This window comes from Nomascus leucogenys, chromosome X, assembly GCF_006542625.1.
Source record: "Nomascus leucogenys isolate Asia chromosome X, Asia_NLE_v1, whole genome shotgun sequence".
In the NCBI taxonomy this organism is placed as follows: Eukaryota; Metazoa; Chordata; class Mammalia; order Primates; family Hylobatidae; genus Nomascus; species Nomascus leucogenys.
Window position 1 is genome coordinate 138,771,969 of NC_044406.1, and position 114,702 is coordinate 138,886,670.

General features: G+C 54.3%; 6 protein-coding genes across 24 annotated transcripts; 4 read left to right on the top strand and 2 right to left on the bottom strand.

The window, feature by feature from the left end:
- Positions 1 to 18,829: 18,829 nt before the first annotated feature.
- On the top strand, positions 18,830 to 33,714 carry PLXNB3 (plexin B3). Of its 7 annotated transcripts, none has more exons than XM_030806451.1 (36): positions 18,830 to 18,938; positions 20,084 to 20,193; positions 21,486 to 22,526; positions 22,863 to 23,042; positions 23,563 to 23,691; positions 23,777 to 23,877; positions 24,423 to 24,555; positions 24,728 to 24,884; positions 24,973 to 25,081; positions 25,163 to 25,277; positions 25,393 to 25,518; positions 25,599 to 25,715; positions 25,931 to 26,024; positions 26,107 to 26,276; positions 26,497 to 26,648; positions 26,842 to 26,947; positions 27,545 to 27,675; positions 27,898 to 28,074; positions 28,186 to 28,381; positions 28,527 to 28,766; positions 28,853 to 29,011; positions 29,084 to 29,235; positions 29,345 to 29,445; positions 29,519 to 29,742; positions 29,864 to 30,042; positions 30,233 to 30,299; positions 30,526 to 30,853; positions 30,995 to 31,098; positions 31,228 to 31,321; positions 31,557 to 31,729; positions 31,895 to 32,055; positions 32,315 to 32,462; positions 32,628 to 32,692; positions 32,763 to 32,838; positions 32,967 to 33,041; positions 33,302 to 33,714. In XM_030806451.1, exons 2-36 carry the CDS (start codon positions 20,149 to 20,151, stop codon positions 33,404 to 33,406), a joined length of 5,730 nt encoding a protein of 1,909 aa, XP_030662311.1. In that variant the 5' UTR covers positions 18,830 to 18,938; positions 20,084 to 20,148; the 3' UTR covers positions 33,407 to 33,714. The 7 variants fall into 7 exon arrangements, 5 of the variants coding, with proteins under 5 accessions (XP_030662311.1, XP_030662310.1, XP_030662312.1 ...); XM_030806450.1 differs by having other exon boundaries at positions 18,830 to 18,934; XM_030806452.1 differs by having other exon boundaries at positions 18,830 to 18,934; positions 20,102 to 20,193.
- Positions 33,715 to 33,827: 113 nt separating this feature from the next.
- On the top strand, positions 33,828 to 40,046 carry SRPK3 (SRSF protein kinase 3). 6 transcript variants are annotated; one of them, XM_030806455.1, is made up of 17 exons: positions 33,828 to 33,866; positions 34,061 to 34,144; positions 34,688 to 34,864; positions 35,515 to 35,645; positions 35,805 to 35,913; positions 36,043 to 36,130; positions 36,421 to 36,508; positions 37,078 to 37,184; positions 37,259 to 37,424; positions 37,527 to 37,552; positions 38,038 to 38,170; positions 38,260 to 38,499; positions 38,580 to 38,680; positions 39,036 to 39,143; positions 39,220 to 39,289; positions 39,367 to 39,459; positions 39,622 to 40,046. In XM_030806455.1, the coding sequence occupies exons 3-17, from the start codon at positions 34,713 to 34,715 to the stop codon at positions 39,804 to 39,806; spliced, it is 1,797 nt and encodes a 598-aa protein (XP_030662315.1). In that variant the 5' UTR covers positions 33,828 to 33,866; positions 34,061 to 34,144; positions 34,688 to 34,712; the 3' UTR covers positions 39,807 to 40,046. The 6 variants fall into 6 exon arrangements, with proteins under 6 accessions (XP_030662315.1, XP_030662314.1, XP_030662313.1 ...); XM_030806454.1 differs by lacking the exon at positions 33,828 to 33,866 and having other exon boundaries at positions 33,998 to 34,144; positions 34,685 to 34,864; XM_030806453.1 differs by lacking the exon at positions 33,828 to 33,866 and having other exon boundaries at positions 33,998 to 34,144.
- Positions 40,047 to 40,051: 5 nt separating this feature from the next.
- IDH3G (isocitrate dehydrogenase (NAD(+)) 3 non-catalytic subunit gamma) lies at positions 40,052 to 48,758 on the bottom strand. 2 transcript variants are annotated; one of them, XM_030806460.1, is made up of 13 exons: positions 48,486 to 48,758; positions 45,079 to 45,120; positions 44,833 to 44,844; positions 44,458 to 44,555; positions 43,974 to 44,086; positions 42,388 to 42,448; positions 42,136 to 42,268; positions 41,777 to 41,910; positions 41,364 to 41,466; positions 41,114 to 41,260; positions 40,667 to 40,761; positions 40,524 to 40,584; positions 40,052 to 40,259 (listed from the first exon to the last, which is right to left on the bottom strand). In XM_030806460.1, the coding sequence occupies exons 1-13, from the start codon at positions 48,564 to 48,566 to the stop codon at positions 40,158 to 40,160; spliced, it is 1,182 nt and encodes a 393-aa protein (XP_030662320.1). In that variant the 5' UTR covers positions 48,567 to 48,758; the 3' UTR covers positions 40,052 to 40,157. The 2 variants fall into 2 exon arrangements, with proteins under 2 accessions (XP_030662320.1, XP_030662319.1); XM_030806459.1 differs by lacking the exon at positions 40,524 to 40,584.
- Positions 48,759 to 48,808: 50 nt separating this feature from the next.
- Positions 48,809 to 52,825, top strand: SSR4 (signal sequence receptor subunit 4). Its single transcript, XM_030806461.1, has 6 exons — positions 48,809 to 49,003; positions 50,687 to 50,805; positions 51,799 to 51,873; positions 52,068 to 52,157; positions 52,403 to 52,468; positions 52,661 to 52,825. The coding sequence occupies exons 1-6, from the start codon at positions 48,928 to 48,930 to the stop codon at positions 52,763 to 52,765; spliced, it is 531 nt and encodes a 176-aa protein (XP_030662321.1). The 5' UTR covers positions 48,809 to 48,927; the 3' UTR covers positions 52,766 to 52,825.
- Positions 52,826 to 56,729: 3,904 nt separating this feature from the next.
- PDZD4 (PDZ domain containing 4) lies at positions 56,730 to 85,520 on the bottom strand. Of its 7 annotated transcripts, none has more exons than XM_030806465.1 (9): positions 84,873 to 85,520; positions 62,898 to 63,151; positions 62,453 to 62,695; positions 61,836 to 61,926; positions 61,299 to 61,397; positions 60,627 to 60,689; positions 60,058 to 60,159; positions 59,650 to 59,760; positions 56,730 to 59,453 (listed from the first exon to the last, which is right to left on the bottom strand). In XM_030806465.1, exons 3-9 carry the CDS (start codon positions 62,458 to 62,460, stop codon positions 57,900 to 57,902), a joined length of 2,028 nt encoding a protein of 675 aa, XP_030662325.1. In that variant the 5' UTR covers positions 62,461 to 62,695; positions 62,898 to 63,151; positions 84,873 to 85,520; the 3' UTR covers positions 56,730 to 57,899. The 7 variants fall into 7 exon arrangements, with proteins under 7 accessions (XP_030662325.1, XP_030662328.1, XP_030662323.1 ...); XM_030806468.1 differs by having other exon boundaries at positions 62,407 to 62,695; positions 84,873 to 85,207; XM_030806463.1 differs by lacking the exon at positions 62,453 to 62,695 and having other exon boundaries at positions 62,916 to 63,151.
- Positions 85,521 to 95,286: 9,766 nt separating this feature from the next.
- Positions 95,287 to 95,604, top strand: LOC100600457 (cytochrome c-like). The gene has a single exon (XM_030806433.1). The coding sequence runs from the start codon at positions 95,287 to 95,289 to the stop codon at positions 95,602 to 95,604; it is 318 nt and encodes a 105-aa protein (XP_030662293.1).
- The last annotated feature ends 19,098 nt before the right edge of the window (positions 95,605 to 114,702 follow it).

A 114,702-nucleotide genomic window follows, 5' to 3' on the forward strand; every position in this document is an offset into this window, starting at 1 on the left:
CGGGACAGAAAGCAGATGAGTGGGTGTCAGGGCCTGGGGCAGGGGAAGGAAAATGGGGCGGGGGCAGTCCTTTTTCAAAAATTTTGTATTTATTTATTTTTTAATGAGACAGGGTCTCACCCTGTCACCCAGGCTGGAGTGCAGTGACGCAGTCATAACTCACTGCAGCCTTGATCTCCCGGGCTCAGGCAATCCTGCCCCAGCCTCCTGAGCAGCTGGAACCACAGGCATGTGCCACCATACCCTGCTAATTTTGTGATATTTTTTTTGTTGTTGACAGGATCTCACTATGTTGCCCAGGCTGGTCTCAAACTGCTGAGCTCAAGCGACAGTCCTGCATCAGCCTCCCACAGTGCTGGATTACAGGCATGAGCCACCACACCCAGCCTCGGGTTTCTTTTTATTGTGAAGAAAATGTTCTGGAACTATAGTGCATACTAAATGCCACTGAATTGTGCACTTTAAAGGGATTGATTGTATATTTTGTGAATATCGCCTCAAAAACAGATAGATGATTGACGGATAAATTGGTACATAGATATATAGATATATAGACATGATTGATATAGATAATTGATCGATAGATGATGGATGATTCATAGGTGATAAGTGATAGATAAAATACATGATAGATACATGGATAGATAGATGAATAAAGAGAGATGATCAATGATTTTAAAATTTTTTTTAGAAATGAGATCTCACTATCTTGCCCAGTGTGGACTCGATCTGCTAGCATCGGGCAGTCCTCCTGCCTCAGCCTCCTGAGTTACTGGGACTACAGGCACATGCTACTGTGCCTGGTGATAGATAAATGCTTGAACGATAGACATGATAGAGGCATAAAAGATAGATGGATAGGCATGATAAAAGGGAGATAGGAAGATACATGGGATAGATCAATGATTGATTATATAAGTAAATGATATAGATTGATAGATTATTGATTATGGATTAATAGGTGGATAGTTGATTGATGATTGATCGATTGATTGGTTGATTGATTGATGGCGAGAGACAGAGAAGCAAGCACCGCCATTGCAGCCACCCAGACAAGACATGCTGAGGCCTGGAGTTCCAGTAGGTTCGAGCAGTTGGAAGAACTCGACAGGCATGGAGGCAGCTTCTTCAGGGAGTGGAGGGGGCAGCAAGGTACCACTGGGTTCTGGCTTGGAAGGTTAGGTGAGCGACAGCACCCTTGGTGGACAGAGGCAGCTCCAAAGGAGGGGCAGGCCTGGGGAGCAGGTGCAGCCCGAGGGGATGGTGCATAGGCAGTTGATTCAGAGCCTGGGGCTCCTCAGTGGGACATGGGTCAGCAGGGAGGCCAGTGGTCATTGAAGTTTGGATGGAGACAGCCTGGCTGAGGGGAGGGGCATGCTTGGCATCTCATTTAGGGGACAGGAGGTAGACTGTTTACCTGCATTTTGAGATTAGGATTTATTCCTGATTCCAGGAGGTGGCCGATTCGGAGGGCTGGGAGTTGTGCCTCCGTTTCTTTTGACGATTGTGTAAGTCACCCATGCTTGATCATAAACCCATTTTGTTTATTTTTGACACATAGCTGGAATGGCTCTAATTACTACAGATAGAAGGAGACACATCTGGCAAAGACCATCCAAAAGGGAGCTAGTGGAGAGAAGCTCATATCGCACAAAGTAGGCTCCAGGGCAAAATCATTATTAGGATTAAAAGTGGTTGCAGCATACTGATGAGTATTCATTCCAAAGCGTTCACTGGCGGGGGAGGGGTGGGGGGAAAAGAATAAATACATAAATAAGTTAATTATTTTATTTTATTTATTTATTTTTTATTTATTTATTTTTTTTGAGATGGAGTCTTGCTCTGTTGCCCAGGCTGGAGTGCAGTGGCGCAATCTCAGCTCACTGCAAGCTCCGCCTCCCGGGTTCACGCCATTCTCCTGCCTCAGCCTCTCCGAGTAGCTGGGACTACAGGCGCCCGCCACCACGCCCGGCTAATTTTTTTGTATTTTTAGTAGAGACGGGGTTTCACCGTGGTCTCGATCTCCTGACCTCGTGATCCGCCCGCCTCGGCCTCCCAAAGTGCTGGGATTACAAGCGTGAGCCACCGCGCCCGGCCAAGTTAATTATTTTAAAAGAAGTATTAGCGGCCAGGCATGGTGGCTCATGCCTGTAATCCCAGCATTTGGGGAGGCCAAGGCAGGCAGATCACCTGAGGTCAGGAGTTCGAGACCAGCCTGAACAACATGGTGAAACCCCGTCTCTACTGCAGTACAAAATTAGCCAGGCGTGGTGGCTCATGCCTATAGTCCCAGCTACTTGGGAGGCTGAGACAGAACTGCTTGAACCCGGGAGGCGAAGGTTGCAGTGAGCCAAGATCACACCATTGCACTCCAGCCTGGGCGACAGGAAAAAAAAAAAAAAAGAAGCATTAGCCATTCTGATCTTGTGTGCACCTGCATGATGATAGAGCCTCAAATGGCTACAAAACAAAAAAGTGTCAAGAAAAGGAAAAATTAACAAATGTGCACATTCTCCGTGCAGGAAATTATACCACTTCTCACTGGAACTGCTGGTTTAAGCAGACTCAGTAAGAATATAGAAAAATTGGGCCAGGCATAGTGTCTCATGCTTGTAATCCCAATACTTTGGGAGGCGAAGGCAGGCAGATTACTTGAGGTCGGGAGTTTGAGACCAGCTTGGCCAACATGCTGAAACTAAAATAAAAAATACAAAAATGAGCCAGATGTGGTGGCTCATGCATGTAATCCCAGCTACTCGGGTGGCTAAGGCAGGAGAATCACTTGAACTTGAGGTTTCAGTGAGCTGAGATCGTGCCCCTGCACTCCAGCCTGGGCAACAGAGTGAGACTCTGTCAAAAAATAAAAATAAAAAAAAGAATATGGAAAAGTTGAACAAGCTTGATTTAGTGGACACCCAAAAACTACAGACCACACATTGTTTTCAAGTTCACCTTGGACATTTACTAACAGTCACCATGTCCTAGGCTGCAAAACAAGACTCAACAAATAGCAAAAGAACTTGCATCACACCAGCCATGTTCTTGATGCAACAGAATAAAGGCATAAATTGGCAACCAAACTAAAATTAAGGGCTCCCCTATGTTTGGAAATTTAAAGATACACTACTGGCCAGGCACGGTGGCTCACACCTATAATCCCAGAGCTTCGGGAGGCCAAGGCAGGAGGATCCCTTGAGCCCAGGAGTTCAAGACCAGCCTGGGCAACATAGTGAGACCCCCCATCTCTATAAAACTAAATTAACGATTTTTTAAATTAAAAAAAATAAAAAATAATGCACTGGTCCGAGAAGAATTAGAATGAAAATCTAAAAGCATTTAGAACCGAACAATGAAAACTATGTACAAAAGCTTAAGCCATGTAGCCCAAGCAGTACTACAAGGAAATTAAAAAAAAAAAAAAGTGTGGCCAGGCACGGTGGCTCACGCCTGTAATCCCAGCACCTCGGGAGGCCAAGGCGAGCGGATCACCTGAGGTCAGGAGTTAGAGACCATCCTGGCCAACATGACGAAACCCCATCTCTACTAAAAATACAAAAATTAGCTGGGCGTGGTGGTGGGTGCCTGTAATCCCAGCTACCTGGGAGGCTGAGGCAGGAGAATTGCTTGAAACTGGAAGGCGGAGGTCGCATTGAGCCAAGATTGTACCACTGCACTCCAGCCTGGGTGAGAAGAGCGAAACTCCTTCTCAAAAAAAAAAAAAAAAAAAAAAGTGTAAAAAATAGAAATAATATTATGAAGTACAGAGGGATCTCCCTGCAGGCGCCACTGGGAGCTGAAACATCAGGGGCACCTGGGGGCAAAAAACATGAGCGGGAACAACTTCAGCCCTTGCCTCTCCTCTAAACACTGCTAAAAGGAATGCAAAGGGATTGCAGATGTAAAAGGGAAGAGTTCGCAGCAGAGAGTGAGAGGAGCGCCTGCCAGGAACATCACAGAAGCTGGAAAACAGGTGGGGGAGTGATAACTGATTCAAGGGATCAGGGTGAACTTGGAAAAAAGTGGTGGGAGGCACCAAGGGCACGTGCCCACAGAGGAAAGGCCACATGAGGCCACCACCCAGAAGGGAGGCATTGGAAGAAACCAACCCTGCTGGCACCATGATCCTGGGCTTCCAGCCTGCAGGACTGTCAGACCATTACGGTGTTGGACCGGCACTGTAAAGAAGGAAGTAGTGATAGCACACATGGTTGTCTCGCTCCAGTTCCAAAAGGGGGAAGGATGCCGGGCGCGGTGGTCTCCAGAAGGCCCTTCCATGTTTCTCTGTGGCACCCGCAGTGCCTGGATGTCAGCACTGGGAGAAACCGCCTCCAGATTCATCTGTAAAATCCGAGCATCAGTGAGCTCAACTCTCCCACTTTCTCGGCTCTCTGTTTCCATTAGGTTTGGTTGATCTGGGCCAGGGCCAGCATCAGAAGCAAACCCAAAGCTGTTCTCTGTGGACTGACCTCTTCTCCCTTCTCTTACGTGTCTGCCATGTCCACTAGCCTGTGAGCTTCAGGAGACAAAGGAGCATGTTTCTTCTTCCTGATACCCCCGAAACTTGCACAGTACATGCTATAAAATGCAGATTCAATGAGGGCTCTTCGCATTACAATTTTGAAAAAGAATCATGAACTATGATTTAGTGTCTCTTCCCATCAAACCCCAGGCCCATAGAGCAATTGCCTTTACCTGTGACGCACACCTCCTACCTGTCCTCCCCCCAACCCGGCATCCCTGTCCTGCAGACCAAACACAAAACTCATTGCCATCCCTCTTCAACCTGGCTTCCTTCATGACTTCCCTTCAGGTGCCCCAGGCAGAACCATGGGGATCATCTGACCCTCTGTCTCCCTCATCCTTCCCTAGCCCACCAGCCCGTGCCCTACTGACTCAGTCCCCAAAGTCCCTCTCGCTCCCCACCGGATCCTCAGTGTCTGGTAGTACAGTGCCTGACGTGGGAGGTACACAGCGACCACTAGGTGAATACAAGAATGATGTGACTGAGGGTGTTTGCGGTCTCATATGCTGCCCATGCTCAGTGACGCAGTAAATCATCATCTGTTTGGAACGGTCTAAGTCTCCAGCCAGAAAGGAGGGAGAAGGCGCCATGTGACCCTGCATCTCCCTTGCCAGTGCTCTGATTTGACGTTCTAGAAGAGTAGTCTTTATACCGGGGCACATGCTCCCCCGAGGATTATGAAGCCTGTCCAGGAGGGGCTCAGCATGGATGGTCCCAAGGAGCCAATGTCTCGCCTCAGCTTGCACAGGGGTTCCAACCTAAGGGTGCCCAGTGCCTTTCCCAGGAACCTGACCCCAGTTGACAAGAGCAGGGTGTTGCACCATGATATGCCGTGGGGTCAAAGGCTACCAGGCACCAGGAAAAGAAGCCATTTGAAATACTGCCTCCTTTCACCAACCTGACATCTCCACCTCTGCATTTCAGGAAAAGAAATACGTCCGAAAGAATTTTCCCTTCACATTTAATAATTACAAAAATTGTGTTATTTTGCTCAGTTACATGCTAGGAAAACTTGTAGCAATTATGCCATCCCGAATAAATGTTTTAGCACTTAGGGGAAAAAAAAGTAGTGGGAGGCAGCCAGTGGCAGAGGTGGGTTTGCACAAGAATCGGAGGCACCAGATAACTCAGAAACAATGTGTGTGTGTGTGTGTTGGGGAGTGCAGAACAAGATGATTGATTGGAAATCTCTATAAGAAGCTGCTGTCCTTGCACTGGCTATGCAGATTAAAAAAGAAAAAAGAAAACAAAGAAGATGCTAGATGCCCATATCTCTGCCCCACTTTGTACAGAAGACCAGAGATAGAACAGAAGGTCTGTGGAGATGCAAATTAAAGCCACAGTAAAATACCTTTTTTTTTTTTTTGTGAGACGGAGTCTCACTCTATCACCTAGGCTAGAGTGCAATGGCACAATCTCAGCTCACTGCAACCTCTGCCTCCCAGGTTCAAGCGATTCTCCCGCCTCAGCTTCCCAAGTAGCTGGGATTACAGGTGCACGCCACCACACCTGGCTAATTTTTGTATTTTTAGTAGAGACAGGGTTTTATCATGTTGGTCAGGCTGGTCTCAAACTCCTGACCTCAGGTGACCCACCCACGTTGGCCTCCCAAAGTGCTGGGATTACAGGCATGAGCCCCCGCACCCGGCCCACAGTGAAGTATCTTTTTGCAGCCACTGATTGGCAGAAATGTAAAGTCTGACAATACCAAGTGTTGGCAGTACTACAGAGCAGCAGGAACTCACACTTCCCCGGGGCAGGCAAACTGGGACAACCACTTTGGAAAACAGTGAGCATTATTCAGTATGGTTGAAGATGTGCACATTTAGAACCTAACAATTTCACTCCTAGACACCAGATTGCATGCACAAAATCGCTCACAGCATCATTGTTTATAATGCTTAAAATAATGTTTAAATGTTTTTTAATAGGCAAAAGCCAGAAGCAACCCAAGTGTCCATTAGCAGAAGAACAGATAAAAGATCTATGTTAGAGTCATACAATGAAACAGTATACAGCAATAGAAATGTCCCAGAGTCAGACCATAGAGGTCTAAAAAATAAAAAATAAAAAAATGAATAAACTACAGTTATGTGCATCAACTTGGATGTCTGTCACAAATGTCATGTGGAGTGAAAACAGCAGGTTATACAAAAATATATCCAGTACGATTCCATTTATAGGGAAGTTAAAAAAAATAATAATGCTGCAGGACTAGAACAACACTCTAGACCAGGGGTCCCCAACCCCAGGCCACTGACCAGTACCGGTCTGTGGCCTGTTAGGAACCGGGCCGCAGAGCAGGAGGTGACTGGTGGGCAAGCGAGCATTCCCGCCTGAGCTCCATCTCCTGGCAGATCAGCAGCGGCATTAGATTCTCATAGGAGCACGAACCCTATCATGAACTGTGAATGTGAGGGATCGAAGTTGCGCCTGATGATCTGAGGTGGAACAGTTTCATCCTGAAACCATACCCCCCAACCCTCCATCCATGGAAAAATTATCTTCCACGAAACTGGTCCTTGGTGCCAAAAAGATTGGGGACCACTGCTCTAGAGCAAATGGACCTAGCAGACATACACAGAACATTCCATCCACCAGCAGCAGAATCCGCTTTCTTCTCAGCTGCACATGGGGTAGTCTCCAGGATAGACCATATGTTAGGCCACAAAACAAGTCTTAACAAATTCAAGAAGATCAAATCACATTAAGCATCTTTCCCAACTGCAAACGAGAGATCACTAACAGAAAGCAAACTGGAAAACTCACAGATTTGTGGCAACACACAACACCCTCCTGAACAACCAATGGGTCGAAGAAGAAATCAAAAGGGAAACAAAAAAAAAATCTCTTGAGACAAATGAACATGGAAACACAACATACAAAATGCGGTGTGCAGCAAAGCAATTCCGAGAGGGAAGTTTAGAGCCTTAAATGCCTCCATTAAGAAATAAGAAAGAGGCTGGGCATGGTGGCTCACTTCTATAATCCCAGCACTTTGGGAGGCCAAGGTTTCTGGGTCACTTGAGGCCAGAAGTTCAAGACCAGCCTGAGCAACATGGTGAAAACCCGTCTCTACTAAAAATACAAAAATGAGTGGGCATGGTGGCACATGCCGGTAGTCCCAGCTACTTGGGAGGCTGAGGCACGAGAGTCACTGGAAAAAAAAAAAAAAGAAAAAAGAAGTAAGAAAGATCTCAAATAAACAACCTAACTTTACACATCAAGGAACTAGAAAAGGAAGAACAAAATAAGCCCAAAGTCAGCAGAAAGAAGGAAAGAACAAAGATCAAAGCAGAAATACATGAAATAGAGACTAGAAAAATAACAGAAAAGATCAGTGAAACTAAGAGTTGGGATTTTTTTTAAAGGTAAAATCAACAAACCTCTAGCTAGACCAACTAAGAAGAGATAAGACTCAAATAAATCAATCAGAAATGAGACATTACAACTGACACCACAGAAATGCAAAGGATCATAAGAAACTACTATGAATAGGCTGGGCGCAGTGGCTCACGCCTGTAATCCCAGCACTTTGGGAGGCCGAGGCGGGTGGATCATGAGGTCAGGAGATCAAGACCAGCCTGGCTAACATGGTGAAACCCCGTCCACGCTAAAAATACAAAAAATTAGCTGGGCGTGGTGGCGGGCGCCTGTAGTCCCAGCTACTCAGGAGGCTGAGGCAGAAGAATGGCACGAACCCGGGAGGCAGAGCTTGCGGTGAGCCGAGATCGTGCCACTGCACTCCAGCCTGGGCAACAGAGTGAGACTCCGTCTCAAAACAAAAAAAAGAAAGAAAGAAACTACTATGAATAATTATACTCCAACAAATTGGGTATCCTAGAAGAAATGGATACATTCCTAGACACATGTAACCTACCAAGACTGACTCAAGAAGAAATAGAAAATCTGAACAGACCAATGAGTAAGGAGATTGGACAAGTAATAGAGTCTCTCATCAAAGAAAAGCTCAGGACCTGATGGCTTCATTGGTAAATTCTACCAAACATTTAAAGAACTAATACCTATCCTTCTCAAACTCTTCCAAAAAACTAAAGAGGAGGGAACGCTTCCAAACTCATTGTATGAGGTCAGAAAATTCCCTGATATCAAAGCCAGACAAGAACACTAAAAGAAAAAAAGCTACAGGCCAATATCCCTGATGAACACAGGTGCAAAAATCTTCAACAAAATACTAGCAAACCGAATTCAATAGCACAGTAAAAGGATCATTCACCATGAGCAAGTAGAATTTCTCCCTGGGATACAAGAGTGGTTCAGTATATGCAAACCAATAAATGTGATACACCACATTAACAGAATGGAGCATAAAATCATTTCTCAATTGACGCAGAAAAAGCATTTGACAAAACTTAACATTCTTTCATGATTAAAAAAAAAAATTAGCTCTTGGCCAGGTGCAGTGGCTCACGCCTGTAATCCCAGCACTTTGGGAGGCCGAGGCAGGAGGATCTCTTGAGCCCAGGAGTTCAGACCAGCCTGGGCAACATAGCAAGACACCTCTACAAAAAAATTTTTTTTTTAATTAACCAAGCATGGTAGTGTGTGCCTGTAGTCCCAGCTACTCTGGAGGCTTGAGCCCTAGAGTTCGAGGCTACTGTGAGCCAGGATCGTACCACTGCACTCCAGTCTGGGTGACAAAGCAAGACCCTGTCTCAAACAAACAAACAAATACAAATTAGCCAGGTACATTGGTGCGTGCCTGTAGTTCCAACACTTTGGGAGGCCAAGGCAGGAGGATCACTTGGGCCCAGGAGTTCAAGACCAGCCTGGGCAACATAGAGAGGCCCTGTCTCTACAAAAAAACAAAATTAAAAAGAAACTCTCAACAAATTAGGTATAGAAGGAACATACCTCAACATCATAAAGGCCATATATGACAAGCCCACAGCTAACATCATACTCAATGGTGAAAAGCTGAAAGCTCTTCCTTTAAGATCAGGAGCAAGACAAGGATGCCCCCTCTCACCACTTCTACTCAGCATAGTCCTGGAAGGCCTAGCCACAGCAATGAGGCAAGAAAAAAAAAAAAAACATTAAAAAACCCAAATTAGGCCAGGCTTGGTGGCTCACACATATAATCCCAGCACTTTGGGAGGCCGAGGTAGGCAGATCTCCTGAGGTCAGGAGTTCGAGACCAGCCTGGCTAACATGGTGAAACCCCATTTCTACTAAAAATACAATAATTAGCCAGGTGTGGTGGTGCATGCCTGTAATCCCAGCTACTCGGGAGGCTGAGGCAGGAGAATCACTTGAACTTGAGAGGCGGAGGTTGCAGTGAGCCGAGATCACACTACTGCACTCCAGCCTGGACAACAGAGTGACACTTGGTAAAAAAAAAAAAAGAGAGAGAGATTAAATTGTCTCTGTTTGCAGATCACATAATCCTGTATGTAGAAAACCCTAAAGACTCCACCAAAAAATTATTAGAATTCAGTCAAGGTACAGGATACAAAATCAGCACACAAAAATTAATAGCTTTTCTTTTTTCTTTTTTCTTTTTCTTTTTTTTTTTTTTTGAGACAGAATCTTGCTCTATCACCCCACTGGAGTACAGTGGCTCGATCACAGTTCACTGCAGCCTTGATCTCCTGGGATCCTCCCATCTCAGCTTCCTGAGTAGCTGGGACTACAAATGTGCACCATCACACCTGACTAATTACTATTATTATTATTACTATTATTGAGACAGGTTCTTGTTTAGTTGCCTGGGCTGGTCTTGAATTTCTGGGCTCAAGTGATCCTCCTTCCCTGGCCTCCCAAAGTGCTGGAATTACAGGTGTGAGCCATCATGCCTCACCTAGTAGCATTTCTATATGCTACCAATGCACTTTCTTTTTCTTTTTTTTTTTTTTTTTTTTTGAGACAGAGTCTCTGTTGCCCAGGCTGGAGTGCAGTGGTGCTATCTCGGCTCACTGCAAGCTCCACCTCCCAGGTTCACGCTATTCTCCTGCCTCAGCCTCTCCGAGTAGCTGGGACTACAGGCCCCCGCCACCACGCCCAGCTAATTTTTTGTATTTTTAGTAGAGACAGGGTTTCACCGTGGTCTCGATCTCCTGACCTTGTGATCCGCCTGCCTTGGCCTCCCAAAGTGCTGGGATTACAAGCGTGAGCCACCACGCCTGGCCAATGCACTTTCTAAAAAAGAAATCATCACAGAAGATTTATTTTGTTATCCAAAAAGGAAATCCAGACAACAATCTCATTCATAATAGCTATAAAAAATACAATACTTAGGAATAAGTTTAACCAAGGAGGTGAAAGACCTATACACTGAAAACTGTAAACCACTGATGAAAGAAACTGAAGAAAACACAAATAAATGGAAAGATACCCTGTGTTCATCGATTGGGATAATTAATATTGTTAAAATGTCTATACTACCCAAAGTGATCTACGCATTCAATGTAATCCCTATCAATATTCCCATGAGATTTTTCACAGAAATAGAAAAAGCAATTCTAAAATGTCTATGAAACCACAAAAGACCCCAAATAGCCAAAGCAATCTTGAGCAAAAAGAACAAAACTGGAAGACTCATGCTATCTGATCTCAAAATATATTACAAAGCTATAGTAACCAAAACAGCATGGTTCTGGCATAAAAACAGACACATATACCAATGTAACAGAATAGTGAACCCAGAAATAAATCTATGCATTTACAGTTGATTGATCTTCAACAAAGGTGCCAATAATACATGATAGACAAAAGACAGTCTTGTCAATAAATGGTGTTGGGAAAATTGGATATTCACTTGCAGAAGAATGAAATTGGACCCTTATCTCACACAATGCACAAAGATCAACTCAAAATGGACTGAAGATTCAAATGTGAGACCTGAAATTAGAAAACTACTAGAAGAAACTTAGGTGAAAAGCTTCTTGGCACTGGTCTGGGCAATAAGTTTTTCAATATGACACCAAAAGCACAGGCAACAAAACAAAAACAGACAAATGAGTTTGAGTTTGCATCAAACTGAAAAGCTTCTGCACAGCAGAGGAAGCAATCAACAGAGTGAAGGAGACAACCTACGGAATGGAAGAACATAGTTGTAAACCATCCATCTGATACAAGGTTAATACACAGAACACACAAGGAACTCAAACAACTCAACAGCAAGCAAACGTATTTTCTAACCCAGTTAAAATAACCCAGTTACACCTACTATGTACTCCTAAAAATTAAAAATTGAAAATTGAAAAAATAAACACCAAAAATAACCCAATTTAAAATGGGCAAAGGACCTGAACAGGCATTTCTCAAAAGAAGACATACAAATGGCCAATAGGTCTATTAAAAAAAATGCTCAACATCAGCCGGGTGCAGTGCTCACGCTTGTAATCCTAGCACTTTGGGAAGCCGAGGTGGGTGGATCACCTGAGGTCAAGAGTTCGGAACCTGCCTAGCCAACATGGTGAAACCCTGTCTCTACTACAAATACAAAAATTAGCCAGGTGTGGTGGCATACATCTATAATCCCAGCTACTCCAGAGGCTGAGGCAGGAGAATCGCTTGAATCCGGGGGGCAGAGGTTGCAGTAAGCCGAGATCGCGCCACTTCACTCCAGCCTGGGCAAAAGAGCAAAACTCCATCTTAAAAAAAAGAAAAAAAAAAAAAGAGAGAAAAATGCTCGACATCACCAATCATCAGGGAAATGCAACTCAAAACCACAGTGAGACACCACCTCACTCGAATTAGAATGATCATTTTCAAAAACACAAAAGAAAACAAACTTTGGCGAGGGTGTGGAGAAAAGGGAACATTTCCACACTGCTGGTGGGATTGGAAACTAGCACAGCCAGTGTGGAAAATGGTATGCATGGTGGTTCCTCAAAATATTTAAAGTGAGAATGACCATACAATCCAGCAATCCCATTTCTGGGTATGTATCTAAAGGAAATGAAATTGGTATGTCAAAGCAATATCCACACTCGCATGCCCATTGCAGCACTACTCACAATCGCCAAGATATGGAATCAAACGAAATGCCCACCAACAGATGAATGGATAAAGAACATGTGGTACAGATACACAATGGATCACTATTCAGCCTTCAAAAAGAAGACAATCCTGCCATTTGCAGCATGGAGGAACCTGGAGGACATTACATTAAGTGAAGTAAGCCGGGCACAGAAAAGCAAATACTGCGTGACGTTGCTCATACGGAAAGTAAGAATGTCAGCCTCATGGAAACAGAGCGGAACAGTGGCCTCCAGGACTGGGGTAGGGGAAATGGGGAAATGCTGGTCAAAGGGTACCAAGTTTCAGTTATGCAGGATGGAGACTTTCCAGAGATCTGATGTACAGCATGGTGATTCTAGTTAACACATTTAAAAAAAAAAACAAAAAAATTGTTGCAAAAGTAAATAATTTATTGTTTAAGGCTGATTCATAATTGGGACAAGTATAAAGACAACCAAGGAAAGGCTAGGACTAACTGCGAAGGGAAAAAGAAGGGTCCATGATGGCTGTCAGTGGGGACAGGTGTGCAATAGTTGATCATCATTCTTTAGATGATTCATCTAAGCAGCATATGCTCTTTCGTGTGTATTAGATTGAACAAGATGAAACTGCAATTTTTGTAGGTTAAAAATAAATGAACATTAAGCAACGTCATCTGGTTTTGACCCAAGAAATGTCTTAATAATAAATTAATGATAAAATAAAACCAAAACACTTTATGCTAATAAACTTGAAAACTTAAACAAAATGGGCATGTTCCAGCCGGGCGCGGTGGCTCACGCTTGTAATCCCAGCACTTTGGGAGGCCAAAGCGGGTGGATCACCTGAGGTCAGGGGTTCAAGACCAGCCTGGCCAACACAGTGAAACTCCGTCTCTGCTAAAAATACAAAAATTAGCTGGGCGTGGTAGCGGGCGCCTGTAATCCCAGCTACTCGAGAGGCTGAGGCAGGACAATTGCTTAAACCCAGGAGGCAGAAGTTGCAGTGAGCCAAGATCATGCCACTGCACTCCAGCCGGGGCGATAGAGCTAGATTCTGTCTCCAAAAAAAAAAAAAAAGCATGTTCTTAGAAAAATATTGTTTATCAAAAATTGACTCAAAATAGAATGACTCATCCTAAATTCAGATAGAATCTCAAGGGACTCCAAATAACCAAAACAATTCTGAAAAAGAAGAACAAAGTTCGAGGACTCGCACTTCCTGATTTCCAAAATCTATTACAAAATAAAACATATTACAGTGTGGTCCTGGCATAAAGACAGAGACGGAATAGAATCCAGAGTCCAGAAAGAAACTCTCAAGTATACGGTCAGATGATTTTTGACAAGGGTATCAAGGCTACAAATTGGGAAAAGGGCAGTCTTTTCAACAAATGGTATAGGGGAAACTTGATATCCACATGCAAAAGAATAAAGTTGGAGGCTGGGCATGGTGGCTCACACCTGTAATCCCAGCGCTTTGGGAAGCCAAGGTAGGAGGTTTGATTGAGGCGGGGAATGGGAGACCAGCCTGGGCAAAGTAACAAGATCCCATCTCTACCGAAAACATTAAAAATTTGAGGCTGAGGCACAAAAATTGCTTGAACCCGGGAGGCAGAGGTTGCAGTGAGCTGAGATCACACCACTGTACTCCAGCCTGGGTGACAAAGTGAGATCTGTCTCAAAAAAAAAAAAATTTAAATTAAAAATTAGCTGGGCATGGTGGTGAATGCCCGTAGTCCCAGCTACCCGGGAGGCTGAGGCAGGAGAATTGCTTGAGACCAGGAGTTTGAGGTTACAATGATTATGCCACTGCACCCCAGCCTGGGCAGCAGAGCAAGACCTTGTCTCAAAACAAAAAAAAAGATGGCAAATTTTGTGTTATGTATTTTTTCCCACAATAAAAAATTACTCAAGAAAAAACAGAAAACCTAAATGGTCCCATAATTATTACAGAAGTTGGATCCATTGTTTAAAATCTATAGGGGGGACAGGCAGGAAGCTACAAAAACAAGGAAAGCCGGGCCAGATGCGGTGGCTCACGCCTGTAATCCCAGCACTTTGTGAGGCCGAGGCAGGCAGATCACCTGAGGTCAGGAGTTCAAGACCAGCCTGGCCAACATGGAGAAACACCGTCTCTACTAAAAATACAAAAATTAGCTGGATGTGGTGGCGGGCGCCTGCAGTCCCAGCTACTCGGGAGGCTGAGGCAGGAGAATCGCTTGCACCCAGGAGGCAGAGGTTGCAGTGAGCTAAGACTGCACCACTGCACTCCAGCCTGGGCAACAGAGTGAGACTCTGTCTCAAAACAACAACAAAACAAAACGAAAAAAAAAAAACAAAGAAGAGAAAAGAAAAGAAACAAAACAAAACAAAACAAAAAACAGAAAACAAAAAACAAGGAAGGCCTAGATGGTTTTACAGATGATCTCCAGCAAACATGGAAGTAACTGATCATCTCCATCTTAGACTAACTGTTCCAGTGAACAGCTGAAAAAGGAAATACTGCCTCAACTCCCTTTACCATGTCTTGATACCAAAACCAGACGAGGATAATAATACGAGGCTAAAAAAAAAAAACCACCCAATCCAGAATTGTATATGAAAAAAATACATCATGCAAAGTTGAGTTTAGTCCAGAAAATACAAGAGTGGTTTAACATTTAAAAATGAATTAATGTAATTCGCCACATTAACAGATTAGAGGAGGAAACCCTGTGATCATATTAATGCATTCAGAAAAAGCATTTTATAAAAATTCAACATGTAGCACACTAGGAATGGGAGGGAGCTTTCTAAATTTGATAAACATATCTACCAAATGCTCCCGGCAAACATGCAAACATCATACTTAATAATGGAACACTGACAATGCCTCCTATGCTTTTTTTTTTTGAGACAGAGTTTCACTTTTGTTGCCCAGGCTGGAGTGCAATGGCTCGATCTCCGCTCAAAGGAAGTAAAAGCAAAGAAAGCAAGTCCAGGGAAGTAAAGCAAGAAAAAGAAATCAGCCGGGCACAGTGGCTCACGCCTATAATCCTAGCACTTTGGGAGGCCAAGGCGGGTGGATCAGGAGTTCCAGATCAACCTGGCCAACATGGTGAAATCCTGTGTCTGGTAAAGATACAAAAATTAGTCAGGTGTGGTGGTGGGTGCCTGTAGTCCCAGCTTCTTGGGAGGCTGAGGCAGGAGAATTGCTTGAACCAGGGAGGCGGAGGTTGCAGTGAGCCAAGACCGTGCCACTGTACTCCAGCCTGGGTGACAGAGCCAGACTCCGCCTCAAAAAAAGAAATTAAAGCTAAAACGACTGGAATAGAAGAAACAAAATGGTCATTACTTGCAGATGATAGGATTGTGTACGCAGAAAATCAAAAAGAATCCACAAAGAGAACCCAAACATAATTATTAGACTTAATATGAGAGTTTACAAGGTTACTTGACACAAAATCTGTACATAGACATCCATTGTTTTTCTATATACCAGCAACACACAGTCTGAATGGGAATTCAAAAGAAGGTAGCCAGGCGCGGTGGCTCACAGGCTCACAGGCCAGCACTTTGGGAGGCCGAGGCGGGAGGGCCACTTGAGTCCAGGAGTTTGAGACCAGCCTGGGCAACATAGCGAGACCCTGTCTCTACAAAAAAATTACAAAATTAGCCAGGCACTGTGGCGCCTGCCTGTAGTCCCAGGTGTTTGGGAGGCTAAGGTGGGAGGATCGCTTGAGCCCAGGAGGCTTCAGTGAGCCATGATTGCGCCAGTGCACCCCAGCCTGCACAACAGAGCGAGATCCCGTCTCAAAAAAAAAAAATCAGATTGATAAATGCTATGATATTAAAATTAAGACTTTCTGTTTATCACATGATACATCAGCAAACTGAGAAGACAAGTAACAGGTAGGCCGAAGACATACACCCCAAGGATTGGTATGGAAAATACAGAACGCCCGCAAAATGTAAGGCCAAGACATGCACGGGCATTTGACAGAAGAAATGAAAAGTGCTGCAATATGGCCGGTGGTCAAGGAATGCCGATTCAAAACCCAGCAGGGCACCATTTCACACCCACTGTATGCGCAGAAACTCTCAAGTCTGCTCGCTGGTGTACGTGAAGACGTGGTGCAGTAGTGGCAGTGGGGGTGTCCGCTGGGATGCCAGCATGGAGAGCTATGTCTTCAGCCCAGCAAACGTGAAGCCCACATCCCACTGACCCAACAAGTCTCCTTCCAGCATTGAGAAGCCTGGCACATGGCAAGGAGACAACACCAGATCAGTTGATGCTGCCTTCCCATCCCTTGGTGAGGGGACCTGGCCATTGCAGGATACATCCAGCACGACTCCCCTGACATAAGATGTTCCGTTTCCCCAAACCAGCCCAGATCCTTTCTGGTTACACCAGCTTCAGACCAGGGGCTGCCGTAGCCACGCCTCTTATCTGATCAGAAAGCGTAGAAGGTGCATTTGCAGGCCATATACACACGTATTTATGAAAATGGTGCTGCCTGTGGATGGATTTATTTTCTTTTTTCTATTTTTGTTTTTTTTTTTTAAAGACAGAGTCTTGCAATGTCACCCAGGCTGGAGTGCAATGGCACCATCATGGCTCACTGCAGCCACCACCTCCCAGGCTCCGGCGATCCTCCCACTTCAGCCTCCCAAGTAGCTGGGACTACAGCCTCGCACCACCATGCCTGGCTAATTTTTAAATTTTTTTTGTAGAGATGGGGGTCTCACTATGTTGCCCATGCTGGTCTAGAACTCCTGGGCCCAAGTTGTCCTCCTGCCTTGGGCTCCCAAAGTGCTGGGATTACAGGCAGGAGCCACGGCGCCCAGCCTGATTTATTTTCTTCTGTGGAAAGGAAGGAGAAACCCATTCCCCATGCCAGATTGCAGGTGTCTGTCTCGTCCGGGGCCAGCAAGAACATGTGTGTGTGTGTGTTGGGGTAGGCATGGGGGGAAGGACAGGGAGAGGGAGAGAGGCCAGCTGGCTCCCCCAGGCCTCCCCTCCTGGAGCTTCCAGATCCCTCCCTGGCCCCTTCAAGGCTGCCTGGCCTTCCTGTTGGGGAGAGACCCCTTGCCGGCTGCTCACTCGCTTTTTAGTGGTCCCTTCCCATGGGCCTGCCTGGTTTGCCTCCACATCCTCAGCGACTGCAGGTGAGAGGCTGTGGATCTGGGGCCCAGTGGTCCGGAGCGTGGCCCGTGCCAGAATGCCCGGGTTCAAATCCCATCTCTGTGGAATGCGCTCTGAAGAAACGACGTCAGGTCATGGCCCTGGGCAAGTCACCCACCTCTGTGCCCCATTTCTCTCCAGGCAGGTTGGAAAGAATGACACAGCTGCTCAGGGAAGCACCCATACCCCGAGTCTGCTGGGCCTTCGAGCTCCAGGGCGAACACCTGGCCCTATACCCCAGCCGCCCCCAGGGCTCCAGTCACCTGAGCCAAGCTTCTCACCCCCAGGCCTCCCCAGCCCCATCGCCATTTCCTCCTCCCTCATGGGCCCCTCAGTCTTACCGTCCTCCCACTTCTGCCGGCCCCTCCGTGGATGGCCCTGCCACAGGGGAACAGTGCCCCAGCAGAAAAGCCCCAGGGTCGCCTGGATTCTCCTGCCTTTGCCTCCTGCCCTGGGTCCAACGCACAGTCTTCAGAATGCTGCCTCCCCAGAGCGCCTCTGGAACACGCCCCCCTCTCTCCATGCCCACGACTACCACTGGACCAGGCCTCCCCACATTCTCTGCCCCAGGGCCACCAGCTTGCAGTTGCCCATGGCAAGGCAAGTTCAAGTTCTCAAGCCTGGCCACAGAGACCCCGCCTGATTTGCTGACCTCCGCCACACCCTGGAAGACAGCCCTAGACCAACCGTGTGTTCCAGTCGGTAGGAAACACAGATTTTTCCTCAATGACACGTGGGCATGTCACGTGCAGGCCTGGCCTGGGGTAGGCCTCAGCTCCATCTCCTGCCCAACGTCTGCCAAGGTTCATGGTTCAAGGCCATGTAGCCTGATGGTTAAGTGAAGGGGCCCTGTGGTTGACTCAGCCTTGCCACATACTAGCTGTGTGACTTTATTCAAGTTTCCTAACCTCCCGTGCCTCAGTTTCCCAACCTGTGTTTGTTTCTGAATGGTGCCAGTGCCAAGCCCAAGCCTGGCATCCAGTAGGTGCTTCGTGCCAGGTTATGGAATGCCCACCCGATGGGGGGCGCTGCCGTCTCTCACCTGCCAGGTGCCCACGGTCAGTCCTCCATCATGCCTGCTGCGGCCAGCAGAGGGCAGCAGCGCCCTGCCCTACGCCATTGGGCAAAGGGGCGGGCGGAGAGAGCCTGGGCTGCCTGGCCAGGCTTGTTGGGATGAGTCGGACTGGGCACGATTGCATTGTGGGGAGGGAGGCTGGGGCTCTGTGAGACGTGCTCCTGGCACCACCAGCTGCTACTTGGCCCTCGCCGGTGGCCCGCCAGGTAGGTAAGAGCTGGGGCAGGCTTGGGCTGGGGGTGCAGGGGCTACCAGGCCTCAGGGCAAGGCATCAGGGTGTGCTTGGGCCAAGGAGAAGCTAGGGTCTCAAGGCCAACTGGCGGGTCAGGCAAGAGCCCTCGGGTGTCGGCCCAGCCTGACGACAGCACTAGGTGCCGGGGAGCACGGTGTCCCCCAAGCGGTAGCCCTGGGGTTAGGAGGTGGGGAACCATGTTTCTCCCCCGAAATGGGAAAGCCAGTGCCAGCCTCGGGCAGGGTACAGGGTAGAGAGGCTGCCCGCCTGGCTCCCCACCCCCACAGCCACCCAACTGGCCCAGCCAGGTGGCAGCAGCCCGCTGCCACCTTGCCCTGGAGCCTACTGCTGCCGTGCTGTGGGGGAGGCGGAGACCCCATCCCCAGTGCACCTGCTCCTGTGCCACTGGCCAGGGTGACCTATGAGGGTGACGGGGGGCTAGCTGCTAGGTGCCCCTCCCTTCCTCATCCCCTGCATGGATGGCATCTAGGCCAGCAGGATCGTGCTTCAGAGGGTGGGGTGGACAGCCCCGGCCTGTGGACCCTCTGCCTCAGCCCATCTCAAGCAGCCTCCTCCCGTGGTCCTGCTCGCTGCCACCATGCTGTACCTGGTACCACTTCACCAGTCCCCAGAGGCAGGGCTGGGCCGGGGGTGTGGAGGAAGATCTTTTGGACAAAGGCAGGCATTGAGGGCCAGGTCTGGCACTTCACCCAGGCCCCAAGGCTACCAGCCGGCATTTGCAGGGGCTCCGAGGCCCACCCCGTGCCCTTCACAGGGACCCGGGGAGTCAGGGAGGGGCATGCTTAGTGACACAGGGGTTGCGGGGCCAGAGGGGGAGGGCTGGCTGGAGGAAACCCCAACCCTTTGTCCCCGGATCCCGGGGGTGGCTCCCTGAGGGTGGGAAGTGGCAAGGAGCCCCCTGTCCAGAACAGCCCAGCGGGGGTGACAGCACTAGCGAGTGGGGCCCTGGCCTGGCCTCTGGACAGAGGGAACATTGTTGTGGTGGAGGCCACTATTGACAAAGCTGCCAGCTGTGAGGGAGCCCGGTCGCCAGGCCCTGGGCGCCACCCCCACCGCCGCCCCTCCTTCCCCAGGCCAGCTCGACTATCTCCCTCCCACTCAGGGCAATGCCCCCCCACAGCCATCTCATGCCCATCGCCACTGCCCTCGGGCAGCGGAACTGAGCGTATGTGCCACGCCACCCAGGAGACCCCTCTGCTGCACCACTTCATGGTAAGTGCCCAGGCCCGGTGTCCCCAAAAATGTTCCTGGGAGGGGCAGGGTAGGGCAGGATGGCTGTGGCCAGGCCCAGGACATACAGGCTGCAGCCTCCCTCATGGCAGACACTGCCCCAGATAGCCCGGGGTCCGCAGGAAATGTCCGTGCTCTTCCTGCCTGTGTTCCTGAGATAAGGGGCTCCTGGGCCTTCCTCCAGGCGCTGCTCTGCCCTGAGTCCCAGCGGCCCCACTCCTGGTCAGCATGTGACCACACACCCAGAGCGGCATCTCTCTGTGGAGGGCAGGAGGGGCCACAGCAGGGACTGCTCTCACCTCTCACCCTCAGGGGCTCAGCCCCGGGGTCCCAGCAGGCACACCCAGGAACCATCTCCAGTCTGGCACCCCTCCATGCCCCTTCCCTGACCCCTCCCCCGGCCAGCTCTCCTGGTCTGCTCTTCTCCCGGGACACTCCCACACTGAGGCCCCCTGTGCCAGGCCCTGAGAGACCCAAACTGCTGGGGCCCATGGGGCAGGAGCAGGCCTCCCCGCACTCCCGCAGCCTGTGTTGTCCCTTGGCACCCCTGGCTTCTCCCAGCACCCCCACTGCCTTGCCCCAGTGCTTCCTTGCCCTGGAGCTGGGCGCCAGCACGGAGCTGACCCCTGCTCCTCGCTGACTTGCTCCTCGCTCAGCCCGCGGCTGCCTGGCTCTTTCCCCCAGCTGGGGAGGGTTCCTCCTTGCAGCCGGCCCTGGCTACCCAGGGCAGGTTTTCTCTCCCTGTCTGGTCCCTTGGGGCACACGATGGCCTCACTCCTCTCACCCCACTTAGATCTCTCTTGTCTGGGTGGTGGGCACAGGGGCGCGCTGTGACACAGCTTCCGCCAGCCTTCCAGCTCCTGCGGCCTCCCTCCCTCCCCTGCCCTCTCTCCATCCCTGCCCCCTCTGTGACTCACAGTCCCTCTGTTAGTGCTCTTGTGGCTTTCCAGGACCTGCCCCCCTTCAACAATCTACATGCATATAAAGTAGGAGATGAAAGAATTCTCTCCTTGTGTGCTGGTGCGTGCATGCATGCACCCCTCCCTGCCTCTCGCTCCAGCTCTTGGACACTGTCTTTGTCCCTCCTTATGTCCTCCTCTCTCTGTGCCCCCTCTGTCTCCTTGACTCCGCTCACTCTCTCTCACTCTCCATCTCTCTGCCTCCCTCCCTCCCTGGCCCTGAGCACCCTGGCCTCTTTCCACCCCACCTTCCACCTTCCTCTGGTCCTCTATCTGCCTTGCGCTCCCACTGCCCTGACCTGTGCCCTCTCACAGGCCCCCGTGATGGCTCGCTGGCCTCCCTTCGGCCTCTGCCTCCTCCTGCTGTTGCTGTCCCCACCGCCACTGCCCTTGACAGGGGCCCATCGCTTCTCCGCACCTAACACCACTCTCAACCACTTGGCACTGGCACCTGGCCGAGGCACACTCTATGTCGGCGCAGTGAACCGCCTCTTCCAGCTCAGCCCCGAGCTGCAGGTCGAGGGCGTGGCTGTCACTGGCCCTGTCATCGACAGCCCTGACTGCGTGCCCTTCCGTGACCCGGCCGAGTGCCCACAGGCCCAGCTCACTGACAATGCCAACCAGCTGCTGCTGGTGAGCAGCCGCGCCCAGGAGCTGGTGGCCTGCGGGCAGGTGCGGCAGGGCGTGTGTGAGACACGGCGCCTTGGGGATGTGGCCGAGGTGCTGTACCAGGCTGAGGACCCCGGTGACGGGCAGTTTGTGGCTGCCAATACCCCGGGAGTGGCCACGGTGGGGCTGGTGGTGCCCTTGCCCGGCCGGGACCTCCTGCTTGTGGCCAGAGGCCTGGCGGGCAAGCTGTCGGCAGGGGTGCCACCCCTGGCCATCCGCCAGCTGGCCGGGTCTCAGCCCTTCTCCAGTGAGGGCCTGGGCCGCCTGGTGGTGGGCGACTTCTCCGACTACAACAACAGCTACGTGGGGGCCTTTGCCGACGCCCGCTCCGCCTACTTTGTGTTCCGCCGCCGAGGGGCCCGGGCCCAGGCTGAGTACCGCTCCTACGTGGCTCGCGTCTGCCTGGGGGACACCAACCTGTACTCCTACGTGGAGGTCCCCCTCGCCTGCCAGGGCCAGGGCCTCATCCAGGCCGCCTTCCTTGCCCCGGGCACCTTGCTAGGGGCGTTTGCCGCGGGCCCAAGGGGCACCCAGGCGGCGCTCTGCGCCTTCCCCATGGCGGAGCTGGGTGCCAGTATGGAGAAGGCCCGGAGACTTTGCTACACAGCGGGCGGCCGGGGCCCCAGCGGTGCAGAGGAAGCCACCGTGGAGTACGGCGTCACGTCGCGCTGCGTCACCCTGCCCCTTGTGAGTGGCATGCCCTTCCATCCCCCCTCTCTCTGTGGATGGCTGGCATCTTTCAGCACTGGGCAGGGGTGCCCGCCCATGGGAAGTGCCAGCCGACCTCTCGGTCAGGGGTCAGCTGAGTCTCCAGGTCTCCTGCCTGCTCTCCACCCGTTTCTTTCCGCCTTTCTCCCTCTGGATGCTATGAGCTTGCCAGGTGCCCTGGCCCTTCGGCCCTGATTGCTGGGCCTTGGGGTCATCCCAGGGTGCCTGGGTCTCCTCCCGCTGGCAGCCTGAGTATCCCCCCGACTGCCTCTCTGCCCTCTTCCGGGGGCTGATTCTCCACTCCCTGCCATGTAGGACTCCCCCGAGTCGTACCCCTGCGGCGACGAGCACACCCCCAGCCCCATTGCTGGCCGCCAGCCCCTGGAGGTCCAGCCTCTGCTGAAGCTCGGGCAGCCGGTCAGCGCCGTGGCAGCCCTACAGGCAGACGGGCACATGATAGCCTTCCTGGGGGACACCCAGGGCCAGCTGCACAAGGTGAGGGCCCAGCCTTGCTGTCCGGCTGGGTGTGGCCCTGGCCACGGAGGCTCAGGAAAGCCCCCAGCAACCACCACCTTTTAGCCCGCATCCCATGGTTGGGTCAGGGGGCTTTGCCACACAGTGACTGCCGGCTGGGCACTGCCCCCTGCAGCCTGGCCTTCACCAGCTGGTGGTGGCTCACCGTGAAGGTGGCTGGGGTGGCTGGGTGAGGTGGGCAGGGTGTGGTGCCTCCTGGTGACCTTTTGGTCTCCCCATAGCTGCCCTCCCACCTGGCAGAACTGTCCCTTGGTACACGGGGCCTCACCCAGGGTGCCGCTGCTGCCCCAGTGTCATGGTTCCCCGGAGAGTGTCCTAGGCCTGAGGGTGCCGAGTGGGGGAAGCGATGTGTCCTCCCTCGATGGCACGGCAAGAAGGGGAACCGGCTCTAAAAAGGAACCCCCACTGGGAGGAGGGCGTGTCCCTAGAACGGGCAACCTTTGGCCATCTGGCCCAGCCTCGTCCTTGTCCCCCCACTCAGGTCTTTCTCCACGGCCCCCAGGGCCAGGTTTACCACTCCCAGCAAGTGGCGCCTCCAGGCTCAGCCATCAGCCCAGACCTGCTGCTGGACAGCAGTGGCAGTCACCTCTATGTCCTGACTGCCCACCAGGTGAGGGCCATCCTGGGGCTGAAGGGGCCAGCACACGCGGCCTGAGTCTCGTGCCCATTGCCTCTCTGCTCTGCTGCCCCTCCAGGTGGACCGGATACCTGTGGCAGCCTGCCCCCAGTTCCCTGACTGTGCCAGCTGCCTCCAGGCCCAGGACCCATTGTGTGGCTGGTGTGTCCTCCAGGGCAGGTGAGCACAGGGCCTGTGCCTAGGCTTGGGCCAATGGGTGGTGTGTGCCAGGAGGCTGCCCCTGGATCCAACCCTAGGTGTGCCGGGAGGCCAACCCTGCCTGCTGGAGAGACTCGGGGCCACCACGGAGGTCACCCATCCTGCCCCATCTCACTGAGCTGTGAACCTGATTGGCATCCCCCTTTTCCGACACCACCCAGCCTGTGGACTCCTCATCCCAGCAGCCCCAGCCAGGGTCCAGAACCCCCACACAGCTGTCCTCCAGCCGGTGCCCCACACGGCAGCCCCAGGAATCCTTTAAGGCAGCCCTGAGTCACTGTGTGTCCCTCAGCCCAGCCGCAGCTGCCTCTTAGGGCTGGAGCCCGTGCCTCGGCCATGAGGCCCTGCCTGCTTGGCCCCTTTCTCTCTGGGTACAGTCCCCTGCACGCCTCCTGCTCATTGCACCCCACTGCACTCCAGTTGGGCCGGCCTCCCCAGCCCCCTGTTGCCAGTCATCCTTGGAATGTAGGACCCCCACAGTGACCTAATGGACCCCTGCCTGGCAGGTGTACCCGGAAGGGCGAGTGCGGGCGGGCGGGCCAGCCAAACCAGTGGCTGTGGAGCTATGAGGAGGACAGCCACTGCCTGCACATCCAGAGCCTGCTGCCGGGCCACCACCCCCGCCAGGAGCAGGGCCAGGTAAGCCGCCCAGCACCACTGGGCCCTCTGGGCAGCATGACCACTGCCTGGAGCATGAACCCCGCCTGCCTCCCGTCCTCCTTCCTCTCCCATGGCCTCTGCTGCCACCCCCAGCAGCGGCCGCCCCCTCTGCTCTGGCTCCATCTCCCGGTTTCTCCCCGCTGCGTCCCAGGTCACTTTGTCTATCCCCCGGCTGCCCATCCTGGATGCAGATGAATACTTCCATTGTGCGTTCGGGGACTATGAGAGCTTGGCTCATGTGGAAGGGCCCCACGTGGCCTGTGTCACCCCTCCCCAAGACCAGGTGCCACTTAACCCTCCAGGCACAGGTGAGTGGCCCATGGGGTGGGGGCTGGGGTGGAAGCTGGAGGGGTAATGAGCCACCTGACCTGTCCTGCCCCCACTGTCCCCTCCCAGACCACGTCACTGTGCCCCTGGCCCTGATGTTCGAGGACGTGGCTGTGGCTGCCACCAACTTCTCCTTTTATGACTGCAGTGCCGTCCAGGCCTTGGAGGCAGCTGCCCCGTGAGTCCCTGGGCCTGCCTTCTGGGGTAGGGGTGGCAACCCCAGAGGGCACTCAGTTGAGCAGCTGCCCTGCCCCTCTAGGTGTCGTGCTTGCGTGGGCAGCATCTGGCGGTGTCACTGGTGCCCCCAGAGTAGCCACTGCGTGTACGGAGAGCATTGCCCAGAGGGCGAGAGGACCATCTACAGCGCCCAGGAGGTGGGTGGGCCCGAACTTCGGGCAGAGACAGGGCTGTCCCTTCTCCACCCTTCCCAGACCCGCCCAGCAGTAGGTCCTTTGAGTTCTGAAAGGCTGAGGGCTCTTGTTTTCCCAGGTGGACGTCCAGGTGCGTGGCCCAGGGGCTTGCCCACAGGTCGAAGGCCTGGCAGGTCCCCACCTGGTGCCTGTGGGCTGGGAGAGCCATTTGGCCCTACGCGTACGGAACCTTCAACATTTCCGAGTGAGCCGTCAGGAGGGAAGGGGGCAGGGCAGTGGGGTCTGCCACAGCGTGTCCACGCTCCTGACAGCGTCCTTCCCCAGGGCCTGCCTGCCTCCTTCCACTGCTGGCTGGAGCTGCCTGGAGAGCTTCGGGGGCTGCCGGCCACCCTGGAGGAGACAGCAGGGGATTCAGGCCTCATCCACTGCCAGGCCCACCAGGTGAGTGGCTGCCCTCCAAACCCTGTTGCCCCCAAGCTTCCGTAGACCCTCAGGGATCTGCCATCTTTGTGGAGAGCCATAGCCTCTGTCCCTGGGCCCCAGTCTTGGGGGAGAGGCAGGGAACAATCACATTCATTCTGGGGGTGGCCCAGAGGAGACAAGAGTCAGAAGTGCCCTGAGTGGGCACCCAGCCTGACCCCACACTCTGCCCACAGTTCTACCCCTCCATGTCCCAGCGGGAGCTCCCAGTGCCCATCTACGTCACCCAGGGCAAGGCCCAGAGGCTGGACAACGCCCGTGCTCTTTATGGTGAGCCTGAGGGCAGCCAGGCAGGTGGGGCAGGGTGGGTGGCAGACAGGAGGCGCTCAGCACACTGCCTGACCTTCCCTAGTGATCCTGTACAACTGTGCCACGGGCCACCCAGACTGCAGCCACTGCCAAGCGGCCAACAGGAGCCTGGGCTGCCTGTGGTGTGCTGACGGCCAGCCTGCCTGTCGCTATGGGCCCTTGTGCCCACTGGGGGCTGTGGAGCTGCTGTGTCCTGCGCCCAGCATTGATGCGGTGAGTCCCCGCCTCTAGGGTTGAGTGCAGGTCTCCTGCCGGGGCCCCCACTTCTCCTGCCCCGCACTGTCCTATCCTCCATGATCAGACCAGCCCTGCCCCAGGCCCCCAAACCCCAGCAGCTCGGCCTGGCTGGGCTGGTTGGCTGACCGGGCACCCGGCACTGCAGAGTGGGGTGTGGGTGCGGGGGATCCCATCTGCCATCATTTGCCTGCTGCAGGTCGAGCCCCTGACCGGTCCCCCTGAGGGAGGCTTGGCCCTCACCATCCTGGGCTCCAACCTGGGCCGGGCCTTCGCCGACGTGCAGTACGCCGTGAGCGTGGCCAGCCGGCCCTGCAACCCTGAGCCCTCTCTCTACCGCACCTCGGCCCGGTGAGGCACTTGGAGGGTGAGGATGGGTGGGGAGGCCCTCAGAGATGGCCACCCAGAGATAAGGAAGGCCTGTGGCCAAGAAACCTGGGGCACTCGGTCAGGGGAGGGGTGGAGAAGGTGCGCTCGGTAGCAGCTGGTGGGCTGTCCCCTGCGTCCCTGGGCCCTGAGCAGCTCCCAGGCCTCGGCTTTCCAGGATTGTGTGTGTGACATCTCCTGCCCCCAATGGCACCACTGGGCCCGTCCGGGTAGCCATTAAGAGCCAGCCACCAGGCATCTCAAGCCAGCACTTCACCTACCAGGTCAGTGGCCTCCCAGGTGTGCCCTACACAGGGGAGGGTAGGAGGGAGGGCCAGGAAGGACAGGTGCCTAATGAGGATGTCAAGCTGGGTCTGTGGGGAGCAGGAAGCACCGCTGCATGTCTAGGAGGGAAGCCGTGGCATGTGAATGGAGGTGGGCAGCCAGGCCAGTCTGGGGCACGAAGCTCTCGGGACCTGTTGCCCTGGGCACTTGGTGACACTGTTTCCCGGGTGGGAAGCCTGGGACAGGAGCAGTGGGGGCAGGGGTGGGTTCTGCCCAAAGAGGCAACTGGATTTGAGAGTTTAGAGCTCCAGGTCTGCAGGCTGTGAGCTGTGGTGGGGAGGAGGCTGTCCCAAGGGGGCAGAGTGGTAGTGAGGATGAAAGAGCCCCACTCCTACTCCCCATGTGGCAGGGGTGGGTGGGAGGAAGCTGGCCAGTGTGCAGTGGCCTCGGGAAGGAGGGCGTGGTCCACTTTGGCCCCAGGAGGTGAAGCCCAGAGATGACCTGCGCTTCAGAACCAGAGGGCCTTGGGCATGGCCCAGGCGGGTGAAAGGGCCACGCTGGGCTGCCATGCCTACCCAGCCCGCGCTGTTCCCTAGGACCCTGTCCTGCTGAGCCTGAGTCCTCGCTGGGGCCCCCAGGCAGGGGGCACCCAGCTCACCATTCGAGGTCAGCACCTCCAGACAGGTGGCAACACCAGTGCCTTCGTGGGTGGCCAACCTTGTCCCATGTGAGTCCCGGCCTGGCTGCCATTGGGTGGTGGGCACTCCCATAGGCCTCAGTGTCCTTTCTACACAGTGGGGGTGGTACATTCAGAGAAGTGGTTGCTGTGGCCACCCCCAGTGGTCCCTGCCCCTGTCAAGGCAGGCAAAGTAGGGCTTCTCCTACGGGGATTGGGCCAGGGCTGGGGTAGTTAGAGCCGAGATGAGAGACCCCACTACCCATCCCGCAGCCTGGAGCCAGTGTGTCCGGAGGCCATTGTGTGCCGCACCAGGCCCCAGGCTGTCCCAGGAGAAGCAGCGGTCCTTGTGGTCTTTGGCCACGCCCAGCGCACACTGCTCGCCAGCCCCTTCCGCTACACCGCCAACCCCCGGCTTGTAGCAGCGGAGCCCAGTGCCAGCTTCCGGGGGTGAGGGTCAGCCCACAGGCCAGCCTGTGCACCGGGCAGGAGGGAAGGTGGGATGGGGGCTGGGCTGTGTTGCCCACCGCCCACCCACACCCGACTGCCATCCTGGTACAGGGGTGGGCGACTGATCCGTGTCAGGGGCACCGGCCTAGACGCAGTGCAGCGGCCCCTACTGTCTGTGTGGCTGGAGGCTGACGCAGAGGTACAGGCTTCCAGGGCCCAGCCCCAGGACCCAGAGCCAAGGAGCAGCTGTGGAGCCCCTGCAGCCGACCCCCAGGCTTGTATCCAGCTTGGTGGGGGGCTGCTGCAGGTGAGCCCCTCACCAGCAGGCGACAGGGCTGTCCCCGACCATGCCCATGCCCAGTGGGGAGGGGGAGGGGAGGCCGCCATGCCCCTGGCAGCGCATAGTGGAGCCCAGCTCACTCCACCTGTGGCCGGCCCTGAATGCCCCACAGTGCTCCACCGTCTGCTCCGTCAACTCGTCCAGCCTCCTCCTGTGCCGCAGCCCTGCTGTGCCAGACACGGCCCGCCCGCAGCGGGTCTTCTTCACCCTAGACAACGTGCAAGTGGACTTCGCCAGCGCCAGTGGGGGCCAGGGCTTCCTGTACCAGCCCAACCCCCGCCTGGCACCCCTCAGCCGCGAGGGGCCTGCCCGCCCCTACCGCCTCAAGCCAGGCCATGTCCTGGATGTGGAGGTGAGGGCCACCTTCAACCTTGCCCTCCAGGGCGCTCAGGCCGCCTCTGTGGGGGCCAGCGGCTTACGCCCCCGTGTGTGTCCCAGGGCGAGGGCCTCAACCTGGGCATCAGCAAGGAGGAGGTGCGTGTGCACATCGGCCTCGGCGAGTGCCTGGTGAAGACGCTCACGCGCACCCACCTGTACTGCGAGCCGCCTGCGCACGCCCCGCAGCCTGCCAATGGCTCCGGCCTGCCACAGTTCGTGGTGAGTCCGTGCCCTGGGTGGGCACGTGGACCGGGTGCCGCCGGCATGCACTGAGGAGCCCTGCCCCCCCAGGTGCAGATGGGCAATGTGCAGCTGGCCCTGGGCCCTGTGCAGTACGAGGCTGAACCCCCGCTGTCTGCCTTTCCCGTGGAGGCCCAGGCAGGCGTGGGCATGGGTGCTGCAGTGCTGATCGCCACCGTGCTGCTCCTCACCCTCATGTACAGGTGAGACCCGCCCACCCCCAGCACACTTCCCTCCTCGCCATTGGCAAGGGTGCCCTGGCGGGCGGCTGGCCTGGCCCTGGCCCTGGCTGATGCTGACCCCGGGCTGCAGGCACAAGAGCAAGCAGGCCCTGCGGGACTACCAGAAGGTGCTACTGCAGCTGGAGAGCCTGGAGACCGGCGTGGGAGACCAGTGCCGCAAGGAGTTCACAGGTGGGTGCGGAGGCAGGGGGGACAGGGTGCCCACGGGGCCTGAACTCACACCTCGGCGCCTCCTGGCCCGCAGACCTCATGACGGAGATGACTGACCTCAGCAGCGACCTGGAGGCCAGTGGGATCCCCTTCCTGGACTACCGCACCTACGCCGAGCGCGCCTTCTTCCCTGGCCATGGCGGTTGCCCGCTGCAGCCCAAGCCTGAGGGGCCAGGGGAGGACGGCCGCTGTGCCACTGTGTGCCAGGGTCTCACGCAGCTCTCCAACCTGCTCAACAGCAAACTCTTCCTCCTCACGGTGAGGGCCGTGTGGCAGGAGTCCCCGGTGGGCAAGGAGGTGGGGCTGGGGAACTACTGGCCTGAGACAAAGGTGGGGGAGGAGTGGGGCTTCCCGGGATGAGCCTCCAACCCCTGCCCAGCTCATCCACACCCTGGAGGCGCAGCCCAGCTTTTCCCAGAGGGATCGCTGCCATGTGGCTTCGCTGCTGTCGCTAGCGCTACACGGCAAGCTGGAGTACCTGACTGACATCATGAGGACCCTGCTGGGTGACCTGGCGGCCCATCACGTGCACAGGAACCCCAAGCTCATGCTACGCAGGTTGGCCTTGACCTGGACCCAGCGGCGGGGGTGAGGGCTTGCCACAGACCTGCCCCCATCGCACCCTGGGCGGGCTCTGTCCAGGGGCGGGTGGGGCCCGGAAGCCCCAGCAGGTGGGGGGGAGGAAAGTGAGATGTCCTCAGCAGGGACACAGGCACAAAGGCCTGACCCTGTGGCCGGCTCCCCACAGGACAGAGACCATGGTGGAGAAACTGCTCACCAACTGGCTGTCCATCTGCCTGTACGCCTTCCTGAGGGTGAGGGGCACTGTCCCGCCTGCCCCCAGCCCTGAGTGGCAGACTCCTCCCCTCCTGCCACGTGGGGGCTGCTGCCTGCGCCCTACCTGACCAAGGCCCGGCAAGGGGGGCTTTGGAAAGGGAAGGACTTTGAACCCTCTCCCGGGCTGGAGGCGAGGCAGAGGCGAAAAGGGCTGTCATCGATCCCCCCTCGCTTGGCTGATGCTGGCTCATCTTGGCAGTGCAGGAGGTGGCTGGTGAGCCATTGTACATGCTCTTCCGGGCCATCCAGTACCAGGTGGACAAAGGCCCCGTGGACGCCGTGACAGGCAAGGCCAAACGGACCCTGAACGATAGCCGCCTGCTGCGGGAGGACGTGGAGTTCCAGCCCCTGACGCTGATGGTGCTGGTGGGGCCCGGGGCTGGCGGGGCCGCAGGCAGCAGTGAGATGCAGCGCGTGCCAGCCCGGGTGCTCGACACGGACACCGTCACCCAGGTCAAGGAGAAGGTGTTGGACCAAGTCTACAAGGGCACCCCCTTCTCCCAGAGGCCCTCAGTGCATGCCCTAGACCTTGGTGAGAGAGCCAGCCCTGCCCACCCACCCCAGGGACCCTTCCCTACCCCTCCGGCACCGGGAGCCCCTCAGCTGTGTCTTACTATGAGTGTGGGGCATGGCGAACAGGCTGTAGACTGTCTGCTTCCCTGACTCCCTCCAGAGTGGCGCTCGGGCCTGGCTGGTCACCTGACCCTATCGGATGAAGACTTGACCTCCGTGACCCAAAACCACTGGAAGAGACTCAACACCTTGCAGCACTACAAGGTGCGAGCAGTGGTGGGGTGGGCAGAGCAGGGCGGGGCTGGGGCGGGGCAGGGTGAGGCAGGGCAGGGTGGGAGCAGTGTAGGCACCTGGCTAGGGGTCAGCACAGCCTCCACTCCCCATCTCTGCCAGGTCCCAGATGGAGCAACAGTGGGGCTCGTCCCTCAACTGCACAGTGGCAGCACCATCTCCCAGAGCCTGGCTCAGAGGTGCCCCTTGGGAGAGAGTGAGTCCCTCAGGGTCGGCCCTGACCTGGGGCCACTGGAGTCCTGGCTGGGCAAGCAGAACTCCTGGCCATGCGTCTGCCTCAGCTTCATCCCCCACCCCACCGAGATCTTCTGCCCATCTCTCCTTCCTTTCTTCTAGTCCCCACCCTGCCCCACCTTGTCAGGGGAGTGGACTGGGCATCCCAGGCCAGGGGCAGGGGGTATAGCCCTGAAGCCAGGCTCCTGTGCCCTCAGACATCCCCACGCTGGAGGATGGCGAGGAGGGGGGGGTGTGCCTCTGGCACCTGGTGAAAGCCACCGAGGAGCCAGAAGGGGCCAAGGTGCGGTGCAGCAGCCTGCGGGAGCGGGAGCCAGCAAGGGCCAAGGCCATTCCGGAAATCTACCTCACCCGTCTGCTGTCCATGAAGGTTGGAGCAGCCTGGGCAGCTGGGCCTGAGAGGAGGCTCGGCCAGGGACCCCGACCGGGCCAGGGACCCCGACCGAGCCAGGGAGTGGGAGGGGCAGGGGCAGCCTCAGCCGTGGATGGCCCCCACACCCTGCCCTCCACACGGCCCTTATCCCCTGCCTTGCAGGGCACGCTGCAGAAGTTTGTGGACGACACCTTCCAGGCCATTCTCAGCGTGAACCGGCCCATCCCCATCGCCGTCAAGTACCTGTTTGACCTTCTGGATGAGCTAGCAGAGAAGCATGGCATCGAGGACCCAGGGACCCTGCACATCTGGAAGACCAACAGGTGCCTTTCCTGCTGCCCCGCCCCTGCTGTGCACATGGTCCACTGAGTCCCAGAGGGACCCGGACATTCCCAGGGTGGATGCGCCCACCTGGGGTTTCTGGAACTTATAGGAAGATCTAGGGCGCAGGTCACCTGGGCCACCAGGCCAGCTTCCAGTGGCCCCTGGCCCCGAGTGTGTTGCCAGTAGGCTGGAGTACATGGGGCGGAGATCACAATGGCAGGCCAGGGCCTCACACCCACACCTGCCCTGTGCCCCCAGTCTGCTGCTGCGGTTCTGGGTGAACGCCCTGAAGAACCCACAGCTCATCTTTGATGTGCGGGTGTCGGACAACGTGGACGCCATCCTTGCTGTCATCGCCCAGACCTTCATTGACTCCTGTACCACCTCGGAGCATAAAGTGGGCCGGGTGAGAGCAGTGCCAGCAGCAGCAGCTGGCAGGGGCTTGAGGAGGAAAGGCTTATGGGGGAAGCCTAGAGGGCTCTGCACAGAGCTCTGGGGGGGCAGTGGCAGCATCATGGGGGCGCCTTCACCTCCTAGCTCATACCTAGCGCCTCCCCTCCCTCTGGAGCAGGATTCCCCAGTGAACAAACTGCTCTACGCCCGGGAGATCCCACGCTACAAGCAGATGGTGGAGAGGTGGGTGTCAGAGGCCGCGGGGCTGTGGGGCTGGGGGCTGCCCCACCCCTAACTAAGTCTGCTCCTCCAGATACTATGCGGACATTCGCCAGAGCTCTCCGGCGAGCTACCAGGAGATGAACTCTGCTCTGGCTGAGCTCTCCGGGGTGAGGCATGGCCCGGGGGGTGCGCCTGTCCACATGTGGGTGGAAAGACTAGCAGAGCAGAGGGGGGAGACTTGGGGCTTGAGGACCAGGCTGGGACCTCACTGCCCCCCTCCACGTGGTGCCCCCAGAACTACACTTCTGCTCCCCACTGTCTGGAGGCTCTGCAAGAACTCTACAACCACATCCACAGGTACTACGATCAGGTGAGGCCCAGGGCACTCCGGAGGGGAGGCGCAGTGGAGCGGGAGGCCGGTGGACCCTCCCGCGGGAGCACGGGTGCCAGCCCATGCTGGCGGGGCCCAGGCTGGGGAAGGGACTCGGCTTTCATTCGGATTCCCCAGGGGGACCCCAGGCAGCCCCCGCTGGATCCCCAGGCTCCTGCGGAGATGGAAGCAGGGTGGGTGGCCCTGGGCCAGCAGGCAGAGGGGCAGGCTCAGACAGGCATCCTCCTCTGCCCGGGCAGATTATCAGTGCCCTGGAGGAGGACCCTGTGGGCCAGAAGCTGCAGCTGGCCTGCCGCCTGCAGCAGGTTGCCGCCCTGGTGGAGAACAAAGTGACTGACCTGTGAGCTCTGGCTCGGACAGCAGCAAGCCGGCTCCACCACCACCGCAGTGCCTTATGACCCCGGAACCGAGCCAGCCACTGAGGGGAGCTGGCAGAGCCTGGGGGCACAGGGTGCAAAGCCAGGCACTGTGCCCAGCAGTGGGCTCCCTGCCTGCCACCTTCCCTGCCAGCCCGCCCACCTTCCCCCAACCTGGGACTGTTTCTAATTTATAAGGATCCCCCTCCTTCCCCCTCTCCCCATTGTATTTATTTGCCTGCTGGAAAATCACATCCGGAAATAAAATAGAAGTATGTCTTTTTATCTTACTTTGAGACAGAGTCTCGCTCTCTCTCCCAGGCTGGAGTGCAGTGGCGCAATCTCGGCTCACTGCAACCTCTGTTTCCCGGGTTCAAGCAATTCTCCTGCCTCAGCCTCCCGAGTAGCTGGGACTACAGGCGTGTGCCACCACACTCGACTAATTTTGGTATTTTTAGTAAAGACAGGGTTTCCCCATGTCGGACAGGCTGGTCTCAAAACTCCTGACCTCAGGTGATCTGCCTGCCTCAGCCTCCCAAAGTGCTGGGATTATAGGCATGAGCCACCGCCCACCCCAAGTGCTGGATATAGGCATGAGCCACCGCACCTGGCCCAATCCCCAGTCCCTGCTTCTCCCTGCAGGAGCTGACTCAGTGCTCTCCTGACTGAGAGTCCCTCAGCCCCATGCCTATGACCTGCTACCCATGGACAAAGAGAGGCCATCAGGTACCCGGGCTTCACTTTCCTTCCCACTCCCTGACCTCGCTGGCCCCTCCACCAATGCCTGGCCCACCCCTACCAGTTCACGGACACTGGTACAGGGACACTGCACCAATATCTTGGGACAAACACCCTCTCTGCTGAGCCCCCTCCCTTTCATCGGGACTCCTCTGTCAGGCCCCAGCTGGCCTCCCAGCTCCACCCTCGTCTCTCCATTCCCTTGTCCTTGAAGTGGCCAGAGTGATCTTTTGCTGAGCAGAAGCTCAGTGACCACCCCCAACCGCCGTGTCACCCAAGCTCCACATTAAGCCTACAGACACCAGGGCCTCTAGTCCCCGCCCCCGAACTATGGGGCAGCCGTGGCCAGCACGTGAAGGGCTGGAACGCATCTTGGCCGCAGGCCTTGCCCCACTGTGCCCTGTGCTGCCCTGGATGCTTCTGGGGACCCAATTGCTCCTGGTCTCTCAGGATGCAGCCCCTAGGTCACAGGCCCCTCAGTCACCACCACACTCATGGGGAAGTGGCTATGGGCTTGCTTGTCCCCAGCAGCGAGCAGCTTCCTGCTGCCTCCCCCATGTCTGGCTATGGAGCAGCCCACGGCAGGCACCTTGCAAATGGTGGAGAGGAAGAGCAGGCGCTGGGAGCCAGAGTGCCAGGCAGCGTCGCAGGAGCAGGTTCTGGGCTGGCAAGCTCCCAGGCCTCCCTTCAGCAGGCCTGTTGCCTCTGGTAGGGGAAATGAGGGGTCCCCAGTGACGCCACATTCAGAGGGCACTGGGCTCCCACTTGTCCTAGGGGCTGATGAAACATAGAAGCAGCAGGAAGCGGCTGGGAGCAGCCGGGGACGGGGTTCCCATGGGAATGAGAGAGGCACCTCCAGGAGGATGCCCACAGGGGCACAGGTGGCGGGGGCTTGGCCTAAGGACCAGGTTGCCAAGTGGAGCACACCCCCGCAGTCCGCACCAGAGAACGGGAGCCCGACCTGGGGTACGGGTTGCTTCACCCCCGCGTGGACCTCCCCCTCGTCTCTGGAGCGGGGGGGGGGCTCTGCCTGGGGGCCAGAGTCTCTGGGGCTGCCGTCGCGCCGCCCCCTCCCCGCGCTGCATACCTTGCCCACAGCCGAGCAGCTGGGAGGCTATTTATAAAGGCGGGTGAGATCAGCGGCCGGCCGAGGCTATAAATTCGCAGGCCCCGGCCGGGCCCCACAGGAGCAGCCGCCCGGGGCACCGGAGCTGCGGGCTGCGTGGCCGGGATGAGCGCCAGCACGGGCGGCGGCAGGGACAGCGGCGGCAGCGGCAGCAGCAGCAGGTAGGGCTCTGCTCGGGCACCCGGAGCCCCTGGCGTCTCTCCTGCTCACTGCCCACCCACCCCACCCACAGCTCACAGGCCTCCTGCGGGCCCGAGTCCTCGGGCTCCGAACTAGCCCTGGCCACGCCGGTGCCTCAGATGCTGCAGGGCCTTCTGGGCTCCGACGACGAGGAACAGGAAGACCCCAAGGACTACTGCAAGGGTGAGACTTGGCCCTGGGAACATGTGGCCTGACGGCCACTGCAGGGACCCGGGGCAGCCCTGGGCCCACATGGGCCAGACGATCGATGGGGCCGAGGTGTTCGGGGGCCCAGGGTAGTGAGAACCCCCTCCACCCTGATCTATCATCTCCCCTGGTCAGGCGGCTACTACCCTGTGAAGATCGGCGACCTGTTCAATGGGCGGTACCACGTGGTGCGCAAACTGGGCTGGGGCCACTTCTCCACCGTCTGGCTCTGCTGGGACATCCAGTGAGTGCCTCCTTCGCCTCCTGGGCCCAGCACTGGCTGGGATCCTGTCCCTGGGCTTGGTTGGGGCCACCCTGATCCCCGCCGTGGGTCCTGCCAGGGCCACAGCCGACAAGGGTCTCGGTATTGCAGGCGCAAGCGCTTTGTGGCCCTGAAAGTGGTGAAGAGTGCAGGGCATTACACGGAGACAGCTGTGGATGAGATCAAGCTCCTGAAATGTGTGAGGCACCTCCCTACCCCACTCCCAGCTCCCCTGGAGCTGCCTGGGGCCTGGCAATGCGGGTGCAAGGCCTGCCGGGGCTCTGTGGGGCAGGGCGGGGCTCCCCGAGGGGCAGCCTCCAGCTGGCTGTGCCCAAGGGGGAGGATCTGGAGGAACAGATGAGGGACAGGAGGGGTTGGCGGCCTTTCTTCCAGCGGGGCCCAGCTGGAGCAGGAGAAGGGTACACTGAAGGGAGCTGTGGGCTTCAGGGCAGGGTGGAACCATCTGTGGCCCCTTGGCTTTTACTCCAGGTCCGGGACAGCGACCCCAGTGACCCCAAAAGAGAGACCATTGTCCAGCTCATTGATGACTTCAGGATCTCAGGAGTCAATGGAGTCCGTATCCTTTGCAGGAAGAGCAAAGCAGTGTGGCAGCCAAGGGCCGGCAAACCGGGGCGGGGGGGGGGGGGACCCTCGCTGCTACAGCCTGTCTGCACATCCGCACAATGTGCTTGCATCCCTCCCAGTAACGGGAGCCTCTGGCATGACCCCGCCCCCGGGTAATTGTGTTTACGTGGAGGCAGTAACAAGCTAGCGTCGATGGATGTTGCTATTATCCCCAAACGGCAGGTGCCGTCTCTGTGGCACTGCCTTCCCTTTGGGGGACTGCCAAGAGGCCCTATGGCATAACTGGCATGGGAGTGGGCTGGCCCGAGAGGCCTCTGTGCCTGCTCCTCCAGCACCACCTCTAGGATGACCACAAAATGCACCATCCCAACTGGCATACCTGTTAAGAGTGACAGGGACACTATCAATGATGACACCAGCATAATGGTGACCAGGACTGCCCAGGGGAGGCCCTGCCTCCCCACCTCCACACGGCCCAAGCCTTGCTGCTCCCCTAGCTGAGGGTGGGTGGGGCCTGTGCCGCAGCTGGTGCCCACTGGCCGCCCTTCACTCCCAGCCCAGATGTGTGCATGGTGCTGGAGGTGCTGGGCCACCAGCTCCTCAAATGGATCATCAAGTCCAACTACCAGGGCCTGCCCGTGCCCTGCGTGAAGAGCATCGTGAGGCAGGTGAGTGCCACCCACTGGCCTGCCCAGCCTGGCCTGGGCAGGAGTTGGTGGAGGTCAGGTGCGACTCTCCACAGGTGCTGCACGGCCTGGACTACCTCCACACCAAGTGCAAGATCATCCACACGGACATTAAGCCCGAGAACATCCTGCTGTGTGTGGGGGACGCCTACATCAGGCGCCTGGCCGCCGAGGCCACTGAGTGGCAACAGGCAGGGGCGCCGCCCCCCTCCCGCTCCATAGGTACCAAGGGCCCACATGGGGCTGGGTCAGGGCCTCTGGGCCTGAACTCCTGCCTGAGTCTCTGTTCCTCCCTGTCCCCCTGCTCCTCACCTGCACTCCCAGTCAGCACTGCCCCCCAGGAGGTCTTGGTAAGTTGGGGGGCCCCTCTCTCCCATGCCTCGTCTCCCATCCGAGCCAACTGGAGGCCATCTCTGGAGCCACAGTGGCTCCACCCCCCACCTTCACGCACTCCCACGGTGGTAATCCCGAAAGGCTGGGTGGCTGGGCTGAGGGTGATCCCCGGGGTGGGTCAAGTGCCCCAAACTGCTCTTGGTGAAAGGACGCTGTCTTCCCCAAATGGCCACTTCCACCTGCCTTAGCTTGGGCTGAGAGGGGACAGAGAGCACCCTGAGGCGGGCCGGCCAGGTCCTCCCACTCCTAATGGGGCCACAGGCGGGGAGGCAGGGAGAGTAGTGAGTAGCTGGTGCCAAGGGGCGCTGGCGCCACATTCTGGTGTCCATGGGAGCCCTGGGGCCCGGAGAGGCCTCTTCCCTGGCGGCTGTGCAGGGAAACCTCCACTTCATGCTGACTGGGGCGGGCGACAGGAACCCTGGGGTGACCCTGGCTCTGACAGCAGACCGGTAAGCTGTCCAAAAACAAGAGGAAGAAGATGAGGCGCAAACGGAAACAGCAGAAGCGGCTGCTGGAGGAGCGGCTGCGGGACCTGCAGAGGCTGGAGGCCATGGAGGCCGCGGCCCAGGCTGAGGGTGAGGGGCCACAGGGGGTGATGGGCCGTGGAGTGCAGCAAAGGCTGCAGGGCATCTGCTCAGCAGCTGCCTCCACCCCGTCTCCCCAGACTCCAGCTTGAGACTAGACGGGGGCAGCGGCTCCACCTCCTCTTCAGGCTGCCACCCGGGGGGCGCCAGAGCAGGTCCCTCCCCAGCCTCTTCCTCCCCTGCCCCGGGGGGCGGCCGTAGCCTCAGCCCTGGCTCACAGACCTCAGGCTTCTCTGGCTCCCTCTTCTCTCCTGCCTCCTGCTCCATCCTCTCCGGCTCATCCAATCAGCGAGAGACCGGGGGCCTCCTGTCGCCTAGCAGTAAGTTGGGTGGCAGGTGGTGGGCAGGCAGGGCTGGCAGGAGTCGGGCCACTTCAGTTTCCCTGCTCTGCCTTCCCCAGCACCATTCGGTGCCTCGAACCTCCTGGTGAACCCCCTGGAGCCCCAAAATGCAGATAAGATCAAGATCAAGATCGCAGACCTGGGCAACGCCTGCTGGGTGGTATGAGCAAGCCTGGGAGAGTAGAGTGGGGGGCCCTGGTCCAAGGGTGGAGGCACAGCGCCACTCTTGGGGAGCCCTGCCCCAGTCTGCAGTGCACATGAACCGTCGGCTGGGTGGGCATCGCTCCTGCCCAGTCAACAGCACTGGGGCCACGGCCAAGGGCAGGGGCCACTAGGAAGGGATCAGCCTCAGCCTCAGATCACTGGGCCTGTCCCTCTTGGAAGATCTGGGGACCCCGAGACTCAGAGCAAACCCCACCGAGCTCCTCGGGTAGGTGGATCGGGGTGGGGTAGGAGTCCGTGGGGGCAGGACAGCCTTGGCCCCGGCCCGTCCCCAGGGCTCCCCTTGCTTCCAGCACAAGCACTTCACGGAGGACATCCAGACTCGGCAATACCGGGCCGTCGAGGTGCTGATCGGCGCCGAATATGGCCCCCCAGCAGACATCTGGAGCACGGCCTGCATGGTACGCCCGCCCGGGCTGCCCTGTGCCCAGGGCCACCAGCCCACCAGCCAGCAGCCTCACCTCCTCCCCCTTCCAGGCCTTCGAGCTGGCCACTGGTGACTACCTGTTCGAGCCGCATTCTGGAGAAGACTACAGTCGTGATGAGGGTAAGGGATGAGGGCTCTGGGCTCAGCCTCCCAGCCTCCCGGCCTGCCTGCCCCCAACCTCCTCTTTCGGCCCACAGACCACATCGCTCACATAGTGGAGCTTCTGGGGGACATCCCCCCAGCCTTCGCCCTCTCAGGCCGCTATTCCCGGGAGTTCTTCAACCGGAGAGGTGAGGGCCCGGGCAGGCTCAGGCCATGTGGCTGCAGGGAGGGTGGGACAGGGACCTTGGATTCTGCAACAGAGGGAACACTGGGTCCCAGGAGCCAGGGCCTAAGCAGAAGGCAGGCCTAGGGACAGGGACAGAGCCTGACACCCGCTGGCCTGCCCGCAGGAGAGCTGCGGCACATCCACAATCTCAAGCACTGGGGCCTGTACGAGGTACTCATGGAAAAGTACGAGTGGCCCCTAGAGCAGGCCACACAGTTCAGCGCCTTCCTGCTGCCCATGATGGAGTACATCCCCGAAAAGCGGGCCAGTGCCGCTGACTGCCTCCAGCACCCCTGGCTCAACCCCTAGGCCCGGCTACGGCTCCACCTCCAGCTCTCCGTGCCTTGAGGGAAAAGCGGGACAGCTCCCACCACCCTGCTGGGTGCCAGCTCTCCACAACCACAGGGCAGAGAGATGCTGGAGCCAGGCCCGGCTCTCAGAGCGTGTTCTGCCTGAGACCCCCGTGAGGGCTCTCGGAGAAAGTGTGTGTATTCCTTTCTTAATAAAGTGTGGACTGAACATCGGTGCCTGGAGTGAGGGAGGCCCACGTCAAGTCTAGGGAGAAGGTGCTTTATTCTGGGCTCTGCCTACCAGGCTGGCTGGGGTGCTGGGGTGGGAAGGGGAATCCAAGGAGCAAACCAAGAAGGTCCTCGGGCCAGCCTAGGCCTCCACAGCCCGGCCGTTGATGACGCGGATGTGGCGGATGATGTCCTGGATGGCTTCAGATGTTGTGCCCTGGCCCCCGATGTCCGGAGTGTGCATCTGTAGGACACAGGCAGGCTTGGCACACGCCAGGCCCTGCCACCCCTCACTGTACAGGCAGCCCGGGGCTACCCACTGTCTCCTGTGGCGTGCAGGACTGGGACTGCCACAGGAGGGAAGTGGCACCAGCTAAGGGCCAGAAGATGGTGCCAGATCCAGTACCATCCTCCCCTGGGGGCTGCGGTCAGTGCATGAGGCGGGCTACAGGAGGCTGCAGGGGGAGGCTGGGTGGGGCAGCAGGGTAGGGTACGAGGGGAACCTCACATTCTCATTGTCCATGGATGCCAGGACAGCCTTACGGATGGAGGTGGCATAGGAGTGCAGCCTAGAGGATGGGACAGCCAGCCTTCAGTCCCTGGGGCCCGGAGGACTGGCCAGGGGCTCGAGGGACACCGGGAGCCACTCACTTGAGGTGGTCCAGCATCATGCAGCTGGCCAGCAGGGTGGCCGTGGGGTTGGCGATGTTCTTATTGGCGATACTCTTGCCGGTGTTCCTCGTAGCCTGGGGAGGCAAGACGAAGGAGAGTGGGTGGAAGGCAGAAGGATGCCGGGCAGTGACTCTACTCCTGTGACGTGTCCAGAAGAGGCCACTCCACAGGGACAAAAGCCCACCAGCGGGTGCCAGGGGCTGGGGGGAGGGTGTGGGGACAGATAGCTTATGGGGACAGGCTTTCCTCGTGGGGTGGTGAAAATGTTCTGGAATGACCTGGTGGTGACGGCAGTACAACCCTGGATATCCAAAAAACTACTAAATCATGCACTTTGAAAGGGCTAACCGGATGGGATGAGTGTGCCTCACTAAGTCTGTGAACAGGAGAAAGGCGGCAAGCCGCGGCGCTGCCACCGGCACTCACCGTTTCAAACACCGCGTACACATGGCCATAGTTGGCCCCAGCCACAAGGCCTGGGCCCCCGACCAGTCCTGCGCAGACGTTGTTGACGATGTTGCCATAGAGATTGGGCATCACCATGACATCGAACTGCTGGGGCCGGGACACCAGCTGCGGGACAAGGAGGGGGCTGGCTGAGAAGCAGATTCGGGAGCATGGGTGGGAGAAGCCCAGGGCACTCGGGGCAGGGGGGCAGCACTGGGCAGGCTCATACCTGCATGGTGGTGTTGTCCACAATCATGTTCTCGAAGGTGATCTGGGGGTAGCGGGCTGCCACCTCCCTGCAGCACTGGAGGAAAAGCCCGTCGCCCAGTTTCCTGGTGGCGGGTTAGGAATAGGACACCAGCTTGGCCATCCTAACAGTCAGCCGGAGGGACGGGGTGTGCAGAGGGCCCCAGGAGGCTGGGGTCTGAATTCTAACCTGTCCCTCACCAGCAAAATGGACAGAATCCCACCCCACCTCCCCTAAGTGTGGGTTCTGGCAAGGCCTCGAGGGCAACAGGGCACTCGCCTGGAGTGGCCTCTTGGCGGGTAGCTGGGCTTTTGGACCACAAATCCCTGAGAGCAGGCTCAAGTAGGCCGCTGCAGCTGCTTCTGGACTGCTCGCAGAGGGGTCAGGGGACATACATGATGTTGGCCTTGTGCACGGCCGTCACTTTCTTGCGCCCGCTCTCCTGTGCCAGCTTGAAGGCGTACTCGGCGATGCGCAGGGACTTGGCCTTGGTAATGATCTTCAGGCTCTCCACCACTCCCGCCACACTCTGAGGAGGGCATGGGGAGAAGAGACCCACGTGCTACCGAAGAGCAGCACTGGCCAAACGAGCTGGCGTGACAGGGCCACTGTGGGAAGCAACCCTGTCTGCCTATTTCTGGCTTCTCCCTCGGGCACAGCCCCTGCCCTCTGAGGGTACACCTGTCCCTGGTTCCTTAAGCTCTCCCCTTAATCTTGACCCTGGGGGGGCTCATCTCGGGCCCCCCGTGCACACCTCATGCTCCAGGCTGCTGTACTCGCCCTCCGTGTTCTCCCGGACAATGAGGATGTCTATGTCCTTGTGCCGGGTCACCACGCCTGGCAGGCTCTTACAGTGGATGACGTTGGCATAGAGGTCCAGGCTGGTGCTGGGAGGGGACAGAGAAAGAGGCTGCTAGGCCTGACGGGTGGCTGACTGCAGCCAGACTCCGCTGGCTCACCTCACCTTAGCCTCACCGAGCCCCCAGCCCGCACACCCAGATCTCACCGAAGGATGTTGTTTCGAGATTTGTGCGACGGTGGCAGATTATGGTTGGTTTCGATGTTGCCTACAAAACACAACACAGGCTCAGTGGCACTGCCCATCCCCGCCCCACCTCAGCAGGGCAGCTGAAGGCTGCCAGGGTCAGGAGAAGACTTGGGGAGCAAAAATGCTTCATGGAACACTAGAATGCAACTTCCAGCCTAAGCCCCACGAGGCTACCTGCTCAGGGATCTCAAAGGGCACCTGGTGCAGCAGGTGCTCCATGAATAACCACTGAACGACGGAATGAACAAGTCAATAAATGAATAAAGGCTGGCAACCAGCCAGGCAGCCATGCCATTCCCCGCCCAGGCTCTGGAGCAACAGAAAGTGACCACTCTTTACTAACAGGCTGGCCGGCCAGGCTGGAGCTAGCAAGGTGGCCTTGGTGGTGTTACTGCCAGGCCCCCGCATCAAGGCACCACACTCAGGGGCAGGCAGGGGCTGCCTGGAGAAGGCCACGGATTGGCCGGACCCTGCCCTACGACCCAGGGCACCTGGAGGAAGGGAAGCAGAGGCCAGTGGCCGCTGAGGACAGCAGTCAGAGGGCGCCAAGCAGAGGCCGCCTGCTGGTGAGCAGAACCCCACCCAGATTGCTCCACTCAGAGCGCAGGGGTCCCCGTGGCTGGCACAAAGGCCCCTCTACTTGACTGCCAGGGCCTGGGGCTCCTCCTGGGTTCATCTTTGCTCACATGCTCCTCACACGGTGCAGGTAATAGGCTGAGTGTGCAAAATGAGCAATGGAAGCAGTTTAAGGAGCTCAAGTGAAGCCCTGAGAATCCCTGCCTGGGCTCTGCCATCCACCCCCAGGCTGGCTGCAGCCGAGGAGCCAGGCAGAGGGTCAGAACTCCATCTCTGTGATACCTGGTTTGTGAAGAAAGATGCTGAGGGTCAAAGCTGACCCCAGCAGAGAGGACTGTCTCAGGAGGGAAGGAGGGGTGGGAGGGAACCCATCAGGGAGCCTGTCACTGGACAGGCACACACACAGCTGCTCTCACTCGAATCCCAGCATCGTAGCGCAAACACGCCTGAGGAGGCGTCCACCCAGTCTCCAAGCACAAGGGTCCTCTGTAGCCAGACAAGCCCTGAAATCAGAGCCGTAGGGCACCACAAGAGTCAGCTCAGAGGGAGGTAAAAGAAATCACACGGGCCGGGCACGATGGCTCACGCCTGTAATCCCAGCACTTTGAGAGGCTGAGGGGGGCGGATCACGAGGTCAGGAGTTCAAGACCAGCCTGGCCAACATGGTGAAACCCCATCTCTACTAAAAATACAAAAATCAGCTGGGCGTGGTGGCGGGCGCCTGTAATCTCAGCTACTCGGGAGGCTGAGGCAGGAGAATCGCTTGAAACTGGAAGGCAGAGGGTGCACTGAGCCGAGATCGCACCGCTGCACTCTAGCCTGGGCAACAGAGTGACTCCATCTCACAAAGAAAGCAAGCAAGAAAGCAAGGAAGCAAGCAAGAAAGCAAGAAAGCAAGCAAGGAAGGAAGAAGTCAAGAAAGAAATCACACCTATGGCCCCATCCTGGCCCCTGGCCCTGGAGCTCACCCTTCAGGGCCACGCGGTTCCGGCGGATGGCCATGATGGCATTGCGAATGTCCTCTTCATCAGCATTGGAACTCACGTGCACCTCTTCAAAGTCCACTGGTACACATGCGTGCCTGAGGCAGAGCAGGGTCAGGGAGGCTGGCCCAGGCCCTCCCCACACCTCCTCCAGGAAGCCCGCTCAGGCTACCTCTCTCCTGTTGCTACCTGCCCTGACCTGGCTCTGACTGAGAAGGGACTGGGCCCACCTTCACTGACTGATGGGGATGCGCCTGAACTCCACAATGCGCACCGTGGCAGGGCTGGTGCCGCCTTCCCCGAGCCCAGGCCAGTCTGGCGGTATCACAGGCCATGGGACGCAAGGCGTGGGCTTACAGGTCGTCCTGCCATGGCCTCACCGAGTGCTTCTGGGTGCAATGCCCCTCTTGGCACAAAGTCCTCAGGGCCCCCTGGCTGAGGACAAGGCGGGGACCCAGGAGCTCCATACCTGAAGACGGACTTGACGTGCAGCATGAGCTCCGGCCCAATGCCATCCCCTGGGATCATGGTCACTGTGTGCCGCCCGCCATACTTAGCCGATGGAGGCTGCGGGAGGCAGAGGGTGAAGATGGGCCTTCGGGGATCCCACATGCCCCCCAGCTCGGCCCCCATAGGCTCCAGCCAGTTCCCTTCTTCCCACTGGCGCTGACCCCACAGGCCACCCCGTCACAAGGTGCCAACTTGGGGCAGCCCCGTCCCAGACAGGGCTGCTCATCCGGGGCTCCTGGGTCAGCAGCAGCCCACCCCCACCTGGAATTTAGTCAACCCCAAAGGAACGAAGAGCCCCCCCCAAACCTAACAGGCAGAGAAGAAGAATACTCACAATTGTTTGTTGCTAGAAAGGAGGAGAAAGGAAGAAGGCACAATCAGCCAAGGTTCCCAGAGCAAGGCCGTGACCAGGAAAGTGGGACCTTTTCCCGGGGGGGTGCTGGCTAGTGTAACTCCCAGAAGAGCGGTGGGTAAGCCCTGGAGACCGCGTCTCAGAGGACAGGACACAGGCCGTGCACACACGTGCACAACTGCGGCCACATGGAGACAGACACATGCGTGGGCACGGGCAGGTACTTACTGAAGAGATGCTCCTCGAGGGGACCTCGTGGGCGCCTAGAACCTGGCAGAGAGACCAAATGCCAGTGGTTGGTTTGATGTCTAGCCCAGAAAGCCAAGTTGCAAGGAAAAACGGACCGTCCCCACTGTGCCCACGCAGGTCCCGTCTGTGCAGTATGACCCACTGCCAGGGGCACAATAGATAATTAGCTCCAAAGCCTCTGTCCCCGGGGCCGGCCCGCTGGAGCATCTGGAAAGCAGAAAGCGCTCCAGCCTCCTGCCTCCTGCCTCCTTCAGCTCTTCGGAAAATTTCTTGAAAGGTGTGTCCCTGCCCTCCCTCCTCTTTTTTGCTTCTGATTATTTTTTTGGCCAGTTATTCCTGCTCAGCGATGTTTGTAACATGCAAAAATTGGCAAACTAACCCTGGTACAGCAGGGAAATCATTACAACAAACCACAGATCCATGACAACGGTCACGTTATCACTTCGCTGATCACCTTTCCTTATTACAAAAGCAGTATGTGGTCGCTACAGAAAAAGCAGAATAGGGAGATAAGAAGGTAGCACCCAGTCTCCGGCCTCCCTGAGACAAGCACTGCTGGCCCCCTGGAGAATGGCCCTTCGGCATTAGAAATCGAAAACAAATGTGTAGGGACATCCAGCCATTTCTGGAAGGTTGATAACAGAAACCCAACTCTGGGAAGGCCTTTGGAAAGGACTGCTGGACGCCGAATGTCCCCAGTGCCCTGACTGGAAATGCCGGACAGCTTCAGAGCCAAAGCTGCCTGAGCCAAATGTGCCAGGTGCCAAGTGACCTGCTGTCCTGGAAGAAGCCCCACCTAGAACACACCTGAGATGGTGGCAGAGCCAAGGTCTTCCCTGTCACTTGGGGATGCCCTGCCACGTGACCACCAGGCAGCAGCAAAGTGTTCCAGCCAATGGCAGAAGCATCACAGCCATTGGCCAAAGAGCCATGCCTTCCTGCTAGAAGTCCAGAAGGCTCGGGCGGAGTCTGACCTCTCCCTGTCTGTGTGTACCTGGCCGGCATTCGCAAGGGGCCCACTTGCACGAGTGCTGGCAGTGCAGGTGTACCACTCATCAGTCCAAGCCAGGGGCTAGGAGAGGGTAGCTCAGCTGATCTGTGTGGCACCTGGATCTGCAACCACAGGCACGGTCAGGACTTTTCTGTCTTCTCTCTAGCGCTTGTCAACATCTGAAATCATCTTATCTGGGGGCTCTTGTAAGCACGCAGAAGGCGGCTTCGGTGGACCTTCCTCCAGGGAGCTTTCCCTGATGCCCTAAGGCTACTGAGCTGGGATCCTAAGGCCCTACTTACCCCCTTCCCTAGGTTATCATTGCATTGCTCCCTCCTCAACCCCTGAGCCCGAGAGGAGGGGCCAAGTCAGTGTGGTCCAATACTGTCACCCTAGGACCCAGCACAGTACCTGGCCCAGAGCTGGGACATAAGGAACATTTCCTGAGTGAACAAGCACATCAGAAAATGAAGAAAGTTCTGGAGACTAGGGAGGCCTCGGTCCAAATCCACCATCCACTCCTCCCGAGACTGCTTCATGGCCTCATCTGCAATTCACAGAACGGACGTACCTACTTTCCGTGACTGTTGGAAAGATCAGGCGAGAGGAGGCGTGTGAGCTGCTCACAGTAGCTAGTGCCACACAGCACGCCTGCCCCTTCACCCCACTGGCCCCTCAGGTCAGAGTTCAAGGCTGGTGTCCCTGGGAGGTCACGGGTGGACCCCTGCAGCTCCCAGCAGTAGTTCCTCCTGGGCTTCAGCTGTGGCAGCAAGCCAATCTCCTGAGGGCATGGACCTCCCTCACAGATGGCAACATCACCACCAGGGCTGAGCTGAACCTCTCCGCCACCCGGTCCCTGTGCCAGGTGTTCCTTTGGGCTTTGGCAAAAGACCCAGAGAGCGCTCCAGATGGACTTCCCTGACCTTACTGTACAGATGCAGGCACCTTCCTTCAGGAGGTCGCAAAGGCTCTGCCTTGTGCCCTGACTTCCCTGTGAAGCCACCAATCAAAGGAGCCAGGTGTGAGGCAGGGTGCACTATGCACACGCCTCCCACTCTCCCATCACCCTTTCATGGTTCCACGGAAAGAAAGAACATCCACACCCCACATCTTATGCCTGCTGAGGCTTCTCTCTTTGGCATATTTCTGTTGGACCATGTGTCAATGGTGGCTGCATGTTTTCCCATGGCGTCCAAATCAGTGGGATCCAAGACCTGGGGTTCCTCTGTAAGGGCTTTCATACCCAGGACAGTCAGTCTCAGGGCAAGGCACTGCCCACCTACCCACCGTTCACTGTCCCCTACTCCCACCCCAACGCACACACAGGCACACACACAGAGGAGGTCAGGGAGGAGGCACATGTCTTCACCAAGAGCCTACAGGAGCCCAGTTGCTGGAGCCATCAGAGCCTCTGGAAAGCCACTATATACTGCCGTCCTTTCAGCAGCAAGGTGGGAGAAGTCAGCATCGTCAAGAGAATTTCATTAGGCACAAGCAGTCTCCCCCAGAGATCAGAAGGAGAAAACATAGCTAGTAGAGATGTCCCTGGGAAGTGGCAGCAAAGTCACGGAGTTCTGGAAGGTCAGAGTTGACAGGACCCTTTGAGAACATGAAGTCTCCTCCCCTCTGGGTTCCAAAGGGGAACCTGGAACCCAGAGAGAGGAGGAAGTGGCCTAAGGCCACGCAGTGGCTCAGTGTGGGAGCATGGCCTAGAGGTCAAACCTCTTACCCATCAGGGCCAGGTGCTGCTTCAGATGGTTTCCAGCCCACCTAGGACCTAAATTAACCTCCTCTTAAATAAGTGTAAGGAAAGAAGACTCGGACCTGAATACGCAAGACCGCAGACGGAGAAGAGCAGAAGCAAAACCCCCGCAGCCTCAGAAACTCTAGCTCCTTACCATTCCAGGCGCCTCGAGGGGAAGGCATCTGGGGTTCTAAGACTGCAGGAGGATGGGGGATGACTGGCAAAGTCCGGTTCTTTGCCACCGGGACAGGTGGCAAAGCGGTCCACGAGAGGGGAACCCGTGGAGAAACCTGAGTCCCGGAACCGGATTCCCGAAGCGGTTTGAGAAAGGCGGGCCGGGATACGTGAGTGACTGCCTCAGAAGGGCTCCTTCAAGGATGCTAAGGAGGTGACAGCCGCCGTGGCCCACTCTCCCTGCCCGTCCGGGGCCCCCAGCCACCCGATGCAGACCCCCTGGGAGAGCCGGCCCAGGGCCAACTTCGGCCAATCCCCTCAGTGACAGCGGAGGCGGCCAATCAACCCCGGCGCGAAGCCGTTTCCCCGCCCCTGGTGGGGCTCCTAGCCAATCGGACTCCAGACTGCATCGGGAGCGGCTACCCCACCGCTCCCCCGCGACCGCTGCCGCGGTCCCGTGGCCCTTTCCCTGCTCACCTCCCAGGGACGGCAGAGAAGGGCTGGCCTGAGCACCGCCTTCGCGGCGCTGCCGGCGACGGTCGCTACCTTCAGCGCCATGACGGAAAGTCAGAGTCTCCGCACGTCCCAACACGCAGATGCCGCTCTCGCGAGAGTTCGACGTGGTGCGAAGTTTCGGGGACAGGCGCGGACCCGATACTGCGCACGCGCGCTGTCGCACCGATCTCACGCCCCCTTCCGGCGCCTAGAGCGCTGCTGCCGCCATGTTGAGGGGGGACCGCGACCAGCTGGGCCCCTGGCTCGGGGAGGGGCCACGTCAGTGCTGCCAGAGACGTCACAATGCCGGCCCAGCCCTTCGGTGCACGATTGGCTGCCGCTGCCACTTACGTGTCGCTCTTCCTCGTTTGCCCCTCGTGTTCATGGGAGCTCGTTTTCTTTTCCTCTAGGCAGAGAAGAGGCGATGGCGGCGATGGCATCTCTGGCATCTCTCGGCGCCCTGGCCCTGCTCCTGCTGTCCAGCCTCTCCCGCTGCTCAGGTAGCGGCCCAGCCGGGACTTCTTTCTTGCGAGCCTCTGACCCACGGCAGGTGGTGTTGGGGGGAGGAGGGATGCGGGGGTCTGGCCTTTCAGGGTCCGTCGCTGCGGGCCGGGCCTTCCTCCGAGAGTTAGGCGGCCTTGGGACGGGGGGACCAAAGCACCTCGCGCACGTTTATTGGCAGCCCGGCTTTTCCTTGTCTGCTCATACGAAGAGGAGTCCCCGAGCCTCCACGGTGCGCCCGGCCCCCAAGCTCCAGCACGGAACGTGACACATGTCCCCGCTCCGGCTCCCTGCGGGGTCGGACCGGAGCGAAGCTCTGTAGCGCTGAGTGATCGCGGCCAAAAACGGGGCTGGAGGAGCCGCATAAGCTAGGAAGGGACCTCAGTGAGGAGAGGGAGCAAGAGCCGGGCGAGTTAGATGGGGAGCCAAAGGTGCGCAGGGCCTTGAGTGCCTGGCCGAAGACTGGCTTTTCCGGAGGGCCCTGCCTTACCCTTACCAGAGTTTTCGACAGAGCCGACCAGGGGTCCCGTCGATTTGCATTCGTGAGGCTGAGGTCTGAGCTCCAGAGTGTGTTTAGGAGGTGGCTGCAGCAGCCAGCCCCGGGCCCGGGGGCCAGGACTGGACAGGGGCGGCTTTCTGCACATTCCCTTTTCTGCCGTCCTTCAGGCCAGTAGCCTTGCTGCCTGCAACGTTTTGGCAGCCTAACTGGCCTCCCTTTCCGCACACCCCTCATCTGCCCCTCAGGAATTCCCTGAGCTATAGTCAGGGACGTATCCAGAGCACAAGCCTGGCCATAAAACCCTTCGGGGGCTCCCCTGCGCCACAGGAAGCAGGCCCAACTTGGGCAGGACACAGAAGGGCTGGCGGGATCTAGCCCCTGAGAACTGCCTCCACGCTGTTCCTAGGGATCTGCCTCCTGTGGTCCAGACCCAGAGCCTTCTCTGACGTCCTCTGCTGAAGCCATCGTTCTGCCGGGGCACCACATTTGGACAGCGGGTGGCTGAGAACGTTCCCACTTTGGGGAGCCTTTGTTTCACACCCTCTGACGTAGGCGGCAGCCTTCCTTAACTCTGGGCCTCTGTGGTTATGGAGAAGGCTAAGGCAAGGTCCTTTCTCTCACAGCTAACAAGTTGTGCTTCTGGAACCAGAGTCTCTCCCGTTTACTTTCTCAGGAAACGCTGGGGCCGGTCTTGGCCTTCTGTCAACTGGCCGGGGGCAGAGACCCTTTCTCTCATCTTGAAAGCCCCAGTGCATTGCCTACCTGCAGCCCCTACCCCCGATGTCTCTGCTGAGGATGCCTTCAGTAACTCGTCCAGGCCGTTTGTGGCTCTGAATTGAGGCTGGCCTGGCCCCCGGGCCTCCGTGTCATAGGTCCAAGTGTTGGCATGTATTGTCTAGTGAATCCAGCCCCCACCTGCCCCCAGTTCACTCACTCTTCCTGCACACCTCCAGAAAGCCGGCCTTGCCCCTCCCCAGCCTTCCTTCACAGCCATCCCACCTATGTTGCCACTGCATTTGTGACCGAGCACTTGGATCTGTCTCGCATATCCCACCTGGAAGGGGCAGGAGAATCCCGTGGGTCCCCAGCTGATCCGTGCTATGAGGCAGGGCCGGGCCATCCTGCCCTCAGACCGGGATACTCGAGCTGGCCTTACCCAGGCATCTCTCCCTCTTCCCCGCAGCCGAGGCCTGCCTGGAGCCCCAGATCACCCCTTCCTACTACACCACTTCTGACGCTGTCATTTCCACCGAGACCGTCTTCATTGTGGAGATCTCCCTGACATGCAAGAACAGGGTCCAGGTGAGACTGGGGTTTCAGACCGGAGGGCGGGTGGGGGGCGCTCCTCACTGCCAGTTGATGGGGGACCCATGTCGATAGAGGGAGAATCAAGATTCCAACTCTTGGGGTGCCGGAGAGATCGGGACACAGCGATTGCCAGATCCTAGCCAGTGCTGACAGGTCACCTTCCTCACCTGCTTTGTGTGCTGTGCCTACACGAGGTAACACTGGGCTCACCACCCACTGTTTCCCGAATGAGTATCTGGACCGGGAGAAAGGGCCGGGGGTCAGCCCACCCCGGTTGCCATCGGCCAGTTTGTCTGTGTGGGTGTTTTTGTTTTTGTTTTTTGTTTGTTTTTTTGAGATAGGGTCTCACTCTGTTGCCTCAGCTGGAGTGCATTGGCATGATCTTGGCTCACTGCAGTCTCCACCTTCCAGGTTCAAGCGATTCTCCTGTCAGTCTCCTAAGTAGCTGGGATGACAGGTGCTCGCCACCATGCCCAGCTAAGTTTTGTATTTTTTGGTAGAGACGGGGTTTCGGGTGTTCTAACTTCAAGATTCAGGAGCCTTGGCCTTGGCCTTGGCTCTGGCCCCTGACCTGTGTTCCCAAAAGTCCAAAGAAGGAAATGGGGCCTTTTTTGGGTATGGCCCTCTTAGGGTAAAGCACCCCTTGGGCAGCCCACTGGGCACCCCTGACCCCAGCACCTCCCTTGTAGATTCAGGAAATCACTCAGCCCTTTTGATCATCCCGCCCCTGCTCACAGTCAACAGGGTTCCTATGCGTCCAGTTAGGCCTGGCCATGGGGATCTGGCCCTGTGCCCCCATAGGGAGGACCGATGCAGAGGGTCAGTCACGGGATTGGTGAGTGTTACCTGCTACCTCCTGCCAGGGACACTGCAGCCTCCAACTGGGCCTAGCCTGCCCTCCTGCAGGCCATGTGAGCAGCACACAGGGCTCCTCTGCCCACACCCAGAGGGGGCAGAAGGTGACCCTGCCTTTGTCCCCTCACCCAGAACATGGCTCTCTATGCTGACGTCGGTGGAAAACAATTCCCTGTCACTCGAGGCCAGGACGTGGGGCGTTATCAGGTGAGGGGCCAATGGTTCCCTTGCTAGGGGGCTCCCTGCTCCCAGGTGTGACCTGAAGCCCCAGGGGTGGCCGATCAACCAAGGCCAGGGGCCGTGGGCTCTGGCTGCTGGAGTGCTCCAGTGTCGGCACTGGTGGGCAGGGTGGCTCCTCCGTGTCCACTCTGCCCATACTCTGCTCAACACACCCAACCCAGGTGTCCTGGAGCCTAGACCACAAGAGCGCCCACGCAGGCACCTATGAGGTCAGATTCTTCGACGAGGAGTCCTACAGCCTCCTCAGGAAGGTGAGGACTCCCGTAGCCCACTGTGCTCCCCTGTCTCTGGGGAGCAGGATGGGCCGGGTTGGGAGGTGCTGGCAGTGAGTCCTGAGCTGGGTGGCCTTTCTGTGATCCTGTCTGTTCCTCAGTGTCTCTCGCCCATTTCTCTCCTTTCCTTTTCTGGGGCTCGTGCCGGTGTTCCGACCTCTCTTTCCCCTCCCCTCCCCACCGCCACACGCTGGGCACCCCTGAGCCCAGCACCTCCCTTGCAGGCTCAGAGGAATAATGAGGACATTTCCATCATCCCGCCTCTGTTCACAGTCAGCGTGGACCATCGGGTGAGTGGCCTGGTCCCTCCTCCTTTTTGGGGTCGCTGGGCTAAGTGAAGGTTATCCTCTCCACAGCCCCAGCTCTGCTGCTGGGCCGTGACTGGCCAGCATGTCTTGGTTCCCCTGGCGGAGGGGGACCAGGGCTGGCTGGTCTGCTCGCCTGTACTCCCCTGAGCTGGCTTGCGATCTCCTTTCTTTCAGGGCACTTGGAACGGGCCCTGGGTGTCCACTGAGGTACTGGCTGCGGCGATCGGCCTTGTGATCTACTACTTGGCCTTCAGCGCAAAGAGCCACATCCAGGCCTGAGGGCGGCACCCCAGCCCTGCCCTTGCTTCCGTCAATAAACATCACAGGACCTGGGGCTGCTGGCTTGCGTTATTGTGCCTTCCCCCGACCGGGAGAGCTGGGGGCCCAGCGTCTAGAACTCCCGTCCCTCCTCCCAGTGAAGCCCCCTGTCTAGTCCCCACAGAACCCTGTATCCACCTTCCCAGTGACTCTCTCCTGGTTCTGGTGAGGGCAGTGGGCTTGGCCACCTCCTCCCCAGGTGGCCCCACAGCCTCCATGGGGAAACAGCCAGCCTGGTCTTCATCACGGCTCCTGTGTTGGAAGCCCCAGGCCCGTTCCGCACGCAGAGGGGTTTCCCTGCGCTGCTCATGGGCACAGCAAGTGCCCCCACCCTGCCCATGTGGCGTGCAGCTGTCTGGGCTCAGCCCCTCCATACTCCACACCCTGACCACGCCACCTGGCTTCCCGTGTGCTGTGCCTTCATGGGATATTGAGAAAATACACACCCATGGCCAAGTGTGGTGGCACATACCTGTAATCCCCACACTTTGGGAGGCCGAGGTGGGAGGATCACCTGAGGTCAGGAGTCTGAGACCAACCTGGGCAACGTGGCGAGACCCTGTCTCTACAGAAGAAATAGAAAAATTAGCTGGGTGTGGTGGCATGCGCCTGTAGTTCCGGCTACTCGACCTGGAGAGGTCAAGGATGCAGTGAGTCATGATCACAGCAGTGTGCTCCAGCCCGGGTGACAGAGCGTGAGACCTTGTCTCAAAAAAAAAACCCCCACCTGTGAGGGGCACATCACTTCCTCCTAGAGACCCCTCTTCCAAGAGCACGCGTGCCCTCAGGACACCAGGCAGGCATCCCGGCCTGGCACCACACCTGCAGTTCATCCCGCACCTCTCCCATCAGCCTGATTTTCAGCTTGGCACATGCTGGCTCCTGACCAGCTAATGGCATTCCTTAGTGGCACTGAGGGCCCGTGAGGCAGTGAGGGTCTTGGAGTCCAAAGGGACTGGGTGGAAATCCCAGGTGAGCCCTTCCCAGCCATGGGACCCAAGTCGGTTTGCTCAGCTGCAAGGCAGTGACAGTGCCTACTCCAAGGTGTCAGGGAGTCCACTGGGACCAGCCACCAAAGTCCTGACATCTGGGTCACCCATTGGCTGTTACTGGAGAGAAATGGAATTCTCCAGAGAGGCTGCCTTTTGCTTCTTTGTTTTTGAGACAGAGTTTCGCTCTTGTTACCCAGGCTGGAGTGCAATGGTGCAATCTCAGCTCACTGCAACCTTCACCTCCCAGGTTCAAACAATTCTCCTGCCTCAGCCTCCCGAGTAGCTGGGATTACAGGCACCTGACACCACACCCAGCTAATGTTTTGTATTGTTGGTAGAGACTGGGTTTCACTATGTTGGCCAGGCTGGTCTCGAACTCCTGACCTCAGGTGATCCATCCATCTTGGCCTCCCAAAGTTCTGGGATTACAGGCATGAGCCACCGCGCTCAGCCAAGGCTGCTCTTTTTTTTTTTTTTTTTTTTTTTTTGAGACGAGGTCTCGCTTTTTCACCCAGGCTGGAGTGCAGTGGCGCAATCTCGGCTCACTGCAAGCTCCGCCTCCCGGGTTCACGCCATTCTCCTGCCTCAGCCTCTCCGAGTAGCTGGGACTACAGGCGCCCGCCACCACGCCCGGCTAATTTTTTGTATTTTTAGTAGAGACGGGGTTTCACCGTGGTCTCGATCTCCTGACCTCGTGATCCGCCCGCCTCGGCCTCCCAAAGTGCTGGGATTACAAGCGTGAGCCACCGCGCCCGGCCAAGGCTGCTCTTGAAAAGGAGGGAAGGCCCAAAACCTGCCCGGGAGGTAGGGGCTCCTCAGTACTTCAGCTCGGTGGCCAGAGAGAGCAGCACTGTGAGGGGCCGGGGGTGTCAGGAGCAGGTGAGGGCTGCCTGTGACCTGGGTCTGTCAGAGTCTCGGGGAGGGAGGTCATCTATATAAGCAGGGAGCCCTCTTCCCACCCCCAGGCCTTGGGAAGGGGGTTGGGTGGGGCCGGCTGCCAAGAATGGGCGGGCTCCTAGGAAGAGCTGGGCGCTCACCCCAGGACAGTGCAGCAGGAATGTTGGGGCTGAGGGGCCACACCAGCTTCGTCAGCAGATGCAGTTTCCAGATTCCAGAGGAGACCCAGCAGCCTGTGCAGGGCGGGTGGCTGGGGCAGGGCAGGCCGGGTGCGGCAGGCACTGGGGCAGCTGTCGGGCGCCCAGTTGCTCTTCTTAGTTCTGGCTCCACCATGAAGCCTGATGGCAGTGGGACCCGGACGTGAAGTTGCTATTCCAGGGCATCGGTAGCCAAGTGCTGCCAGCCTTCCTGGCACCACCTCTCCCTGAACCAGCCAAAGGACTCCAGGCTCCAGGCCCATCTGAGCCCACATCCCGTGAACACTGGAGGGCACCCCACCAGAGGAAGAGGGGGGGGTGCCTTTAGGACCATCCAAGTGAGCCCCCCAGCAGCTAGAGGGAGGCCAAGGGAACAGTTTGACCTCCATCTCCAATCAACTCCGGCCAATGCTCTGTGGCAGGGGCTGGGCCCTTGGAGCCTTGTTCCCCCAAGGGGCAGGGTTAGGGAGCTGGTCAAGGGTTGGATATGCCAAGCCTCCATGGGGGTGAGGCCCTGAGGGGTGGGGGAAGCCATTATCTCCAGCCCCTGCCCTCTACTCCCCTTCCTGCCATCCAGCCAGCAAGCCTCTTCCCCCTTCCCTGCTGGTGGGGTGTGATATGCCAGGCTTTCCCTCCCAGAGCTGCTATGCGGCAGAGAGGCGGCTGGCACCCTTGTGATCCAGCCTTCCCTGCAGTGGGACCCCAGGCTTCTGGGAACAGGCACTGGGACTTTCCCCTCACAACCTTCTTAGCATCTAATCCGTCACTGACTTGCTGCCCAGATCTCGGTACTTAGAAAAGTTTAAATGAAAAAAAAATTTTTTGAGACGGGGTCTCACTCTGTCGCCCAGGCTGGAGGGCAGTGGCGCGATCTTGACTCGCTGCAACCTTTACCTCCTGGGTTCAAGTGATTCTCATGCCTCAGCCTCCTGAGTAGCTGGGATCACGGGCACCTGCCACCATGCCCAGCTAATTTTTGTATTTTTGGTAGAGAAGGGGTTTCTCCATGTTGGCCAGGCTGGTCTCGAACTCCCGACCTCATGTGATCCACCCACCTCGGCCTCCCAAAGTGCTGGGATTACAGGCGTGAGCCACCGCACCTGGCCTATATTGTCTTCTTTCTGGAGAATTTGAATGCCTCCTTGACCACTTCCGCTCCTTCATGGCAGCACTGCCCACTCCAGGGGGTGCCACTCCCATGATAGGCTGTGCCCATGTTGTCTGCGGAGTTGTCTTTGAGGCCCTGACCCTGCCCAGTATTGAGCATGGCTCCTAGCACTTGACAGAGCCCGAAGGTTTGCTGAGAGCTCCCAGGATGGAAGGGCCCTGGAAACGACGTGGGTATTCATCTATCTGGCCAAGACATCCACTGGGTGCCTTCTGCAAACTGAGCACCTTGCTAGGCACTGTAGGATCACCAAATGGGGAGGGCAGCTTCCACCTTCCAGAGTGGACGGCATCAGGCCCTGCTGGGCGGGATAGGGCTGGAACCCACTTGTCTGTGGCATGTGCCAGCAGCGGGCCCCACCTACAGTTTGGTCCATGGAGATGACCGTGGCCCTTGCCTGGAGGCTAGTCTGAAGTCAGGCTTCTGCCAGCCTTCTGTATCTTGTCACCATCCTGTGACTGACACCTCTGAAATTACTCATTTGACTCTGGTATATCTCCTCCTGGAGTGCCACACAATTGCCCATGGGAGGTCACAGTCACTGCTCCTGACATCCAAGGGCTGCAGTGTGGCTTTCAGTTGACCCTAACCCTGCCCCCCTCTTCCTTCTCCCACCCCAAACTGACAACTCTTTCCCCAGCCCAATAAGAATGAACACAGGGAGGCCATGATTCAACCAAGTACAAAGGCAGCTTGCTTTATTCTTGAGATGCAGGGGGGAAGGGGTGGTGCAGCCTGTCTGCCTCCAATCGGGGGCTCTCCAAGCCTAAGGGGCACCCCACAGGCAGCCTAGTTCACACGTGCAAATCCTGAGGAGGTTGGGGGCCTCTCCTTCCCAGTCAGCCCACCACCTCTCACTGGGGTCCAGGTTGTGGATTGCCACCAAGTCCTCTCCAGGCCGCATGGCCCGGGGTCTTCCACTGCTGCTCATGGGGCTTGGCTTCTAGACCCCTCACCATCTAAGCACCTTCCTCAGTTCACTCAGAAGAGAAGCCCCTGCTCCAGATGGTGTGGGGTGCAGAACGGGCTCTGTGACTTCTTGGTGGACACCCTGCAGGACCCCTCGGTTCCTGCAGTCTTGCTCTGAGTCACTGGGGAAACAGGTGCCCCCCAGAGGCTCCCCGTTCCCACACCTCAGAGTGGAAGCCACCAGAACAGCTGCTTCCCATTCCTCCCACCTTTCCCTCCCCTTCCCTCCCATCCATCCCCAGCCCTCCCTCCCGCTCTTCCTCCCCAACTCCCTTCCCAGCCATCAGTGGAGGGGGGAGTTCCACCTCTGCCAGGCTGCCTGAAGGAGCTGCCAGCCCCCAGGGCAGGTCCACAAAACAAAACAACTATTGGCAAGCACAGAAAGGGAGAAAAACCACAAAAATCAGGGGTGCCTTTGTCTACAAATAACTGCAGTGCGCAGCAGCGGGTAGAGGCCGCGCTCAGCAGCGAAGCTGGACACTCTTGTGCTCCTTTCAGCTCAACTTTCCTGTCTGCAAGTACACGGGTCGGGTGGAGAGAGCACTGGGGTGTGTGTGTGCGTGCACGTGCAAGCACACGCAAGAGCATGGGGGATGGGGAATGGACACGCACAGCCGACGGGGTGCCCATTACAGGTGTGCCCCCAATGCTGGCCACTGGCATGGTCACTTTACTTGGGCAGAAGGAAGAAAAGCGTCCCTTCTCCTCAGGGGCTTCTCTCTGCTAACAAAGCCCTGTGCGCACGCCCAGACGGGGAGGTGTGTGCGTGCGCGCGCGCGCACACACACACACACACACACACTATATAGGAGAGTGAGGGCCAGGGCCCCAGAGGGCTCCCTGGGCCTGGGCCGTGTACCTGCCCGGGCAGCTCACACGGTGGTGACTGAGAGGAGAGGGTTGTAGACCCGCTTGCCATCGGCGGAGCGCGCGCCGTGGGCCAGCATCTCCTGGATGGTGATCCAGTTGTCCAGGATCTTCTTGTTCCGCTTCTTCATGGTTTTGCGGTGGCTCAGGGCAATGATGTTGAGCTCGGGCTTGCTGTCGCCATTCTGCTGCTCCCGCAGGCACTCCAGCCGGCTCTGCATCATGAACTCGCGCCGCTTCCTCTGCTCGCGGGCCCGGATCAGGTGCTGCTTCCGCTCCTCCTTGCTCCAGTAGCGGCCCATCTTCATCTCGCTCACCGCGTCGTCGTCGGTCGTCATACCGCTGCGCTCCTCCCGGATCTTCAGGGCACGGGCTTTCAGCAGCCGATCTCGCACGGGCCGCTTGGCCACGTAGCGGGTTCCGTCGCTGCGCACCTTCACCTTCCACTCCATGCGCGGTGCTTCAGCGGCCGCGGCGGCGGCCGCCACCCCGCCCACCCGAGGGCCGCCGGCCAAGCTCAGGGGGCCGTGGCCCAGCTCCTCCAGGCCTCGCGTCGGAGCCAGCTGCACGCAGCTGTGGTAGTGCTCGCCCTCCTGGCCCTGGCCGCGGTGGCGCCGCGAGAGGTAAGGGCTGCCTTCAGGGCCCACACGCTCCAGGGTCAACCCGGTCTTGGGGTTGCGGCGGCCGCGCTCATCCGCGTGCTGCCTCCGGCCGGCCTCAGGATCCCGGGAGAGGGACCGGAACTTGGCGGGGCTCCCCGGTGGAGGAGCTGCCTTGGCGGGGGTGGCAACAGGGGGGCCGGGAGGGGTCCGGTTCAAGTTGGAGTTGCCGGCCATGGCTCGCCGCAGGGGGCTCTCGGGCAGAGGCTCCACAAGCAGCGGGGTGCTGCGGCAGCTCTCCCCAGTGTTGTAGGCGCTGGTGCTGTCCTTGTCCGACTTCTCGGGCAGCTCGGAGATGTCGGACAGCTCGTGCTTCTTGGGCTCGCTGGCCGCCAGGTCGTAGAGGCTCTCCTCCTCCAGCAGCCAGGCCTTCATGCAGCGCTCGCGCAGCTGCTGCATCTTCTGCGCCCGCAGGATGTTGCGGCACTTGAATTCCAGGTGCCTTAGCTCCTCCTCCAGCATGGCCATCTCGTGGCCCAGGCTCTCGTTGCGGTTGACGTCCAGGGCGCTGTTGCCTCCGGAGGCCCGGGGAAAGAGGAGGCCCAGCTGGTTGCCGTTCTCCAGGTGGCACTTGATCTCCAGGAGCTCACGGTAGCGCTCATACTCCTCATCCGTGAGGCCCGGGACGTCGCCCCCTCCCAGCCCCGCCCCCTCGGCCAGCAGAGAGTCCATGCTGAAATGGAAGTCCCGGCTCTGCAGGGCGTCCCCTTGCAGGCCAAACTTGCGCAGGCTTCCCGGGGTGTTGGTGGAGCTCGGGGGTTCGTCCCCCAGCAGGTCGTGCTCAGAGCTCTCTTCGTTCCGGGTGCTCTCGTCAGTCCGGCCCACCCCGCTGTCCAGCTCCTGGCTGTTGCTCAGGCCTGGCCCGGCATCGGGAGCCCCCTTCTCCTCTTCGTTTCCGAGCTAGAGCAGAAAGGTAAGTACTGCTCAGTTAGGTCCCACGGACAGGGATGTCACGGGATGTCACAGAAGGATTGGAAGGGGCTTCAGGCCTGGTTCATTTCCCTGCCAAGCATTGGGAGACCCTGCACAGCCTCAGCGCCTTCCACCCAGTTCTCTCCTCCTCGCCCTCCCCACCAGCGCCCTTTTCCTTCCTCACCTGCTGGGCAGGGGGTGATTTCAGTTTACGAGCACGCAGCTCCCCCTCATTCTCAGAGCCAAAGTCATCCAGAAAGTCATCCCGGTCACTGTCCTTCCACCTTTTCGCCAGCTGTGGAGACAGGCCCTGGTGTCCCCACAGCTTCAAGGACCTCCCCATATACCCTTCTTGTCTGCTCTGGGCCCCACACTTGGCTTGTTTCAGTGAAGTTCAACAACCTGGGGGCAGGGTCCCAACCCACTCAGCCTTCAGAGGCCAGGAGGGGAAACGGGCCCTGAGAGACCCCTGCCCACCCGCCCTCCATCAACTCCAGGTTGTTGGCACATCTGTGCCCTAGTCACGGCCAGCAGCTTCCAAGACAGAAAGCCCGATGTCGTGGCCCCGGGTCGCCCTGCCAGGCATACACACCTGGCTCTCAGGTCGGGCCACCAGCAGGGAGATGTTGGTGTTCTCTTCCTGGCTCAGGATGGCCACCGCCTCTTCCCGGTTCTGGACGTCTACACCGTTAATCTGAGGCAGGCCAGGATACAATCAACAAGGATGCTAGGGCTGGCCCTGGGGCGGACCCTGGGCGAGTGCAGGGAGCCCAAGCACTCTGGGCTCGGCTCGGCTAGGCTGGGGCTTGAGCTCTGGGAGGATGTAACTAAGTGGAAGGTACCAGGGAGAGGGCGGCGTGGCTCTTGCAAGAGCAAATGTGTGCTCAGGACAGCATGGAGTGGGGCAGAGGGAGAGGGGCCAGGAGGTTTCAGAGCAGCAGGGGCCCTGGATGCCAGCAGATCCCATAGGCACACGGGAGCCACTGGGGTGAGTGGGCAGGAGACAGATGACACTCAGCCCGGGTTTAGGACACAGCAGCCTGCTGGGCCTCAGGGTTAGCTCTTAGTGGGAGAGAGCTAGGGACTGGCTAAAGAGAGGTGGCTGTGGGCCGACGAGCACAGTGGGGCCTCGGGCCAGGTCTGCAGCCTACAAGTGCTCACCTGGATGATGCGGTCTCCCTCACGGATCCGGCCGTCTTTGGCTGCAATGCTGTTGGGATTTACCTGCAGGACACACGCATCTTGGGGACTTGGTGCCTAACATGCCCTTTCAGTAGAAGGGGGCAGGCTCACCTCAGGGGCCCCCAAAGCAAGCTAAAGGCTCTCTGGCTCCCCTTCCAGCTCCGAGCCCCAGGAAGCAGGGGCAGAGGCTGTGGAGTAGTCACCTCTCCCCGCCCCTGCCCCTGGCACTCCTAGGCTCTTCTGCACGGAAGCCTGTGCTTTTGGTCAGCCCTGGGCGTTGGTGGGAAGTAGGACATTGTCCATCTGGAAGGGTGGCTTTAGTGGGATGCTACTAGTAGGGAGGGGTGCGAGGGGCCATCCCCCTCCTGGGGATACACAGACATTTGCCCAAGACGGGTTCGGGAGAAGGCTAGACAGCAACCCTGTTGCTAGTTCTCAGGCCCATCTGCTGTCCCACCCAGGCACAGGCCTCTTTCTGCGGATGACTACCTCACTGGACAGTGGCTGAAGCCATCAACCATCACCGCCTCACCACGCAGCACCCTAGCTGTGGTGCCCTGTCTCTGGTAGCTGGGACCTTACGGGCAGCCTCTGAGCCACAGGCAGGCCACGTGGAAGGGCCTCGGGGCTGGGGCATACCCGTCTGCATACCTCTCCGACATAAATGCCCAGGTCCTCCTCGTCGTCCGTGCGGTAGCAAACCATCAGGCCCAGCTTGTCCCGGTGGCTGCTTTTATACAGCTCCACCTCCTGCCACGAGGGGTCCGGGAGGAAGCAGAGGTAGAAAGCCCCAGAAATGCGTGAGTGAGGGAGCAGGCAACACAGCCCAGCCCCTCAGCCTGCAGCCCCTCAGCCCGCAGCCCCTCAGCTTCCTCTGGAGCCCCCTGAGCTCAGTTTCCAGCCTCCGCTTTGAGGGTCTCTCTTACCATCCCACGTGGCGCATGTACTCAGTGGTCTCCCTCCCAGGAAATGCACGAGGCACACACAGGCACAGGACACAGAAGACAGACGTGCATGGGACGTGGACTCATCGACATGGACGGAACACGTAACCTCACCCGCACCCTCCCTGACTCAGCCAGACGCGTGCCAGGAGGGCCACGGGGTTGGGCCTGGGCAGGAAGGCACACAGGCGTCGGGGCGGCTCCCGCAGCTGGCTGCGGGCCCTGGCCTGGCCACCCGGCTCACCTCATACTCCAGCTCATCCAAGCGGTCTGCCTCCTGCGGGCCGCCCTCCATAAACTCCGCCGGGTCATAATACTCATGGCTGATTGGGGGGCTGCCCAGGAGAAGGTGGGGGTCAGACCAGCTGGCCATCCTCTCACATCTCAGCCCCAGCTCCCAGGCAGGCTGATCCCAGCGTGCCTGGCACGGAGACCTGCTCTGCTTGTGCTCTCAAGGGTGGGTGGCCCAGCTGCCTCCTGCAGAGCCCCTTCCTGGGCAACATGCAGCCATGCAAAGACCGGGGACACTTCTCGCACCTGAGTGTGCAGCATCCACGCAGAGGACCTGCGCATGCCTATAGCATTCCCGTCCCCCAGACCAGACTCCTCCAACCACGCCAGCTGGCAGGGACCAACTTCTCCAATCTCCGGGTGCCCACCCGCCCGCCCAGCACTGGCCCCACTCATGCAACGCCCCCAGGAGTTATCCAGGCCCCGGAGGACTTCTGCAGAGCAGAGGGGGGCCCACCCTACCTCCAGGGGCTGCCCTCCTGGCCCCAAAACTAAGGTTGGCTGCTCATGGCCCTGTGGCCTACCTCCCCGTAGCCCGGGCTAAGATTAGCAGAATGAGGCAGCGCTCACGCGGTCATGAGCCACCAGGCCTGGATGAAAGGCCCTTCTTCCGGTCGGGCCAAAGAAAGAAGCTGAAGAGATGGAGGAAATTCAGAGCAGGTAGAGGAATGAGACAGACAAGGGATGCAAGAAGATTCAAGGAGTGATGCTTGTGAGGCAGCAGAGGAGAGAGGATGGAGGAGGAGGAGCTGAGGCCCTCAACCCTGGCACTTCCGGCAGCGACGTCCCGGACAGGAGGGTCCTCCCTCGGCCCTGGGGGTAGATACAACGGGGCGCCTGCTGGAGCCCGGCCCAAGGCTAGAGGCCTGGAGGTTTTGGAGCCCTTGGGTACCACGGTCAGCTCTGGAGGCCGAGGGGCCTGCTTCCTGCCCGAGAGGGTGGTGTGCAGATGGCCGCCCCAGGTGGCCTGCCCTCTCTGGAGGCAGGGCCCGGGGCCCTCCTGAGGGCGACTCACAGCTCAGAGAGGACGTACGGCTCCAGGATGACCATGGGCGGGGTGGGCGGACGCAGCTTGCCCAGCGCCATGATATGCTCGAAGGTGATGTCGGTCTGAGTGCCACTGTCCACCAGCTGCAGGTCGTGACAGGAGCTGTCCCCCCGGAGGCGGGGGCTGCGTCTCAGCACCTGGATCACCAGGGGCTCCTTGGAGGAGCGCAGGGCCTGCAGAGTTTGCTCCTGAGACAGCTTGGAGAGCTCCTTCCCGTTCACCTGCGGCAGAGACATGCCTCCGTAAGAACCCTCAAAGGCCTGCTCGTCCCCTCTGAGGTCAAAGCTGAGGCCCTAGCTGGCAGGACCTGGGCTGGCAACCAGCACCCCAATCCACGCAAGCAAGGAATCTGCTCTCTGCCTGCAGCCCTGGCTACCTTTGGTGCCCCTGTTCCCAGGGAAGCCCCACTGCTCAGCCTTCATCCCACTGAAGGCCAGCTGGGGATCACCAAGTCACACCAAGGGCTGGGGGACCCAGCCTCTGTGCACTGAGTCTGGAGGCTGTGATACCGCCCTACAACATCCTCCAGACTCTGCTTGAGCTCTCCTGGCCTCTCCCCATCCGGACCCACTTCTTTCTAGGGCGGCACTGAGGCCAGAGCCAGCATGAAGATCCCATTGAATTCCTTGGCAATGACTGGACTGTAACAGCCAACACTCAGCGAGCATCTGTGTTGTGCTCATTCAACATCAAGCAAGAGGATGACCTTGACTCTTCAGATGAGCTAGTCTCTCAACAAATGTCTACTCACTAGGGAGGGCCAGGGTCAGCTTGGGGGACAAGTAGGAAGATGCCTAAAGATACGGTGTTGTGTCCTCACAGTGATAACTGACTTGCCCAAGAGAAAAGGCCTTGATATACAAGAAGCCCCCTGGAACTGCAAAGTAGCCTAAAAGAGGTGCCAAGACGGGCAGATCACGAAGTCAGGAGATCGAGACCATCCTGGCTAACACGGTGAAACCCCGTCTCTACTAAAAATACAAAAAAAGTAGCCGGGCGTGGTGGCGGGTGCCTGTAGTCCCAGCTACTCGGGAGGCTGAGGCAGGAGAATGGCGTGAACCCGGGAGGGGGAGCTTGCAGTGAGCCGAGATCACGCCACTGCACTCCAGCCTGGGCGACAGAGCGAGACTCCGTCTCAAAGAAAAAAAAAAATGCCACCACTGTTTTTTGGGCACGTGCCATGTGCTACATTCTGGGAAAGACCCCTGATGTGGGTCCCCACAAAATCCTAACCCCCCAACAACCTTGAGGGAGATGCCATTATTGCAGATGAGGAAACCACGTCAGCAAGCTCAGCAAGGTTGCGGCACTGAGTCAAAGGTCATGAGCCAGGACAGGCTGCCCGGTGGCCAGAAGGGGGGGTCGGGGAGGAGGAGGCCATCGCGGGCCAGGGCCCAAGGCGGAAGTAGGACCTGAGCAGCTCTGCGGGATGCTATAGGGGTGAAGGAAGGACAATGAAGGGTAGCAGAAGGAAGCCCATTACGCACAGCGCAGGTGGTGGGGCAAGGAGTGCCCACAAGGTCGAAGGCTGCTTCCGCAGCACCCTGGGACAGTATGCTGCGACCTTCAAGTCCTCCTTGGGGAAGGGAGGCAAGTAGAGAAGGGACGAATGACTAAGGACCAAGAAGGACTGAACAGACTCCACCAGAATTCAGGGCATGTGCCATGGGGCCAGCAAGAGTCAGCAGGAAGCACTTCTAGGAGGAGGCAGCTCTCGAGGCAGGCGTGCAGGGTCTCCTCATGGGCTCAGCGGCTTGTGGAAGGGCTGTTCTGGGCTGAGGGGGGCTACACACTGGCATTATTCCCAAATGGCTATGCCCCGTGAGTGAGCGTGGGGACAGACCTTACCCACAGCTAAGGGAGCACACGGCTGGCCATGCATGCCTCGGCAGGAGGCGGGGAAGGCTTCTGGAGCAGGGGACACCTGGCCTCCATCAGGCAAAGGGAACAGGGCCAAGAAAAGACCCAGGGAGGCTGGTTTGCAGTTGGAGGCAAAGCCCCCAGTCAGCACAGAGAGGGCAGGGCAAGGAGACCCAGAGTCCTCCTAGGGATGGAGCAGTCCGGGAGCTTGTGCCAGATGAGAGGGCAGAAGGGCCCTGGGCGTGGGTGCAGGTGGCTGCGCCTGCATAGAGCCCTCTGCTTTTCCGAGTTGTGCAAATATTAGCAAGTTTACAAGAACTCTCTGTCCTGCGTTCTCACAGCAGCACCTCCCTCCCCGGGTTTCTCACAGAGATGTCAATTCCGACGGCAAAATCTCGTCTTAGTGCCTGCAATACGGCAGAAGCGCAGCCGTAGGAGTCCCTTCGGGAAGACAGCTGTCTCGTGAGAGCCCAGCTTGTCCTTGGAACCTGAGCAGCGGCTCCTGCATTACCTGTTTTCTGTTTAACTATGTCCTTGTAGATAATCTTGAAGTTTTCTATGTCTCGCTTCTCCCCGAAATTTTCATATTCTGAAAAGAGCTTTTTGTCAAAATCAGTTTTGTCCAATTATAAAAGAAACACAGGTTCATTTTTTGTTTTGGGGGGGCTTTTTTTGTTGTTGAGATGGAGTCTTGCTCTGTTGCCCAGGCTGGGGTGCAGTGGCACGATCTTGGCTCACTGCAACCTCCACCTCCCGGGCTCAAGCAGTTCTCTTGCCTCAGCCTCCCAAGTAGCTGGGACTACAGGTGTTGCCACCACACCCACCTATTTTTTTTTTTTTTTTTAGACAGAGTCTTGCTCTGTCATCCAGGCTGGAGTGCAGTGGCACAATCTGGGCTCACTGCAACCTCTGCCTCCTGGGTTCAAGTGATTCTCCTGCCTCAGCCTCCCCAATAGCTAGGATTACAGGCACCCACCACCACACCTGGATAATTTTTGTGTTTTTAGTAGAGATGGGGTTTCACTATATTGGCCAGGATGGTCTCGAACTCCTGACCTCAAGTAATCCTCCTGCCTCAGCCTCCCAAAGTGCTGGGATTATAGGCATGAGCCACCGCACCTCGCCATGTGGCCTGTTTCCTTCCAGTCTGTTTTCTGTGTGTGCCATTTTGCAGCTGCAGGCCCCTTAAGGTCCATCCACACCAACACACCAGTGGACCATCGTGTTCATCATCACATCAGTAAGGGTGGCTTTGATTTTTTATTATAAAGAATGTGGCAAAGACACATTTTGGGGTCCATTTTGTACATTTTTCATACTTAAATCTTGTGTGTAACCAGTGGTTGTCAAGGTGGAGAAAATTTCTTGAGGTGGAATTTCTGGATCAAATACTATAAAGGAAACAGCTTTCAGCCAAGAAGGTATTTGTTGGAAGACCATAAGAATGTCAGTCGGGACAGGGCATGCTGTGCTTGGTGGAGAGGCTGCAGTTAGAAAGGCAGGATGGAAGAGGGTGGGCGGCAGTGGAGTGTGGGTTCGGGAAGGCTGTAGACAAAGGGACATGATGGAATGGCCTCAACACTCTCAGCAGCAGTGGCTAGAGCCAACTGAAGCTGGGAAATTTGGAAGCCAGTTGTCAAACACAGCGATTATTGATATTTTAACTGTAGAAATGTACAGGTAACTGAATGATATTAACAACAAAGGCAATAAATCCTCGGAACACATCACTGTCTAATTATCTTACTACACTTTTCTGTCATCTGTGCTCTTGGGGTTATTCACATCTGGCGTGGGAGATGGGAATACTCTGTGATGGTGTGTGCATTCCCCCAACTCCAAGTTCAGTGACATCGCAGTGGTGGCTTGAAATCGGCTATAGTGGCAGCATTTACACCAGGGAAATCGGCAAATGCTCCAAATCAGGGCTTTTTGTCTGGGAACATTTACCAGCTTACCACTGCCCTTGAGGAGAAGCCAACACACAAGCGGAAGGGCTCGGAGCTGTCCTCAGGGTTTCTTCCTGAACTCCCGGGGCAGAACAGCAAGCAGGCAGTGGGATGCTCAGGTGACAGAGATGACAGAGAACGCAGGAATGCCTTTCTACCCGGAATCATTACCAAGCAGCAGTGTTGCTATGGAAACTGAGGAGGGCTTGCTGGGCAGGCCAGTGGAGGCTGGGATGTCAAGAGGGGGATGGGCGCGGGCACAGCCTCAGCACCTCGGATCAGCAGCAATCAGAGTGATCGCCTGTGACAGCCAGGCAGGTCTTTGGGTGGAAGCCACGGGCTCCTGAAGCCTTCTCTCTCTCTCTCTCTCTCTCTCTCCTCATCAGGTCATGCTGGACCCCGAAAGAAGAAATGAGCTCCCCTCTGGGGAAGGGCTAAGGGCTACTAACAAGGTGGGAAAATATGGGGCCATAAGCAAAGAGGTATAGGGCCAGGCACATGGTAAGGAGCCACACTGTGGCCCTCCTGATGACAGCAGCTCTTCCAGTCCTGCTCAGAGCCCTGCCCCCCCGCCCCACCCCCAACCATGGTGAGGTAGCACACTGGTAAAGCCACCCCTGTAATGCCCCAACCCTCGGATTGCCTACTGAACCACTCCAGTCTCTAAAAGGCACAAACACTCAACATGGCCAACCCCAGGTTGCTTCCCGCCAGACTCTCCCTCCTGCCCCACCTGCAAACGTTTCCACACCCTGGGAGCTTGCCCCACCAAGACAGAAGACCTAGTCCAAGCCCTGGCCAAGCAATTCCAACTGGATCAAAGACCTACAGGGACAAAGCAAAACAAGAGAACAATATCTTTATGGTGTGGGATAGAGATAAAATTCTCAATATTTCAAATGGGGAAGCAATAATGGAAGAGATGTAAAACTTCTAGACGACAAAAGACACCCTAAACACAGTAAAAAGACGGGCTCAGAGGAGAGCCTTACAATGCATGGACCTCATAATGGGTTTTCCAGAATATGCAAAGAATTCCTACAAAACAACAAGAAAACACAGACACAAACAACTCAAGAAGAACATGGGCAAAGGATATCAACAGGTGCTCAGGGCGAAGGGGACCCACTAGCAAGCACTTGGAGCCATGAGATGAGAGGAGATGCCCTTCAGAACCACCACCAGGAGGACCAGGAGGATGTGGGCATGAAGGCCACAGTGGCCAAACACCAGGGACAGCCCAAAGGTCTGCCAGCGGTGGAACAAACAATTCCTGGTGTTCGGTATGTGCGGTTAATGGAGGCGCACATGCTTATTCACAGTATGTACTTGGTGGAAAACACAGCAGAGAGGCAAGCTGATGAAGGGCATAGGGGATGGGTGGGCACAGCCGGCTTCAATCTGCCTTTAATACCTTCTTCAAGGAAAAATGCTCAGGCCAACAGGGCCCACATCAAGGCTGGGTGGCAGTGCTGGTGCTAAGTGACAAGGCGAGATGATGCCCCTTACTTCTCCAGATGCTACAGCAAGTCCAGGAGGCCTCAGGGTACCCAGGCCGGAGCTCAGCCTTTTATGTCTGATTGTCTAATTACCTCCCTTTCATTAGACTACAAACCCCAAGAGGGCTTCACCCTGAGTTCTACTTCCATCCCAACTCCTAACAGTTTGCTGAAGATAAAAGTTTAATATGTTTCTTGGCTGAATTAAAATTTTATATATTTCCGTAATTTGTTGAATATATATTAAGGACCTGAAATTTATCTGATCTACCTTTTAAAAAATAATAAGAGACGGGGTTTCACCATGTTGCCCAGGCTAGTCTCGATCTCCTGGGCTCAAGCCATCTGCTTAGTCCTCCCAAAGTGTTGGGATTACAGGCATGACCCAGCCCCTGGGTCCGATGTACTCGGACTCTACTAAAAATACAAAAATTGCCCAGCACGGAGGCTCACGCCTGTAATCCCAGCACTTTGGGAGGCCAAGGCAGGCAAATCACCTGAGATCAGGAGTTCGAGACCAGCCTGGCCAACACAGTGAAACCCCGTCTCAACTAAAAATACAAAAATTAGCCGGACATGGTGGTGCACACCTGTAATCTCAGCTACTTGAGAGGCTGAGGCCGGAGAATCACTTGAACCTGGGAGGTGGAGGCTGCAGTGAGCTGAGATTGCACCACTGCACTCCAGCCTGGGCAACAGAGTGAGACTCCATCCACCGCCCCCCCAAAAAAAAAGTCTCCTTCATCAAGTGCAAACTTCCCTCCTTTGGAACAATCCAGAAGAAATCCACTTTGCTTCTAGTATGGGGAGAGTGGGGATTGTTGACTGAGCTCATTATCGGAAAACTCTCACTATTGAATGTTTCCTTCATTGAGAGCAACCTCCCTCCTTTGGAACAATCCAGAAGAAACCCACTTTATCTTGCAACACTTCACGTACCTGAAGCCCACTCAAATGTCCCTTGTCCCCCCTCGCCCAGGTTCCCAGCGGCCCTCATCTTCTCCAGTGCTCCCGTGCCATCCTGACCACATGCTGGGCATCATGCTTCACCTTAGCGAGGCCACCCTGTGGCAGTCAACCGTGTTGATTGGGTAGTGAGCTGGGAGCCAAGCAAACCTCAAAGCCTGTTCACAAAGACCCCTCCTCCATCCTGTGCTAGCACAATAGATTTTGTACAAATTTTTGCATTTCCTTTCAAATAATCAAAGTGCGGCCGGGCGCGGTGGCTCACGCTTGTAATCCCAGCACTTTGGGAGGCCGAGGCAGGCGAATCACGAGGTCAGGAGATCGAGACCACAGTGAAACCCCGTCTCTACTAAAAATACAAAAAAATTAGCCGGGCGTGGTGGCGGGCGCCTGTAGTCCCAGCTACTCGGAGAGGCTGAGGCAGGAGAATGGCGTGAACCCGGGAGGCGGAGCTTGCAGTGAGCTGAGATTGCGCCACTGCACTCCAGCCTGGGCGACAGAGCGAGACTCCGTCTCAAAACAAATAAAAATAAAAAAATAATCAAAGTGCTCAGAGCGCCACACTGAGGAGGCGGAGGAGCACAAAGATGAAAATACAAGTCCCTGGCACTCCGCTGCCCCGGGGAGCGCAGCAGCCTGTGAGCACACCACGGCTCAGCCAGGGGCTTGACGTGCCCCATGGCGACTCTTCAGCACACAGATCTACTTCCTTCCTGATTTGCTGCCAAGATGGGCCCAAGAGGGCTGACTCTAGGACTGCAGCTCCAATCTCAACCACAGTTGACATGAAAGTCCTTAATTTCCACCATGGTCCCTGCTCTGAACAGGGGACTCAAGCCTTAGCAGGGCCCCTCTGCCTGAATGTGGCCCAAGTGGCCCTCACACCCTGCTTGGGACAGCCCAGTTCCGCTTTGCACACTGAGAGCACCCACTGCCCCAGGTCCCCTGCAAGCCCAGTTCCTCCTCCCAGCCGACCCCATCACCCTTTCTAGACACACTTAGTCTGAATCTTATCCCAGAGTGTAAAGTGGTCAACTTTCTGGAGAAGAATTTGTCAATAACTATAAAAACCCTTGAAAACGTTCATGGTAGCCTTTGATCCAGTCAATGTGCTGTAAGTAATTTAGTCTAAAATAGTAATAATAATAATGGATATTACATGAATTTAATTACAAGGATGTTTACAATTTAATTACAAGGCTGTGAGCTCCAGGTCAGGGAGGGGACCTTCTGGCCTGGAAGGGGACCTGGGGAAGGAGGAATGAAGCACAGGCCCCACCCCTCCAGAGGAGGTGGCCCCAGGCCTTCCCCAGGGAACCCTGGGAAGCTGGTTCTTTCTGGAAGGCTGGAGAAGGGCCTGGCCATGGGTCCTGGAGGTCACTTAGGCTAGGCGGGCCTCGGGCCCGGAGGACTGAGCCATGCGCCCTCCCCACAGCGCAGCCCCTCTGCACACACCCCCCAACTGGTCCCTCTAAGACTTGCAGAAAGAGCTCTGAGTGGCCGAGCTGTGGCCCCTGGTCTCCCAGCCCAGCATCTGAGCAGAAGAGGACAGGAGCTGGGGCACTGATCGCCCCAGGCCCCGGCCGGCAGGGTGGCGGCCAGGGCCGGCAGGATCCCGGGTTGGGCTGCCTTCCGAGGGAGCCGGTGCCCACCCAGCGGCCTGCAGCCCAAGGCAGGGTGCCCTGGGAAAGCGACCACCACCCCCAGCCCCTCGGCGTGAGCAAGACCCCCAGCTGGTGTGTCCCCACCCACCAGTGGGGTTCCCAGGCCTGTTGGGGGCTCGGTGATGGGCCTGGATGCTAGGGGGGCAACGTGGGGCAGGGACCAAGCTCTCCCGCCCACAGATGAGTGGGAGGGGGTCGTGGTGGGCATGGGAAGACCTTTCCAACCATCAGGGGTGTTGAGGAGTGAGCAAGGCAGGGGAGGGGCCCTGGTAAGTGGGGCACCAGGGGCCCCGGGACTGGGGCTAGGCCTATGGGTGGGGTGTGTGCTGGGGATTCTGTGGGCCGAGGTCACGTGACTCCCGGGCAGGCTAGAGATGGTGCGGGGTGGGCCCAGGAAGCACAGGAGATGGGGGAAGAGGGGGGAGCCCTGCCCCACCTGCCCTGGACAGGGTGCCCCATAGGAAAGGAGTGCCAAGGAGCTGAAGGGAGAGACGGTGGACTGCATGGGGAGCAGAGGGTGTGAGGTGGTCGGATACAGAACACACCCCCCATCCCGTTCCGCTCCCCAAGGGGCTTGGTTGGAAGGTGGGAGGGAACAGAGACAAAGCTGCCTGGGTGGGTAGAGTGGTCAGGACAGCCTCTCTGGGTCAGTGACACTTGAGCTGAGACCTGAATGATGACAAGAAACCAGCCATGCTTCCTTCCTTGTAGCGAAGGGAGCTCCCAGGAGAATAGACTGTAGGGGCCAGACCAGCAGGCAATGGCAGTGGTCCAGACCACAGATGATGGTGGCATGACCCCAGGGGTGGCAGTAGAGGTGGTGGGATGTGGCCAGAGTCAGCTTGGGTTTTAGAGGTAGGCTGCCAGGACCCGCTGTTGGGTTGGGGGCAAGGGACAGTGAGGGCTTGAAGAAGACATCGAATAAGCGCAGGAAAAGACGTGTCAGCACAGGCCAGTACACACAGAGGAAATGCACACCCAAACTACAGTGAGATACCGCCGCACACCACGAGGGGGCCGGAATCAGTGAAAGGAAGCACCGAAAGGAGTATTGGAGAGGACGCGGGGACTCTGGAGCCTCACGCCTTGCTACTGGGCATGTAAAATAGTGCAGCCAGGGAAGCAGCCTGGTGGCTCCTCACAAGGTTAGGTGTAGCTTATGTATATGACCCGGCAATCCCCAAAGAACTGAGAACAGGCGTGCAAAGAAAACTCATACTCAAATGCTCACAGCAGAGTATCCATAGTAACCAAGACTCGGAGAAAACCCGTGTCCACCACTGGACGAATGGATGAGCACAACATGGTACACCCATCCCGACGTAAAAAGGATGAAAGACCGGCACACACGACTGCATGAGCACAGTCTAGCCAAGGCAAAGAGGCAGACAGAAAGCAGACGAATGGTTGCCAGGACCTGGAGGAAGTGGGGCCTGGGGAGTCACTGCTGAGGGGTATGAGGTCCCTTTTGGGGCGATGAACCTGTTCTGGAACTAGACAGTGGCCACGGCTGCACAACACTGAGAACAGACTAAAGTCACTAGTGGTGAATGTTATGTTATGCATACCTTACCACAAGAAAACATAAAATTGCCACACAGGACCACAAGGACCAGGGGTATCCTCACAGCAGTGAGGAAGACCGAGGAAGGAAGGACTCAGGGATTAGGCCCAGGGCAGGAAATGGAAGGTTTTTATCTCTAGCTTGAACTTCCCGAAGCATGTGGACATCTCCAGTGCCCCACTCCAAATATGTCTGGCCCAAGCCCAAGTCAGCTAACTGGGTGGCATGTGACCATTGGTGTTCAATTAAACTAGGAATTTTTCTTTATTTAAAATCATGAGATGACAGCCGGGCGCGGTGGCTCAAGCCTGTAGTCCCAGAACTTTGGGAGGCCAAGAAGGACGGATCACTTGAAGTCAGGAGTTGAAGACCAGCTCGGCCAACATGGCAAAACTCTATCTCTACGAAAAATACAAAAATTAGCAGGGCGTGGTGGCAGGCACCTGTAATCCCAACTACTTGGGTGGCTGAGGCAGGAGAACCACTGGAACCCGGGAGGTGGAGGTTGCAGTGAGCCCAAATCACACCAATGTACTCCAGCCTGGGCAACAGAGCAAGACTCCGTCTCAAACAAAAAAAAATCATGAGACGAAGCTGGGCATGGTGTCTCGCTCCTGTAGCCCCAAGCGGTGGAGGAGGTAGGGGGGCAGGCAGTAGGGCTGAGGCAAGAGGATCACCTGAGCATTGGGAGGTCAAGGCTGCAGTGAGCCGTGATTGTGCCACTCCACTCCAGCCTGAGCAACAGACTGAGACCCTGTCTCAAAAATAATAAAAATTTAAAAATAAATAAATAAAAATTTAAAAAGCAAAAGCATGAGATGGAGGAGCTCACCTAGGGAGTGAATGTAGACGAGAACAGGAGAGGCCCAAGGAGAGTCCTGGGGCACCCTGACACTGAGCCGGTTGGGGAGAGAGACTAGAAAGTCCCGGGAGGGAAGCCCAGGAGCAGCTCAATGCACTGGATCGGAGCCCGGGAGGGGAGGGCGAAGGTGGGACCTCTGGATTTGCTAAAAGGTGGGAGGGGGCCGGGTGGGGAAGCTCGACCTGCATCGACACAGCCTTCCGGAGCTTTTTGCAGAGAAGGAACAGGTTGGGTTTTCAGGGACATGAGAGGGGCGGCTGAATACCGATGGAAGAGCAATTCGCAAGGCCAGGGAAAGTGCTGGCACCGCTTTCCCCGCATGAGGGGGACATGCGGGCAGGGGAGGGGGACACAGGGACAGGGGAGGGGGCAACACGGGGCAGGCGAGGCAGGCATGACGCCCAGTCGGCCCCACGGGCGGTCGCTGTGGGGCGGCGATCTCCCGCTGGGCAAGGGACTGGCGGGCCTTAGGGGACGCGGGAAGCGGGGCGCCCTAGGCGGAGAGGGCGGGGCCCCAGGCGCGCTCGCCCCGCCCCCTGAGTCCGGAGCCTCAGACAAAGAGCGCGCCGCGACGGCGGCGGGGCGGCTGCGGCCGCGGGAGCAGGGCGGACCACACTCGTCCCTCCTCCGCCACGCTGGTGGCTGTACTGGCAGGACTCCTGCCCGCCCGCCCCGCCAACCTCGTCGGAGGCTGAGCAGTTTCTAGGCCCTGCCCCAGGCACCCTCCTGCACCCAGCGGTGGCAGGCGCACAGCCGGGTGGGGCGCGACGCCCTCTTGCTGATCAGGAATCTCTGGGAAGCCGAGAAGAGAGGCCGGAGAGGCTAAGAAAACAGTTGTGGCCTGGGAGACACGCAATCCCAAGTGCTTGTCACACGGTGCCTGCGACCCCTTTCACTCTCACTGGCAACGCGCGGGATGGGAGGTGAAGCCACAGCACTTCCAGGGGCCCCTGTGGCTGCCACGGGGGGTGGGGGGCTGCCACCTTCGGACTCCCCTTACCCCACTGCTGTAGAGTAGGAAACAGACTGGGGAAGGACAGAGACAGGAAGTTATCCTCTGCCCCAGGCCGAGCTCTGACCTACCTGCTGGCTCTCAGCTCTGCCATCTGGAGTATCCAGGACACCTTGGAAGCAGTTGTGACTCTAGCTTCCAGGCCAAGTCAGGCATCAGGGGGATCTCCCAACGAGCAGAGCATCAGAGGAGAAAGGAGAAGCCGCAGGCTCACTGCATTCACCCACTCGGTGGCCCAGCAAAGTCCCCATTCATGTTTCCCCAGCTCGGGATTTTGAAAATTGTCCGCCCACAAGCATGTGGGAACATCTGCAGATTCCCCACACCTGCTCTCGGGGTTTCTACACACACATGTGCAGAAGCATTTGAAAGCAAGATGCCATCAGTCCCACTCTCCGTGGAACCACAACACCCTTAGCACGGAATTCCGCACTCATACAATGGGCCAGCCTCACATCTCCCCAGCTGTTCCGCTAACACCCTTATAGTTTTTTTAAAAAATCTAGGATTTGAGGCTGGGCACAATGGCTCATGCTGTAATCCCAGCACTTTGGGAGGCTGAGGCGGGCAGATCACGAGGTCAGGAGTTCGAGACCAGCATGGCCAATATGGTGAAACCCCGTCTCTGCTAAAAATACAAAAATTAGCCGGGCGTGGTGGCTTGCACCTGTAGTCCCAGCTACTCGGGAGGCTGAGGCAGGAGAATCGCTTGAACCCGGGAGGCAGAGGAGGTTGCAGTGAGCCGAGATCGTGCCACTGCACTCCAGCCTGGGTGACAGAGCAAGACTCCATCTCAAAAAAATAAAAATAAAAATAAAAATAAAAAGCGGGGCGTGGTGGTGCAGCCTGTAGTCCCAGCTACTCGGGAGGCTGAGGCAGGAGAATCGCTTGAACCCAGGAAGCAGAGGTTGAAGTGAGCTGAGATCATCACACCATCACACTCCAGCCTGGGTGACACAGAAAGACTCCATCTCAAAAACAAAACAAACAAACAAACAATCTAGGATTCAATCAAGAAGCACACATATTACATTCGGTTGTTAGGTCTCTAGTTATTATGTCTCCTCTCTAATCTAGAAAAAAAAATATATTTACTTTAATGGGAATGACTTCTTGCAAGAGACCAGTCCTTATAGAATGTGCCAGAGTCTGAATTTGCCTGATTCATTCCCGCGCTGTGATTCAGGCTGAGCGTTTTGACAAGAGCGCCTTGCAGGAGATGCTGTATGTCTCCTCCCCAGCCCCGCATCTGGCGGCTGGCAGGGTCAGGCTGCCCCACTGTTGGGGAGGCTGTTTGATCACGTGGTCCAGGTGGCGGCTGCCAGATCTCTCCCCTGTAAAGACGCAGTTTCCCTTCCTGATTCACAGGTAATTTGGGGTAATATTTGGAGACTTTGTGAATATTCTGTCCCCAACAACCTTACATCTAATGGTTTTGGCATCCAGTGATGATTTTTGCCCGAATTAATTACTGCATTGGTGGCTGCAAAATGTCTCCACCAACGTGTAAGAATTCTAGCAGGGACAAAGAGGTGACAGGCCCAGCAAGTAGCATGGCTGCCTATGCCCCCAAGTGTGGCCTCCTGGGCAAGCCACACCACCCGCCTCCATAACTCTGTGCCCACCCTTTCTGCCTGGGGGCAGAAGAGAGAGAAACATGGGAGGGCTTCATCTCAAAGGCCTTTGAGCAGTTAGTGGGCGGAAGGGGTGTCTGGGTGTCCATGAGAGACATGTATACTGGTAGGGGTGCCAGTGACAGGGAAGGAGGGTCAGTTAGCTGCACATGGCAGGGAAGAACAAGTTATGTCCTGTAAAGCCCCCATGTAGGCAACGACCCCTGGATGTTCTGATTTAATAGGTGTGGGGTGAGGCCTCACCCTATATTTGTAAAAAAAAAAAAAAAACACAACACCTCCCTTCACCATCCATGTTAATGTGGTTTGGGGCTACCATGGATCTATTCCCGGTTCCTACCCAAGGCCCTAGCTACTCACAGCCAGTGTGATCCACATCACCTGGGAGCTTGTGAGAAGTGCAGAATCCCAGGCCCCATGCTGGTGGCTCAGTCAGAAAGCGCACTTTAACAAGGACTTCGGGTGGACGGTGGCGCTGTACTGACTCAGAGCGCACCCTGGAGGAACCAGGGCAGACCTCAACAAAGGCCTTCTGCAGGAGGCAAGCATCTTTCTTTCCCCTCACTTCCCCTTCCCTCCCTGAAGCCCAGGGTCTGCTGAAGTCTCATCAATCCACCTGGCCCCCACCTTTCCGGGAGAGCGGTGGCCTCTCAGACACCTCCGTAGTCCTGGCTCAGAAGCAGAAAGGAGGCTGGGCATGGTGGCTCACGCCTGTAATCCCAGCATTTTGAGAGGCCGAGGCAGGCGGATCACTAGAGATCAGGAGTGTGAGACCAGCCTGGCCAACATGGTGAAACCCTGTCCCTACTAAAAATACAAAAAGTAGCCAGGTGTGGTGACAGGTGCCTGTAATCCCAGCTACTCGGGAGGCTGAGGCAGAATTGCTTGAACCCAGGAGGCAGAGGCTGCAATGAGCCGAGATCACAACACTGCACTCTAGCCTGGGTGACAGAGCAAGAGTGTCTCAAAAAAAAAAAAAAAAAAAAAAACAGGAAAGGGGGGTGTCCCACACCTTGCACAGGAAAAGCCAACCACTTCCTGAAGCCATTATCAAGATCAACCTTCGGGTACATATTCACAGCTTTCCAGGCACGTGGCCCAGCAACTAAACCCATTCTCCCACCCACCTCGGGCTAACCTGACTGGCTTAGGGCACAGTTCACATCTAGCAACAATCAAAGCAATATTTCCTCTGCAGCGTTTTTCATTCTCAATGCTCCAGGCAGCCATGAGGACAGGCAGAATGCACTGAAAGGGAGGACATCTTGTCCAGCCCCAGGCTGCTCAGCCTCGCCTCCTCTGGCCCAACTCCTGTGCAAAATGACCACATATGCCTCCGCTTTGTTCCCTGTCCATCTGGTTTTTGTTTCTTTCTTTCTTGTTTTTTTTTTTCCAGACATAGTCTGGCTCCATTGCCCAGGCTAGAGTGCAGTGGTACAATCACGGCTCACAGAAGCCTCCAACTCCTGGGTTCAAGCAATCCTCCCACTCAGCCTCCCCAGAAGCTGGGACTAGAGGCGCATGCCACGACGCCTGAGCAATTTTTTCTTTTTGTAGAGACAAGGTCTCAACATGTTGCCCAGGCTGTCCTAACTAATATTATACTACATCGCACTTCTTCAAAACTTGGAGGTCCCTTTCCTGAGAGAAATTCTCAGAATAATATTGCACATTCTTCTGTCACTGGGCATTAGCTGCGACATACCCAGAGGTAAGGCCTTCTCCATGTAATTTCCTTTCTCATTATTTTTATTTTTATTTTATTTATTTATTTGAGACAGGGTCTCGTTCTGTCGCCCAGGCTGGAGTGCAGTGGCTTGATCTTGACTCATGCAACCTCCACCTGCTGAGTTCAAGCAATTCTCCTGCCTCAGCCTCCCGAGTAGCTGGGACTACAGGTGCATGATGCCCGCCTAATATATATATATTTTTTTGAGACGGAGTTTCGAGCCCAAGCTGGAGTGCAATGGCGTGATCTCAGCTCACCACAACCTCCGCCTCCTGGGTTCAAGCAATTCTCCTGCCTCAGCCTCCCGCATAGCTGGGATTACAGGCATGTGCCACCATGCCCGGCTAATTTTGTATTTTTAGTAGAGATGGGGTTTCTCTATGTTGGTCAGGCTGGTCTCGAACTCCTGACCTGAGGTGATCCGCCCACCTCAGCCTCCCAAAGTGCTGAGATTACAGGTGTGAGCCACCACACCTGGTCAATTTTTTGTATTTTTAGTATAGACGGGGTTTCACCATGCTGGCCAGGCTGGTCTCGAACTCCTGGCCTCGTGATCCACCCACCTCGGCCTCCCAAAGTGCTGGGATTACAGGCGTGAGCCACCGCGCCCGGCCAATTTCCACTTCTTAATGACCAACCGAATGGCCTGAGGGCAGCAACTCCCCCCTCCACCCAGTGAGATCCCGGGGGACACGCCATCTGTTTTCCTTGTCACAATGGCCTTCGGAGGCAAGCACTCTTCACCGCCATTTCACTGTTGAGGAAACTGAGTCACTGAGCCAGTGGGCCATGCAGCGACTTGCCCCTGGCCACACAGCTGTCAGTTGGCGGCTGCCTCCATTCCTATCTCCACACTGCACTGCCTTCTCTGGCAGGGCCCCTGAAGGGAAGGACGCCTTTCCCCCCGGGATGCGTGCATGTGGCCATGCAGTTCCTGTTCCAAAGCTTTGGTGAGGTCTGTTGCTGGGTGGTAACCTGCACATCTTCAGCGTGCAGAGGGCAGGTGTTCACATGTCATACATGAACCTGGGGAACCGCCACCACCGTCAGGACAGTGGTCATTTCTATCTTCCCCAAAAGTGTCCTCATGCCCCTCTGCCCATCCCTGCAACCATGAATCTGCTCTCTGGCACTATCGAATTTCATTTCAGCAGACTGGACAGTCCTCAGGAACCCCGAGGTGAGAGGGGAAAGGGCATTCTATAATCTTGGGACAATGATACAAAACAGGATGACCTGGTCCGGAAGATGGCAGTCAGAATTCAGTGTCCGGCCCTCTGTTCTTCCACTCCACAAGGACTTTCTCAGAGCCTGCTTCTTCCCCAGTCAGCTTCTGCGGCAGAACCACTGAGTTGACTGAGAGTCCAGCTTCCCCCTGGAAGGGTGGAGGCCAGCGTGGATGTGCTGGCACCATCTGGTGCTGGTGAGGCGGGAAGGCAGAGTGCCCGTGTCAGACCCAAATCCCTGCTCACAGGAAGCCCCCGTGCAAGCAGGAGGGAGCCAGAGAAGCCACCTTGCTTGGTGGGTGGGAGAGCAGTTTGGAGGAAGACATCGCTGAAGAAGGGACACTGGCTGCCAGCCAGGCTCCTGCACTCAGGCAGTACTTTCTCTCCCCCGCAGTTGCCTACGTGTTGGCGATGGTCTCCCCCTTATAAAAAGGGGAGCCTGGGGCCAGGTGTGGTGGCTCACTCCTGTAATCCCAGCACTTTGGGAGGCCGGTGTGGGTGGATCACCTGAGGTCGGGAGTTCGAGACCAGCCTGACCAACATGGAGAAACCCCATCTCTACTAAAAATACAAAATTAGCCAGGCGTGGTGGCGCATGCCTGTAATCCCAGCTACTCGGGAGGCTGAGGCAGGAGAATCGCTTGAACCCTGGAGGCGGAGGTTTTGGTGAGCCCAGATCGTGCCATTGCACTCCAGCCTGGGCAACAAGAGCAAAACTCTGTCTCAAAAAACAGCAACAACAACAACAACAAAAAGGGGAGTCTGGGGGAGGGGGTGAGGCCCTGTCTGCAATGTCAACCTGCTGAATGCCACGCATCCAGGATGGCTGCCAGCACCATGGGGGCTCACATGTAGGTGCTTTAGGCAAGAATGCCTGGGAGATCACCAGAAGGGCTGGCCAGGTGTCCTTTGGCCTCCTTCGATGTGGACGGAGGGGAGACGACAGGCGGTCCTGACCCACTCCCTCTGTAAAGCCTGAGTAGGATGGGCGGGAGACCAGTCCTAAGCACCAGGGGTTTATCCCCCGACCATCTCCGGCGTGCCCGGATGCTAGCAAGCACATCATGGTGTCAGAGAAGGGGTGCCAAGGCCGAGACAAGTTCGGCAGAGTGTGGGCCATGATGAGATATACGACAAGGGGGCCCAGTGGCAGTGGAGGGACATGGGCTGCAGAAAAGGCTCCCGAGCTGGGGACATGCTGCTTCCTGCCTTCCATTCTGGGCAACCAGCCTGCTTCCTTTTCCTAACTCAACACGCAGTAATCCGCCATTTTCAGGGGAGGTCCCAGATTTTCCAAACTAGGAGGACATGATTGGAATATAGGAATGGGGCTGAGGTTCCGACATGACACACGAAAGTGCCTGTGACAGCCCAAATCCGTGGAATAAAGGAAACACGTGGTCATCTCACTAGCCACAGAAGCAGCACTGCACAATCCAACGCCTCTCATGATGAAAACACACTAGGAATAGAATGGGAACTTCCTTACCCTGATAAAGAACAGCTATGAAAAAGCCACAGCTAACTTTATACCCCCTAGTGAAAGACTGGAAGCTTCTTTACCTTTAAGATGAGGAACAAGGGAAAGACATTCACCGGCACTTCTATTCGACATTGTACTAGAGACTCTAGCCAGCGCAAATTAACAAGAAAAAGAAATCGAAGGGCCGGGAATGGTGGCTTACACCGGTAATCCCAGCACTTTGGGAGGCCGAGGCGGGCAGGATTGCTTGAGACCAGGAGTTCAAGACTAGCCTGGCCAACATGGCAAAACCTCGTCTCTGCTAAAAATACAAAAATTAGCTGGGTGTGGTAGTGTGTGCCTGTAATCCCAGCTACATGGGAAGCTGAGGCAGGAGAATCACTTGAACCCGGGAGGCGGAGGTTGCAGTGAGCCGAGATTGCACCACTGCACTCCAGTCTGGGTGACAGAGTGAGACTGTGTCTCAAAAAAAAGAAAGAAAAGAAAAGAAATCAAAGGCATCCAGATTGGAAAGGAAGAAGAAAAACGATTTCTATTTGCCAATGACATGATCCTAATATGTAGATAATCCTGAGGAATCTACTAAACAAATTATACTTAATAAACAATTTTAGTAAGGTCGCAAGATATAGGATCAACGTATAAAAATCGATTTTTTTTTTTTGAGACTGAGTCCTGCCCTGTCACCCAGGCTGGAGTGCAGCGGTGTGATCTCAGCTCACTGCAACTTCTGCCTCTGGGGTTCACGCGATTCTCTTGCCTCAGTCTCCTGAGTAGCTGGGATTACAGGCACACATCACCATGCCCCGTTAATTTTTTTTGTATTTTTAGTAGAGACAGGGTTCCACTATGTTGGCCAGGCTGGTCTTGAACTCCTGACCTCAGGTGAGCCACCCGCCTTGGCCTCCCAAATTGCTGGGATTACAGGCGTGAGCCAACACGCTCAGCCAATCAATTGTATTTCTATACAGTAGCAATGAGAAGGCTGAAAGTAAAATTAAGAAAACGATTCCATTTACGATAGCATCATAAAGAAAATGCTCATGAATAAACTTAACAAAAGTGCAAAACATCATGTAAAGAAATTAAAGACCTAAATAAATGGAAAACGCACCCCATGTTCATGAACAACACTACCCAAATTGATCCACAAATTTGATGCAATCTCTATCAAAATGCCAGCTGGCTTCTTTCCAGAAATTAACAACCTGATCCTGAAATTAATATGGAAACTTGAGGGACTTAGAATAGACAAAACAGTCTTGAAAAAGACGTACAAAGTTGGAGGACTCTCATTTCCTTATTTCAAAACTTACTACAAAGCTGCAGTAATGAAAGCAGTGTGGCCCTGGCTTAAGGACAGACATTTTTCTAAAGAAGATCCACAAATGGCCAACAAGCACAAGAAAAGATGCTCAACATCATTTAGCTAACAGGAAGTGCAAATCAAAATCACAATGAGATACCACTTCACACCCAGCAGGACAGCCATAACAAAAACCCAGAAAATAACAACTGTTGGCAAAGATATAGAGAAATTGGAACCCTTGTATGTTGCTGGTGGGAATGTAAACTGGTTCCAGCCACTGTGGAAAGCAGTTCAATTGCTACAGGCACATACTCCAAAGAATTAAAAGCAAGGACTCAAACAGATACAAGTAGACCAGTGTTCACAGCAGCGCTATTCACAACAGCCCAAGGGTGGAAGCACCCCAAATGCCCATCAACTGACGAATGGATAAATATGTTGCACGTCACAAAATGAAATATTATTTGGCAATAAGAAGAAATTGACTACTGATACATGGATGAACCTTGAAAACATTATGATTAATGAAAGCCAGACACAAAAGGTCAGTTTCTATGAAATGTTTAGAATAAACAAACCCATAGAGACAGGAAGTAGATTGGTGGGTGCCAGGGGCTAGGAAGTTTGTGGGAGAAATGGGGATGTGACTGCTAATGAGTGCAGGGTTTCTTTGGGGGTGATGAAAATGTTCTGGAATTACTGGTGTGGGTTGCACAACCTTGTGAGTATACTAAAAACCACTGAGTTGTACACTTTGAAAGGGTAAGTTGTACGGTAGGAGAATTATAACTCAATACAGCTGTAATTTTGGAAGTGCTGTAAGTCATTGGCAGAAAATGGCTTGGAACACAAGGGTAGGCTAGAGACTTGGGGGTTCCTAGCCTGGGGATCCCAGGCCTCTGTGGATTGTATATGGAAGGCGCTGCAAATGCACATGTGCTTCTTTCTGAAAATCGGACCCACGAAGTGCCTCACCCTGACAAGGTGCAGAGGCCCAAGGGGGTGCAGATGAGGTTACTCAGGGGAGACAGGGAGAAGTGCCCCCTGAAGATGGGGGAGCACCCGTGTTTAGGGAGGCCGGGAAGCAGGCACGGGGTCCCAGAAGCTGACCTGTCTTTTGGAACAAAAGCTCCTTCTCCTCTGAAGAGGCTGGGACCTGGTGATGCGTCCACCCCCAGAAGCGCAGTCCCCTGGGACAGCTCATGGCTTGCACTGCTTTCTGTATCTACTGTTTTCAGTCCTCTTGTTTTCCCTTAGTTGTAAAGGATGGTTCTCCTCCTAAAATCCCGGCTCTGATTGGGCCAAGGAGGAATGTAGAAAGTGAAAGTTTGCAGCCAAACTTCCACGGGAATTTTCAAAGGGAGCGCAGCAGGAAAGCGCACCGAGGGCGCACAAGGCAGCGGCCCTCCTCCTGGCGGGCCTCCTTGGGGAGGGCAAGTCCCTTCCATGAAGGAGAGCTTAGGGCGCAGAGCAGGGAGGGCCCACCCAAGTTCACCTCCTTGAAGGCAGGCCCAGCCCGACCTGCCGAGGCCTTCCCGAAGGGCTGTGGGGAGCCCCAAGGGCTACCGGTGTCGTCTCATGGCTCATTTCAGGCCTGGGGTGCAGCTCGGGTCGCTCTCCCCTATCCACACGTCCCCACGAGGTTGGCCTTAAATGAAGAGCGACACCAATCCTTCTCCAGGAAAGTCAAAACGGCCCCGGAGGAATGGCTTGGAGAAATCGCTTGCCGTTTGATGGAATGACTCCCGAAAAGGAAGCAGTAGGATGGGATCCAGAGTCCCCGTCAACCAACCATCCCAGCCCTGGAATCCAACACGGATTCCACAGGACGCCCTCTCGGTCGCATTCCTATCCCGCTAGGGGGCTGGCAATGGCCACACAAGGTTTCCAAACAGCGGGAACAAGAGACAAGGAGCGGCAGCCGGGAACTGAGAGGGAAGAAGGCGGAGGACAGCGAACGGGAGAAGCCGAGGGCCCCGCGCACCCCCGGAGAAGGGCCGGGGAGAGAGGACCAGGAGCTCCGCCAGGGTGGGGCAAGATTTGCGTCCCCGCCCTGCCCCTCCGCTCCCGCACAAGGTGGCCAGAGGAGCTCGGCTCACAGCGTGAAGTCAGTCCCTGGATTCCTGGGAATTCTCCCCCGTGCCCAGCCCCTCCTCCCCCCGCCCCTGCCCCGGAGTTCTCGCCGATCCCTGCACGGGTTCCCCCACGTTCTCCCAAGTCAACACCCTTCCTGCAAAGCACTTGATTCCTTCCCAGTCCAGACCAATAAACCCGGGAGTTGAATCCAGGCCACTAAACGCATACCTGTCTGAGCCCTGTCTGCTCCTGGGTGCCTTGACCTTGACCTCCCTCCACTTAGCCCTAGGGGGTCTCGGCCCACAGCATCCGGGACATTTCTCTGGACAGTTTGCAGAGTGCACACAGAAAGTACACAAATGCGGGGCCGGGGGAGCCTCCGCGCACACAGAGACGGGGCACAGGAACGCACTCACGTAGTCACGCCACGCACAGGCAAGAAGCCCCGTTCCGGGCCGCGGGGCTGGGCTCCAGGTCCGAGCTCCGGGCCCCGCGTCTCCTTCCCTCCCCGTGGGGCCCTGCTGGTCCACGCCCCCCAAAGCCCAGCCAGGCACTGCTGCCCGCAGAGAGCCCAACCCGCTGATCCTGGCGGTGCCCACTCACCCGAGACGCCCAAGGCCCGGGAGCCCATCGTTCGGGCAGGGCCAGGCGGGAGTGGGTGTCGGGGTGGGCACCCAGCTCCCGGACGAACTTGGACCGCGCCCGGGGACGCCCACGCACTCCCACGCTCCAGGCCCGCCGGGATCTAGATTCGGCGCCCCCCGCACGGCGGGAGCCTGGCTCCCTCCCCCGCCCTGGGTCCTGCGGGGAGAGCGTGTGCGGGGAACTGCGCTCGTTGCTATGCAACCTCCATCCCGCGCCCGCCGCACCGCGCCTCCCGGGACGGAAGCGCGCCCCACCCGGGCCAACCCCAACTTCCCACCCCACCCGTGGCTGGTTCCCACGGAGCGCCAACACCCAACAGCCCCTGGATGGGAGGGTGCGGACGGCTCCCTACCTTGTCCTCCTCGAGCCCTCCCGCTCTCCCACGCCCGCCGCTCCGGGCCTCCCCACTGGCCCGCTCCTCCCCGCGGAGGGCCGCGCCCCCGCCGCAGCGCCGGCTGCCCTACCTGCAGCATCACTTTGTACTGCTCCTCCGGTTTCTGGACCACGCACATATTACATCCCATGTTGCTGGCGGGCGAGAGGAGGCGGAGGGCGGGAACGGGAAGACGCCTTTCACTGACCTGGGCGCGGGACCTTGGGTCCCGGGCCGGGGCCGGGGGCCATACCCTGGCGCGGGGGGCGGGCCGCCTAGCGGGGGAGGGGGGCACGCCCCCGAGGTGGGGACAGCGGCTCGCCCCTCAGGTTAACTCTTCGCTGGCCGAGGCCAGGCGCGGGCATGCTCCCTCGCACCCGGCCAGGAGAAAAAGGGCAGCGGGGGATGGGCGGGCGCGCCGGGCGTTGCCAGGCTACGGCCCCCCAGGGAGCTCGGGGGCGCGCCGGGCCGCCAGAGGCCGTCAGGGGCCGTGGGCCGCGCGCCTCCCCGCCCGCGGGGCCCGCCGCTGCCGCTGCCGCTGCCGCCTCCGGCTCCTGCCCATGGCCGCCAGCCCCGGGAGCCCGGCCCTCGCTCTCGGCGCCGCGGCCCGGCCCGCGACAGGGGGGCAGCGGCGCGGCGGCGGCCCCCGCCCGCGGCCAGGCCAGCGCCCGCGCTCCCGCCTCGCCCGGCCGCGCTCTCGGCGCTCCTGGCGCCCGCTCTTCGTCCAGCAGCTGCCGGCCGTCTACAGCTCCCGCCCGGGACGACGGGCACGCGAGCGCGCCCACGGCGGCGGGGGAGGGGCGCGGGCACGGGGCGCACGCGCGCCGGGAGGGGCGGGGAGGGGAGCGGGGATGGCTGCGGGAGGGAGCGGCGGGGGCGCTGGAGCAGGCGCGGGAAGCCGGGGGTGGGCGCTCGACGGAAGCGGGCGGGGGTCCTAGGCACCCCACGACACCCGGCGTCCGGTCCTGAGGGGCGGGTACCAGGCGCGTTGTCTGCGCGATGCGGCTCTGGGAGAGAGGGGTCCTGCCAGGAGGAGCAGTCTCCTGGGTCCCCCAGAGAGAGTCTGCGATTTCAGCCCCTCTCCCCGGTCCTGGACGCAGCAGCCCTCACGCCTCTGCTCCTTCCTCGGGCTTCGCCTTAAATGACTGCATCCCTCCTTCAACTCAGCCATTCCCTGCTGTCTTTGAAACGGACACCTTTGTTTAAAACAAGAAAGAAAGACAGAAAGGGAGGAAAGAAAGGAAAGAAAAGAAAGAGAGAGAAAAGGATGAGCGAAGCGTGGGGAGGGGGTGGGTCGTGGGGAGAGTGGCATCGGAGGCCTTGGGACCCGGACCTGCACCCAGCACTGGCCAGCCTGGGTCTGCCGCCTACCTGTTCCTCAGCCCCAGCCCTCACCCGGCCCCCGCTTTCACAGCCCTTCCATCTCTTCCTCTTCTCTCCCACCACCTTCCCCCTCTTCTTGGACAAGCCTGGAGGGAGAAGGCCTTTGCCTGGAAAGCAGCAGCGGGTGAAAGTCTGCGTCCCCCGGGGCTGCCCCGGCTGCAGGAGATCACTTGGAGAAATTGCTACATGCCTCATTTCCAGGTTTGGGCAAGTGAGGGAACCCCCAGCCACACGGGGCTGTTTAATTAGAGCCCTTCCTTTCCTCCCTGACTCCTCGTTAGAGGACAAATCAGGAATGGCCGGCCTGCCCAGAATGTGGAGAAGGGAGGCGAGTTTCTTATCCAGGGCTTCTCCCAGAAAGCAGAACTTGAGACAAGGGCTGGTGTGCAGGTTGCAACCTGCCACCCAATGGCTGGCTAGTCTTGAGGAATGGCGTCATATTGAGGGCTCAGCATCGGTCTCTGCAGCTGGTGGATGGAACATTCACTAGCGGCAGTGTCTAGATGAGCCGTGGTAAGAGGAAGCCCTTGCCGTTGGGCTTATACAGAGCCTCCAGCCCTCCCACCATGGCCACTGGCATCGTGGGCCCATCGCATCCTGGGGAGAAGCTGGCTGACCTCCACCAGATGGTCCCCTCTGCTCGCTAGCTTCTGGCGCGCCCCCTCCACACTGCATGCTCCCCGGCGCCATGGGCGCGAGCACGAGCACGGGGCTCCACACGCTCCCTGAGCACTCCCGTAGGTACCTCTTCGCCAAACCGGTCTCTTCTTCCAATCTTCCTCCACCCGGGTCCCTGACCAGTCAGCCCAGCCATTTTCCACTGCCCAGGGGTCATGGACACCTTCATCTCAGGCCATTTCTCCCTCTACAAAGTAGACAACCTAGTGTCTTGCTCCCCGAGAGGATGTCCCCTCACTGCTGTCCCTCAGGGCCACCCTGCATAGGGCCTCAGTGTGACAGCAGGTGTTTTTCCTAGTGGTGACATGAGATGACCAGTCGAGGACCTGGGTCTGAGTCAGTCATGGGGACATCCCACCACCACCTCCCATGAGGCCATAGGTGTGAGCTGAGGGGGCATACCAGTGTGAAAGAGCCGGGTGACCGGGGGTCTGGACTGCCTGGGCCTCAATGTGCCATCTCCACCTCAATACTCAGTTCACAATGGGTGGCTTGGGTCACACAGGCCCTGGATGCCCCATGGTCAGGCTATAAGTCTCTTCTAGGTCCCGGTAGCATGGCCATAGCTATGTTTTTTTCAGTGGTGAGTAGCTCTGCCACTGAAGGCGTGGCCCTGCCACAGCCTCTGTGGTCCCTGCTGGGACCCTTCCATTGAGGCTTCCTGACGGTTCCGCATAGCATCCTGGCCTACCATGGACAGATCCCTTCAGCACCGTTAGGTTGGCGGGCTCTCACTGCTGGTGGCAGAGCAGCTTGCCCTGCAGCCCAGTCCTCCTGCAGGGTCCTTTCTTGCTCTGGATCCCACTCAAAACAGGTCTCAGTTAGCCGGGCGTGGTGGCACGCACCTGTAGTCCCAGCTACTCAAGAGGCTGAGGCGGGAGGATGGCTGGCCCCAGGAATTCAATGTTATAAGGAGCTGTGGTTGCACCACTGCACTCCAGCCGGGGCCATAGAGTGAGACTCAGTCTCTAAAACAACAAAAGAAAAAAAGAACTGGTCTTGCCTGTGTGTCCGAAAGCCCGCTCCATTAGACGTTCCACCAATTTGGTGATCTACCCAGCATCATGCCAGATAAATCCATTTTCTTGCTAAAGTTAGAATACTCTTCTCCCTGCAATTAGAAAACCCTAACAAATATACAGCCCTGGGAGAGCATCCGGGAGGAAGGACATGAGACACAGCTGATCCTGGGGCAGTTACTGCGCTTGACAGTGCAGCTTGAGGACAGTGCGGTGACATCCCAGCACAGCAGTCAGGCTGGAGCGGGCGATTGCGCTCAAGATAGAGACAGGGTGAGGGCGGCACCACCATGCTCCCCGGGGCACTCCAGCATTCTTTAACCTGAAGATGGGTACCCAGGTGAGTCTGGCCCAGATTCCTACCTGGATGGGTCCTATCTTACTCTGTGCTGATGAGGTAGGTCCCTGCTCTCCCTCCACGTCCCAGAGCTTGGACCCACTGAGGATGCCATGACACCCCACAGAAGGGCTCCACTCTGACCCACCATAGAGAGCTGCAAAAAAGGCCATGGTGCTCTTAGAAGCAGGACACACAGAGGATCCCACCCTTCTGACTACAGTTGTCCCATGGTGTCCACGGGGCATGGGTTCCAGGCTTCCCCCTACTGGGGATACCAAAATCCATGGACGCCCAAATCCCTGATCTAAAATGACATACTATTTGCATAGAACCTTTGCTCATCCTCCCTAATGCTTTAAATCTTCTCTAGATTACTCATATTACCGGATGCAATGTCAATGTTACATAAACAGTTATAGTGTATTGATTTTTTTTTTTTTTGAGTCGGAGTCTCGCTCTGTCACCCAGGCTGGAGTGCAGTGGCACGATCTCGGCTCACTGCAAGCTCCGCCTCCCAGGTTCACGCCATTCTCCCACGTCAGCCTCCCTAGTAGCTGGGACTACAGGTGCCTGTCACCATGCCCGGCTAATTTTTTGTATTTTTAGTAGAGACAGGGTTTCACCGTGTTAGCCAGGATGGTCTCGATCTCCTGACCTCGTGATCCGCCCGACTCGGCCTCCCAAAGTGCTGGGATTGCAGGCATGAGCCACTGCGCCCGGCCTGATTTGTTTTTTAATTTGTATTATCTTTATTGTTGTATTGCTATTTTTTATTTTTCAAGTGTTTTCCATCCATGGCCAGTTGAATCCTCAGATGTGAAACCCACGGATATGAAGGCCAACTGTATTTTTTCCACTGGATGCATGCAATCCCCAGTCCCCAGCCCAGCCCTGTCAGATGTGTGAGTGGGGACCCATGTTTCCCAGGAGTCTCTAACGACCTTGCCCACTGGCTTTTCCAGAAGGTACTGTCAGGGAGGCTGAAGCCAGACCACAACCCAGAAACTCTGTCCCGCTCCCTTCTCCTGGGAGCCTTGGCCTAGAGTGACCGGGTTGCCCTTTCCTTACTTGGCCATGAGCTGAGTTTGCTGCTTTGTTTTCTCTCCATGGGTCGTGCTGTTGGCCTTGTGTCTAAAGAAGTCATCACCAAACCCAGTGTCACCTAGATGTTCCCATGTTATCCTCTAGGATTTGATAGTTTTGTGTTTTACATTTGAGTCCATGATCTGTTTTGAGATAATGTTTGTGAAGGATGGAAGGTCTGTCTCAGATCATTTTTCTCACAGTTCTGGAGGGTGGGAAGCCCAAGATCACAGTGCCAACTGGTTCCATGCCTGGTGAAGGTCTGTCCCATCAATGATGTCTTCTCATGATGTCCTTACATGTTGGAAAAGGGAAGAAAAGCAAGACCGCTCCATGAAGTCTCTTTTATCAGGGCACTAATCCTGTTCATGAGAGTGGAGCCCTCTTGACCGAATCACCTCTCAAAGGCCCCGCCCTGCGATACCATCATCTTGATAATTAGGTTTCAGCATATGAATTTTGGAAGGCCACATACCTTCAAGCCACAGCAGTCTGTGCCTAGGTTCATTTTTCCATGTGGATGTCCAGTTGTTCCAGCACCATTTGCTGGGGAGGCTACCGTTTCTCCATTGAATTGCCTTTACTCTTTGGTCTATTTCTGCTACACTTTTTTTTTCTTTCTTTCTATCTTTCTTTCTTTCTTTTGAGACAGAGTCTCGCTCTGTCCCCCAGGCTGGAGTGCAGTGGCGCGATCTTGGCTCATTGTAACCTCCGCCTCCTGGGTTCAAGCAATTCTCCTGCCTCAGCCTCCCTAGTTGCTGGGATTACAGACACCCACCACCACACCAGCTAATTTTTGTATTTTTAGTAGAGACGGCGTTTCACCATGTTGGCCAGACTGGTCTTGAACTCCTGACTTCAGGTGATCCACCCACTTCAACCTCTCAAAGTGCTGGGATTACAGGTGTGAGCCACCTGCACCTGGCCTACTACGCCATTTATTCAGATGGGCAGGGCCCCGGAGGGCTTCTCATGTTCTCATATGAACGTGGTATTTTCCTTCTGTCTTTCGTTGTTGTTGCTTCAGATTCACAGAGCCAGATTATCATTATCCATCAACACTTGTCCACCCAAGGCCCTCTTTCGTTTTATTTTCTGTTTAGAAAATAAGCTAAGGCCGTGCGTGGTGGCCAACACTTTGGGAGGCTGAGGTGGGCGGATCACCTAAGGTCAGAAGTTCGAGACCAGCCTGGTCAACATGGTGAAGCCCAGTCTCTAACAAAAATACTATATATATATATATATATATGTATATATATATATCTCCAGATGTGGTGGTGCATGCCTGTGATCCCAGCTACTTGGGAGGCTGAGGCAGGAGAATCACTTGAACCTGGGAGGTGGAGGTTGCAGTGAGCCGAGATTGTGCCATTGCACTCCAGCCTGCGTGGTAGAGACTCCATCTCAAAAAAGTAAATCAATAAGTCTGGGCACGGTGGCTCAAGTCTGTAATCCCAGCACTTTAGGAGGCTGAGGGGGGCAGATCACGAGGTCAGGAGTTCAAGACCAGCCTGGCCAACATGGTGAAACCCCATCTCCATTAAAAATTCAAAAAAATTAGCCGGGCGCAGTGGTAGGCGCCTGTAATCCCAGCTACTCAGGAGGCTGAGGCAGGAGAATCGCTTGAACCCGGGAGGCAGAAGTTGTAGTGAGCTGAGATCGCACCACTGCACTGCAGCCTGGGTGACACAGCAAGACTCCATCTTAGAAAATAAATAAAATAAAATAAAATAAATACAAATAAAAATAAAAAATAAGCTAATGAATGTCTGTAAGTCCACTGGCCAGCCCAGGAATGGGCCCTGTACCAATGCCCTACTGAAATACACCCAGGTGCTCTGCCGTCTCCCCAACTCCACCTCCCCACTCCAAGATAACCAGTATCCTGCATATTCTCTTGCTTTTGAAAATTTTGATAGCAGCCGGGGCAACATAGTGACACCACGTCTTTACAAAAAATTAGAAAATCAGCCAGGCATGGTGGTGCGTTACTGTGGTCCCAGCTACTCGGGTGGCTGAGATGGGAGGATCACTGAAGCCCAGAAGGTCAAGGCTGCAGTGAGCTGTGATCACACCACTGTACTCCAGCCTGGGTGACAAAGCGAGACGCTGTCTGGAGAAAATATATCAAAAAAATAAAAAAATAAAAAATAAAATTGTGATAGAATATATATATAACACAACACTTGCCGTTTTAACCATTTTTCAATACGACTCAGTGGTACAACTGACTTGTGTTGTATAAGTAGAGCATTCACAATGTTCAGCCATCACCACTGTTTCCCAAACACTGCCATCGCCCCAAACAGAAACTTTGCACCCGTTGAGCAATAGCTCCCCAGTTCCTGCTCCCCCAGCCCCTGGTAACCTGTAGCCACTTTCTGTCTCTATGAATTTGCCCATTCTAGATACTTTATGTAAGTGGAATCACCATATTTGTCCTTTTGTGACTGGCTTATGTGACTTAGCATGTTGTTTTCAGGTTGATGTATCTTGCAACGTACATCAGAACTACGTTCCTTTTTATGGCGCAATAGTAATCTGTTGTGCGGGTGCACCACATTTTCTTTATCCATTCATTTGTCGATGGGTGCTTGGGTTGCTTCCCGCTTAGGTTTTTTTTCAGCAGGGGGTAGGGTCTGGCTCTGTTGCTCAGAAAGGAGTATAGTGGTGCCATCTCAGCTCACTGCACCTTCCGCCTTCTGGGCTCAAGTGATCCTCTCTCTGATCCTCCCACCTCAGCCTCCCAAGTGGCTGGGACTACAGGCACATGCCACCACACTCAGCTAATAATTTACAATTTTTTTTGTAGACACAGGTCTCACTATATTGCCCAGACTGGTCTCAAACTCCTGGGCTCAAACGATCCCTCCCCCTCAGCCTCCCAAAGTGCTGAGATTACCAGTGTGAGCCACCACCCCCGGCCTAGTTTTTTTTTTTTTAATATAGCTGTATCATATATGCCTAAAATTATATGTTCTTTAGTTGAGTTTGGGAGGCTGAGGCGGGCAGATCATCTGAGGTCAGGAGTTTGAGACCAGCCTGGCCAACATGGTGAAATCCCATCTCTACTAAAAATACAAAATTAGACGGGTGTAGTGGCATGCGCCTGTAATCCCAGCTACTTGGGAGACTGAGACAGGAAAATTGCTTGAACCGGGGAGGCAGAGGTTGCAGTGAGCTGAGATTGTGCCACTGCACTCCAGCCTGGGCAACAAGAGCGAAACTCCGTCTCAAAAAATAAAAATAAATAAACAGCATTGCTGTAAACATTTGTGTAGCTGTCTCCTAGTGCAATGGGGAGAAGTTGCTCTTGTATGTGTGCCTGGGAATTACTGTGAGATCAGCCAGCATGCAACTTTACATAAGCCCTGTTTTCCAAAGTGCTCCTATCAATTTACACTTCCACTAACAGTGTGTACAAGATCCTTTTTGATCTACATCTTTCTCATCTATTTCTTTTAGACAGTCTGGCTCTGTAGCCCAGGCTGGAGTGCAGTGGCGTGATCTCGGCTCACTGCAAGCTCCGCCTCCCGGGTTCAAGCGTACATCTTCTTCAACTCTTGCTATTTGGGGGATTCCTTCGTTTTTGCCAGCCTGATGGGTGCGAAACAGTATCCCACCATAATCTTGCATTTCCCTGATTACCAGCAAGGCTGCTCTTTTCTTCCATGGTTTCTGGGCCATATGTGTTTTCTCTTCTGTTTTGCCTGGAGTTGTCTTTTGCCCGTTTTTATATTTTCTTCTTCCTTTTGCTTATTGATTTGTAGGAATTTTTTACGTATTCTAGACACTAATCCTTTGCCAGCGATGTGTATTCTCTCATTTGTGGCTTGCCTTTTTACTTTCTTTAAGGAGTCTTTCATAAAAAGAAGTTTCTAATTCTAGTGTAATTAAATCCACCTTATCTTTTCTTTTCTTTCTTTTTTTTTTTTTTTTTGACAGGGTTTCATTGCCCAGACTGGAGTGCAGTGGCACAAACATGGCTCGAACTCCTGGGCTAAAGTGATCATCCCACCTCAGCTGCCCGTGTAGCTGAGACTACAGGCACCCACCACACCCAAATAATTTTTTAATTTTTTGTACAGATGAGGTCACATCATGTTGTCCAGACTGGTCTCAAACTCCTGGGCTCAAGCGATCTTCTCACCTCCACTTCCCAAAGTGCTGAGATAACAGGCATGGGCCACTGTGCCCGGCTACCTTATTTTTTTCTTAAGGATTAATGCTTTTTATATCTGGTTTAAGAAATCCTTTTCTAATCCAAGGTCAGAAAGATACTTTTTACATTTTCTTTTAAGAATTTTAAAGTTTCCTTTTTGACATTTAAATCCTTAATCCATCTGGAAATTATTTTTGTGTAAGATGTGGAGGGCCTAATTTCATTTTTCCCCATTATAAATCACCTCTATTTCCTTCTCCTTTTGTTAAATAATCCCTCTTTCCTCGCTAATCTGCCTTGCCACCTTGTCATATTATATATGTATTTTTCTCTCTTTTTTTTTGGAGACAGGTTCTCACTCTGTCATCCAGGTTAGAGTACAGTGGCACGATCACAGCTCACTGCAACCTCAATCTCCCAGGCTCAAGTGATTATCCCACCTCAGCCTCCCAAGTAGCTGGGACCACAGACGCATGCCACATCTGGCTTATTTATTTATTTATTTATTATTTGCAGAGACGTGTTACCCAGGCTGTTGTCATACATTAAAGGTCCATTTTTCTGGGGTCTCTTTAGGGCTCTCTATTTTGTCCCACTGGCTACTTTGTCTACCCTCGAACTAAGGTCAGGCTTTGTTAATTATGATGGTTTTATAATAAGCCTTGTTATTTGCCAGGCAAGCCCTCCTCATGCATCTTCAGGGTTGTCTGAGCTAGTCTTGACCTTTGCTCTACCATATACATTTTAGAATGAACTTTAGTTTCTCAAAACATCCTGTGGGGATTTTGATTAGAGTGGCATTGAATCTGTTCACTCAATTTGGGGAGATTTGATACTATCTTAACAATCACCATTGAATATCTCCCCATTTATTTAGGTCTTTTAAAATGTGTTTAGAATTTTCTGTACATCTTTCTTTTTTCTTTTTATGATTATTATTATTTTAGAGATAGGGTCTCGCTCTGTTGTCCAGGCTGGAGTGCAGTGGCATATCCTAGCTCACTGCAGCCTCAAACTCCTGGGCTCAAGTGATCCTCCTGCATCAGCCTCCCAAAATACTGGGATTACAGCCATGAGCCACCATGCCCCGCCTACATCTTTTACTTTACTTATTTCTGAGTATTTTAAATTTTTTGTTGCTATTATAAATGAGGTCTTTTTATTATGGGTGGCGCATAGACATACACTTGGCTTGTGTATATTCATCATTATGTCCAGTCAGTTTGCTAAACTCTCTTTTCTTTCTAATAATTTGTCCTTATATCCTCTTTGGATTTTTTTTTTTTTTTTCAGAAGATCACTTCATGTGAAATAATGACAGATGTATTTCCACCGTTCTAATCTTTATGCCTTCCATTTCTTTTCTTGCTATGCTACCCCGGCTAGAGCCTCCGGAAGAAAGCCCAGAAGAGGTGGCACAAGTGGACAGGCTGCTTTGTTACTAATCGTTAAGAAAATGCTTCGGCCGGGCGCGGTGGCTCACGCTTGTAATCCCAGCACTTTGGGAGGCCGAGGCGGGTGGATCATGAGGTCAGGAGATCGAGACCACGGTGAAACCCCGTCTCTACTAAAAATACAAAAAATTAGCCGGGCGCGGTGGTGGGCGCCTGTAGTCCCAGCTACTCGGGAGGCTGAGACAGGAGAATGGCGTGAACCCGGGAGGTGGAGCTTGCAGTGAGCCGAGTTCACGCCACTGCACTCCAGCCTGGGTGACAGAGCAAGATTCCGTCTCAAAAAAAAAAAAAAAAAAAAAAAAAGAAAAAATTTTGTGAGAGAGTGGGGACGTCCGGCTTCAGAGCGGGAATCTTCGCTGCGCCAGCGACTAAAAAGAGAATTAAATATGGGTGATGTTGAGAAAGGCAAAAAGATTTTTATTATGAAGTGCTCCCAGTGCCACACCATTGAAAAGGGAGGCAAGCACAAGACTGGGCCAAATCTCCACAGTCTCTTCAGGCGGAAGACAGGTCAGGCCGCTGGATACTCTCACACAGCCACCAATAAGAACAAAGGCATCACCTGGGGAGAGGATACGCTGATGGAGTATTTGGAGAATCCCAAGAAGCACATCCCTGGAACAAAAATGATCTTTGTCGGCATTAAGAAGAAGGAAGAAAGGGCAGACTTGATAGCTTTTCTCAAAAAAGCTACTAATGAGTAATAATTGGCCACTGCCTTATTTATTACAAAACAGAAATGTCTCATGACTTTTTTATTTGTACCATCCTTTAGTAGATCTCATACACCAGAATTCAGATCATGAATGACTGACAGAATATTTTGTTGGGCAGTCCTGATTTAAAACTAAGACTGGTTTGTGGTTAAATGAATATGTTCAGTTTTTGAATTTTAATAGTAACTCCAATTCAGTAAATGCTATCGTTGTTCACCCCTTCTAAAGATAAGATATGATTAGACTTCGTTAGTAATGTTCAACTTTTCACAAAGATGGTGAGTGCCATCTTAAAACTCACTGGAGATTGGTTTTACATTTAGATTTCTATAACTGGTTATGTGAATATATTTAAATACTGGGGAAATTCCTTCACTGTCTTAGAACCAAGCAAGATTCACCTGTGTTTTGTGTTCATTTGTCTCTTAAAGGCAAGGGTTGAAGATAAATAAGGTAGCAATATCTACAGTTTTGGCCTTAACTATGCCAATCTAATTATAATTCCCTGTATTAAAAAAAAAGAAAAATTTTTGTTTAGGACTTTTGTCTCTGTATTCCAGACCAAAATGGACCTACAATCTTCCTATCTTGTTCTGTCTTTGCCTAGTTAGTATTAAGGTTTTTTTGGGTAATTTCAATTCTCTGGCAGAGTCTGTAGAGTTGCTAGAACTTGTCTGTAAAACCACGTGGGCTGGCTGTTTTATTTTTGGGAAGATTTTTAAACCGCTGCTTCAATCTGTTTTATACTTTTAGGGTTACTAGGGCTTGCCTGCTTGCTTTTTTTTTTTTTTTTTTTTTGAGACGGTGTCTCACTCTGTCACCCAGGCTAGAGTGCAGTGGCATGGCGTGATCTCGGCTCACTGCAACCTCCACCTCCCAGGTTCAAGTGATTCTCCTGTCTCAGCCTCCCAAGTAGCTGGGATTACAGGCATCCACCACCACGCCTGGCTAATTTTTGTATTTTTTGTAGAGACGGGTTTTCACCATGTTGGTCAGGCTGGTCTCGAACTCCTGACCTCAAGTGATCCACCCGCCTCGGCCTCCCAAAGTGCTGGGATTACAGGTGTGAGCCACCATGCCAGACCTTTCTTTTTTTTGTTTGTTTCAGTAAATTTAGTATATTTCTACTTTGTTTCAGGTTTATTGTCATCAGTAGTTGTTGTTTATTTTTAGTCATTAAACTGTATATATACATTTTCTGTATTTTCATATAATTCACAATTTTAAAGGCAAAATTAAAAAAAAAATAGGCCAGGCATGGTGGCTCATGCCTGTAATCCCCGCACTTTGGGAGGCCGAGGCAGGCGGATCACCTGAGGTCAGGAGTTCGAGACCAGCCTGGCCAACATGGGGAAACCCCGTCTCTACTAAAAATACAAAAATTAGCTGGGCATGGTGTTGTGCATCTGTGGTCCCAGCTACTTGGGACGCTGAGGCACGAGAATCCCTTGAACCGGGAGGTGGAGGCTGCAGTGAGCCGAGATTACACTACTGCACTCCAGCCTTGGTGACAGAGAGAGACTCTGTCTCAAAAAAAAAAAAAAAAGGTAATCACATTACCCGCTTTAAAGCATGCATACAATTCAGCGGTTGTTAGTATACTCACAATGTTGTGCCACCATCACTAATAATTCCAGAACATTTTCATCACCCCAAACAGAAACCCCTTACTTGTTAGCAATCAATCTCCGTTCCCCCCTCCTCTAGCCCCTGGCAACCATTCATCTCCTTGTTGTCTCTATGGATTTGCCTATTCCGATCTTTTATATGAATAGAATCATACGCTATGTGGCCTTTTGTGTGTAGCTTCTTTCACTCAGCACAATGCTTCCAAGGCTCATCCACATTGTGGCATGGATCAGTATTTTATTTCTTTTTATGCCTGAATAGTATATCAAATGATGAGACCAAATCAATGTACTGTTCTTGCAACTTTTCTGTAGGTTTTTAAATTTTCAAAGTAAGAAGTTGAAAAGAAAAAACTTATCTTAAGCAATCATTGGATTAAAGGGGAGAGCATACAGAAACGACAAGCTTCGAGAGCATCATGAAAAGAGGAACATGTCTTACCCCAACCTCTACACACAACTCAAGCTTTCCAGGAGGGGCAGTTAGAATAGTCAAGATGTGCATGATTAAGGAGGATAGATCAAAAGTCAACGACAACCAGAAAAAGAATGAGAGAAGCCAAAGGGGAAACAAAGGAAGGGGGAAAAAGAGAATAAAGATCAAAACTGGGATGAATAAAATAAAAAACATAAAAGAGTAAAAATTGTAAATAAATACAAACGCTGATTCTTTAACAACAGAAAAAAATTGATAATTTTTTTTCTAACAAAATATAACTTTCTGAAAACCCAACAAGAACTAGAAAATTTGAGTCTACAAATTACTATTTTAAAGTAGAGAAGGAAGCCAGACTCAGTAGCTCACGCCTGTAATCCCAACACTTTGGGAGGCCAAGATGGGAGGATCACTTGAGTCTAGGAGTTTGAGGCCAGCCTGAGCAATATAGTGAGACTCCCATCTCTACAAAAATAAAAATTAACAAATTAGCTGGACATGGTGGCACGCACCTGTAGTCCTAGCTGCTCAGGAGGCTGAGGTGAGAGGACCGCTTGAGCCCAGGAATTTGAGGCTGCACTGACCTACAATCATGCCACTGCACTCCAGCCTTGGCAATGGGGGGAGACCCTGTGTCAAATAAAATAAAATAGGGGATTCTCCATAAAAACAGTACCAACCCTAAGTAGTTTCAAAGCCAAGTCCTATATCATCTTTCAAGACAAAATAATTCTGATATCATTTAAACTATTCCAGTCCACACAAAAACATTTCATAAAGCCAACAATACCTAAACCTAGGCTGACACCCAAACCTCCTAAACAGAGTACAAAAAGAAACCTATGAACAACTGTCACTTCTGATTACCAAGGCAGAAATTATAAATCAAAGATAAGCACATGGATTCCAGGGATATAGCAAAAGAATAAGACATTATGTCTGACCAAGATGTAATATTCTATTATTATGAATAGAATAGAATTCCGGGTCTACTCCAGAAATACAGAGGTGATTCAACATCAGGAAATCTTTCCACAGAATTCATTACTCAGCAAATTAAAGGAGGAAACTCACAGGATCACTAGTTGCTGACTAGGCATTTGATACATTTCGACAGGCGTTCCTTGAAAAAGAAAGAACATCTCTTCTAAAAGGAGACTGGGTAGAAACACGTGAAGGTGATAGTGAGAGACAGCATTTCCACTCTTCTGCATAGCAACACAAAAGCAATGGGGTGCATGGAAACCCCCTGCCAACTCCATTGTTGGCAAAAGGAGGAGTCAGGCAGCCTCCTAGCAAGCAAAGCAGAAATCTTTCCCAAGCCCCAGGTCCTGAAGATATTCTCCTGTTGTCTTCTACAAGCTTTATTGTTTCGCCTTTTGTTCTTAGATCTACAACACACCTGGAATTGGGTTTTTTTGTGTATAATGTCAGGCAGTGGTCAAGATTTGTTTTTTCTTTAAAAAAAAAAAAAAAAAAAAAGACTTCCAGGCTGAAGATCCTCAAGAAGGATTCTGTAGGGTCTTATTACAAGGTCCATTTTGAGTCTTGTTTTTAAGCAATGCCAGGAAGCTGACCAAAGTACTCTCTTCCTTTAAAAGCAACAGTGCATTGAGATGCATCTCCCTTTGAGGGCAGAGGCATTTGCTTACACATATCGGAACTTGGGCACTTTTACATTGCAAGGGAGCCATCGGCAATTCTCTGGTCCCATCACAATTGCCTACTGGAGAAAATGCACAGTATGAACCCCTGGGGAGGGGATATTGCCAATTCTATGACTTGCACAACTCGCAAATCAAGTCCTTCCTCTCCTTTCATGCCTTCACGGTCTCAGTGCCCGCCATCTGCATCCTTGGGACGAGGCCATGACCCAAAGGGGCTGCTAGGGCGCTGGTCTTCCTTTCTGTCTTTGCAGTCCCTCCAATGGGTTACCTGTGGTGGACACCGCATTCTGGTTTAATGCTTATTCAGTTATAAATTGTTTTCTTTCTCTTCTACTTTTGTGGAGAGGTTTTCTGGGTTGGGAGAATATTTTGTTTTTAATTAAATTTCCCCAACATACTCCATAGCAATGGGGAAAGGACAACACTTGTTATAATAACATAACTTGATTGGGACTGATGCCTGAGAAAGTGCCTGGTCGGATGAGTTACATTTCCCCAACATAGTCCATAGCAATGGGAAAAGGGAACAACTCCTTTCCCCATTGCTATGGAGTATGTTGGGGAAATTTAATTAAAAACAAAAGACAGAAAGGGACTCACTCTTCTATACAGCTAAGTGGGTCTGTATCCACTACAGTAGGCAGGTTTCACAATTCAGAGCCAGGTGGCAGCTGAAACTGACAGATGAGGAGAGTTATCTTCCTGGATGATTAATTACATTTCAAAAAGCTGGCTCCCGGATCCCAGAGGAGAGGAAACATTCCTGAGTTGTGAAACTGGCCAGAGCTTCTTTAGCCATTAAAAACATCTACATACCTTTGAAAAGGACAGAGAAAGAAATTCCAAAAGATAAAGGAAAAAGGTGCAGGGAGTCTCTTACCTTATTTTCAACAGAGAGAATTAAGTCTCTTGTTTTTAATCTGTATTTGCCCTTACAATCTTCTTCCTGTGTTACTATGAAATAATAACATTGCAATATTTAATTAACACCATTGTTGCTTTTACCTCTTTCTGGGCAAGTTGCAGATGCCTAAATATCCAGCTAGTCCATAGTAAAATGCAAAACAATGACCACAATTGCAGTAGCATCAGTTTTTGAATTCAGTACAATACTTGCCTTGGAGGACAACTTTCAAATATATCACATCAATAGTGCAGAGTTCAATCAGATTCTTTGTAAGCAATGTGTGAACATTTCCCTCCATCACACATTAATCGTACTAGCTGTCATGACATCTTCATTGCCTGAGCTTTCAAATGGCTAACCATTTGAATATTATTTCATGGCTCCTTACAAAATCTTATCCAATCCAAGCTTAAGGATTAGTTTAACTCTGGAGTCTTATAAATTTTTAATGAAGAGTTTTCCTTGTAAGACTCCCAGAATTTCTTGAGTTTTCATCATATATGTATATGTATATATATGTAACTTTTTTTTTTTTGAGGAGTCTTGCTCCGTTGCCCAGGCTGGAGTGCAGTGGCGCGATCTCAGCTCACTGCAACCTTTACCTCCTAGGTTCAAGCGATTCTCCTGCCTCAGCCTCCTGAGTAGCTGGAATGACAGGTGCCTACCACCAGGCCAGGCTGGTCTCAAACTCCTGGCCTCAAGTGATCCACCCACTTCGGCCTCCCGAAGTGCTGGGATTGCAAGCGTGAGCCACCACGCCTGGCCCTGTAACATCATATTGACAATAATAATGTAGGCACTTTGGTAATTGTTCTGTCTTCCTGAATGGTATTTCTCAATGTGAACTACAAAGATACCTATGGCCATATCTAGGATCGAAGTCTTTTTTTTTTTTTTTTTTTTTTTTGAGATGGAGTCTCACTTTGTCGCCCAGGCTGGAGTGCAGTGGTGCGATCTCGGCTCACTGCAAGCTCCACCTCCCAGGTTCACGCCATTCTCTTGCCTCAGCCTCCCAAGTAGCTGGGACTACAGGTGCCCACCACCACGCCCAGCTAATTTTTTGTATTTTTAGTAGAGATGGGGTTTCACCATGTTGGCCAGGATGGTCTTGATCTCCTGACCTCGTGATCCGTCCACCTTGGCCTCCCAAAGTGCTGGGATTACAGACGTGAGCCACCACGCCCGGCGAATCAAGGTCTTACTATGAACTTCCAGGGTATAATGTACACAGCCCTGTTTTTTGTTTGTTTGTTTGTTTGTTTTGAGATGGAGCTTTGCTCTTGTTGCCCAGGCTGGAATGCAATGGCGTGATCTTGGCTCACAGCAACCTCTGCCTCCCGGGTTCAAGTGATTCTCCTGCCTCAGCCTCCCGAGTAGCTGGGATTATAGGCATGCACCACCATGCCCGGCTAATTTTTGTATTTTTAGTAGAGACGGGGTTTCTCCACGTTGGTCAGGCTGGTTTCGAACTCTCAACCTCAGGTGATAAGCCCACCTCGGCCTCCCAAAGTGCTGGGATTACAGGCATGAACCACTGCGCCTGGCCTGCCCTATCTGTTTTTAGTTGAGGATAAACTCATCCTATCAGCACTTTCTCAGGCATCAGTCCCAATCAAGTTATGTTATTATAACAGCCTATTAAGTCTCCCTGGATAACAGACAACCTTTTTTTATCCATACTGGGACTGGAGAGAACTTGCATTGTACAATTAATGAAGTGACATTACACCTGTCTTCGCAGCCTCTGACTATAAATGCCAGCTTTCTATTTGTCTATTGATTAGATGCTGTTCTTTTCATCCATTCTATAGTCATACTCCCAATATCTAATTGTTTCCTTAAATATGAATAGACCTGCTAATGATGATATTGTAGAACTATTTTGTAGCTAATTGCTGCTGGGCTATGAGTGAGGACCTCCTATAGCTTGATGAGATTATGCCTTCCCAGCATTAAATTATTCCAAACAGATCAATTTCAAATGTTAACAAATAACCTGTTTGTTAGTAAAAATGTGAGTCTTACAGTAATTCAAAGCACCACTACTGTGGATAGAGCAGCCAATACCAGTTACAGGAAAAGTCCTTTGTGGCAACCACAGTGCAATCCTCCCAAGGGTCCAGCTGCGTTTTTCTTTCTCCCTGATGGCCCTATAGGTGATCAGTAGCATTTGAAAGGGTTCCTCTCAGCACAGTGGCAGCCCAGGCCTTTCCCCTGGAAAAGCTTTGATGCAGAGGAAACCTCCCAGTCAAGTGGGATGGTGGACTTCTTTGGAGGGATACCTCCAGATCCTTCTGACTTTTTAAGTCTCATGGTTTCTAAAGAAGAGAAAAGCCCTATTAAGTATTGAGTATGATTACGGGAGGATTCAGTTAAATCAGGCACAGGAAGGACAGGCACAGTGGCTCATGCCTGTAATCCCAGCACTTTGGGAGGCTGAGGCAGGTAGATCACCTGAGGCCAGGAGTTCAAGACCAGCCTAGCCAACATGGCAAAATCCCATCTCTACAAAAAATACAAAAAAAAAAGACTAGCCAGGTGTGGTGGCACATGCCTGTAATCACAGCTACTTGGGAGGCTGAGGCAGGAGAATCACTTGAATCTGGGAGGCAGAGGTTGCAGTGAGTTGAGATCATGCCACCTCACTCCAGCCTGGGCAACAGAGCAAGATTCTTTCTCAAAAAATAAAAATATTTTAAAAAATCAGGCACAGGACTTGGTCTTGGACCCAAGTTAGAGCTAGGCCATGCTTGCTTAAACGAGTGGCTGTAATTTTAGATAAGGCTAGTGGTAAAGTTCCAGGCCATCTTAACATTGTAGGTTGCAGAATCTTAGCCAATGAGTCTTTCAGAGCTGGATTCATTAATTTGTCAATTAATTCATTAATTTTTTTATTCTACTGGATGACAGTAGGAATAAAATGACTTTTTCTGTCTGATTCAAATGCTCTGGTATTCCAAAAGGGAGATTCATATTTACTAAGAGAGTCTTTCCCATTGTTTATACTTCCTGCCTAAGCATCAGCTTCTTTTTCTCTTTCTTCACAGCTGACAACAGATGCCCTAATTGTTTCACCTCAGGTTAGCACTATTGCAATTTGTCTAGCAAGACCTTATGTCCCTGTCAGATGAGAAATTGCAGTAAAGCCAAAGCATCAGTTTTGCATTGCTCTTTAGTTTCTGAGGCTACTAGCAGCAAGTCGTCTACATAGCGAATAATCATAGATCCCCCTGGTGGGAGAAATTCCTCTAAGTGTTTCTGTAAATGACTAGAGAAAATAATGGGAGCATTCAAAACCCTTGAGGAATTGTTTGCTATAAATATCAGACTTTCTCATAAGCAAAAGCCAACAAGAATTTAGATTCATCCGCTAGAAGAATGGAGAGAAAGAAAATGCAGAAAATTGATCAATTACAGAGAAAAACTTTGCAGACAATGGTACCAAAGTCAGAATAGTTCCTGGAGTAAATAGAACAGCACACATATTTACTTCTTTAAGATTTTTTTTTTTTTTTTTGAGACAGAGTCTTGTTCTGCAGCCCAGGCTGAGGTCAGTGGTGTGATCTCGGCTCACTGCAACCTCTGCCCCCCAGGTTCAAGCAATTCTCCTGCCTCAGCATCTCAAGTAGCTGGGATTACAGGCACGTGCCACCACACCCAGCTAATTTTTTGTATGTTTCTTAAAGACAGGGTTTTACCATGTTGGCCAGGCTGGTCTCGAACTCCTGACCTCAGGTGATCTGCCTGTCTTGGCCTCCCAAAGTGCTGGGATTACATGTGTGAGCCACCGTGCCAGGCCTTCTTTAAGATCTTATACAAATAAATTTAGCAGTTGACCATCTTCATCACTTTTACCTCTCTTCTCTTTCGGAAGTGTGAGACTATTTCAAAGTGGGTGGCTTTTTCAAATTATCCCTAGTTTCTCTATTTTTTTTTTTTTTTTGAGACAAGGTCTTGCTCTGTCGCCCAGGCTGGAGTGCAGTGGCACCATCTCAACTCACGGCAGCCTCGACCTCCCGGGCTCAAGAGATCCTCCCACCTCTGCCTCCTGAGTAGCTAGGGCTAGAGGCACGCACCACCTCGCCTGGCTAATTTTTCTTTCTTTCTTTCTTTCTTTTTTTTTTGCTTTTTGTAGAGACAGGGTCTTGCTATGTTGCCCAGGCTGGTCTCAAACTCCTGGGCTCAAGAGATCCTCCTGCCTCGACCTCCCAAAGTGCTGGGATTACAGGTGAGCCCCCACATCTGGCCTCTAATTCTTTTATAACCTATTTCATTCCTTCTAATTGAGCTCCCAACAAAGGAGATCGTTTTACACACAGCTATGGCTTATCCCTTTGGTAAATTGATTTTATGGGCTCTATAGCTCAAATTAAATCAGCATCTTGATTCTCTAGGGCTCAAGAGATGACTTGATTTGTGTCAGCTCAGGAAGGGGGCTTTTCCGGCACTGAACATGGTAGGCTTGGAGGTGCACGGCAGGTCTCTTGCCAATAGGTTTACAGAAGAGTCAGGAGAAAGGGGGAGCACTTGCTCCTTAGGCAAAGGCAGAGGGCCCATCTGATGGGAATTGGAGGGAAGGGAATATGTAGAAGGCTGAGCCAAGATACAAACAACCTGTACTGACAGAAAGCAAGAGCAAGAGCTTTCCAAGGCAAATGCAGAATAAGTAGCACCAGTCTCTATGGGAAAAGGCAAGGACAGGTCAGCCTGGCAAGCAGTGACCGACATACACACACTTAAACCTAATCTCTTCCCGCCACTGCCATTTCCTCAATCTATCCATTTTGAGCCATTTGTAAAGTATCTCCTAGCTGAGAGTTTTATCCTCCTAGGCCCCTACCCCTGATTCTCTTGTTCCTGCCATCCTGCATGCCCCAGTCTCTTTGGACAATCCCTCTTCCAATGTCCTTGCTTCTTGCAATGATGACACGTGTCTTGCTTCCTTTCCTTTCTGGGTTGTCCAGAACAGGAGTCACTCCCTTTTAGTAAACAGGCTTGAGCAACTAACACAGAAGTTTTTCAGTTTCTTCTTTTCTTCTTTGACTTTCTCTAGAGTCCCAAATACCGAATAGCTGCTCCTAAGCTTACATGATAGTCAGTCCTGACATCCTACCACCTTTTCCCTTATTTGAGTTGTTGTTGTTGTTGTTGTTTGTTTTGTTTCTTGTTTTGAGACAGAGTTTTGCTCTTGTTGCCCAGGGTGGAGTGCAATGGCACCATCTCTGCTCACTGCAACTGCCACCTCCCAGCTTCAAGCAGTTCTCCTGCTTCAGCCTCCCGAGTAGCTGGGATTACAGGCCTGCGCCACTATGCCCCGCTAATTTTGTATTTTTAGTAGAGATAGGGTTTCACCATGTTGGTCAAGCTGGTCTCGAACTCCTGACCTTAGGTGATCCACCCGCCTCAGCCTCCCAAAGTGCTGGGATTACAGGTGTGAGCCACTGCGCCCAGCCATATTGGCACTTTTTAAGCCTTTTGTTTTTTAATGTCCCATTGACCAAAGCAAATCACATGGCCAAGCCCAGATCTGACAGTGTGGAAAAATGGACTCTACCTCTTGCAGGGAGGAGCTGAAAGTTCCATCACAAAAGGGTATGCATCCAGGAATGGCATGAATTTGAGGCCATTTTTGTGATCCAAGGACAGAGATTGTCCTTGGACATAAAATTCAAGGCTGGCAGTTATTTTTGTTGTTGTTAGCACATCAAATATACCATTGTCTTGTTTTCTGGCTTCTGTAGTTTGTGTTGACAAGTTGGCTGTCAGTCAAACTGCATAACTATAAAAGTAATCAACCCACCCACCAGCTGCTTTGAATATTTTTTTTTTTTTTTTTTTTTGAGACGGAGTCTCGCTCTGTCACCCAGGCTGGAGTGCAGTGGCGCAATCTCGGCTCACTGCAAGCTCCGCCTCCCGGGTTCACGCCATTCTCCTGCCTCAGCCTCTCTGAGTAGCTGGGACTACAGGTGCCCGCCACCACGCCCGGCTAATTTTTTTTGTGTTTTTAGTAGAGACGGGGTTTCACCATGGTCTCGATCTCCTGACCTCGTGATCCACCCGCCTTGGCCTCCCAAAGTGCTGGGATTACAAGCGTGAGCCACCGCGCCCGGCCGCTTTGAATATTTTCTCTTTGTCTTTGCTTTCCCTCAGTTTTACTATGATGTGCCTAGGTGTGGTTTTTTGTTAGTTTGTTTTATCCTGCTCTTGGTTCATGTGACTCCTAGAAACTGACTTGATATCCTTCACCAGTTTGGAAATATTTCATCCATTAACTCTTCAAATATTATGTGTGCCCCATTCTTTCTCACCTTGTTTTTCTGAACTCCAATTAAGCATATATTAGGTCAAGCATGGTTGTTCATGCCTGTAATCCCAGCACTTTGGGAGGCCGAGGCAGGAAGATCCCTTGATCATAGGAGCTCAAGACCAACCTGGGCAACATAGTAAGATCTCATCTCTACAAAAAAAAAAAAAAAAAAATGAACAAAATTAGCTGGGCATGATTGCATGTGCCTGTAGTGCTAGCTACTCAGGAGGCTAAGGTAGGAGGATTGCTTGAGCTCAGGAGGTCGAGGCTGCAGTGAGCAGAGATTGTGCCACTGCCCTCCAGCCTGGGTAACACAGCAAGACCTTGTCTTAAAAAAAAAAAAAATACACGCACACACACATATACGAGACCTTCTTTCTGTATCCCCTATGTCTCTTATCTCCTTTTGCCTTGTCTTCTACCACCTTTTTACCTCTCCAAGCTTTAGTCTGGCTATTTTCTTCTGACTTATCTTTTTTTATTTTTTATTTTTTTGAGACGGAGTCTCGCTCTGTCGCCCAGGCTGGAGTGCAGTGGCGCGATCTCGGCTCACTGCAGGCTCCACCTCCCGGGTTCACGCCATTCTCCTGCCTCAGCCTCTCCGAGTAGCTGGGACTACAGGCACCCGCCACCACGCCCGGCTAATATTTTTGTATTTGTAGTAGAGACGGGGTTTCACCGTGGTCTCGATCTCCTGACCTCGTGATCCGCCCGCCTCGGCCTCCCAAAGTGCTGGGATTACAAGCGTGAGCCACCGCGCCCGGCCACTTCTGACTTATCTTTCTGTTCAACTATCTTTCTGTTCAATTCTCTCTTCAGCTCTTGTATATCCCACCCATTGAGCTCCTAATTTTAATTTGTATATTTTATATTTCTAAATTTTTCACTAGATTCTTTTTGTAGTTTCAAATTATCTGCTAAATTTCTCAATTCTGTCTTTTGTTTCCTTGAATTATTAAATATAATTATTTTAAAGTCTGTATCTGATAATGCCATTATTTGGAGTCCTTGTGGCTCTATTTTTATTATATTACTTTTCTAATTTCATTTTTATTACATTTTCTTTTCTCCTTATGACATGTTTTGTTTGTTTTTAAGACAGGGTCTCACACTGTCACCTAGACTGGAGTGCAATCATAGCTCACTGTAACCTTGAACTACTGGGCTCAAGCAATCCACCTGCCTCAGCCTCCCAAGTGCTGGGATTACAGGCATGAGCCACCATGCCGGGCCTTGTCCTGATTGTTTTTTATCGAGTGCTGGACATTGTGAATGGAAAACTATAAATCATTTGAAGCCAAGGACAATGCTATCTTCCTCCAGAGAAAATTTACATTTGTTTCTGGCAGGCAGCTGGGGCACTAGAAATCCTGATCACCTTAATCCAATTTTCAGGGATTGAAAGAGCTCAAATCTTGACTACAGTCCCTTAGGGGACAGGGATGCAGTCCTTTAGAGGGCTATTCTATTTCCAGTTTACACTTATTCCTAGACCTTTGGGTTTCCAACCCAAAGCACGAGGGGCTTACTAGGACCCTCCTCCTTGGTGAGCCCTGCACTCTGATTTTTGACCCCTTACCTCATAAGTCTGCTAACCGTTCTGCTCAGCTTCTTGGGCCCTCAGCTGTCTCTGCTGGAATTAGCCGATGGCCATAGGGGATAAGCAGCCTTAAATGCTGAGCTCATCTCTCAGCTCATTTCCTTTCTCCCATATCTTGGTCCCATATGCTTCACTGCCTATTATCACTTGGATATTTTCAAGCAAATATTTTCCCTGTTTTATTGAGTCTGTTTAGTTGTTCTCAGTGGAGGTTGTGGTTCAAATTACTTATTTTGTCATTGCCAGACACAGAAGTCATTCAGCAGTAGGTTTTAGGCTCTATTTATATTGTTGAGTCTACATATAATCTTGCTTCCAAGTACTGCATTAACACTCCCTAATGTTTTATCTGCTTCCTCAGTCACTACAAATAATGCTGCCATGACCTTTGTCATGCAGGCCATTGCTCTGTCACCCAGGTTGGAGTGCAGTAGCATGAACATGGCTCACTGCAGCCTCAACCTCCTGGACTCAATGGATGCTCCTGCCTAAGCTTCTCATGTAGCTGGGGCCACAGGCATGAGCTACCACACGCGGCGAATTTTTGTATTTTTTGTAGAGATGGAGTCTCAGCATGTTGCTGAGTCTGGTCTCAAACTCCCGGGTTCAAGTAATTCTCCCACCTCAGCCTCCCAAAGTGCCACGATTACAGGCGTGAGCCACCATGCCCAGCCAAGAATTTTTGTGATGTATACCCAAGAGCAGAATTACAGAGAATTACCAAAATTACCCAATCTAGTGTATACTTAATTTGACGAGATACTGACATATTGTTCTCCAGAATGGCTGTGTTGGTCTGTATCTCCACCAGCAGTACATGAGCGCTCTCTAGCCACACATCCCTGCCAGCATTTGCTATTGCCTGCATTTCTACGTGTGTGCGTATTTGTCAATCTGATGGGTATGAAGTGATACTGTTGTTTTGATTTGCATTCCTCTGATAATCAATGGGCTTGCACACCTTGGGTGTGGAATGTCTGCTGCTGGTGCTGCCAACACTTGGTGGGGCATGTAGAGCTGGGCCTCCGACCTCTGAGGAAGGGGTGTCATCTGGCGGGTTCCGAGAAGGCTGAAATGAGCTGGAGCCTGAAACCACTGCTGCTGCTAAGGGCCAACCGAGACTGGCACTACAGCCACGGGAATAGAAAGCAAACAGGAAGGAGCAAGACCCTTCTCTCCTTCCCAACCTTCCAGTCTCCCTCTAGTGTCCCAGTTGGTGGAAACTGACAACCAGCCAGACCACAAAGAAGGAATGTAGGTTCAGAGTCCCAGCACCAGCCTCACAAAGCAGAGTATGGCGCCTTCCCCGCCCCTGCCCCTTTGGCTTCGCAACGTCAGTTCGAAGCCTCCTTGCATAATTTGAACTTCCCTCAGCAGTAATGACAACTTTATGTTTCTGTGTAACAAGATGCCAGTATCCTTCTTAACTATTCTGTGACCTAGAGGCTAAGTTGTAAAGTTTACCATCAAAACAACTGCTATTGGCCAGGTGCGATGGCTCACGCCTGTAATCTCAGCACTTTGGGAGGCTGAGGCAGGAGGATGGCTTGAGCCCAGGAGTTTGGGGCCAACCTGAGCAACACAGCAAGACCCTGTCTCTACCAAATATTACAGATAAAAAATTATCCAGTGTGGTGGCGCATGCTTGTAGTCCCAGCTACTCAGGAGGCTGAGGCAGGACAACCGCTTGAGCCCAGGAAGTGGAGGTTGCAGTGAGCCAAGATCACACCACTGCACTCCAGTCTGGGCAACAGAGCGAGATTGTCTCAAATTAAGAGAGAGAGAGAGAGAGAGAAAGAGAATCAAAGTTTGTAAGTACCATTTCATGTCAGAGAGGAGGAGAGATGGCAGAGCCTTTAGGGAAGACTGTGAAGATATACTGTTGGCCCTACTGTTGGCCCTGCCAAGTTGAAAGAAATGTGGTCTTTGAAGTGCAAATACGTGAGCTTTTCAACCCTGAGCAATAAAAAAAGTGCTCTGGTGGTCTTTGCAAATTGCTATGGATTAACACTATTTGACAGGGCAGTAGCAAACTAGACACAGGGGCTATGATGCTTTGCTTCAGTAAAGTGACGTGTCTGAAACAGCAGCTGCAATCAATTCACCTGCGGTCATTCTTGAAGAGCCATCCACCTTCTGCCAAGCGCCAAATAGACAAATAGCATATGAGAGACATCATGACTGCAACCTGCAAGTTCAAGGCACTAATCTCTGCAATTTCCCTCAGAATCGTGACATTGGGTTCCCTTCTCTCCATTAGGCAAGGGTTGTTCTGGCATCTCAATATCGTTGAATTTAGGCCACAGTTGAGTTCCAGTTTAAGTCAACCAACCACATAGGCTGTTAGAGTCACTTTCAGCTGCATGGACCAACATTAAATATAGGCCCTCTGGTAAATGCCCCCAGCTCAAGAAATTGTGCCCAATCCAATGTTATATCCATCCCTTTTGGTAGAACATCCTTAGAATCCACTTCCACACATATTCGCCCAGGTTTTTGCCAATATTTCTTAACAAAAATCATGTTATTGTTCTGGTGTATGGGTTTTCCTCTTGTGTTTTAGTGTGTACCTGTCCACCTGTGGTGGATTGCACCCTCATTACGGGATGGGGGTGGTTGTGGTGGGTCCTGAGAGGAGAATGGGTACCAGGTCAGCCCTAAAAATCCTCTTACTCCTTGTACCTGCAGGGCTAACAGTGCTAAATCAAACACAAACTTTGATTGCTTGGGTTACAGAATCGCAACGTCAGTTGAATTCCCAGCCTCACCACGTGTCTCACACGAAATGTCAGGCAGTGGTCGGGAGGAGTGAGACCCTGAAACTTACCACTGCTTTCAAGCTCAAGGATGCAAACAAACCAATCTCCAAACCCCATCTTTCAGGATATGATTCTTGACACCACTCCAGCTGCTAATTTTGCTATCAGTCAGGATCTGATCAGGAAGTAGAAAGGATGACAGCTCCTCCCCTGGTGCATGCAGTTGAGATTTCAAGTGATCTTCCTGCCTTGGCCCCCTGAGTAGCTGGGACTACAAGCACGTGCCACCACACCAGGCTACGTTTTGTATTTTTTGTAGACAGATGTCTCAAACTCCTGGGCTCAAGTGATCCTCCCAGCTCAGCCTCTGAAAGTGCAGGCACTGCAGGTGTGAGTCACAGCGCCCAGCCTCCTCTGTTTGAAGAGTTCTAACTCCCTTCGTTCCCCAGCCTTAGGGGCTGTGTTAATTTCCTGGAGCTGCCATAGCAAAGTGCCACAAACCAAGTGGCTTCGACAGCAGAAATGGATTCTCTCACATTTCTGCAGGGAAGAAGCCCTAGATCAAGGCTGTGAGAGAGCAGGAGGATCGCTTCAGCCTGCGAGTTTGAGGTTGCAGTAAGCCATGACTGTCCCACTGCACTCCAGTCTGGGCAACAGAGGAGATTCTGTTGAAAGAAAGAGAGAGAGAGAGAGAGAAAGGAAGGTAGGAAGGAAGGAAGGAAGGAAGGAAGGAAGGAAGGAAGGAAGGAGGGAAGGAAGGAAGGAAAGAAGGAAGGAAGGAAGGAAGGAAAGAAGGAAGGAAGGAAGGAAGAAGGGAGGGAGGGAGGGAGGGGAAAGAAATAAGAAAAGGAGAGAGAGAGAGAAAACGAAAGGAAGGAAGGAGAGAGAGAAAGGAAGGAAGGAAGAAAATATAGAGAAAGAAAGAAAAAGGAAAGGAAGGAAGGAAGAAAAGAGAGAAAGAGAGAAAGAGAAAAGGAAGGAGAGAGGGAAAGGAAGAAGAAAAGAGGAAGAAAGAAAGAAGAAAAAAGAAAGAAAGAAGAAAAAACAGAAAGAAGAAAGAAAACAGAAAGAAAGAAGAAAGAAAACAGAAAGAAAGAAGAAAGAAAACAGAAAGAAAGAAGAAAGAAAACAGAAAGAAAGAAGAAAGAAAACAGAAAGAAAGAAGAAAGAGAAAGAAGAAAAAAGAGAAAGAAAGAAGGGAAGGAAGGAAGGGGAAGAAAGGTAAGAAAGGGAAGGAAGGAAGAAAGGAAGGAAGGAAGGAAGGTTGGTTAGAGAGAGGCCCACAGAGCTGAAGCTGGGTCTCTGAAGTCTGAGGTGGGGGCATGGTCTAGCTAGTTGTGAAGGAGTCAGCTCAGTAGAGGGACTTGTGGGGCTGGGATCCAGACCTCTAAGGAGCAGGGGTCTGGCTGACACTGGGGTCTCTGAGCTCAGGGGATGGCCTAGTACTCAGATTTTTGAGCATAGGGCAATGGGTGTCTGGTGGTGGTGTCTCAGAGGTGGGATGCAATGAAGCTGGTCTTGCAAGTGTTGAGAGATCTGAAAATTGGCTTCAGGCGGTGCCACAGAAATGAAGCACTTGCTGCAAGGGTGAAGAAGCCTTGCTAGATGATATGCACAGGAAGGAGCAGGTCCCTTCTTCCTCCTCCAGTCTTGTGGTCTCCCTCAAACACCCCCAGCTAGCAGAGCCTAGGAGGGAGGCGCTGGCAAAGCAGGAGCATCACCAAGCAGAGGACAGCAAAGGGGGTGGCACGCCCACTCCACAAACCAGCACTGCTCCTTCTAGGGCACGGATCTCAGAGAAAGGACTGCATATACCCACTTTATCCATGATGGCTACCATTGGAAACAACCCACACGTCCATCAACGGGGGAATGGGTAAGTGAGTTGCGGTGCATGCATACAATGGCTACTAGTCAGCATCACAGAGGGACGAAGGGACACAGACAGCAACCTGGATGAGTCTCATGGAAGTGATTCGAGAAAGAGGCCGGCACAAAGTGCTCCAGAGCATGTGGTTCCATTTGCATACCCGTCAGGAGCAGGTGAGACAATCCACAGCCATAGATGGCAGGACAGGGCTTAGATCTGCAGCCAGGGATTGGCTGCCTGGAGGCACAAAGGCATTCTCTGTGGTGATGCAAATGTTCTTTAGTTTGGTCCAAGTTGTGGTTGCATGTGTGGATAGGCAGGCGAAAAAACCAGGCATGCACTTGATTTTCTGCACAGTAACCCTCAATAAGGACATGTTTCACGGATTTTTAGGGCAGTGGAGTTACTCTGTATGATACTGTAATGGTGGATCCATGTCATTATACATTTGTCCAAACCCATAAACGGACAACACCAGAGTCAACCCCGACGTCAGCTATGGGCTTTAGTTCATGCGAGCTTCTCACTGTGGCTCACCCGTTGTAACAAATGTACTACACTGACTCGAAATGTTCATCATGGGGAGGTGTAGGGGGAGTGACGGGGTCTGCGAGAACTCCTTACTTTCCGCTCAATTTTTCTGCAAACCTAAAATTGCTCTAAAAAACAAAATGCCTTAATTTTTTAAAAACTCAGGAAAGCAGCCCAGGGCTGATGTGGCAGCTCCAGGTCCTCAGGCCCTCGGGCTGCCTTTGTTGCTGTTCCGCCATCCTCAACGTGCGACTTCCCTTTGGTGCAACAAGGTAGCTCTCCCCATGATCACAGATCACATTTGCCTTTCAACTGTAAGGAGACAGAAAGTGGCTGGCACAAGGCCACACGTGGCGGATCACACCTGTAATTCCAGCAGTTTGGGATGCCAAGGCGGGCGGATCACCTGAGGTCAGTAGTTCGAGACCAGCCTGGCCAACGTGGCAAAACTCCGTCTCTACTAAAAATACAAAAATAAGCTGGGCGTGGTGGCGGGCGCCTGTGGTCCCAGCTACTCTGAAGGCTGAGGCAGGAGAATCGCTTGAACCTAGGAGGCGGAGGGTGCCATGAGCCAAGATCATGCCACTGCACTCTAGCCTGGGTGACCGAGTGAGACTCCATCTCAAAAAAGAAAAAGAAGGAAGGAAGGAAGGAAGAAAGAAAGGAAGAAAGAAAGGGGCCAGCACAGGTTTGCCCTGCAGATATAGGCGCACTCATGCCCGACCATCCTACTGGGTGCATAGAGGCTGGGAAATGGGTCTTCAGCTGAGCTGCCATGTCCCCAAGACACAAATCTAGTGTTATGGAAGAACAGAAAAACAGATATTGGAGGGCGATAAGTGGACGCCGTTACAAGTGGGGATCACGGGGGACAATGAGTGTAGAGGAATCTTGAGGGGTTTTGCTGTAAACAGGAGCAGTGAAAGGGGGCAGGAGCCAGGGGGCATGCGCAGGCAGGAGCGGGAGCGTCTGGTGATAGAAGCTCCGAGGGCATGTTGGTATGCTGCTGGGCCTGACCCCACAGGGAGACAGAAAAATTACAGATGCAGAAAACAGAAGGAGAGAGGGGGTCTCAGGGGTGGCAGAGACCACTGCACATGGTGGGAGGGGTTCACCTGAGGGGGCTAGGGCTGGGGAGGGGACAGATTTGATGATGGGAACTCAAGGAAAGAAATTCTCTTCAGATGCTCTCAACTTGCTCAGTGAAACATGAAACAAAGTTCTCACCTTGAAAGTGCAAGGCCTAGGGGCTGAGGGGAAGGTGTGAGGCCTTGGAGAACCAGGGAGGAAACTCCAGAATTCCCAAGGAAGGCTGGCTCTGCCTGGGTCCACTTGAGGCTTGTGGTCATAAATCTAAGGTGCTTAGTCGTGGGCTGGGCGT

What these genes read in the sequence shown, in the direction of transcription:
- LOC100600457 (XM_030806433.1), top strand. Translation starts at nt 95,287, where the DNA reads ATGGGTGATGTTGAGAAAGGCAAAAAGATTTTTATTATGAAGTGCTCC.
- PDZD4 (XM_030806462.1), bottom strand. Translation starts at nt 84,932, where the DNA reads ATGGGATGTAATATGTGCGTGGTCCAGAAACCGGAGGAGCAGTACAAA. An exon ending in AGTACAAAGTGATGCTGCAG is followed by an intron (nt 63,152 to 84,872) that starts GTAGGGCAGCCG and finishes TCTCTGCCGCAG; the next exon opens with GTGAACGGGAAGGAGCTCTC. An exon ending in TGGCCCGACCTGAGAGCCAG is followed by an intron (nt 59,761 to 60,057) that starts GTGTGTATGCCT and finishes CTGTCTCCACAG; the next exon opens with CTGGCGAAAAGGTGGAAGGA.
- PLXNB3 (XM_030806448.1), top strand. Translation starts at nt 21,240, where the DNA reads ATGCATGCACCCCTCCCTGCCTCTCGCTCCAGCTCTTGGACACTGTCT. An exon ending in CTCTACCGCACCTCGGCCCG is followed by an intron (nt 26,649 to 26,841) that starts GTGAGGCACTTG and finishes TCGGCTTTCCAG; the next exon opens with GATTGTGTGTGTGACATCTC. An exon ending in TACAAGCAGATGGTGGAGAG is followed by an intron (nt 32,693 to 32,762) that starts GTGGGTGTCAGA and finishes CTGCTCCTCCAG; the next exon opens with ATACTATGCGGACATTCGCC.
- SRPK3 (XM_030806455.1), top strand. Translation starts at nt 34,713, where the DNA reads ATGTCTGGCTATGGAGCAGCCCACGGCAGGCACCTTGCAAATGGTGGA. An exon ending in GCCCCCCTCCCGCTCCATAG is followed by an intron (nt 37,425 to 37,526) that starts GTACCAAGGGCC and finishes CTGCACTCCCAG; the next exon opens with TCAGCACTGCCCCCCAGGAG. An exon ending in GGCCGCGGCCCAGGCTGAGG is followed by an intron (nt 38,171 to 38,259) that starts GTGAGGGGCCAC and finishes CCGTCTCCCCAG; the next exon opens with ACTCCAGCTTGAGACTAGAC.
- IDH3G (XM_030806459.1), bottom strand. Translation starts at nt 48,566, where the DNA reads ATGGCGCTGAAGGTAGCGACCGTCGCCGGCAGCGCCGCGAAGGCGGTG. An exon ending in GAACCGCGTGGCCCTGAAGG is followed by an intron (nt 42,449 to 43,973) that starts GTGAGCTCCAGG and finishes TGTGTTTTGTAG; the next exon opens with GCAACATCGAAACCAACCAT. An exon ending in TGGACAACACCACCATGCAG is followed by an intron (nt 41,261 to 41,363) that starts GTATGAGCCTGC and finishes CTTGTCCCGCAG; the next exon opens with CTGGTGTCCCGGCCCCAGCA.
- SSR4 (XM_030806461.1), top strand. Translation starts at nt 48,928, where the DNA reads ATGGCGGCGATGGCATCTCTGGCATCTCTCGGCGCCCTGGCCCTGCTC. An exon ending in CAGCCTCTCCCGCTGCTCAG is followed by an intron (nt 49,004 to 50,686) that starts GTAGCGGCCCAG and finishes TCTTCCCCGCAG; the next exon opens with CCGAGGCCTGCCTGGAGCCC. An exon ending in CAGTCAGCGTGGACCATCGG is followed by an intron (nt 52,469 to 52,660) that starts GTGAGTGGCCTG and finishes CCTTTCTTTCAG; the next exon opens with GGCACTTGGAACGGGCCCTG.